The sequence below is a fragment of the Schistocerca piceifrons genome, chromosome 1, assembly GCF_021461385.2.
Source record: "Schistocerca piceifrons isolate TAMUIC-IGC-003096 chromosome 1, iqSchPice1.1, whole genome shotgun sequence".
Lineage (NCBI taxonomy): Eukaryota > Metazoa > Arthropoda > Insecta > Orthoptera > Acrididae > Schistocerca > Schistocerca piceifrons.
The window spans coordinates 396,318,730-396,436,585 of record NC_060138.1 but is presented as its reverse complement, the minus strand read 5'-3'; the positions used below and the strand labels follow the sequence as shown (position 1 = coordinate 396,436,585).

The window sequence follows — 117,856 nt, the reverse complement described above, 5'->3', positions numbered from 1 at the left end:
GTCTGTCCTCCAATTTGTGTGGTGTGAGCTGGCCTCGAAGCGCCTAGTAAAGGCGCTTCGATGTGCGTGCCTTGTCGGTGGCCACTGCTAGGATGTAACTTTGATTGAGGTGATAGTCCTTGACTGTCGTCATCCGGAATGGAATATGTGTCAAGCATACTGGTGCACGCGCCGATTGTAGGCGATAACGGTCGAAAAGCACCGCTGTTGTCCCACCTGGGTCAATCTCACGCAAAGTGGCGATACGGTGAATCAGGATTGCCGCACATTTGTGGGGAAAGTCAATGAGTCCAAGGCGACTATCGACTTTTGGCAGTGTACAAGTCTGTGCATCAACTTTGAATAGTGCACGCCGCCACAATAGGCAATATACTGTTTGTGAGATGGCTCTGCTGGTTTGTTTCGGTAGCGTAAGGAGTTGTGCTACATACCATGCCCGTGATAGGATGTAAGTATTAATCAGTTGGATTCGTTGATGGAGGTCGAGTCGTTGATCAGTGTGACTCACGCAAAGTCCTCTGATGCGCGTGAGAATCCGCCTGCACGTGAGTGTTAACATGCGCTGTGGACAGGCAGTCACCTCAAGACCCAAGATACGTTGTTCCCCTACAATCCGGTAGCATGGGCGTTCGATGGTCAATGATCGTGGTCCTAGTGGGATTAGCACCATTTTGTTGGATTTTAACATGGCACCGGATGCTCGTTCATAAACGTGGAGGACTCGGCGAACCGAATCGATGTCCCTGGCGTTTGCTACAAACACACCTACACCATCCGCCTACGCCACACTGCGGAAGGTGACGCCTGGGAAAGGAACACCATCGACCATCCGTCCGATGTCACGCAGCATGGGGTACAGCGCCAAAGCGATAAAATACACTGACAAGGGACACCCTTGTCGAACTGATCGTCTGATGGGAATTGGTCGTGATCTGCAACCGTTCACAATGATTGTGGAATTTGCTCCATCCAAGAAGTGCCGGATGACTCTTATGAAGTGCTCCCCGAAACCCATCCGCTACATAACGGCCAGCAGGTAGGATGGGAGACCCTATCGGAGGCACAGGCGAAATCTAGGGATCAATTGCAGCCGGGGTTCGAGCGTCGGCGGTGGGTGAGTAAGACAGCATCACGGTATATAGAAGCAGCGGTGAAGGTGGTTCGATTCGAAACGCCACATGATTGAGTGGGACAAAGTACCTTATTCATTCCCTGTTTAAGACGTGAAGCCACACTTCGTGCCACCAACTTATAATCAGTGTTAAGAACGGTGATGGGACGTACGTCTTTAGCCCATCAGTGACCTGTGACCTTTGGATTAAAGCCAATACGTACAGCTAGAAAATCGGCGGGTAGCTCGCAACCAGCAAAAATCTCCTCGCACATTTTGCAGAAGCGGTCTCCTAACAGGCCGGAAAACCTAGCACTTCGATTAGTGCTGGAATGGCACAATCGAAGGGCGGTATCCTTGCGGAGTACCGCCAGAGATGAAAAACCGCAGTGTCAGGACCTAAATGCTTGCAGCGTGTGCGTTCCACATGAGGGAGTGACATACGGTGGTGCGGGCTGATATGGCAACAGGCGACCGTCGAAAACATCGCAAAAGCAAGTGCCGGAAGGAACGACAATATACGAGAGCACTCGTCAACAGCCCAGTACTACCCTCCATGTCGAGGAGTAAACTGCGACTCCTATTTGAACGCCGCTAGCTGCCAGGGCAGTGGAGAAGCCGTGAGGCCGCCCCACAGCAGCGTCAGGCCGGTGCGAACTATACTGGCGCGAGCTACACCTAGCCGAGTGCTTACGTCGTCCACCACCTACTGCATATGTGTGTGTGCGTGTGTACACACGTATTCTGCGTGCGTGCGGCGGCGACGACGACGACGTTCGCGAGGAGCTAAGGTTATAACTCCAAACAATTTAATTAAAATTATCTGTGACCAGACCATAAGAGACGCTAACGAGGCATCCGAAGGCACTGTCCTGTGCCCCCATAAATTACCAGCCTAGCGTAATGCGGCTGCAAGTGCGGTCCGGCTAACCGCAAAAAAAAAAAAAAAAAAAAAAATTCCTTAAGATAATCTTAAATTAATTAAAAGAAATCGTGGTGTGTAAGCAACTAACTACTGGGCACATCAACAACTACGACAAGTTTTGCTACCAGCGGAATATCTGATCACTGCAGAATGTTAACCCATTTCAGGCTGTGTTTTAATTAATTTTAGGTGGGCCCATCCCGGCGGTACTGCAATGCCGGGCCAACCCGCTACAGAGGTGGAGCAAGCCCCTAGCACTCCGTCAGAAGCCAAAAGTGAGTTTAATATTCTGGTCGTGTGATGCAGGACGTATCAGATATTAAGCTGATAAGAACAGATACTACACTTCTTTCCCTCCTACCTCCCCTATAGCCCTACCTTTTCCTCTCCAAAAATGCCGCCATCCTCTAGTGTCGACGCAGCACGTAAAGCAGGGTGTTGTTAGTAGCAAGACTTATTGCCATAAACCGAAAATAAAAGCGGAGGCATACTCTGCTATGCCTCAGGGGGCGACGACACACTACTCAGAAACACACCTCCCTCTGCAGGTGTGAGGCAAGTGATGATTTTAAAAACTAAATAGAAAGAAATAAATAAAGACAGAAATGAAGGCAAAATAAAAAAAAAACAGCGACGCAGCACACTCAAACGAACTGGCGAGATAATCCCATCGCCCATAGAATTAACAAAGTAATAATCCTCTAAGATAGATTATGCGTTTTCCAATTTTCCAATAATTTTTCATACAAGGTTCACACAATTCGCATGTTACCAATTTCCATATTATCAGTATCACAGAACAGTCTACTCTAGTGATGCCCAGAAGGCCAATATCAAATCTGGGGTATGGGTAAGTCAAGGGTAGTTTGAAAGTCCGAGTGACAAAGATCGAGGGGTACACTCAGGCAATTCTTATACGAGGTGCCTTAGTTAGCCCGGAACACCTTTTGATAACCATGAACCATTGCAACTTTAATAAATCTTGCAAAAGTAATGGTATATTTCCGGTCAGATTCCGCCAGGCGATGCTGGCTCCAAAGGTAGTCCATGAAAGAGACAGCATCTGCGAGGCAAAGGTCATAGATCGTGAAAATGGTTTGGCCCAAGAGACACACCATTGCGTTACGTCGTGTTCGGGGGTTGGTCTGAATACCAGGGTTAAGGAACCAGTCGACTGACACATAGTCCAGTGTAGTCCCACCGATCAGCGTTAATAGCACACGTGCAAGGTCCCACACTTCTGTGACGTGAGGGCATAGGAGACGATGCTCTCTGGTGTCTACGTCACCACATCGGCCGCAAGCAGCCGAGGGCCATAGGAGGATGGCCGCCGGGCGATGATTAGTGGGTATTAAATTGTTTACAACGCGATACCATAGCGCTGAAACTTCTGTGGGAAGGGCTAGGTGGTTGATATTAGCCCAAGCGTGGTGCCAGATGACCGACGGTCGTCTGTCCTCCAATTTGTGTGGTGTGAGCTGGCCTCGAAGCGCCTAGTAAAGGCGCTTCGATGTGCGTGCCTTGTCGGTGGCCACTGCTAGGATGTAACTTTGATTGAGGTGATAGTCCTTGACTGTCGTCATCCGGAATGGAATATGTGTCAAGCATACTGGTGCACGCGCCGATTGTAGGCGATAACGGTCGAAAAGCACCGCTGTTGTCCCACCTGGGTCAATCTCACGCAAAGTGGCGATACGGTGAATCAGGATTGCCGCACATTTGTGGGGAAAGTCAATGAGTCCAAGGCGACTATCGACTTTTGGCAGTGTACAAGTCTGTGCATCAACTTTGAATAGTGCACGCCGCCACAATAGGCAATATACTGTTTGTGAGATGGCTCTGCTGGTTTGTTTCGGTAGTATAAGGAGTTGTGCTACATACCATGCCCGTGATAGGATGTAAGTATTAATCAGTTGGATTCGTTGATGGAGGTCGAGTCGTTGATCAGTGTGACTCACGCAAAGTCCTCTGATGCGCGTGAGAATCCGCCTGCACGTGAGTGTTAACATGCGCTGTGGACAGGCAGTCACCTCAAGACCCAAGATACGTTGTTCCCCTACAATCCGGTAGCATGGGCGTTCGATGGTCAATGATCGTGGTCCTAGTGGGATTAGCACCATTTTGTTGGATTTTAACATGGCACCGGATGCTCGTTCATAAACGTGGAGGACTCGGCGAACCGAATCGATGTCCCTGGCGTTTGCTACAAACACACCTACACCATCCGCCTACGCCACACTGCGGAAGGTGACGCCTGGGAAAGGAACACCATCGACCATCCGTCCGATGTCACGCAGCATGGGGTACAGCGCCAAAGCGATAAAATACACTGACAAGGGACACCCTTGTCGAACTGATCGTCTGATGGGAATTGGTCGTGATCTGCAACCGTTCACAATGATTGTGGAATTTGCTCCATCCAAGAAGTGCCGGATGACTCTTATGAAGTGCTCCCCGAAACCCATCCGCTACATAACGGCCAGCAGGTAGGATGGGAGACCCTATCGGAGGCACCGGCGAAATCTAGGGATCAATTGCAGCCGGGGTTCGAGCGTCGGCGGTGGGTGAGTAAGACAGCATCACGGTATATAGAAGCAGCGGTGAAGGTGGTTCGATTCGAAACGCCACATGATTGAGTGGGACAAAGTACCTTATTCATTCCCTGTTTAAGACGTGAAGCCACACTTCGTGCCACCAACTTATAATCAGTGTTAAGAACGGTGATGGGACGTACGTCTTTAGCCCATCAGTGACCTGTGACCTTTGGATTAAAGCCAATACGTACAGCTAGAAAATCGGCGGGTAGCTCGCAACCAGCAAAAATCTCCTCGCACATTTTGCAGAAGCGGTCTCCTAACAGGCCGGAAAACCTAGCACTTCGATTAGTGCTGGAATGGCACAATCGAAGGGCGGTATCCTTGCGGAGTACCGCCAGAGATGAAAAACCGCAGTGTCAGGGCCTAAATGCTTGCAGCGTGTGCGTTCCACATGAGGGAGTGACATACGGTGGTGCGGGCTGATATGGCAACAGGCGACCGTCGAAAACATCGCAAAAGCAAGTGCCGGAAGGAACGACAATATACGAGAGCACTCGTCAACAGCCCAGTACTACCCTCCATGTCGAGGAGTAAACTGCGACTCCTATTTGAACGCCGCTAGCTGCCAGGGCAGTGGAGAAGCCGTGAGGCCGCCCCACAGCAGCGTCAGGCCGGTGCGAACTATACTGGCGCGAGCTACACCTAGCCGAGTGCTTACGTCGTCCACCACCTACTGCATATGTGTGTGTGCGTGTGTACACACGTATTCTGCGTGCGTGCGGCGGCGACGACGACGACGTTCGCGAGGAGCTAAGGTTATAACTCCAAACAATTTAATTAAAATTATCTGTGACCAGACCATAAGAGACGCTAACGAGGCATCCGAAGGCACTGTCCTGTGCCCCCATAAATTACCAGCCTAGCGTAATGCGGCTGCAAGTGCGGTCCGGCTAACCGCAAAAAAAAAAAAAAAAAAAAAAAATTCCTTAAGATAATCTTAAATTAATTAAAAGAAATCGTGGTGTGTAAGCAACTAACTACTGGGCACATCAACAACTACGACAAGTTTTGCTACCAGCGGAATATCTGATCACTGCAGAATGTTAACCCATTTCAGGCTGTGTTTTAATTAATTTTAGGTGGGCCCATCCCGGCGGTACTGCAATGCCGGGCCAACCCGCTACAGAGGTGGAGCAAGCCCCTAGCACTCCGTCAGAAGCCAAAAGTGAGTTTAATATTCTGGTCGTGTGATGCAGGACGTATCAGATATTAAGCTGATAAGAACAGATACTACACTTCTTTCCCTCCTACCTCCCCTATAGCCCTACCTTTTCCTCTCCAAAAATGCCGCCATCCTCTAGTGTCGACGCAGCACGTAAAGCAGGGTGTTGTTAGTAGCAAGACTTATTGCCATAAACCGAAAATAAAAGCGGAGGCATACTCTGCTATGCCTCAGGGGGCGACGACACACTACTCAGAAACACACCTCCCTCTGCAGGTGTGAGGCAAGTGATGATTTTAAAAACTAAATAGAAAGAAATAAATAAAGACAGAAATGAAGGCAAAATAAAAAAAAAACAGCGACGCAGCACACTCAAACGAACTGGCGAGATAATCCCATCGCCCATAGAATTAACAAAGTAATAATCCTCTAAGATAGATTATGCGTTTTCCAATTTTCCAATAATTTTTCATACAAGGTTCACACAATTCGCATGTTACCAATTTCCATATTATCAGTATCACAGAACAGTCTACTCTAGTGATGCCCAGAAGGCCAATATCAAATCTGGGGTATGGGTAAGTCAAGGGTAGTTTGAAAGTCCGAGTGACAAAGATCGAGGGGTACACTCAGGCAATTCTTATACGAGGTGCCTTAGTTAGCCCGGAACACCTTTTGATAACCATGAACCATTGCAACTTTAATAAATCTTGCAAAAGTAATGGTATATTTCCGGTCAGATTCCGCCAGGCGATGCTGGCTCCAAAGGTAGTCCATGAAAGAGACAGCATCTGCGAGGCAAAGGTCATAGATCGTGAAAATGGTTTGGCCCAAGAGACACACCATTGCGTTACGTCGTGTTCGGGGGTTGGTCTGAATACCAGGGTTAAGGAACCAGTCGACTGACACATAGTCCAGTGTAGTCCCACCGATCAGCGTTAATAGCACACGTGCAAGGTCCCACACTTCTGTGACGTGAGGGCATAGGAGACGATGCTCTCTGGTGTCTACGTCACCACATCGGCCGCAAGCAGCCGAGGGCCATAGGAGGATGGCCGCCGGGCGATGATTAGTGGGTATTAAATTGTTTACAACGCGATACCATAGCGCTGAAACTTCTGTGGGAAGGGCTAGGTGGTTGATATTAGCCCAAGCGTGGTGCCAGATGACCGACGGTCGTCTGTCCTCCAATTTGTGTGGTGTGAGCTGGCCTCGAAGCGCCTAGTAAAGGCGCTTCGATGTGCGTGCCTTGTCGGTGGCCACTGCTAGGATGTAACTTTGATTGAGGTGATAGTCCTTGACTGTCGTCATCCGGAATGGAATATGTGTCAAGCATACTGGTGCACGCGCCGATTGTAGGCGATAACGGTCGAAAAGCACCGCTGTTGTCCCACCTGGGTCAATCTCACGCAAAGTGGCGATACGGTGAATCAGGATTGCCGCACATTTGTGGGGAAAGTCAATGAGTCCAAGGCGACTATCGACTTTTGGCAGTGTACAAGTCTGTGCATCAACTTTGAATAGTGCACGCCGCCACAATAGGCAATATACTGTTTGTGAGATGGCTCTGCTGGTTTGTTTCGGTAGTATAAGGAGTTGTGCTACATACCATGCCCGTGATAGGATGTAAGTATTAATCAGTTGGATTCGTTGATGGAGGTCGAGTCGTTGATCAGTGTGACTCACGCAAAGTCCTCTGATGCGCGTGAGAATCCGCCTGCACGTGAGTGTTAACATGCGCTGTGGACAGGCAGTCACCTCAAGACCCAAGATACGTTGTTCCCCTACAATCCGGTAGCATGGGCGTTCGATGGTCAATGATCGTGGTCCTAGTGGGATTAGCACCATTTTGTTGGATTTTAACATGGCACCGGATGCTCGTTCATAAACGTGGAGGACTCGGCGAACCGAATCGATGTCCCTGGCGTTTGCTACAAACACACCTACACCATCCGCCTACGCCACACTGCGGAAGGTGACGCCTGGGAAAGGAACACCATCGACCATCCGTCCGATGTCACGCAGCATGGGGTACAGCGCCAAAGCGATAAAATACACTGACAAGGGACACCCTTGTCGAACTGATCGTCTGATGGGAATTGGTCGTGATCTGCAACCGTTCACAATGATTGTGGAATTTGCTCCATCCAAGAAGTGCCGGATGACTCTTATGAAGTGCTCCCCGAAACCCATCCGCTACATAACGGCCAGCAGGTAGGATGGGAGACCCTATCGGAGGCACCGGCGAAATCTAGGGATCAATTGCAGCCGGGGTTCGAGCGTCGGCGGTGGGTGAGTAAGACAGCATCACGGTATATAGAAGCAGCGGTGAAGGTGGTTCGATTCGAAACGCCACATGATTGAGTGGGACAAAGTACCTTATTCATTCCCTGTTTAAGACGTGAAGCCACACTTCGTGCCACCAACTTATAATCAGTGTTAAGAACGGTGATGGGACGTACGTCTTTAGCCCATCAGTGACCTGTGACCTTTGGATTAAAGCCAATACGTACAGCTAGAAAATCGGCGGGTAGCTCGCAACCAGCAAAAATCTCCTCGCACATTTTGCAGAAGCGGTCTCCTAACAGGCCGGAAAACCTAGCACTTCGATTAGTGCTGGAATGGCACAATCGAAGGGCGGTATCCTTGCGGAGTACCGCCAGAGATGAAAAACCGCAGTGTCAGGGCCTAAATGCTTGCAGCGTGTGCGTTCCACATGAGGGAGTGACATACGGTGGTGCGGGCTGATATGGCAACAGGCGACCGTCGAAAACATCGCAAAAGCAAGTGCCGGAAGGAACGACAATATACGAGAGCACTCGTCAACAGCCCAGTACTACCCTCCATGTCGAGGAGTAAACTGCGACTCCTATTTGAACGCCGCTAGCTGCCAGGGCAGTGGAGAAGCCGTGAGGCCGCCCCACAGCAGCGTCAGGCCGGTGCGAACTATACTGGCGCGAGCTACACCTAGCCGAGTGCTTACGTCGTCCACCACCTACTGCATATGTGTGTGTGCGTGTGTACACACGTATTCTGCGTGCGTGCGGCGGCGACGACGACGACGTTCGCGAGGAGCTAAGGTTATAACTCCAAACAATTTAATTAAAATTATCTGTGACCAGACCATAAGAGACGCTAACGAGGCATCCGAAGGCACTGTCCTGTGCCCCCATAAATTACCAGCCTAGCGTAATGCGGCTGCAAGTGCGGTCCGGCTAACCGCAAAAAAAAAAAAAAAAAAAAAAAATTCCTTAAGATAATCTTAAATTAATTAAAAGAAATCGTGGTGTGTAAGCAACTAACTACTGGGCACATCAACAACTACGACAAGTTTTGCTACCAGCGGAATATCTGATCACTGCAGAATGTTAACCCATTTCAGGCTGTGTTTTAATTAATTTTAGGTGGGCCCATCCCGGCGGTACTGCAATGCCGGGCCAACCCGCTACAGAGGTGGAGCAAGCCCCTAGCACTCCGTCAGAAGCCAAAAATGAGTTTAATATTCTGGTCGTGTGATGCAGGACGTATCAGATATTAAGCTGATAAGAACAGATACTACACTTCTTTCCCTCCTACCTCCCCTATAGCCCTACCTTTTCCTCTCCAAAAATGCCGCCATCCTCTAGTGTCGACGCAGCACGTAAAGCAGGGTGTTGTTAGTAGCAAGACTTATTGCCATAAACCGAAAATAAAAGCGGAGGCATACTCTGCTATGCCTCAGGGGGCGACGACACACTACTCAGAAACACACCTCCCTCTGCAGGTGTGAGGCAAGTGATGATTTTAAAAACTAAATAGAAAGAAATAAATAAAGACAGAAATGAAGGCAAAATAAAAAAAAAACAGCGACGCAGCACACTCAAACGAACTGGCGAGATAATCCCATCGCCCATAGAATTAACAAAGTAATAATCCTCTAAGATAGATTATGCGTTTTCCAATTTTCCAATAATTTTTCATACAAGGTTCACACAATTCGCATGTTACCAATTTCCATATTATCAGTATCACAGAACAGTCTACTCTAGTGATGCCCAGAAGGCCAATATCAAATCTGGGGTATGGGTAAGTCAAGGGTAGTTTGAAAGTCCGAGTGACAAAGATCCAGGGGTACACTCAGGCAATTCTTATACGAGGTGCCTTAGTTAGCCCGGAACACCTTTTGATAACCATGAACCATTGCAACTTTAATAAATCTTGCAAAAGTAATGGTATATTTCCGGTCAGATTCCGCCAGGCGATGCTGGCTCCAAAGGTAGTCCATGAAAGAGACAGCATCTGCGAGGCAAAGGTCATAGATCGTGAAAATGGTTTGGCCCAAGAGACACACCATTGCGTTACGTCGTGTTCGGGGGTTGGTCTGAATACCAGGGTTAAGGAACCAGTCGACTGACACATAGTCCAGTGTAGTCCCACCGATCAGCGTTAATAGCACACGTGCAAGGTCCCACACTTCTGTGACGTGAGGGCATAGGAGACGATGCTCTCTGGTGTCTACGTCACCACATCGGCCGCAAGCAGCCGAGGGCCATAGGAGGATGGCCGCCGGGCGATGATTAGTGGGTATTAAATTGTTTACAACGCGATATCATAGCGCTGAAACTTCTGTGGGAAGGGCTAGGTGGTTGATATTAGCCCAAGCGTGGTGCCAGATGACCGACGGTCGTCTGTCCTCCAATTTGTGTGGTGTGAGCTGGCCTCGAAGCGCCTAGTAAAGGCGCTTCGATGTGCGTGCCTTGTCGGTGGCCACTGCTAGGATGTAACTTTGATTGAGGTGATAGTCCTTGACTGTCGTCATCCGGAATGGAATATGTGTCAAGCATACTGGTGCACGCGCCGATTGTAGGCGATAACGGTCGAAAAGCACCGCTGTTGTCCCACCTGGGTCAATCTCACGCAAAGTGGCGATACGGTGAATCAGGATTGCCGCACATTTGTGGGGAAAGTCAATGAGTCCAAGGCGACTATCGACTTTTGGCAGTGTACAAGTCTGTGCATCAACTTTGAATAGTGCACGCCGCCACAATAGGCAATATACTGTTTGTGAGATGGCTCTGCTGGTTTGTTTCGGTAGCGTAAGGAGTTGTGCTACATACCATGCCCGTGATAGGATGTAAGTATTAATCAGTTGGATTCGTTGATGGAGGTCGAGTCGTTGATCAGTGTGACTCACGCAAAGTCCTCTGATGCGCGTGAGAATCCGCCTGCACGTGAGTGTTAACATGCGCTGTGGACAGGCAGTCACCTCAAGACCCAAGATACGTTGTTCCCCTACAATCCGGTAGCATGGGCGTTCGATGGTCAATGATCGTGGTCCTAGTGGGATTAGCACCATTTTGTTGGATTTTAACATGGCACCGGATGCTCGTTCATAAACGTGGAGGACTCGGCGAACCGAATCGATGTCCCTGGCGTTTGCTACAAACACACCTACACCATCCGCCTACGCCACACTGCGGAAGGTGACGCCTGGGAAAGGAACACCATCGACCATCCGTCCGATGTCACGCAGCATGGGGTACAGCGCCAAAGCGATAAAATACACTGACAAGGGACACCCTTGTCGAACTGATCGTCTGATGGGAATTGGTCGTGATCTGCAACCGTTCACAATGATTGTGGAATTTGCTCCATCCAAGAAGTGCCGGATGACTCTTATGAAGTGCTCCCCGAAACCCATCCGCTACATAACGGCCAGCAGGTAGGATGGGAGACCCTATCGGAGGCACCGGCGAAATCTAGGGATCAATTGCAGCCGGGGTTCGAGCGTCGGCGGTGGGTGAGTAAGACAGCATCACGGTATATAGAAGCAGCGGTGAAGGTGGTTCGATTCGAAACGCCACATGATTGAGTGGGACAAAGTACCTTATTCATTCCCTGTTTAAGACGTGAAGCCACACTTCGTGCCACCAACTTATAATCAGTGTTAAGAACGGTGATGGGACGTACGTCTTTAGCCCATCAGTGACCTGTGACCTTTGGATTAAAGCCAATACGTACAGCTAGAAAATCGGCGGGTAGCTCGCAACCAGCAAAAATCTCCTCGCACATTTTGCAGAAGCGGTCTCCTAACAGGCCGGAAAACCTAGCACTTCGATTAGTGCTGGAATGGCACAATCGAAGGGCGGTATCCTTGCGGAGTACCGCCAGAGATGAAAAACCGCAGTGTCAGGGCCTAAATGCTTGCAGCGTGTGCGTTCCACATGAGGGAGTGACATACGGTGGTGCGGGCTGATATGGCAACAGGCGACCGTCGAAAACATCGCAAAAGCAAGTGCCGGAAGGAACGACAATATACGAGAGCACTCGTCAACAGCCCAGTACTACCCTCCATGTCGAGGAGTAAACTGCGACTCCTATTTGAACGCCGCTAGCTGCCAGGGCAGTGGAGAAGCCGTGAGGCCGCCCCACAGCAGCGTCAGGCCGGTGCGAACTATACTGGCGCGAGCTACACCTAGCCGAGTGCTTACGTCGTCCACCACCTACTGCATATGTGTGTGTGCGTGTGTACACACGTATTCTGCGTGCGTGCGGCGGCGACGACGACGACGTTCGCGGAAGCTAAGGTTATAACTCCAAACAATTTAATTAAAATTATCTGTGACCAGACCATAAGAGACGCTAACGAGGCATCCGAAGGCACTGTCCTGTGCCCCCATAAATTACCAGCCTAGCGTAATGCGGCTGCAAGTGCGGTCCGGCTAACCGCAAAAAAAAAAAAAAAAAAAAAAAAATTCCTTAAGATAATCTTAAATTAATTAAAAGAAATCGTGGTGTGTAAGCAACTAACTACTGGGCACATCAACAACTACGACAAGTTTTGCTACCAGCGGAATATCTGATCACTGCAGAATGTTAACCCATTTCAGGCTGTGTTTTAATTAATTTTAGGTGGGCCGATCCCGGCGGTACTGCAATGCCGGGCCAACCCGCTACAGAGGTGGAGCAAGCCCCTAGCACTCCGTCAGAAGCCAAAAATGAGTTTAATATTCTGGTCGTGTGATGCAGGACGTATCAGATATTAAGCTGATAAGAACAGATACTACACTTCTTTCCCTCCTACCTCCCCTATAGCCCTACCTTTTCCTCTCCAAAAATGCCGCCATCCTCTAGTGTCGACGCAGCACGTAAAGCAGGGTGTTGTTAGTAGCAAGACTTATTGCCATAAACCGAAAATAAAAGCGGAGGCATACTCTGCTATGCCTCAGGGGGCGACGACACACTACTCAGAAACACACCTCCCTCTGCAGGTGTGAGGCAAGTGATGATTTTAAAAACTAAATAGAAAGAAATAAATAAAGACAGAAATGAAGGCAAAATAAAAAAAAAACAGCGACGCAGCACACTCAAACGAACTGGCGAGATAATCCCATCGCCCATAGAATTAACAAAGTAATAATCCTCTAAGATAGATTATGCGTTTTCCAATTTTCCAATAATTTTTCATACAAGGTTCACACAATTCGCATGTTACCAATTTCCATATTATCAGTATCACAGAACAGTCTACTCTAGTGATGCCCAGAAGGCCAATATCAAATCTGGGGTATGGGTAAGTCAAGGGTAGTTTGAAAGTCCGAGTGACAAAGATCCAGGGGTACACTCAGGCAATTCTTATACGAGGTGCCTTAGTTAGCCCGGAACACCTTTTGATAACCATGAACCATTGCAACTTTAATAAATCTTGCAAAAGTAATGGTATATTTCCGGTCAGATTCCGCCAGGCGATGCTGGCTCCAAAGGTAGTCCATGAAAGAGACAGCATCTGCGAGGCAAAGGTCATAGATCGTGAAAATGGTTTGGCCCAAGAGACACACCATTGCGTTACGTCGTGTTCGGGGGTTGGTCTGAATACCAGGGTTAAGGAACCAGTCGACTGACACATAGTCCAGTGTAGTCCCACCGATCAGCGTTAATAGCACACGTGCAAGGTCCCACACTTCTGTGACGTGAGGGCATAGGAGACGATGCTCTCTGGTGTCTACGTCACCACATCGGCCGCAAGCAGCCGAGGGCCATAGGAGGATGGCCGCCGGGCGATGATTAGTGGGTATTAAATTGTTTACAACGCGATATCATAGCGCTGAAACTTCTGTGGGAAGGGCTAGGTGGTTGATATTAGCCCAAGCGTGGTGCCAGATGACCGACGGTCGTCTGTCCTCCAATTTGTGTGGTGTGAGCTGGCCTCGAAGCGCCTAGTAAAGGCGCTTCGATGTGCGTGCCTTGTCGGTGGCCACTGCTAGGATGTAACTTTGATTGAGGTGATAGTCCTTGACTGTCGTCATCCGGAATGGAATATGTGTCAAGCATACTGGTGCACGCGCCGATTGTAGGCGATAACGGTCGAAAAGCACCGCTGTTGTCCCACCTGGGTCAATCTCACGCAAAGTGGCGATACGGTGAATCAGGATTGCCGCACATTTGTGGGGAAAGTCAATGAGTCCAAGGCGACTATCGACTTTTGGCAGTGTACAAGTCTGTGCATCAACTTTGAATAGTGCACGCCGCCACAATAGGCAATATACTGTTTGTGAGATGGCTCTGCTGGTTTGTTTCGGTAGCGTAAGGAGTTGTGCTACATACCATGCCCGTGATAGGATGTAAGTATTAATCAGTTGGATTCGTTGATGGAGGTCGAGTCGTTGATCAGTGTGACTCACGCAAAGTCCTCTGATGCGCGTGAGAATCCGCCTGCACGTGAGTGTTAACATGCGCTGTGGACAGGCAGTCACCTCAAGACCCAAGATACGTTGTTCCCCTACAATCCGGTAGCATGGGCGTTCGATGGTCAATGATCGTGGTCCTAGTGGGATTAGCACCATTTTGTTGGATTTTAACATGGCACCGGATGCTCGTTCATAAACGTGGAGGACTCGGCGAACCGAATCGATGTCCCTGGCGTTTGCTACAAACACACCTACACCATCCGCCTACGCCACACTGCGGAAGGTGACGCCTGGGAAAGGAACACCATCGACCATCCGTCCGATGTCACGCAGCATGGGGTACAGCGCCAAAGCGATAAAATACACTGACAAGGGACACCCTTGTCGAACTGATCGTCTGATGGGAATTGGTCGTGATCTGCAACCGTTCACAATGATTGTGGAATTTGCTCCATCCAAGAAGTGCCGGATGACTCTTATGAAGTGCTCCCCGAAACCCATCCGCTACATAACGGCCAGCAGGTAGGATGGGAGACCCTATCGGAGGCACCGGCGAAATCTAGGGATCAATTGCAGCCGGGGTTCGAGCGTCGGCGGTGGGTGAGTAAGACAGCATCACGGTATATAGAAGCAGCGGTGAAGGTGGTTCGATTCGAAACGCCACATGATTGAGTGGGACAAAGTACCTTATTCATTCCCTGTTTAAGACGTGAAGCCACACTTCGTGCCACCAACTTATAATCAGTGTTAAGAACGGTGATGGGACGTACGTCTTTAGCCCATCAGTGACCTGTGACCTTTGGATTAAAGTCAATACGTACAGCTAGAAAATCGGCGGGTAGCTCGCAACCAGCAAAAATCTCCTCGCACATTTTGCAGAAGCGGTCTCCTAACAGGCCGGAAAACCTAGCACTTCGATTAGTGCTGGAATGGCACAATCGAAGGGCGGTATCCTTGCGGAGTACCGCCAGAGATGAAAAACCGCAGTGTCAGGGCCTAAATGCTTGCAGCGTGTGCGTTCCACATGAGGGAGTGACATACGGTGGTGCGGGCTGATATGGCAACAGGCGACCGTCGAAAACATCGCAAAAGCAAGTGCCGGAAGGAACGACAATATACGAGAGCACTCGTCAACAGCCCAGTACTACCCTCCATGTCGAGGAGTAAACTGCGACTCCTATTTGAACGCCGCTAGCTGCCAGGGCAGTGGAGAAGCCGTGAGGCCGCCCCACAGCAGCGTCAGGCCGGTGCGAACTATACTGGCGCGAGCTACACCTAGCCGAGTGCTTACGTCGTCCACCACCTACTGCATATGTGTGTGTGCGTGTGTACACACGTATTCTGCGTGCGTGCGGCGGCGACGACGACGACGTTCGCGAGGAGCTAAGGTTATAACTCCAAACAATTTAATTAAAATTATCTGTGACCAGACCATAAGAGACGCTAACGAGGCATCCGAAGGCACTGTCCTGTGCCCCCATAAATTACCAGCCTAGCGTAATGCGGCTGCAAGTGCGGTCCGGCTAACCGCAAAAAAAAAAAAAAAAAAAAAAATTCCTTAAGATAATCTTAAATTAATTAAAAGAAATCGTGGTGTGTAAGCAACTAACTACTGGGCACATCAACAACTACGACAAGTTTTGCTACCAGCGGAATATCTGATCACTGCAGAATGTTAACCCATTTCAGGCTGTGTTTTAATTAATTTTAGGTGGGCCGATCCCGGCGGTACTGCAATGCCGGGCCAACCCGCTACAGAGGTGGAGCAAGCCCCTAGCACTCCGTCAGAAGCCAAAAATGAGTTTAATATTCTGGTCGTGTGATGCAGGACGTATCAGATATTAAGCTGATAAGAACAGATACTACACTTCTTTCCCTCCTACCTCCCCTATAGCCCTACCTTTTCCTCTCCAAAAATGCCGCCATCCTCTAGTGTCGACGCAGCACGTAAAGCAGGGTGTTGTTAGTAGCAAGACTTATTGCCATAAACCGAAAATAAAAGCGGAGGCATACTCTGCTATGCCTCAGGGGGCGACGACACACTACTCAGAAACACACCTCCCTCTGCAGGTGTGAGGCAAGTGATGATTTTAAAAACTAAATAGAAAGAAATAAATAAAGACAGAAATGAAGGCAAAATAAAAAAAAAAACAGCGACGCAGCACACTCAAACGAACTGGCGAGATAATCCCATCGCCCATAGAATTAACAAAGTAATAATCCTCTAAGATAGATTATGCGTTTTCCAATTTTCCAATAATTTTTCATACAAGGTTCACACAATTCGCATGTTACCAATTTCCATATTATCAGTATCACAGAACAGTCTACTCTAGTGATGCCCAGAAGGCCAATATCAAATCTGGGGTATGGGTAAGTCAAGGGTAGTTTGAAAGTCCGAGTGACAAAGATCCAGGGGTACACTCAGGCAATTCTTATACGAGGTGCCTTAGTTAGCCCGGAACACCTTTTGATAACCATGAACCATTGCAACTTTAATAAATCTTGCAAAAGTAATGGTATATTTCCGGTCAGATTCCGCCAGGCGATGCTGGCTCCAAAGGTAGTCCATGAAAGAGACAGCATCTGCGAGGCAAAGGTCATAGATCGTGAAAATGGTTTGGCCCAAGAGACACACCATTGCGTTACGTCGTGTTCGGGGGTTGGTCTGAATACCAGGGTTAAGGAACCAGTCGACTGACACATAGTCCAGTGTAGTCCCACCGATCAGCGTTAATAGCACACGTGCAAGGTCCCACACTTCTGTGACGTGAGGGCATAGGAGACGATGCTCTCTGGTGTCTACGTCACCACATCGGCCGCAAGCAGCCGAGGGCCATAGGAGGATGGCCGCCGGGCGATGATTAGTGGGTATTAAATTGTTTACAACGCGATATCATAGCGCTGAAACTTCTGTGGGAAGGGCTAGGTGGTTGATATTAGCCCAAGCGTGGTGCCAGATGACCGACGGTCGTCTGTCCTCCAATTTGTGTGGTGTGAGCTGGCCTCGAAGCGCCTAGTAAAGGCGCTTCGATGTGCGTGCCTTGTCGGTGGCCACTGCTAGGATGTAACTTTGATTGAGGTGATAGTCCTTGACTGTCGTCATCCGGAATGGAATATGTGTCAAGCATACTGGTGCACGCGCCGATTGTAGGCGATAACGGTCGAAAAGCACCGCTGTTGTCCCACCTGGGTCAATCTCACGCAAAGTGGCGATACGGTGAATCAGGATTGCCGCACATTTGTGGGGAAAGTCAATGAGTCCAAGGCGACTATCGACTTTTGGCAGTGTACAAGTCTGTGCATCAACTTTGAATAGTGCACGCCGCCACAATAGGCAATATACTGTTTGTGAGATGGCTCTGCTGGTTTGTTTCGGTAGCGTAAGGAGTTGTGCTACATACCATGCCCGTGATAGGATGTAAGTATTAATCAGTTGGATTCGTTGATGGAGGTCGAGTCGTTGATCAGTGTGACTCACGCAAAGTCCTCTGATGCGCGTGAGAATCCGCCTGCACGTGAGTGTTAACATGCGCTGTGGACAGGCAGTCACCTCAAGACCCAAGATACGTTGTTCCCCTACAATCCGGTAGCATGGGCGTTCGATGGTCAATGATCGTGGTCCTAGTGGGATTAGCACCATTTTGTTGGATTTTAACATGGCACCGGATGCTCGTTCATAAACGTGGAGGACTCGGCGAACCGAATCGATGTCCCTGGCGTTTGCTACAAACACACCTACACCATCCGCCTACGCCACACTGCGGAAGGTGACGCCTGGGAAAGGAACACCATCGACCATCCGTCCGATGTCACGCAGCATGGGGTACAGCGCCAAAGCGATAAAATACACTGACAAGGGACACCCTTGTCGAACTGATCGTCTGATGGGAATTGGTCGTGATCTGCAACCGTTCACAATGATTGTGGAATTTGCTCCATCCAAGAAGTGCCGGATGACTCTTATGAAGTGCTCCCCGAAACCCATCCGCTACATAACGGCCAGCAGGTAGGATGGGAGACCCTATCGGAGGCACCGGCGAAATCTAGGGATCAATTGCAGCCGGGGTTCGAGCGTCGGCGGTGGGTGAGTAAGACAGCATCACGGTATATAGAAGCAGCGGTGAAGGTGGTTCGATTCGAAACGCCACATGATTGAGTGGGACAAAGTACCTTATTCATTCCCTGTTTAAGACGTGAAGCCACACTTCGTGCCACCAACTTATAATCAGTGTTAAGAACGGTGATGGGACGTACGTCTTTAGCCCATCAGTGACCTGTGACCTTTGGATTAAAGCCAATACGTACAGCTAGAAAATCGGCGGGTAGCTCGCAACCAGCAAAAATCTCCTCGCACATTTTGCAGAAGCGGTCTCCTAACAGGCCGGAAAACCTAGCACTTCGATTAGTGCTGGAATGGCACAATCGAAGGGCGGTATCCTTGCGGAGTACCGCCAGAGATGAAAAACCGCAGTGTCAGGGCCTAAATGCTTGCAGCGTGTGCGTTCCACATGAGGGAGTGACATACGGTGGTGCGGGCTGATATGGCAACAGGCGACCGTCGAAAACATCGCAAAAGCAAGTGCCGGAAGGAACGACAATATACGAGAGCACTCGTCAACAGCCCAGTACTACCCTCCATGTCGAGGAGTAAACTGCGACTCCTATTTGAACGCCGCTAGCTGCCAGGGCAGTGGAGAAGCCGTGAGGCCGCCCCACAGCAGCGTCAGGCCGGTGCGAACTATACTGGCGCGAGCTACACCTAGCCGAGTGCTTACGTCGTCCACCACCTACTGCATATGTGTGTGTGCGTGTGTACACACGTATTCTGCGTGCGTGCGGCGGCGACGACGACGACGTTCGCGAGGAGCTAAGGTTATAACTCCAAACAATTTAATTAAAATTATCTGTGACCAGACCATAAGAGACGCTAACGAGGCATCCGAAGGCACTGTCCTGTGCCCCCATAAATTACCAGCCTAGCGTAATGCGGCTGCAAGTGCGGTCCGGCTAACCGCAAAAAAAAAAAAAAAAAAAAAAAAATTCCTTAAGATAATCTTAAATTAATTAAAAGAAATCGTGGTGTGTAAGCAACTAACTACTGGGCACATCAACAACTACGACAAGTTTTGCTACCAGCGGAATATCTGATCACTGCAGAATGTTAACCCATTTCAGGCTGTGTTTTAATTAATTTTAGGTGGGCCGATCCCGGCGGTACTGCAATGCCGGGCCAACCCGCTACAGAGGTGGAGCAAGCCCCTAGCACTCCGTCAGAAGCCAAAAATGAGTTTAATATTCTGGTCGTGTGATGCAGGACGTATCAGATATTAAGCTGATAAGAACAGATACTACACTTCTTTCCCTCCTACCTCCCCTATAGCCCTACCTTTTCCTCTCCAAAAATGCCGCCATCCTCTAGTGTCGACGCAGCACGTAAAGCAGGGTGTTGTTAGTAGCAAGACTTATTGCCATAAACCGAAAATAAAAGCGGAGGCATACTCTGCTATGCCTCAGGGGGCGACGACACACTACTCAGAAACACACCTCCCTCTGCAGGTGTGAGGCAAGTGATGATTTTAAAAACTAAATAGAAAGAAATAAATAAAGACAGAAATGAAGGCAAAATAAAAAAAAAACAGCGACGCAGCACACTCAAACGAACTGGCGAGATAATCCCATCGCCCATAGAATTAACAAAGTAATAATCCTCTAAGATAGATTATGCGTTTTCCAATTTTCCAATAATTTTTCATACAAGGTTCACACAATTCGCATGTTACCAATTTCCATATTATCAGTATCACAGAACAGTCTACTCTAGTGATGCCCAGAAGGCCAATATCAAATCTGGGGTATGGGTAAGTCAAGGGTAGTTTGAAAGTCCGAGTGACAAAGATCCAGGGGTACACTCAGGCAATTCTTATACGAGGTGCCTTAGTTAGCCCGGAACACCTTTTGATAACCATGAACCATTGCAACTTTAATAAATCTTGCAAAAGTAATGGTATATTTCCGGTCAGATTCCGCCAGGCGATGCTGGCTCCAAAGGTAGTCCATGAAAGAGACAGCATCTGCGAGGCAAAGGTCATAGATCGTGAAAATGGTTTGGCCCAAGAGACACACCATTGCGTTACGTCGTGTTCGGGGGTTGGTCTGAATACCAGGGTTAAGGAACCAGTCGACTGACACATAGTCCAGTGTAGTCCCACCGATCAGCGTTAATAGCACACGTGCAAGGTCCCACACTTCTGTGACGTGAGGGCATAGGAGACGATGCTCTCTGGTGTCTACGTCACCACATCGGCCGCAAGCAGCCGAGGGCCATAGGAGGATGGCCGCCGGGCGATGATTAGTGGGTATTAAATTGTTTACAACGCGATATCATAGCGCTGAAACTTCTGTGGGAAGGGCTAGGTGGTTGATATTAGCCCAAGCGTGGTGCCAGATGACCGACGGTCGTCTGTCCTCCAATTTGTGTGGTGTGAGCTGGCCTCGAAGCGCCTAGTAAAGGCGCTTCGATGTGCGTGCCTTGTCGGTGGCCACTGCTAGGATGTAACTTTGATTGAGGTGATAGTCCTTGACTGTCGTCATCCGGAATGGAATATGTGTCAAGCATACTGGTGCACGCGCCGATTGTAGGCGATAACGGTCGAAAAGCACCGCTGTTGTCCCACCTGGGTCAATCTCACGCAAAGTGGCGATACGGTGAATCAGGATTGCCGCACATTTGTGGGGAAAGTCAATGAGTCCAAGGCGACTATCGACTTTTGGCAGTGTACAAGTCTGTGCATCAACTTTGAATAGTGCACGCCGCCACAATAGGCAATATACTGTTTGTGAGATGGCTCTGCTGGTTTGTTTCGGTAGCGTAAGGAGTTGTGCTACATACCATGCCCGTGATAGGATGTAAGTATTAATCAGTTGGATTCGTTGATGGAGGTCGAGTCGTTGATCAGTGTGACTCACGCAAAGTCCTCTGATGCGCGTGAGAATCCGCCTGCACGTGAGTGTTAACATGCGCTGTGGACAGGCAGTCACCTCAAGACCCAAGATACGTTGTTCCCCTACAATCCGGTAGCATGGGCGTTCGATGGTCAATGATCGTGGTCCTAGTGGGATTAGCACCATTTTGTTGGATTTTAACATGGCACCGGATGCTCGTTCATAAACGTGGAGGACTCGGCGAACCGAATCGATGTCCCTGGCGTTTGCTACAAACACACCTACACCATCCGCCTACGCCACACTGCGGAAGGTGACGCCTGGGAAAGGAACACCATCGACCATCCGTCCGATGTCACGCAGCATGGGGTACAGCGCCAAAGCGATAAAATACACTGACAAGGGACACCCTTGTCGAACTGATCGTCTGATGGGAATTGGTCGTGATCTGCAACCGTTCACAATGATTGTGGAATTTGCTCCATCCAAGAAGTGCCGGATGACTCTTATGAAGTGCTCCCCGAAACCCATCCGCTACATAACGGCCAGCAGGTAGGATGGGAGACCCTATCGGAGGCACCGGCGAAATCTAGGGATCAATTGCAGCCGGGGTTCGAGCGTCGGCGGTGGGTGAGTAAGACAGCATCACGGTATATAGAAGCAGCGGTGAAGGTGGTTCGATTCGAAACGCCACATGATTGAGTGGGACAAAGTACCTTATTCATTCCCTGTTTAAGACGTGAAGCCACACTTCGTGCCACCAACTTATAATCAGTGTTAAGAACGGTGATGGGACGTACGTCTTTAGCCCATCAGTGACCTGTGACCTTTGGATTAAAGCCAATACGTACAGCTAGAAAATCGGCGGGTAGCTCGCAACCAGCAAAAATCTCCTCGCACATTTTGCAGAAGCGGTCTCCTAACAGGCCGGAAAACCTAGCACTTCGATTAGTGCTGGAATGGCACAATCGAAGGGCGGTATCCTTGCGGAGTACCGCCAGAGATGAAAAACCGCAGTGTCAGGGCCTAAATGCTTGCAGCGTGTGCGTTCCACATGAGGGAGTGACATACGGTGGTGCGGGCTGATATGGCAACAGGCGACCGTCGAAAACATCGCAAAAGCAAGTGCCGGAAGGAACGACAATATACGAGAGCACTCGTCAACAGCCCAGTACTACCCTCCATGTCGAGGAGTAAACTGCGACTCCTATTTGAACGCCGCTAGCTGCCAGGGCAGTGGAGAAGCCGTGAGGCCGCCCCACAGCAGCGTCAGGCCGGTGCGAACTATACTGGCGCGAGCTACACCTAGCCGAGTGCTTACGTCGTCCACCACCTACTGCATATGTGTGTGTGCGTGTGTACACACGTATTCTGCGTGCGTGCGGCGGCGACGACGACGACGTTCGCGAGGAGCTAAGGTTATAACTCCAAACAATTTAATTAAAATTATCTGTGACCAGACCATAAGAGACGCTAACGAGGCATCCGAAGGCACTGTCCTGTGCCCCCATAAATTACCAGCCTAGCGTAATGCGGCTGCAAGTGCGGTCCGGCTAACCGCAAAAAAAAAAAAAAAAAAAAAAAAAATTCCTTAAGATAATCTTAAATTAATTAAAAGAAATCGTGGTGTGTAAGCAACTAACTACTGGGCACATCAACAACTACGACAAGTTTTGCTACCAGCGGAATATCTGATCACTGCAGAATGTTAACCCATTTCAGGCTGTGTTTTAATTAATTTTAGGTGGGCCGATCCCGGCGGTACTGCAATGCCGGGCCAACCCGCTACAGAGGTGGAGCAAGCCCCTAGCACTCCGTCAGAAGCCAAAAATGAGTTTAATATTCTGGTCGTGTGATGCAGGACGTATCAGATATTAAGCTGATAAGAACAGATACTACACTTCTTTCCCTCCTACCTCCCCTATAGCCCTACCTTTTCCTCTCCAAAAATGCCGCCATCCTCTAGTGTCGACGCAGCACGTAAAGCAGGGTGTTGTTAGTAGCAAGACTTATTGCCATAAACCGAAAATAAAAGCGGAGGCATACTCTGCTATGCCTCAGGGGGCGACGACACACTACTCAGAAACACACCTCCCTCTGCAGGTGTGAGGCAAGTGATGATTTTAAAAACTAAATAGAAAGAAATAAATAAAGACAGAAATGAAGGCAAAATAAAAAAAAAAACAGCGACGCAGCACACTCAAACGAACTGGCGAGATAATCCCATCGCCCATAGAATTAACAAAGTAATAATCCTCTAAGATAGATTATGCGTTTTCCAATTTTCCAATAATTTTTCATACAAGGTTCACACAATTCGCATGTTACCAATTTCCATATTATCAGTATCACAGAACAGTCTACTCTAGTGATGCCCAGAAGGCCAATATCAAATCTGGGGTATGGGTAAGTCAAGGGTAGTTTGAAAGTCCGAGTGACAAAGATCCAGGGGTACACTCAGGCAATTCTTATACGAGGTGCCTTAGTTAGCCCGGAACACCTTTTGATAACCATGAACCATTGCAACTTTAATAAATCTTGCAAAAGTAATGGTATATTTCCGGTCAGATTCCGCCAGGCGATGCTGGCTCCAAAGGTAGTCCATGAAAGAGACAGCATCTGCGAGGCAAAGGTCATAGATCGTGAAAATGGTTTGGCCCAAGAGACACACCATTGCGTTACGTCGTGTTCGGGGGTTGGTCTGAATACCAGGGTTAAGGAACCAGTCGACTGACACATAGTCCAGTGTAGTCCCACCGATCAGCGTTAATAGCACACGTGCAAGGTCCCACACTTCTGTGACGTGAGGGCATAGGAGACGATGCTCTCTGGTGTCTACGTCACCACATCGGCCGCAAGCAGCCGAGGGCCATAGGAGGATGGCCGCCGGGCGATGATTAGTGGGTATTAAATTGTTTACAACGCGATATCATAGCGCTGAAACTTCTGTGGGAAGGGCTAGGTGGTTGATATTAGCCCAAGCGTGGTGCCAGATGACCGACGGTCGTCTGTCCTCCAATTTGTGTGGTGTGAGCTGGCCTCGAAGCGCCTAGTAAAGGCGCTTCGATGTGCGTGCCTTGTCGGTGGCCACTGCTAGGATGTAACTTTGATTGAGGTGATAGTCCTTGACTGTCGTCATCCGGAATGGAATATGTGTCAAGCATACTGGTGCACGCGCCGATTGTAGGCGATAACGGTCGAAAAGCACCGCTGTTGTCCCACCTGGGTCAATCTCACGCAAAGTGGCGATACGGTGAATCAGGATTGCCGCACATTTGTGGGGAAAGTCAATGAGTCCAAGGCGACTATCGACTTTTGGCAGTGTACAAGTCTGTGCATCAACTTTGAATAGTGCACGCCGCCACAATAGGCAATATACTGTTTGTGAGATGGCTCTGCTGGTTTGTTTCGGTAGCGTAAGGAGTTGTGCTACATACCATGCCCGTGATAGGATGTAAGTATTAATCAGTTGGATTCGTTGATGGAGGTCGAGTCGTTGATCAGTGTGACTCACGCAAAGTCCTCTGATGCGCGTGAGAATCCGCCTGCACGTGAGTGTTAACATGCGCTGTGGACAGGCAGTCACCTCAAGACCCAAGATACGTTGTTCCCCTACAATCCGGTAGCATGGGCGTTCGATGGTCTATGATCGTGGTCCTAGTGGGATTAGCACCATTTTGTTGGATTTTAACATGGCACCGGATGCTCGTTCATAAACGTGGAGGACTCGGCGAACCGAATCGATGTCCCTGGCGTTTGCTACAAACACACCTACACCATCCGCCTACGCCACACTGCGGAAGGTGACGCCTGGGAAAGGAACACCATCGACCATCCGTCCGATGTCACGCAGCATGGGGTACAGCGCCAAAGCGATAAAATACACTGACAAGGGACACCCTTGTCGAACTGATCGTCTGATGGGAATTGGTCGTGATCTGCAACCGTTCACAATGATTGTGGAATTTGCTCCATCCAAGAAGTGCCGGATGACTCTTATGAAGTGCTCCCCGAAACCCATCCGCTACATAACGGCCAGCAGGTAGGATGGGAGACCCTATCGGAGGCACCGGCGAAATCTAGGGATCAATTGCAGCCGGGGTTCGAGCGTCGGCGGTGGGTGAGTAAGACAGCATCACGGTATATAGAAGCAGCGGTGAAGGTGGTTCGATTCGAAACGCCACATGATTGAGTGGGACAAAGTACCTTATTCATTCCCTGTTTAAGACGTGAAGCCACACTTCGTGCCACCAACTTATAATCAGTGTTAAGAACGGTGATGGGACGTACGTCTTTAGCCCATCAGTGACCTGTGACCTTTGGATTAAAGCCAATACGTACAGCTAGAAAATCGGCGGGTAGCTCGCAACCAGCAAAAATCTCCTCGCACATTTTGCAGAAGCGGTCTCCTAACAGGCCGGAAAACCTAGCACTTCGATTAGTGCTGGAATGGCACAATCGAAGGGCGGTATCCTTGCGGAGTACCGCCAGAGATGAAAAACCGCAGTGTCAGGGCCTAAATGCTTGCAGCGTGTGCGTTCCACATGAGGGAGTGACATACGGTGGTGCGGGCTGATATGGCAACAGGCGACCGTCGAAAACATCGCAAAAGCAAGTGCCGGAAGGAACGACAATATACGAGAGCACTCGTCAACAGCCCAGTACTACCCTCCATGTCGAGGAGTAAACTGCGACTCCTATTTGAACGCCGCTAGCTGCCAGGGCAGTGGAGAAGCCGTGAGGCCGCCCCACAGCAGCGTCAGGCCGGTGCGAACTATACTGGCGCGAGCTACACCTAGCCGAGTGCTTACGTCGTCCACCACCTACTGCATATGTGTGTGTGCGTGTGTACACACGTATTCTGCGTGCGTGCGGCGGCGACGACGACGACGACGTTCGCGAGGAGCTAAGGTTATAACTCCAAACAATTTAATTAAAATTATCTGTGACCAGACCATAAGAGACGCTAACGAGGCATCCGAAGGCACTGTCCTGTGCCCCCATAAATTACCAGCCTAGCGTAATGCGGCTGCAAGTGCGGTCCGGCTAACCGCAAAAAAAAAAAAAAAAAAAAAAAATTCCTTAAGATAATCTTAAATTAATTAAAAGAAATCGTGGTGTGTAAGCAACTAACTACTGGGCACATCAACAACTACGACAAGTTTTGATACCAGCGGAATATCTGATCACTGCAGAATGTTAACCCATTTCAGGCTGTGTTTTAATTAATTTTAGGTGGGCCCATCCCGGCGGTACTGCAATGCCGGGCCAACCCGCTACAGAGGTGGAGCAAGCCCCTAGCACTCCGTCAGAAGCCAAAAATGAGTTTAATATTCTGGTCGTGTGATGCAGGACGTATCAGATATTAAGCTGATAAGAACAGATACTACACTTCTTTCCCTCCTACCTCCCCTATAGCCCTACCTTTTCCTCTCCAAAAATGCCGCCATCCTCTAGTGTCGACGCAGCACGTAAAGCAGGGTGTTGTTAGTAGCAAGACTTATTGCCATAAACCGAAAATAAAAGCGGAGGCATACTCTGCTATGCCTCAGGGGGCGACGACACACTACTCAGAAACACACCTCCCTCTGCAGGTGTGAGGCAAGTGATGATTTTAAAAACTAAATAGAAAGAAATAAATAAAGACAGAAATGAAGGCAAAATAAAAAAAAAAACAGCGACGCAGCACACTCAAACGAACTGGCGAGATAATCCCATCGCCCATAGAATTAACAAAGTAATAATCCTCTAAGATAGATTATGCGTTTTCCAATTTTCCAATAATTTTTCATACAAGGTTCACACAATTCGCATGTTACCAATTTCCATATTATCAGTATCACAGAACAGTCTACTCTAGTGATGCCCAGAAGGCCAATATCAAATCTGGGGTATGGGTAAGTCAAGGGTAGTTTGAAAGTCCGAGTGACAAAGATCCAGGGGTACACTCAGGCAATTCTTATACGAGGTGCCTTAGTTAGCCCGGAACACCTTTTGATAACCATGAACCATTGCAACTTTAATAAATCTTGCAAAAGTAATGGTATATTTCCGGTCAGATTCCGCCAGGCGATGCTGGCTCCAAAGGTAGTCCATGAAAGAGACAGCATCTGCGAGGCAAAGGTCATAGATCGTGAAAATGGTTTGGCCCAAGAGACACACCATTGCGTTACGTCGTGTTCGGGGGTTGGTCTGAATACCAGGGTTAAGGAACCAGTCGACTGACACATAGTCCAGTGTAGTCCCACCGATCAGCGTTAATAGCACACGTGCAAGGTCCCACACTTCTGTGACGTGAGGGCATAGGAGACGATGCTCTCTGGTGTCTACGTCACCACATCGGCCGCAAGCAGCCGAGGGCCATAGGAGGATGGCCGCCAGGCGATTATTAGTCGGTATTAAATTGTTTACAACGCGATACCATAGCGCTGAAACTTCTGTGGGAAGGGCTAGGTGGTTGATATTAGCCCAAGCGTGGTGCCAGATGACCGACGGTCGTCTGTCCTCCAATTTGTGTGGTGTGAGCTGGCCTCGAAGCGCCTAGTAAAGGCGCTTCGATGTGCGTGCCTTGTCGGTGGCCACTGCTAGGATGTAACTTTGATTGAGGTGATAGTCCTTGACTGTCGTCATCCGGAATGGAATATGTGTCAAGCATACTGGTGCACGCGCCGATTGTAGGCGATAACGGTCGAAAAGCACCGCTGTTGTCCCACCTGGGTCAATCTCACGCAAAGTGGCGATACGGTGAATCAGGATTGCCGCACATTTGTGGGGAAAGTCAATGAGTCCAAGGCGACTATCGACTTTTGGCAGTGTACAAGTCTGTGCATCAACTTTGAATAGTGCACGCCGCCACAATAGGCAATATACTGTTTGTGAGATGGCTCTGCTGGTTTGTTTCGGTAGCGTAAGGAGTTGTGCTACATACCATGCCCGTGATAGGATGTAAGTATTAATCAGTTGGATTCGTTGATGGAGGTCGAGTCGTTGATCAGTGTGACTCACGCAAAGTCCTCTGATGCGCGTGAGAATCCGCCTGCACGTGAGTGTTAACATGCGCTGTGGACAGGCAGTCACCTCAAGACCCAAGATACGTTGTTCCCCTACAATCCGGTAGCATGGGCGTTCGATGGTCAATGATCGTGGTCCTAGTGGGATTAGCACCATTTTGTTGGATTTTAACATGGCACCGGATGCTCGTTCATAAACGTGGAGGACTCGGCGAACCGAATCGATGTCCCTGGCGTTTGCTACAAACACACCTACACCATCCGCCTACGCCACACTGCGGAAGGTGACGCCTGGGAAAGGAACACCATCGACCATCCGTCCGATGTCACGCAGCATGGGGTACAGCGCCAAAGCGATAAAATACACTGACAAGGGACACCCTTGTCGAACTGATCGTCTGATGGGAATTGGTCGTGATCTGCAACCGTTCACAATGATTGTGGAATTTGCTCCATCCAAGAAGTGCCGGATGACTCTTATGAAGTGCTCCCCGAAACCCATCCGCTACATAACGGCCAGCAGGTAGGATGGGAGACCCTATCGGAGGCACCGGCGAAATCTAGGGATCAATTGCAGCCGGGGTTCGAGCGTCGGCGGTGGGTGAGTAAGACAGCATCACGGTATATAGAAGCAGCGGTGAAGGTGGTTCGATTCGAAACGCCACATGATTGAGTGGGACAAAGTACCTTATTCATTCCCTGTTTAAGACGTGAAGCCACACTTCGTGCCACCAACTTATAATCAGTGTTAAGAACGGTGATGGGACGTACGTCTTTAGCCCATCAGTGACCTGTGACCTTTGGATTAAAGCCAATACGTACAGCTAGAAAATCGGCGGGTAGCTCGCAACCAGCAAAAATCTCCTCGCACATTTTGCAGAAGCGGTCTCCTAACAGGCCGGAAAACCTAGCACTTCGATTAGTGCTGGAATGGCACAATCGAAGGGCGGTATCCTTGCGGAGTACCGCCAGAGATGAAAAACCGCAGTGTCAGGGCCTAAATGCTTGCAGCGTGTGCGTTCCACATGAGGGAGTGACATACGGTGGTGCGGGCTGATATGGCAACAGGCGACCGTCGAAAACATCGCAAAAGCAAGTGCCGGAAGGAACGACAATATACGAGAGCACTCGTCAACAGCCCAGTACTACCCTCCATGTCGAGGAGTAAACTGCGACTCCTATTTGAACGCCGCTAGCTGCCAGGGCAGTGGAGAAGCCGTGAGGCCGCCCCACAGCAGCGTCAGGCCGGTGCGAACTATACTGGCGCGAGCTACACCTAGCCGAGTGCTTACGTCGTCCACCACCTACTGCATATGTGTGTGTGCGTGTGTACACACGTATTCTGCGTGCGTGCGGCGGCGACGACGACGACGTTCGCGAGGAGCTAAGGTTATAACTCCAAACAATTTAATTAAAATTATCTGTGACCAGACCATAAGAGACGCTAACGAGGCATCCGAAGGCACTGTCCTGTGCCCCCATAAATTACCAGCCTAGCGTAATGCGGCTGCAAGTGCGGTCCGGCTAACCGCAAAAAAAAAAAAAAAAAAAATTACTTAAGATAATCTTAAATTAATTAAAAGAAATCGTGGTGTGTAAGCTACTAACTACTGGGCACATCAACAACTACGACAAGTTTTGCTACCAGCGGAATATCTGATCACTGCAGAATGTTAACCCATTTCAGGCTGTGTTTTAATTAATTTTAGGTGGGCCGATCCCGGCGGTACTGCAATGCCGGGCCAACCCGCTACAGAGGTGGAGCAAGCCCCTAGCACTCCGTCAGAAGCCAAAAATGAGTTTAATATTCTGGTCGTGTGATGCAGGACGTATCAGATATTAAGCTGATAAGAACAGATACTACACTTCTTTCCCTCCTACCTCCCCTATAGCCCTACCTTTTCCTCTCCAAAAATGCCGCCATCCTCTAGTGTCGACGCAGCACGTAAAGCAGGGTGTTGTTAGTAGCAAGACTTATTGCCATAAACCGAAAATAAAAGCGGAGGCATACTCTGCTATGCCTCAGGGGGCGACGACACACTACTCAGAAACACACCTCCCTCTGCAGGTGTGAGGCAAGTGATGATTTTAAAAACTAAATAGAAAGAAATAAATAAAGACAGAAATGAAGGCAAAATAAAAAAAAAACAGCGACGCAGCACACTCAAACGAACTGGCGAGATAATCCCATCGCCCATAGAATTAACAAAGTAATAATCCTCTAAGATAGATTATGCGGTTTCCAATTTTCCAATAATTTTTCATACAAGGTTCACACAATTCGCATGTTACCAATTTCCATATTATCAGTATCACAGAACAGTCTACTCTAGTGATGCCCAGAAGGCCAATATCAAATCTGGGGTATGGGTAAGTCAAGGGTAGTTTGAAAGTCCGAGTGACAAAGATCCAGGGGTACACTCAGGCAATTCTTATACGAGGTGCCTTAGTTAGCCCGGAACACCTTTTGATAACCATGAACCATTGCAACTTTAATAAATCTTGCAAAAGTAATGGTATATTTCCGGTCAGATTCCGCCAGGCGATGCTGGCTCCAAAGGTAGTCCATGAAAGAGACAGCATCTGCGAGGCAAAGGTCATAGATCGTGAAAATGGTTTGGCCCAAGAGACACACCATTGCGTTACGTCGTGTTCGGGGGTTGGTCTGAATACCAGGGTTAAGGAACCAGTCGACTGACACATAGTCCAGTGTAGTCCCACCGATCAGCGTTAATAGCACACGTGCAAGGTCCCACACTTCTGTGACGTGAGGGCATAGGAGACGATGCTCTCTGGTGTCTACGTCACCACATCGGCCGCAAGCAGCCGAGGGCCATAGGAGGATGGCCGCCGGGCGATGATTAGTGGGTATTAAATTGTTTACAACGCGATACCATAGCGCTGAAACTTCTGTGGGAAGGGCTAGGTGGTTGATATTAGCCCAAGCGTGGTGCCAGATGACCGACGGTCGTCTGTCCACCAATTTGTGTGGTGTGAGCTGGCCTCGAAGCGCCTAGTAAAGGCGCTTCGATGTGCGTGCCTTGTCGGTGGCCACTGCTAGGATGTAACTTTGATTGAGGTGATAGTCCTTGACTGTCGTCATCCGGAATGGAATATGTGTCAAGCATACTGGTGCACGCGCCGATTGTAGGCGATAACGGTCGAAAAGCACCGCTGTTGTCCCACCTGGGTCAATCTCACGCAAAGTGGCGATACGGTGAATCAGGATTGCCGCACATTTGTGGGGAAAGTCAATGAGTCCAAGGCGACTATCGACTTTTGGCAGTGTACAAGTCTGTGCATCAACTTTGAATAGTGCACGCCGCCACAATAGGCAATATACTGTTTGTGAGATGGCTCTGCTGGTTTGTTTCAGTAGCGTAAGGAGTTTTGCTACATACCATGCCCGTGATAGGATGTAAGTATTAATCAGTTGGATTCGTTGATGGAGGTCGAGTCGTTGATCAGTGTGACTCACGCAAAGTCCTCTGATGCGCGTGAGAATCCGCCTGCACGTGAGTGTTAACATGCGCTGTGGACAGGCAGTCACCTCAAGACCCAAGATACGTTGTTCCCCTACAATCCGGTAGCATGGGCGTTCGATGGTCAATGATCGTGGTCCTAGTGGGATTAGCACCATTTTGTTGGATTTTAACATGGCACCGGATGCTCGTTCATAAACGTGGAGGACTCGGCGAACCGAATCGATGTCCCTGGCGTTTGCTACAAACACACCTACACCATCCGCCTACGCCACACTGCGGAAGGTGACGCCTGGGAAAGGAACACCATCGACCATCCGTCCGATGTCACGCAGCATGGGGTACAGCGCCAAAGCGATAAAATACACTGACAAGGGACACCCTTGTCGAACTGATCGTCTGATGGGAATTGGTCGTGATCTGCAACCGTTCACAATGATTGTGGAATTTGCTCCATCCAAGAAGTGCCGGATGACTCTTATGAAGTGCTCCCCGAAACCCATCCGCTACATAACGGCCAGCAGGTAGGATGGGAGACCCTATCGGAGGCACCGGCGAAATCTAGGGATCAATTGCAGCCGGGGTTCGAGCGTCGGCGGTGGGTGAGTAAGACAGCATCACGGTATATAGAAGCAGCGGTGAAGGTGGTTCGATTCGAAACGCCACATGATTGAGTGGGACAAAGTACCTTATTCATTCCCTGTTTAAGACGTGAAGCCACACTTCGTGCCACCAACTTATAATCAGTGTTAAGAACGGTGATGGGACGTACGTCTTTAGCCCATCAGTGACCTGTGACCTTTGGATTAAAGCCAATACGTACAGCTAGAAAATCGGCGGGTAGCTCGCAACCAGCAAAAATCTCCTCGCACATTTTGCAGAAGCGGTCTCCTAACAGGCCGGAAAACCTAGCACTTCGATTAGTGCTGGAATGGCACAATCGAAGGGCGGTATCCTTGCGGAGTACCGCCAGAGATGAAAAACCGCAGTGCCAGGGCCTAAATGCTTGCAGCGTGTGCGTTCCACATGAGGGAGTGACATACGGTGGTGCGGGCTGATATGGCAACAGGCGACCGTCGAAAACATCGCAAAAGCAAGTGCCGGAAGGAACGACAATATACGAGAGCACTCGTCAACAGCCCAGTACTACCCTCCATGTCGAGGAGTAAACAGCGACTCCTATTTGAACGCCGCTAGCTGCCAGGGCAGTGGAGAAGCCGTGAGGCCGCCCCACAGCAGCGTCAGGCCGGTGCGAGCTATACTGGCGCGAGCTACACCTAGCCGAGTGCTTACGTCGTCCACCACCTGCTGCATATGTGTGTGTGCGTGTGTACACACGTATTCTGCGTGCGTGCGGCGGCGACGACGACGACGACGTTCGCGAGGAGCTAAGGTTATAACTCCAAACAATTTAATTAAAATTATCTGTGACCAGACCATAAGAGACGCTAACGAGGCATCCGAAGGCACTGTCCTGTGCCCCCATAAATTACCAGCCTAGCGTAATGCGGCTGCAAGTGCGGTCCGGCTAACCGCAAAAAAAAAAAAAAAAAAAAAAAAATTACTTAAGATAATCTTAAATTAATTAAAAGAAATCGTGGTGTGTAAGCAACTAACTACTGGGCACATCAACAACTACGACAAGTTTTGCTACCAGCGGAATATCTGATCACTGCAGAATGTTAACCCATTTCAGGCTGTGTTTTAATTAATTTTAGGTGGGCCGATCCCGGCGGTACTGCAATGCCGGGCCAACCCGCTACAGAGGTGGAGCAAGCCCCTAGCACTCCGTCAGAAGCCAAAAATGAGTTTAATATTCTGGTCGTGTGATGCAGGACGTATCAGATATTAAGCTGATAAGAACAGATACTACACTTCTTTCCCTCCTACCTCCCCTATAGCCCTACCTTTTCCTCTCCAAAAATGCCGCCATCCTCTAGTGTCGACGCAGCACGTAAAGCAGGGTGTTGTTAGTAGCAAGACTTATTGCCATAAACCGAAAATAAAAGCGGAGGCATACTCTGCTATGCCTCAGGGGGCGACGACACACTACTCAGAAACACACCTCCCTCTGCAGGTGTGAGGCAAGTGATGATTTTAAAAACTAAATAGAAAGAAATAAATAAAGACAGAAATGAAGGCAAAATAAAAAAAAAACAGCGACGCAGCACACTCAAACGAACTGGCGAGATAATCCCATCGCCCATAGAATTAACAAAGTAATAATCCTCTAAGATAGATTATGCGTTTTCCAATTTTCCAATAATTTTTCATACAAGGTTCACACAATTCGCATGTTACCAATTTCCATATTATCAGTATCACAGAACAGTCTACTCTAGTGATGCCCAGAAGGCCAATATCAAATCTGGGGTATGGGTAAGTCAAGGGTAGTTTGAAAGTCCGAGTGACAAAGATCCAGGGGTACACTCAGGCAATTCTTATACGAGGTGCCTTAGTTAGCCCGGAACACCTTTTGATAACCATGAACCATTGCAACTTTAATAAATCTTGCAAAAGTAATGGTATATTTCCGGTCAGATTCCGCCAGGCGATGCTGGCTCCAAAGGTAGTCCATGAAAGACACAGCATCTGCGAGGCAAAGGTCATAGATCGTGAAAATGGTTTGGCCCAAGAGACACACCATTGCGTTACGTCGTGTTCGGGGGTTGGTCTGAATACCAGGGTTAAGGAACCAGTCGACTGACACATAGTCCAGTGTAGTCCCACCGATCAGCGTTAATAGCACACGTGCAAGGTCCCACACTTCTGTGACGTGAGGGCATAGGAGACGATGCTCTCTGTTGTCTACGTCACCACATCGGCCGCAAGCAGCCGAGGGCCATAGGAGGATGGCCGCCAGGCGATGATTAGTGGGTATTAAATTGTTTACAACGCGATACCATAGCGCTGAAACTTCTGTGGGAAGGGCTAGGTGGTTGATATTAGCCCAAGCGTGGTGCCAGATGACCGACGGTCGTCTGTCCTCCAATTTGTGTGGTGTGAGCTGGCCTCGAAGCGCCTAGTAAAGGCGCTTCGATGTGCGTGCCTTGTCGGTGGCCACTGCTAGGATGTAACTTTGATTGAGGTGATAGTCCTTGACTGTCGTCATCCGGAATGGAATATGTGTCAAGCATACTGGTGCACGCGCCGATTGTAGGCGATAACGGTCGAAAAGCACCGCTGTTGTCCCACCTGGGTCAATCTCACGCAAAGTGGCGATACGGTGAATCAGGATTGCCGCACATTTGTGGGGAAAGTCAATGAGTCCAAGGCGACTATCGACTTTTGGCAGTTGTCAAGTCTGTGCATCAACTTTGAATAGTGCACGCCGCCACAATAGGCAATATACTGTTTGTGAGATGGCTCTGCTGGTTTGTTTCGGTAGCGTAAGGAGTTGTGCTACATACCATGCCCGTGATAGGATGTAAGTATTAATCAGTTGGATTCGTTGATGGAGGTCGAGTCGTTGATCAGTGTGACTCACGCAAAGTCCTCTGATGCGCGTGAGAATCCGCCTGCACGTGAGTGTTAACATGCGCTGTGGACAGGCAGTCACCTCAAGACCCAAGATACGTTGTTCCCCTACAATCCGGTAGCATGGGCGTTCGATGGTCTATGATCGTGGTCCTAGTGGGATTAGCACCATTTTGTTGGATTTTAACATGGCACCGGATGCTCGTTCATAAACGTGGAGGACTCGGCGAACCGAATCGATGTCCCTGGCGTTTGCTACAAACACACCTACACCATCCGCCTACGCCACACTGCGGAAGGTGACGCCTGGGAAAGGAACACCATCGACCATCCGTCCGATGTCACGCAGCATGGGGTACAGCGCCAAAGCGATAAAATACACTGACAAGGGACACCCTTGTCGAACTGATCGTCTGATGGGAATTGGTCGTGATCTGCAACCGTTCACAATGATTGTGGAATTTGCTCCATCCAAGAAGTGCCGGATGACTCTTATGAAGTGCTCCCCGAAACCCATCCGCTACATAACGGCCAGCAGGTAGGATGGGAGACCCTATCGGAGGCACCGGCGAAATCTAGGGATCAATTGCAGCCGGGGTTCGAGCGTCGGCGGTGGGTGAGTAAGACAGCATCACGGTATATAGAAGCAGCGGTGAAGGTGGTTCGATTCGAAACGCCACATGATTGAGTGGGACAAAGTACCTTATTCATTCCCTGTTTAAGACGTGAAGCCACACTTCGTGCCACCAACTTATAATCAGTGTTAAGAACGGTGACGGGACGTACGTCTTTAGCCCATCAGTGACCTGTGACCTTTGGATTAAAGCCAATACGTACAGCTAGAAAATCGGCGGGTAGCTCGCAACCAGCAAAAATCTCCTTGCACATTTTGCAGAAGCGGTCTCCTAACAGGCCGGAAAACCTAGCACTTCGATTAGTGCTGGAATGGCACAATCGAAGGGCGGTATCCTTGCGGAGTACCGCCAGAGATGAAAAACCGCAGTGTCAGGGCCTAAATGCTTGCAGCGTGTGCGTTCCACATGAGGGAGTGACATACGGTGGTGCGGGCTGATATGGCAACAGGCGACCGTCGAAAACATCGCAAAAGCAAGTGCCGGAAGGAACGACAATATACGAGAGCACTCGTCAACAGCCCAGTACTACCCTCCATGTCGAGGAGTAAACTGCGACTCCTATTTGAACGCCGCTAGCTGCCAGGGCAGTGGAGAAGCCGTGAGGCCGCCCCACAGCAGCGTCAGGCCGGTGCGAGCTATACTGGCGCGAGCTACACCTAGCCGAGTGCTTACGTCGTCCACCACCTACTGCATATGTGTGTGTGCGTGTGTACACACGTATTCTGCGTGCGTGCGGCGGCGACGACGACGACGTTCGCGAGGAGCTAAGGTTATAACTCCAAACAATTTAATTAAAATTATCTGTGACCAGACCATAAGAGACGCTAACGAGGCATCCGAAGGCACTGTCCTGTGCCCCCATAAATTACCAGCCTAGCGTAATGCGGCTGCAAGTGCGGTCCGGCTAACCGCAAAAAAAAAAAAAAAAAAAATTACTTAAGATAATCTTAAATTAATTAAAAGAAATCGTGGTGCGTAAGCAACTAACTACTGGGCACATCAACAACTACGACAAGTTTTGCTACCAGCGGAATATCTGATCACTGCAGAATGTTAACCCATTTCAGGCTGTGTTTTAATTAATTTTAGGTGGGCCGATCCCGGCGGTACTGCAATGCCGGGCCAACCCGCTACAGAGGTGGAGCAAGCCCCTAGCACTCCGTCAGAAGCCAAAAATGAGTTTAATATTCTGGTCGTGTGATGCAGGACGTATCAGATATTAAGCTGATAAGAACAGATACTACACTTCTTTCCCTCCTACCTCCCCTATAGCCCTACCTTTTCCTCTCCAAAAATGCCGCCATCCTCTAGTGTCGACGCAGCACGTAAAGCAGGGTGTTGTTAGTAGCAAGACTTATTGCCATAAACCGAAAATAAAAGCGGAGGCATACTCTGCTATGCCTCAGGGGGCGACGACACACTACTCAGAAACACACCTCCCTCTGCAGGTGTGAGGCAAGTGATGATTTTAAAAACTAAATAGAAAGAAATAAATAAAGACAGAAATGAAGGCAAAATAAAAAAAAAAACAGCGACGCAGCACACTCAAACGAACTGGCGAGATAATCCCATCGCCCATAGAATTAACAAAGTAATAATCCTCTAAGATAGATTATGCGTTTTCCAATTTTCCAATAATTTTTCATACAAGGTTCACACAATTCGCATGTTACCAATTTCCATATTATCAGTATCACAGAACAGTCTACTCTAGTGATGCCCAGAAGGCCAATATCAAATCTGGGGTATGGGTAAGTCAAGGGTAGTTTGAAAGTCCGAGTGACAAAGATCCAGGGGTACACTCAGGCAATTCTTATACGAGGTGCCTTAGTTAGCCCGGAACACCTTTTGATAACCATGAACCATTGCAACTTTAATAAATCTTGCAAAAGTAATGGTATATTTCCGGTCAGATTCCGCCAGGCGATGCTGGCTCCAAAGGTAGTCCATGAAAGAGACAGCATCTGCGAGGCAAAGGTCATAGATCGTGAAAATGGTTTGGCCCAAGAGACACACCATTGCGTTACGTCGTGTTCGGGGGTTGGTCTGAATACCAGGGTTAAGGAACCAGTCGACTGACACATAGTCCAGTGTAGTCCCACCGATCAGCGTTAATAGCACACGTGCAAGGTCCCACACTTCTGTGACGTGAGGGCATAGGAGACGATGCTCTCTGGTGTCTACGTCACCACATCGGCCGCAAGCAGCCGAGGGCCATAGGAGGATGGCCGCCAGGCGATTATTAGTCGGTATTAAATTGTTTACAACGCGATACCATAGCGCTGAAACTTCTGTGGGAAGGGCTAGGTGGTTGATATTAGCCCAAGCGTGGTGCCAGATGACCGACGGTCGTCTGTCCTCCAATTTGTGTGGTGTGAGCTGGCCTCGAAGCGCCTAGTAAAGGCGCTTCGATGTGCGTGCCTTGTCGGTGGCCACTGCTAGGATGTAACTTTGATTGAGGTGATAGTCCTTGACTGTCGTCATCCGGAATGGAATATGTGTCAAGCATACTGGTGCACGCGCCGATTGTAGGCGATAACGGTCGAAAAGCACCGCTGTTGTCCCACCTGGGTCAATCTCACGCAAAGTGGCGATACGGTGAATCAGGATTGCCGCACATTTGTGGGGAAAGTCAATGAGTCCAAGGCGACTATCGACTTTTGGCAGTGTACAAGTCTGTGCATCAACTTTGAATAGTGCACGCCGCCACAATAGGCAATATACTGTTTGTGAGATGGCTCTGCTGGTTTGTTTCGGTAGCGTAAGGAGTTGTGCTACATACCATGCCCGTGATAGGATGTAAGTATTAATCAGTTGGATTCGTTGATGGAGGTCGAGTCGTTGATCAGTGTGACTCACGCAAAGTCCTGTGATGCGCGTGAGAATCCGCCTGCACGTGAGTGTTAACATGCGCTGTGGACAGGCAGTCACCTCAAGACCCAAGATACGTTGTTCCCCTACAATCCGGTAGCATGGGCGTTCGATGGTCAATGATCGTGGTCCTAGTGGGATTAGCACCATTTTGTTGGATTTTAACATGGCACCGGATGCTCGTTCATAAACGTGGAGGACTCGGCGAACCGAATCGATGTCCCTGGCGTTTGCTACAAACACACCTACACCATCCGCCTACGCCACACTGCGGAAGGTGACGCCTGGGAAAGGAACACCATCGACCATCCGTCCGATGTCACGCAGCATGGGGTACAGCGCCAAAGCGATAAAATACACTGACAAGGGACACCCTTGTCGAACTGATCGTCTGATGGGAATTGGTCGTGATCTGCAACCGTTCACAATGATTGTGGAATTTGCTCCATCCAAGAAGTGCCGGATGACTCTTATGAAGTGCTCCCCGAAACCCATCCGCTACATAACGGCCAGCAGGTAGGATGGGAGACCCTATCGGAGGCACAGGCGAAATCTAGGGATCAATTGCAGCCGGGGTTCGAGCGTCGGCGGTGGGTGAGTAAGACAGCATCACGGTATATAGAAGCAGCGGTGAAGGTGGTTCGATTCGAAACGCCACATGATTGAGTGGGACAAAGTACCTTATTCATTCCCTGTTTAAGACGTGAAGCCACACTTCGTGCCACCAACTTATAATCAGTGTTAAGAACGGTGATGGGACGTACGTCTTTAGCCCATCAGTGACCTGTGACCTTTGGATTAAAGCCAATACGTACAGCTAGAAAATCGGCGGGTAGCTCGCAACCAGCAAAAATCTCCTCGCACATTTTGCAGAAGCGGTCTCCTAACAGGCCGGAAAACCTAGCACTTCGATTAGTGCTGGAATGGCACAATCGAAGGGCGGTATCCTTGCGGAGTACCGCCAGAGATGAAAAACCGCAGTGTCAGGGCCTAAATGCTTGCAGCGTGTGCGTTCCACATGAGGGAGTGACATACGGTGGTGCGGGCTGATATGGTAACAGGCGACCGTCGAAAACATCGCAAAAGCAAGTGCCGGAAGGAACGACAATATACGAGAGCACTCGTCAACAGCCCAGTACTACCCTCCATGTCGAGGAGTAAACTGCGACTCCTATTTGAACGCCGCTAGCTGCCAGGGCAGTGGAGAAGCCGTGAGGCCGCCCCACAGCAGCGTCAGGCCGGTGCGAGCTATACTGGCGCGAGCTACACCTAGCCGAGTGCTTACGTCGTCCACCACCTACTGCATATGTGTGTGTGCGTGTGTACACACGTATTCTGCGTGCGTGCGGCGGCGACGACGACGACGACGTTCGCGAGGAGCTAAGGTTATAACTCCAAACAATTTAATTAAAATTATCTGTGACCAGACCATAAGAGACGCTAACGAGGCATCCGAAGGCACTGTCCTGTGCCCCCATAAATTACCAGTCTAGCGTAATGCGGCTGCAAGTGCGGTCCGGCTAACCGCAAAAAAAAAAAAAAAAAAAAAAAAAATTACTTAAGATAATCTTAAATTAATTAAAAGAAATCGTGGTGTGTAAGCAACTAACTACTGGGCACATCAACAACTACGACAAGTTTTGCTACCAGCGGAATATCTGATCACTGCAGAATGTTAACCCATTTCAGGCTGTGTTTTAATTAATTTTAGGTGGGCCGATCCCGGCGGTACTGCAATGCCGGGCCAACCCGCTACAGAGGTGGAGCAAGCCCCTAGCACTCCGTCAGAAGCCAAAAATGAGTTTAATATTCTGGTCGTGTGATGCAGGACGTATCAGATATTAAGCTGATAAGAACAGATACTACACTTTTTTTCCCTCCTACCTCCCCTATAGCCCTACCTTTTCCTCTCCAAAAATGCCGCCATCCTCTAGTGTCGACGCAGCACGTAAAGCAGGGTGTTGTTAGTAGCAAGACTTATTGCCATAAACCGAAAATAAAAGCGGAGGCATACTCTGCTATGCCTCAGGGGGCGACGACACACTACTCAGAAACACACCTCCCTCTGCAGGTGTGAGGCAAGTGATGATTTTAAAAACTAAATAGAAAGAAATAAATAAAGACAGAAATGAAGGCAAAATAAAAAAAAAACAACGACGCAGCACACTCAAACGAACTGGCGAGATAATCCCATCGCCCATAGAATTAACAAAGTAATAATCCTCTAAGATAGATTTTGCGTTTTCCAATTTTCCAATAATTTTTCATACAAGGTTCACACAATTCGCATGTTACCAATTTCCATATTATCAGTATCACAGAACAGTCTACTCTAGTGATGCCCAGAAGGCCAATATCAAATCTGGGGTATGGGTAAGTCAAGGGTAGTTTGAAAGTCCGAGTGACAAAGATCCAGGGGTACACTCAGGCAATTCTTATACGAGGTGCCTTAGTTAGCCCGGAACACCTTTTGATAACCATGAACCATTGCAACTTTAATAAATCTTGCAAAAGTAATGGTATATTTCCGGTCAGATTCCGCCAGGCGATGCTGGCTCCAAAGGTAGTCCATGAAAGAGACAGCATCTGCGAGGCAAAGGTCATAGATCGTGAAAATGGTTTGGCCCAAGAGACACACCATTGCGTTACGTCGTGTTCGGGGGTTGGTCTGAATACCAGGGTTAAGGAACCAGTCGACTGACACATAGTCCAGTGTAGTCCCACCGATCAGCGTTAATAGCACACGTGCAAGGTCCCACACTTCTGTGACGTGAGGGCATAGGAGACGATGCTCTCTGTTGTCTACGTCACCACATCGGCCGCAAGCAGCCGAGGGCCATAGGAGGATGGCCGCCAGGCGATGATTAGTGGGTATTAAATTGTTTACAACGCGATACCATAGCGCTGAAACTTCTGTGGGAAGGGCTAGGTGGTTGATATTAGCCCAAGCGTGGTGCCAGATGACCGACGGTCGTCTGTCCTCCAATTTGTGTGGTGTGAGCTGGCCTCGAAGCGCCTAGTAAAGGCGCTTCGATGTGCGTGCCTTGTCGGTGGCCACTGCTAGGATGTAACTTTGATTGAGGTGATAGTCCTTGACTGTCGTCATCCGGAATGGAATATGTGTCAAGCATACTGGTGCACGCGCCGATTGTAGGCGATAACGGTCGAAAAGCACCGCTGTTGTCCCACCTGGGTCAATCTCACGCAAAGTGGCGATACGGTGAATCAGGATTGCCGCACATTTGTGGGGAAAGTCAATGAGTCCAAGGCGACTATCGACTTTTGGCAGTGTACAAGTCTGTGCATCAACTTTGAATAGTGCACGCCGCCACAATAGGCAATATACTGTTTGTGAGATGGCTCTGCTGGTTTGTTTCGGTAGCGTAAGGAGTTGTGCTACATACCATGCCCGTGATAGGATGTAAGTATTAATCAGTTGGATTCGTTGATGGAGGTCGAGTCGTTGATCAGTGTGACTCACGCAAAGTCCTCTGATGCGCGTGAGAATCCGCCTGCACGTGAGTGTTAACATGCGCTGTGGACAGGCAGTCACCTCAAGACCCAAGATACGTTGTTCCCCTACAATCCGGTAGCATGGGCGTTCGATGGTCAATGATCGTGGTCCTAGTGGGATTAGCACCATTTTGTTGGATTTTAACATGGCACCGGATGCTCGTTCATAAACGTGGAGGACTCGGCGAACCGAATCGATGTCCCTGGCGTTTGCTACAAACACACCTACACCATCCGCCTACGCCACACTGCGGAAGGTGACGCCTGGGAAAGGAACACCATCGACCATCCGTCCGATGTCACGCAGCATGGGGTACAGCGCCAAAGCGATAAAATACACTGACAAGGGACACCCTTGTCGAACTGATCGTCTGATGGAAATTGGTCGTGATCTGCAACCGTTCACAATGATTGTGGAATTTGCTCCATCCAAGAAGTGCCGGATGACTCTTATGAAGTGCTCCCCGAAACCCATCCGCTACATAACGGCCAGCAGGTAGGATGGGAGACCCTATCGGAGGCACCGGCGAAATCTAGGGATCAATTGCAGCCGGGGTTCGAGCGTCGGCGGTGGGTGAGTAAGACAGCATCACGGTATATAGAAGCAGCGGTGAAGGTGGTTCGATTCGAAACGCCACATGATTGAGTGGGACAAAGTACCTTATTCATTCCCTGTTTAAGACGTGAAGCCACACTTCGTGCCACCAACTTATAATCAGTGTTAAGAACGGTGATGGGACGTACGTCTTTAGCCCATCAGTGACCTGTGACCTTTGGATTAAAGGCAATACGTACAGCTAGAAAATCGGCGGGTAGCTCGCAACCAGCAAAAATCTCCTCGCACATTTTGCAGAAGCGGTCTCCTAACAGGCCGGAAAACCTAGCACTTCGATTAGTGCTGGAATGGCACAATCGAAGGGCGGTATCCTTGCGGAGTACCGCCAGAGATGAAAAACCGCAGTGTCAGGGCCTAAATGCTTGCAGCGTGTGCGTTCCACATGAGGGAGTGACATACGGTGGTGCGGGCTGATATGGCAACAGGCGACCGTCGAAAACATCGCAAAAGCAAGTGCCGGAAGGAACGACAATATACGAGAGCACTCGTCAACAGCCCAGTACTACCCTCCATGTCGAGGAGTAAACTGCGACTCCTATTTGAACGCCGCTAGCTGCCAGGGCAGTGGAGAAGCCGTGAGGCCGCCCCACAGCAGCGTCAGGCCGGTGCGAGCTATACTGGCGCGAGCTACACCTAGCCGAGTGCTTACGTCGTCCACCACCTACTGCATATGTGTGTGTGCGTGTGTACACACGTATTCTGCGTGCGTGCGGCGGCGACGACGACGACGACGTTCGCGAGGAGCTAAGGTTATAACTCCAAACAATTTAATTAAAATTATCTGTGACCAGACCATAAGAGACGCTAACGAGGCATCCGAAGGCACTGTCCTGTGCCCCCATAAATTACCAGCCTAGCGTAATGCGGCTGCAAGTGCGGTCCGGCTAACCGCAAAAAAAAAAAAAAAAAAAAAATTACTTAAGATAATCTTAAATTAATTAAAAGAAATCGTGGTGCGTAAGCAACTAACTACTGGGCACATCAACAACTACGACAAGTTTTGCTACCAGCGGAATATCTGATCACTGCAGAATGTTAACCCATTTCAGGCTGTGTTTTAATTAATTTTAGGTGGGCCGATCCCGGCGGTACTGCAATGCCGGGCCAACCCGCTACAGAGGTGGAGCAAGCCCCTAGCACTCCGTCAGAAGCCAAAAATGAGTTTAATATTCTGGTCGTGTGATGCAGGACGTATCAGATATTAAGCTGATAAGAACAGATACTACACTTCTTTCCCTCCTACCTCCCCTATAGCCCTACCTTTTCCTCTCCAAAAATGCCGCCATCCTCTAGTGTCGACGCAGCACGTAAAGCAGGGTGTTGTTAGTAGCAAGACTTATTGCCATAAACCGAAAATAAAAGCGGAGGCATACTCTGCTATGCCTCAGGGGGCGACGACACACTACTCAGAAACACACCTCCCTCTGCAGGTGTGAGGCAAGTGATGATTTTAAAAACTAAATAGAAAGAAATAAATAAAGACAGAAATGAAGGCAAAATAAAAAAAAAACAACGACGCAGCACACTCAAACGAACTGGCGAGATAATCCCATCGCCCATAGAATTAACAAAGTAATAATCCTCTAAGATAGATTTTGCGTTTTCCAATTTTCCAATAATTTTTCATACAAGGTTCACACAATTCGCATGTTACCAATTTCCATATTATCAGTATCACAGAACAGTCTACTCTAGTGATGCCCAGAAGGCCAATATCAAATCTGGGGTATGGGTAAGTCAAGGGTAGTTTGAAAGTCCGAGTGACAAAGATCCAGGGGTACACTCAGGCAATTCTTATACGAGGTGCCTTAGTTAGCCCGGAACACCTTTTGATAACCATCAACCATTGCAACTTTAAGAAATCTTGCAAAAGTAATGGTATATTTCCGGTCAGATTCCGCCAGGCGATGCTGGCTCCAAAGGTAGTCCATGAAAGAGACAGCATCTGCGAGGCAAAGGTCATAGATCGTGAAAATGGTTTGGCCCAAGAGACACACCATTGCGTTACGTCGTGTTCGGGGGTTGGTCTGAATACCAGGGTTAAGGAACCAGTCGACTGACACATAGTCCAGTGTAGTCCCACCGATCAGCGTTAATAGCACACGTGCAAGGTCCCACACTTCTGTGACGTGAGGGCATAGGAGACGATGCTCTCTGTTGTCTACGTCACCACATCGGCCGCAAGCAGCCGAGGGCCATAGGAGGATGGCCGCCAGGCGATGATTAGTGGGTATTAAATTGTTTACAACGCGATACCATAGCGCTGAAACTTCTGTGGGAAGGGCTAGGTGGTTGATATTAGCCCAAGCGTGGTGCCAGATGACCGACGGTCGTCTGTCCTCCAATTTGTGTGGTGTGAGCTGGCCTCGAAGCGCCTAGTAAAGGCGCTTCGATGTGCGTGCCTTGTCGGTGGCCACTGCTAGGATGTAACTTTGATTGAGGTGATAGTCCTTGACTGTCGTCATCCGGAATGGAATATGTGTCAAGCATACTGGTGCACGCGCCGATTGTAGGCGATAACGGTCGAAAAGCACCGCTGTTGTCCCACCTGGGTCAATCTCACGCAAAGTGGCGATACGGTGAATCAGGATTGCCGCACATTTGTGGGGAAAGTCAATGAGTCCAAGGCGACTATCGACTTTTGGCAGTGTACAAGTCTGTGCATCAACTTTGAATAGTGCACGCCGCCACAATAGGCAATATACTGTTTGTGAGATGGCTCTGCTGGTTTGTTTCGGTAGCATAAGGAGTTGTGCTACATACCATGCCCGTGATAGGATGTAAGTATTAATCAGTTGGATTCGTTGATGGAGGTCGAGTCGTTGATCAGTGTGACTCACGCAAAGTCCTCTGATGCGCGTGAGAATCCGCCTGCACGTGAGTGTTAACATGCGCTGTGGACAGGCAGTCACCTCAAGACCCAAGATACGTTGTTCCCCTACAATCCGGTAGCATGGGCGTTCGATGGTCAATGATCGTGGTCCTAGTGGGATTAGCACCATTTTGTTGGATTTTAACATGGCACCGGATGCTCGTTCATAAACGTGGAGGACTCGGCGAACCGAATCGATGTCCCTGGCGTTTGCTACAAACACACCTACACCATCCGCCTACGCCACACTGCGGAAGGTGACGCCTGGGAAAGGAACACCATCGACCATCCGTCCGATGTCACGCAGCATGGGGTACAGCGCCAAAGCGATAAAATACACTGACAAGGGACACCCTTGTCGAACTGATCGTCTGATGGAAATTGGTCGTGATCTGCAACCGTTCACAATGATTGTGGAATTTGCTCCATCCAAGAAGTGCCGGATGACTCTTATGAAGTGCTCCCCGAAACCCATCCGCTACATAACGGCCAGCAGGTAGGATGGGAGACCCTATCGGAGGCACCGGCGAAATCTAGGGATCAATTGCAGCCGGGGTTCGAGCGTCGGCGGTGGGTGAGTAAGACAGCATCACGGTATATAGAAGCAGCGGTGAAGGTGGTTCGATTCGAAACGCCACATGATTGAGTGGGACAAAGTACCTTATTCATTCCCTGTTTAAGACGTGAAGCCACACTTCGTGCCACCAACTTATAATCAGTGTTAAGAACGGTGATGGGACGTACGTCTTTAGCCCATCAGTGACCTGTGACCTTTGGATTAAAGCCAATACGTACAGCTAGAAAATCGGCGGGTAGCTCGCAACCAGCAAAAATCTCCTCGCACATTTTGCAGAAGCGGTCTCCTAACAGGCCGGAAAACCTAGCACTTCGATTAGTGCTGGAATGGCACAATCGAAGGGCGGTATCCTTGCGGAGTACCGCCAGAGATGAAAAACCGCAGTGTCAGGGCCTAAATGCTTGCAGCGTGTGCGTTCCACATGAGGGAGTGACATACGGTGGTGCGGGCTGATATGGTAACAGGCGACCGTCGAAAACATCGCAAAAGCAAGTGCCGGAAGGAACGACAATATACGAGAGCACTCGTCAACAGCCCAGTACTACCCTCCATGTCGAGGAGTAAACTGCGACTCCTATTTGAACGCCGCTAGCTGCCAGGGCAGTGGAGAAGCCGTGAGGCCGCCCCACAGCAGCGTCAGGCCGGTGCGAGCTATACTGGCGCGAGCTACACCTAGCCGAGTGCTTACGTCGTCCACCACCTACTGCATATGTGTGTGTGCGTGTGTACACACGTATTCTGCGTGCGTGCGGCGGCGACGACGACGACGACGTTCGCGAGGAGCTAAGGTTATAACTCCAAACAATTTAATTAAAATTATCTGTGACCAGACCATAAGAGACGCTAACGAGGCATCCGAAGGCACTGTCCTGTGCCCCCATAAATTACCAGCCTAGCGTAATGCGGCTGCAAGTGCGGTCCGGCTAACCGCAAAAAAAAAAAAAAAAAAAAAAAAATTACTTAAGATAATCTTAAATTAATTAAAAGAAATCGTGGTGTGTAAGCAACTAACTACTGGGCACATCAACAACTACGACAAGTTTTGCTACCAGCGGAATATCTGATCACTGCAGAATGTTAACCCATTTCAGGCTGTGTTTTAATTAATTTTAGGTGGGCCGATCCCGGCGGTACTGCAATGCCGGGCCAACCCGCTACAGAGGTGGAGCAAGCCCCTAGCACTCCGTCAGAAGCCAAAAATGAGTTTAATATTCTGGTCGTGTGATGCAGGACGTATCAGATATTAAGCTGATAAGAACAGATACTACACTTTTTTTCCCTCCTACCTCCCCTATAGCCCTACCTTTTCCTCTCCAAAAATGCCGCCATCCTCTAGTGTCGACGCAGCACGTAAAGCAGGGTGTTGTTAGTAGCAAGACTTATTGCCATAAACCGAAAATAAAAGCGGAGGCATACTCTGCTATGCCTCAGGGGGCGACGACACACTACTCAGAAACACACCTCCCTCTGCAGGTGTGAGGCAAGTGATGATTTTAAAAACTAAATAGAAAGAAATAAATAAAGACAGAAATGAAGGCAAAATAAAAAAAAAACAACGACGCAGCACACTCAAACGAACTGGCGAGATAATCCCATCGCCCATAGAATTAACAAAGTAATAATCCTCTAAGATAGATTTTGCGTTTTCCAATTTTCCAATAATTTTTCATACAAGGTTCACACAATTCGCATGTTACCAATTTCCATATTATCAGTATCACAGAACAGTCTACTCTAGTGATGCCCAGAAGGCCAATATCAAATCTGGGGTATGGGTAAGTCAAGGGTAGTTTGAAAGTCCGAGTGACAAAGATCCAGGGGTACACTCAGGCAATTCTTATACGAGGTGCCTTAGTTAGCCCGGAACACCTTTTGATAACCATGAACCATTGCAACTTTAATAAATCTTGCAAAAGTAATGGTATATTTCCGGTCAGATTCCGCCAGGCGATGCTGGCTCCAAAGGTAGTCCATGAAAGAGACAGCATCTGCGAGGCAAAGGTCATAGATCGTGAAAATGGTTTGGACCAAGAGACACACCATTGCGTTACGTCGTGTTCGGGGGTTGGTCTGAATACCAGGGTTAAGGAACCAGTCGACTGACACATAGTCCAGTGTAGTCCCACCGATCAGCGTTAATAGCACACGTGCAAGGTCCCACACTTCTGTGACGTGAGGGCATAGGAGACGATGCTCTCTAGTGTCTACGTCACCACATCGGCCGCAAGCAGCCGAGGGCCATAGGAGGATGGCCGCCAGGCGATGATTAGTGGGTATTAAATTGTTTACAACGCGATACCATAGCGCTGAAACTTCTGTGGGAAGGGCTAGGTGGTTGATATTAGCCCAAGCGTGGTGCCAGATGACCGACGGTCGTCTGTCCTCCAATTTGTGTGGTGTGAGCTGGCCTCGAAGCGCCTAGTAAAGGCGCTTCGATGTGCGTGCCTTGTCGGTGGCCACTGCTAGGATGTAACTTTGATTGAGGTGATAGTCCTTGACTGTCGTCATCCGGAATGGAATATGTGTCAAGCATACTGGTGCACGCGCCGATTGTAGGCGATAACGGTCGAAAAGCACCGCTGTTGTCCCACCTGGGTCAATCTCACGCAAAGTGGCGATACGGTGAATCAGGATTGCCGCACATTTGTGGGGAAAGTCAATGAGTCCAAGGCGACTATCGACTTTTGGCAGTGTACAAGTCTGTGCATCAACTTTGAATAGTGCACGCCGCCACAATAGGCAATATACTGTTTGTGAGATGGCTCTGCTGGTTTGTTTCGGTAGCATAAGGAGTTGTGCTACATACCATGCCCGTGATAGGATGTAAGTATTAATCAGTTGGATTCGTTGATGGAGGTCGAGTCGTTGATCAGTGTGACTCACGCAAAGTCCTCTGATGCGCGTGAGAATCCGCCTGCACGTGAGTGTTAACATGCGCTGTGGACAGGCAGTCACCTCAAGACCCAAGATACGTTGTTCCCCTACAATCCGGTAGCATGGGCGTTCGATGGTCAATGATCGTGGTCCTAGTGGGATTAGCACCATTTTGTTGGATTTTAACATGGCACCGGATGCTCGTTCATAAACGTGGAGGACTCGGCGAACCGAATCGATGTCCCTGGCGTTTGCTACAAACACACCTACACCATCCGCCTACGCCACACTGCGGAAGGTGACGCCTGGGAAAGGAACACCATCGACCATCCGTCCGATGTCACGCAGCATGGGGTACAGCGCCAAAGCGATAAAATACACTGACAAGGGACACCCTTGTCGAACTGATCGTCTGATGGAAATTGGTCGTGATCTGCAACCGTTCACAATGATTGTGGAATTTGCTCCATCCAAGAAGTGCCGGATGACTCTTATGAAGTGCTCCCCGAAACCCATCCGCTACATAACGGCCAGCAGGTAGGATGGGAGACCCTATCGGAGGCACCGGCGAAATCTAGGGATCAATTGCAGCCGGGGTTCGAGCGTCGGCGGTGGGTGAGTAAGACAGCATCACGGTATATAGAAGCAGCGGTGAAGGTGGTTCGATTCGAAACGCCACATGATTGAGTGGGACAAAGTACCTTATTCATTCCCTGTTTAAGACGTGAAGCCACACTTCGTGCCACCAACTTATAATCAGTGTTAAGAACGGTGATGGGACGTACGTCTTTAGCCCATCAGTGACCTGTGACCTTTGGATTAAAGCCAATATGTACAGCTAGAAAATCGGCGGGTAGCTCGCAACCAGCAAAAATCTCCTCGCACATTTTGCAGAAGCGGTCTCCTAACAGGCCGGAAAACCTAGCACTTCGATTAGTGCTGGAATGGCACAATCGAAGGGCGGTATCCTTGCGGAGTACCGCCAGAGATGAAAAACCGCAGTGTCAGGGCCTAAATGCTTGCAGCGTGTGCGTTCCACATGAGGGAGTGACATACGGTGGTGCGGGCTGATATGGTAACAGGCGACCGTCGAAAACATCGCAAAAGCAAGTGCCGGAAGGAACGACAATATACGAGAGCACTCGTCAACAGCCCAGTACTACCCTCCATGTCGAGGAGTAAACTGCGACTCCTATTTGAACGCCGCTAGCTGCCAGGGCAGTGGAGAAGCCGTGAGGCCGCCCCACAGCAGCGTCAGGCCGGTGCGAGCTATACTGGCGCGAGCTACACCTAGCCGAGTGCTTACGTCGTCCACCACCTACTGCATATGTGTGTGTGCGTGTGTACACACGTATTCTGCGTGCGTGCGGCGGCGACGACGACGACGACGTTCGCGAGGAGCTAAGGTTATAACTCCAAACAATTTAATTAAAATTATCTGTGACCAGACCATAAGAGACGCTAACGAGGCATCCGAAGGCACTGTCCTGTGCCCCCATAAATTACCAGCCTAGCGTAATGCGGCTGCAAGTGCGGTCCGGCTAACCGCAAAAAAAAAAAAAAAAAAAAAAAAAATTACTTAAGATAATCTTAAATTAATTAAAAGAAATCGTGGTGTGTAAGCAACTAACTACTGGGCACATCAACAACTACGACAAGTTTTGCTACCAGCGGAATATCTGATCACTGCAGAATGTTAACCCATTTCAGGCTGTGTTTTAATTAATTTTAGGTGGGCCGATCCCGGCGGTACTGCAATGCCGGGCCAACCCGCTACAGAGGTGGAGCAAGCCCCTAGCACTCCGTCAGAAGCCAAAAATGAGTTTAATATTCTGGTCGTGTGATGCAGGACGTATCAGATTTTAAGCTGATAAGAACAGATACTACACTTTTTTTCCCTCCTACCTCCCCTATAGCCCTACCTTTTCCTCTCCAAAAATGCCGCCATCCTCTAGTGTCGACGCAGCACGTAAAGCAGGGTGTTGTTAGTAGCAAGACTTATTGCCATAAACCGAAAATAAAAGCGGAGGCATACTCTGCTATGCCTCAGGGGGCGACGACACACTACTCAGAAACACACCTCCCTCTGCAGGTGTGAGGCAAGTGATGATTTTAAAAACTAAATAGAAAGAAATAAATAAAGACAGAAATGAAGGCAAAATAAAAAAAAAACAACGACGCAGCACACTCAAACGAACTGGCGAGATAATCCCATCGCCCATAGAATTAACAAAGTAATAATCCTCTAAGATAGATTTTGCGTTTTCCAATTTTCCAATAATTTTTCATACAAGGTTCACACAATTCGCATGTTACCAATTTCCATATTATCAGTATCACAGAACAGTCTACTCTAGTGATGCCCAGAAGGCCAATATCAAATCTGGGGTATGGGTAAGTCAAGGGTAGTTTGAAAGTCCGAGTGACAAAGATCCAGGGGTACACTCAGGCAATTCTTATACGAGGTGCCTTAGTTAGCCCGGAACACCTTTTGATAACCATGAACCATTGCAACTTTAATAAATCTTGCAAAAGTAATGGTATATTTCCGGTCAGATTCCGCCAGGCGATGCTGGCTCCAAAGGTAGTCCATGAAAGAGACAGCATCTGCGAGGCAAAGGTCATAGATCGTGAAAATGGTTTGGACCAAGAGACACACCATTGCGTTACGTCGTGTTCGGGGGTTGGTCTGAATACCAGGGTTAAGGAACCAGTCGACTGACACATAGTCCAGTGTAGTCCCACCGATCAGCGTTAATAGCACACGTGCAAGGTCCCACACTTCTGTGACGTGAGGGCATAGGAGACGATGCTCTCTAGTGTCTACGTCACCACATCGGCCGCAAGCAGCCGAGGGCCATAGGAGGATGGCCGCCAGGCGATGATTAGTGGGTATTAAATTGTTTACAACGCGATACCATAGCGCTGAAACTTCTGTGGGAAGGGCTAGGTGGTTGATATTAGCCCAAGCGTGGTGCCAGATGACCGACGGTCGTCTGTCCTCCAATTTGTGTGGTGTGAGCTGGCCTCGAAGCGCCTAGTAAAGGCGCTTCGATGTGCGTGCCTTGTCGGTGGCCACTGCTAGGATGTAACTTTGATTGAGGTGATAGTCCTTGACTGTCGTCATCCGGAATGGAATATGTGTCAAGCATACTGGTGCACGCGCCGATTGTAGGCGATAACGGTCGAAAAGCACCGCTGTTGTCCCACCTGGGTCAATCTCACGCAAAGTGGCGATACGGTGAATCAGGATTGCCGCACATTTGTGGGGAAAGTCAATGAGTCCAAGGCGACTATCGACTTTTGGCAGTGTACAAGTCTGTGCATCAACTTTGAATAGTGCACGCCGCCACAATAGGCAATATACTGTTTGTGAGATGGCTCTGCTGGTTTGTTTCGGTAGCATAAGGAGTTGTGCTACATACCATGCCCGTGATAGGATGTAAGTATTAATCAGTTGGATTCGTTGATGGAGGTCGAGTCGTTGATCAGTGTGACTCACGCAAAGTCCTCTGATGCGCGTGAGAATCCGCCTGCACGTGAGTGTTAACATGCGCTGTGGACAGGCAGTCACCTCAAGACCCAAGATACGTTGTTCCCCTACAATCCGGTAGCATGGGCGTTCGATGGTCAATGATCGTGGTCCTAGTGGGATTAGCACCATTTTGTTGGATTTTAACATGGCACCGGATGCTCGTTCATAAACGTGGAGGACTCGGCGAACCGAATCGATGTCCCTGGCGTTTGCTACAAACACACCTACACCATCCGCCTACGCCACACTGCGGAAGGTGACGCCTGGGAAAGGAACACCATCGACCATCCGTCCGATGTCACGCAGCATGGGGTACAGCGCCAAAGCGATAAAATACACTGACAAGGGACACCCTTGTCGAACTGATCGTCTGATGGAAATTGGTCGTGATCTGCAACCGTTCACAATGATTGTGGAATTTGCTCCATCCAAGAAGTGCCGGATGACTCTTATGAAGTGCTCCCCGAAACCCATCCGCTACATAACGGCCAGCAGGTAGGATGGGAGACCCTATCGGAGGCACCGGCGAAATCTAGGGATCAATTGCAGCCGGGGTTCGAGCGTCGGCGGTGGGTGAGTAAGACAGCATCACGGTATATAGAAGCAGCGGTGAAGGTGGTTCGATTCGAAACGCCACATGATTGAGTGGGACAAAGTACCTTATTCATTCCCTGTTTAAGACGTGAAGCCACACTTCGTGCCACCAACTTATAATCAGTGTTAAGAACGGTGATGGGACGTACGTCTTTAGCCCATCAGTGACCTGTGACCTTTGGATTAAAGCCAATATGTACAGCTAGAAAATCGGCGGGTAGCTCGCAACCAGCAAAAATCTCCTCGCACATTTTGCAGAAGCGGTCTCCTAACAGGCCGGAAAACCTAGCACTTCGATTAGTGCTGGAATGGCACAATCGAAGGGCGGTATCCTTGCGGAGTACCGCCAGAGATGAAAAACCGCAGTGTCAGGGCCTAAATGCTTGCAGCGTGTGCGTTCCACATGAGGGAGTGACATACGGTGGTGCGGGCTGATATGGTAACAGGCGACCGTCGAAAACATCGCAAAAGCAAGTGCCGGAAGGAACGACAATATACGAGAGCACTCGTCAACAGCCCAGTACTACCCTCCATGTCGAGGAGTAAACTGCGACTCCTATTTGAACGCCGCTAGCTGCCAGGGCAGTGGAGAAGCCGTGAGGCCGCCCCACAGCAGCGTCAGGCCGGTGCGAGCTATACTGGCGCGAGCTACACCTAGCCGAGTGCTTACGTCGTCCACCACCTACTGCATATGTGTGTGTGCGTGTGTACACACGTATTCTGCGTGCGTGCGGCGGCGACGACGACGACGACGTTCGCGAGGAGCTAAGGTTATAACTCCAAACAATTTAATTAAAATTATCTGTGACCAGACCATAAGAGACGCTAACGAGGCATCCGAAGGCACTGTCCTGTGCCCCCATAAATTACCAGCCTAGCGTAATGCGGCTGCAAGTGCGGTCCGGCTAACCGCAAAAAAAAAAAAAAAAATTACTTAAGATAATCTTAAATTAATTAAAAGAAATCGTGGTGTGTAAGCAACTAACTACTGGGCACATCAACAACTACGACAAGTTTTGCTACCAGCGGAATATCTGATCACTGCAGAATGTTAACCCATTTCAGGCTGTGTTTTAATTAATTTTAGGTGGGCCGATCCCGGCGGTACTGCAATGCCGGGCCAACCCGCTACAGAGGTGGAGCAAGCCCCTAGCACTCCGTCAGAAGCCAAAAATGAGTTTAATATTCTGGTCGTGTGATGCAGGACGTATCAGATATTAAGCTGATAAGAACAGATACTACACTTTTTTTCCCTCCTACCTCCCCTATAGCCCTACCTTTTCCTCTCCAAAAATGCCGCCATCCTCTAGTGTCGACGCAGCACGTAAAGCAGGGTGTTGTTAGTAGCAAGACTTATTGCCATAAACCGAAAATAAAAGCGGAGGCATACTCTGCTATGCCTCAGGGGGCGACGACACACTACTCAGAAACACACCTCCCTCTGCAGGTGTGAGGCAAGTGATGATTTTAAAAACTAAATAGAAAGAAATAAATAAAGACAGAAATGAAGGCAAAATAAAAAAAAAACAACGACGCAGCACACTCAAACGAACTGGCGAGATAATCCCATCGCCCATAGAATTAACAAAGTAATAATCCTCTAAGATAGATTATGCGTTTTCCAATTTTCCAATAATTTTTCATACAAGGTTCACACAATTCGCATGTTACCAATTTCCATATTATCAGTATCACAGAACAGTCTACTCTAGTGATGCCCAGAAGGCCAATATCAAATCTGGGGTATGGGTAAGTCAAGGGTAGTTTGAAAGTCCGAGTGACAAAGATCCAGGGGTACACTCAGGCAATTCTTATACGAGGTGCCTTAGTTAGCCCGGAACACCTTTTGATAACCATGAACCATTGCAACTTTAAGAAATCTTGCAAAAGTAATGGTATATTTCCGGTCAGATTCCGCCAGGCGATGCTGGCTCCAAAGGTAGTCCATGAAAGAGACAGCATCTGCGAGGCAAAGGTCATAGATCGTGAAAATGCTTTGGCCCAAGAGACACACCATTGCGTTACGTCGTGTTCGGGGGTTGGTCTGAATACCAGGGTTAAGGAACCAGTCGACTGACACATAGTCCAGTGTAGTCCCACCGATCAGCGTTAATAGCACACGTGCAAGGTCCCACACTTCTGTGACGGGAGGGCATAGGAGACGATGCTCTCTGGTGTCTACGTCACCACATCGGCCGCAAGCAGCCGAGGGCCATAGGAGGATGGCCGCCAGGCGATGATTAGTGGGTATTAAATTGTTTACAACGCGATACCATAGCGCTGAAACTTCTGTGGGAAGGGCTAGGTGGTTGATATTAGCCCAAGCGTGGTGCCAGATGACCGACGGTCGTCTGTCCTCCAATTTGTGTGGTGTGAGCTGGCCTCGAAGCGCCTAGTAAAGGCGCTTCGATGTGCGTGCCTTGTCGGTGGCCACTGCTAGGATGTAACTTTGATTGAGGTGATAGTCCTTGACTGTCGTCATCCGGAATGGAATATGTGTCAAGCATACTGGTGCACGCGCCGATTGTAGGCGATAACGGTCGAAAAGCACCGCTGTTGTCCCACCTGGGTCAATCTCACGCAAAGTGGCGATACGGTGAATCAGGATTGCCGCACATTTGTGGGGAAAGTCAATGAGTCCAAGGCGACTATCGACTTTTGGCAGTGTACAAGTCTGTGCATCAACTTTGAATAGTGCACGCCGCCACAATAGGCAATATACTGTTTGTGAGATGGCTCTGCTGGTTTGTTTCGGTAGCGTAAGGAGTTGTGCTACATACCATGCCCGTGATAGGATGTAAGTATTAATCAGTTGGATTCGTTGATGGAGGTCGAGTCGTTGATCAGTGTGACTCACGCAAAGTCCTCTGATGCGCGTGAGAATCCGCCTGCACGTGAGTGTTAACATGCGCTGTGGACAGGCAGTCACCTCAAGACCCAAGATACGTTGTTCCCCTACAATCCGGTAGCATGGGCGTTCGATGGTCAATGATCGTGGTCCTAGTGGGATTAGCACCATTTTGTTGGATTTTAACATGGCACCGGATGCTCGTTCATAAACGTGGAGGACTCGGCGAACCGAATCGATGTCCCTGGCGTTTGCTACAAACACACCTACACCATCCGCCTACGCCACACTGCGGAAGGTGACGCCTGGGAAAGGAACACCATCGACCATCCGTCCGATGTCACGCAGCATGGGGTACAGCGCCAAAGCGATAAAATACACTGACAAGGGACACCCTTGTCGAACTGATCGTCTGATGGAAATTGGTCGTGATCTGCAACCGTTCACAATGATTGTGGAATTTGCTCCATCCAAGAAGTGCCGGATGACTCTTATGAAGTGCTCCCCGAAACCCATCCGCTACATAACGGCCAGCAGGTAGGATGGGAGACCCTATCGGAGGCACCGGCGAAATCTAGGGATCAATTGCAGCCGGGGTTCGAGCGTCGGCGGTGGGTGAGTAAGACAGCATCACGGTATATAGAAGCAGCGGTGAAGGTGGTTCGATTCGAAACGCCACATGATTGAGTGGGACAAAGTACCTTATTCATTCCCTGTTTAAGACGTGAAGCCACACTTCGTGCCACCAACTTATAATCAGTGTTAAGAACGGTGATGGGACGTACGTCTTTAGCCCATCAGTGACCTGTGACCTTTGGATTAAAGCCAATACGTACAGCTAGAAAATCGGCGGGTAGCTCGCAACCAGCAAAAATCTCCTCGCACATTTTGCAGAAGCGGTCTCCTAACAGGCCGGAAAACCTAGCACTTCGATTAGTGCTGGAATGGCACAATCGAAGGGCGGTATCCTTGCGGAGTACCGCCAGAGATGAAAAACCGCAGTGTCAGGGCCTAAATGCTTGCAGCGTGTGCGTTCCACATGAGGGAGTGACATACGGTGGTGCGGGCTGATATGGTAACAGGCGACCGTCGAAAACATCGCAAAAGCAAGTGCCGGAAGGAACGACAATATACGAGAGCACTCGTCAACAGCCCAGTACTACCCTCCATGTCGAGGAGTAAACTGCGACTCCTATTTGAACGCCGCTAGCTGCCAGGGCAGTGGAGAAGCCGTGAGGCCGCCCCACAGCAGCGTCAGGCCGGTGCGAGCTATACTGGCGCGAGCTACACCTAGCCGAGTGCTTACGTCGTCCACCACCTACTGCATATGTGTGTGTGCGTGTGTACACACGTATTCTGCGTGCGTGCGGCGGCGACGACGACGACGACGTTCGCGAGGAGCTAAGGTTATAACTCCAAACAATTTAATTAAAATTATCTGTGACCAGACCATAAGAGACGCTAACGAGGCATCCGAAGGCACTGTCCTGTGCCCCCATAAATTACCAGCCTAGCGTAATGCGGCTGCAAGTGCGGTCCGGCTAACCGCAAAAAAAAAAAAAAAAAAAAAAAATTACTTAAGATAATCTTAAATTAATTAAAAGAAATCGTGGTGTGTAAGCAACTAACTACTGGGCACATCAACAACTACGACAAGTTTTGCTACCAGCGGAATATCTGATCACTGCAGAATGTTAACCCATTTCAGGCTGTGTTTTAATTAATTTTAGGTGGGCCGATCCCGGCGGTACTGCAATGCCGGGCCAACCCGCTACAGAGGTGGAGCAAGCCCCTAGCACTCCGTCAGAAGCCAAAAATGAGTTTAATATTCTGGTCGTGTGATGCAGGACGTATCAGATATTAAGCTGATAAGAACAGATACTACACTTTTTTTCCCTCCTACCTCCCCTATAGCCCTACCTTTTCCTCTCCAAAAATGCCGCCATCCTCTAGTGTCGACGCAGCACGTAAAGCAGGGTGTTGTTAGTAGCAAGACTTATTGCCATAAACCGAAAATAAAAGCGGAGGCATACTCTGCTATGCCTCAGGGGGCGACGACACACTACTCAGAAACACACCTCCCTCTGCAGGTGTGAGGCAAGTGATGATTTTAAAAACTAAATAGAAAGAAATAAATAAAGACAGAAATGAAGGCAAAATAAAAAAAAAACAACGACGCAGCACACTCAAACGAACTGGCGAGATAATCCCATCGCCCATAGAATTAACAAAGTAATAATCCTCTAAGATAGATTTTGCGTTTTCCAATTTTCCAATAATTTTTCATACAAGGTTCACACAATTCGCATGTTACCAATTTCCATATTATCAGTATCACAGAACAGTCTACTCTAGTGATGCCCAGAAGGCCAATATCAAATCTGGGGTATGGGTAAGTCAAGGGTAGTTTGAAAGTCCGAGTGACAAAGATCCAGGGGTACACTCAGGCAATTCTTATACGAGGTGCCTTAGTTAGCCCGGAACACCTTTTGATAACCATCAACCATTGCAACTTTAAGAAATCTTGCAAAAGTAATGGTATATTTCCGGTCAGATTCCGCCAGGCGATGCTGGCTCCAAAGGTAGTCCATGAAAGAGACAGCATCTGCGAGGCAAAGGTCATAGATCGTGAAAATGGTTTGGCCCAAGAGACACACCACTGCGTTACGTCGTGTTCGGGGGTTGGTCTGAATACCAGGGTTAAGGAACCAGTCGACTGACACATAGTCCAGTGTAGTCCCACCGATCAGCGTTAATAGCACACGTGCAAGGTCCCACACTTCTGTGACGTGAGGGCATAGGAGACGATGCTCTCTGTTGTCTACGTCACCACATCGGCCGCAAGCAGCCGAGGGCCATAGGAGGATGGCCGCCAGGCGATGATTAGTGGGTATTAAATTGTTTACAACGCGATACCATAGCGCTGAAACTTCTGTGGGAAGGGCTAGGTGGTTGATATTAGCCCAAGCGTGGTGCCAGATGACCGACGGTCGTCTGTCCTCCAATTTGTGTGGTGTGAGCTGGCCTCGAAGCGCCTAGTAAAGGCGCTTCGATGTGCGTGCCTTGTCGGTGGCCACTGCTAGGATGTAACTTTGATTGAGGTGATAGTCCTTGACTGTCGTCATCCGGAATGGAATATGTGTCAAGCATACTGGTGCACGCGCCGATTGTAGGCGATAACGGTCGAAAAGCACCGCTGTTGTCCCACCTGGGTCAATCTCACGCAAAGTGGCGATACGGTGAATCAGGATTGCCGCACATTTGTGGGGAAAGTCAATGAGTCCAAGGCGACTATCGACTTTTGGCAGTGTACAAGTCTGTGCATCAACTTTGAATAGTGCACGCCGCCACAATAGGCAATATACTGTTTGTGAGATGGCTCTGCTGGTTTGTTTCGGTAGCGTAAGGAGTTGTGCTACATACCATGCCCGTGATAGAATGTAAGTATTAATCAGTTGGATTCGTTGATGGAGGTCGAGTCGTTGATCAGTGTGACTCACGCAAAGTCCTCTGATGCGCGTGAGAATCCGCCTGCACGTGAGTGTTAACATGCGCTGTGGACAGGCAGTCACCTCAAGACCCAAGATACGTTGTTCCCCTACAATCCGGTAGCATGGGCGTTCGATGGTCAATGATCGTGGTCCTAGTGGGATTAGCACCATTTTGTTGGATTTTAACATGGCACCGGATGCTCGTTCATAAACGTGGAGGACTCGGCGAACCGAATCGATGTCCCTGGCGTTTGCTACAAACACACCTACACCATCCGCCTACGCCACACTGCGGAAGGTGACGCCTGGGAAAGGAACACCATCGACCATCCGTCCGATGTCACGCAGCATGGGGTACAGCGCCAAAGCGATAAAATACACTGACAAGGGACACCCTTGTCGAACTGATCGTCTGATGGGAATTGGTCGTGATCTGCAACCGTTCACAATGATTGTGGAATTTGCTCCATCCAAGAAGTGCCGGATGACTCTTATGAAGTGCTCCCCGAAACCCATCCGCTACATAACGGCCAGCAGGTAGGATGGGAGACCCTATCGGAGGCACCGGCGAAATCTAGGGATCAATTGCAGCCGGGGTTCGAGCGTCGGCGGTGGGTGAGTAAGACAGCATCACGGTATATAGAAGCAGCGGTGAAGGTGGTTCGATTCGAAACGCCACATGATTGAGTGGGACAAAGTACCTTATTCATTCCCTGTTTAAGACGTGAAGCCACACTTCGTGCCACCAACTTATAATCAGTGTTAAGAACGGTGATGGGACGTACGTCTTTAGCCCATCAGTGACCTGTGACCTTTGGATTAAAGCCAATACGTACAGCTAGAAAATCGGCGGGTAGCTCGCAACCAGCAAAAATCTCCTCGCACATTTTGCAGAAGCGGTCTCCTAACAGGCCGGAAAACCTAGCACTTCGATTAGTGCTGGAATGGCACAATCGAAGGGCGGTATCCTTGCGGAGTACCGCCAGAGATGAAAAACCGCAGTGTCAGGGCCTAAATGCTTGCAGCGTGTGCGTTCCACATGAGGGAGTGACATACGGTGGTGCGGGCTGATATGGCAACAGGCGACCGTCGAAAACATCGCAAAAGCAAGTGCCGGAAGGAACGACAATATACGAGAGCACTCGTCAACAGCCCAGTACTACCCTCCATGTCGAGGAGTAAACTGCGACTCCTATTTGAACGCCGCTAGCTGCCAGGGCAGTGGAGAAGCCGTGAGGCCGCCCCACAGCAGCGTCAGGCCGGTGCGAGCTATACTGGCGCGAGCTACACCTAGCCGAGTGCTTACGTCGTCCACCACCTACTGCATATGTGTGTGTGCGTGTGTACACACGTATTCTGCGTGCGTGCGGCGGCGACGACGACGACGTTCGCGAGGAGCTAAGGTTATAACTCCAAACAATTTAATTAAAATTATCTGTGACCAGACCATAAGAGACGCTAACGAGGCATCCGAAGGCACTGTCCTGTGCCCCCATAAATTACCAGCCTAGCGTAATGCGGCTGCAAGTGCGGTCCGGCTAACCGCAAAAAAAAAAAAAAAATTACTTAAGATAATCTTAAATTAATTAAAAGAAATCGTGGTGTGTAAGCAACTAACTACTGGGCACATCAACAACTACGACAAGTTTTGCTACCAGCGGAATATCTGATCACTGCAGAATGTTAACCCATTTCAGGCTGTGTTTTAATTAATTTTAGGTGGGCCGATCCCGGCGGTACTGCAATGCCGGGCCAACCCGCTACAGAGGTGGAGCAAGCCCCTAGCACTCCGTCAGAAGCCAAAAATGAGTTTAATATTCTGGTCGTGTGATGCAGGACGTATCAGATATTAAGCTGATAAGAACAGATACTACACTTTTTTTCCCTCCTACCTCCCCTATAGCCCTACCTTTTCCTCTCCAAAAATGCCGCCATCCTCTAGTGTCGACGCAGCACGTAAAGCAGGGTGTTGTTAGTAGCAAGACTTATTGCCATAAACCGAAAATAAAAGCGGAGGCATACTCTGCTATGCCTCAGGGGGCGACGACACACTACTCAGAAACACACCTCCCTCTGCAGGTGTGAGGCAAGTGATGATTTTAAAAACTAAATAGAAAGAAATAAATAAAGACAGAAATGAAGGCAAAATAAAAAAAAAACAGCGACACAGCACACTCAAACGAACTGGCGAGATAATCCCATCGCCCATAGAATTAACAAAGTAATAATCCTCTAAGATAGATTACGCGTTTTCCAATTTTCCAATAATTTTTCATACAAGGTTCACACAATTCGCATGTTACCAATTTCCATATTATCAGTATCACAGAACAGTCTACTCTAGTGATGCCCAGAAGGCCAATATCAAATCTGGGGTATGGGTAAGTCAAGGGTAGTTTGAAAGTCCGAGTGACAAAGATCCAGGGGTACACTCAGGCAATTCTTATACGAGGTGCCTTAGTTAGCCCGGAACACCTTTTGATAACCATGAACCATTGCAACTTTAAGAAATCTTGCAAAAGTAATGGTATATTTCCGGTCAGATTCCGCCAGGCGATGCTGGCTCCAAAGGTAGTCCATGAAAGAGACAGCATCTGCGAGGCAAAGGTCATAGATCGTGAAAATGGTTTGGCCCAAGAGACACACCATTGCGTTACGTCGTGTTCGGGCGTTGGTCTGAATACCAGGGTTAAGGAACCAGTCGACTGACACATAGTCCAGTGTAGTCCCACCGATCAGCGTTAATAGCACACGTGCAAGGTCCCACACTTCTGTGACGTGAGGGCATAGGAGACGATGCTCTCTGGTGTCTACGTCACCACATCGGCCGCAAGCAGCCGAGGGCCATAGGAGGATGGCCGCCAGGCGATGATTAGTGGGTATTAAATTGTTTACAACGCGATACCATAGCGCTGAAACTTCTGTGGGAAGGGCTAGGTGGTTGATATTAGCCCAAGCGTGGTGCCAGATGACCGACGGTCGTCTGTCCTCCAATTTGTGTGGTGTGAGCTGGCCTCGAAGCGCCTAGTAAAGGCGCTTCGATGTGCGTGCCTTGTCGGTGGCCACTGCTAGGATGTAACTTTGATTGAGGTGATAGTCCTTGACTGTCGTCATCCGGAATGGAATATGTGTCAAGCATACTGGTGCACGCGCCGATTGTAGGCGATAACGGTCGAAAAGCACCGCTGTTGTCCCACCTGGGTCAATCTCACGCAAAGTGGCGATACGGTGAATCAGGATTGCCGCACATTTGTGGGGAAAGTCAATGAGTCCAAGGCGACTATCGACTTTTGGCAGTGTACAAGTCTGTGCATCAACTTTGAATAGTGCACGCCGCCACAATAGGCAATATACTGTTTGTGAGATGGCTCTGCTGGTTTGTTTCGGTAGCATAAGGAGTTGTGCTACATACCATGCCCGTGATAGGATGTAAGTATTAATCAGTTGGATTCGTTGATGGAGGTCGAGTCGTTGATCAGTGTGACTCACGCAAAGTCCTCTGATGCGCGTGAGAATCCGCCTGCACGTGAGTGTTAACATGCGCTGTGGACAGGCAGTCACCTCAAGACCCAAGATACGTTGTTCCCCTACAATCCGGTAGCATGGGCGTTCGATGGTCAATGATCGTGGTCCTAGTGGGATTAGCACCATTTTGTTGGATTTTAACATGGCACCGGATGCTCGTTCATAAACGTGGAGGACTCGGCGAACCGAATCGATGTCCCTGGCGTTTGCTACAAACACACCTACACCATCCGCCTACGCCACACTGCGGAAGGTGACGCCTGGGAAAGGAACACCATCGACCATCCGTCCGATGTCACGCAGCATGGGGTACAGCGCCAAAGCGATAAAATACACTGACAAGGGACACCCTTGTCGAACTGATCGTCTGATGGGAATTGGTCGTGATCTGCAACCGTTCACAATGATTGTGGAATTTGCTCCATCCAAGAAGTGCCGGATGACTCTTATGAAGTGCTCCCCGAAACCCATCCGCTACATAACGGCCAGCAGGTAGGATGGGAGACCCTATCGGAGGCACCGGCGAAATCTAGGGATCAATTGCAGCCGGGGTTCGAGCGTCGGCGGTGGGTGAGTAAGACAGCATCACGGTATATAGAAGCAGCGGTGAAGGTGGTTCGATTCGAAACGCCACATGATTGAGTGGGACAAAGTACCTTATTCATTCCCTGTTTAAGACGTGAAGCCACACTTCGTGCCACCAACTTATAATCAGTGTTAAGAACGGTGATGGGACGTACGTCTTTAGCCCATCAGTGACCTGTGACCTTTGGATTAAAGCCAATACGTACAGCTAGGAAATCGGCGGGTAGCTCGCAACCAGCAAAAATCTCCTCGCACATTTTGCAGAAGCGGTCTCCTAACAGGCCGGAAAACCTAGCACTTCGATTAGTGCTGGAATGGCACAATCGAAGGGCGGTATCCTTGCGGAGTACCGCCAGAGATGAAAAACCGCAGTGTCAGGGCCTAAATGCTTGCAGCGTGTGCGTTCCACATGAGGGAGTGACATACGGTGGTGCGGGCTGATATGGTAACAGGCGACCGTCGAAAACATCGCAAAAGCAAGTGCCGGAAGGAACGACAATATACGAGAGCACTCGTCAACAGCCCAGTACTACCCTCCATGTCGAGGAGTAAACTGCGACTCCTATTTGAACGCCGCTAGCTGCCAGGGCAGTGGAGAAGCCGTGAGGCCGCCCCACAGCAGCGTCAGGCCGGTGCGAGCTATACTGGCGCGAGCTACACCTAGCCGAGTGCTTACGTCGTCCACCACCTACTGCATATGTGTGTGTGCGTGTGTACACACGTATTCTGCGTGCGTGCGGCGGCGACGACGACGACGACGACGTTCGCGAGGAGCTAAGGTTATAACTCCAAACAATTTAATTAAAATTATCTGTGACCAGACCATAAGAGACGCTAACGAGGCATCCGAAGGCACTGTCCTGTGCCCCCATAAATTACCAGCCTAGCGTAATGCGGCTGCAAGTGCGGTCCGGATAACCGCAAAAAAAAAAAAAAAAAAAAAAAAATTACTTAAGATAATCTTAAATTAATTAAAAGAAATCGTGGTGTGTAAGCAACTAACTACTGGGCACATCAACAACTACGACAAGTTTTGCTACCAGCGGAATATCTGATCACTGCAGAATGTTAACCCATTTCAGGCTGTGTTTTAATTAGTTTTAGGTGGGCCGATCCCGGCGGTACTGCAATGCCGGGCCAACCCGCTACAGAGGTGGAGCAAGCCCCTAGCACTCCGTCAGAAGCCAAAAATGAGTTTAATATTCTGGTCGTGTGATGCAGGACGTATCAGATATTAAGCTGATAAGAACAGATACTACACTTTTTTTCCCTCCTACCTCCCCTATAGCCCTACCTTTTCCTCTCCAAAAATGCCGCCATCCTCTAGTGTCGACGCAGCACGTAAAGCAGGGTGTTGTTAGTAGCAAGACTTATTGCCATAAACCGAAAATAAAAGCGGAGGCATACTCTGCTATGCCTCAGGGGGCGACGACACACTACTCAGAAACACACCTCCCTCTGCAGGTGTGAGGCAAGTGATGATTTTAAAAACTAAATAGAAAGAAATAAATAAAGACAGAAATGAAGGCAAAATAAAAAAAAAACAACGACGCAGCACACTCAAACGAACTGGCGAGATAATCCCATCGCCCATAGAATTAACAAAGTAATAATCCTCTAAGATAGATTTTGCGTTTTCCAATTTTCCAATAATTTTTCATACAAGGTTCACACAATTCGCATGTTACCAATTTCCATATTATCAGTATCACAGAACAGTCTACTCTAGTGATGCCCAGAAGGCCAATATCAAATCTGGGGTATGGGTAAGTCAAGGGTAGTTTGAAAGTCCGAGTGACAAAGATCCAGGGGTACACTCAGGCAATTCTTATACGAGGTGCCTTAGTTAGCCCGGAACACCTTTTGATAACCATGAACCATTGCAACTTTAAGAAATCTTGCAAAAGTAATGGTATATTTCCGGTCAGATTCCGCCAGGCGATGCTGGCTCCAAAGGTAGTCCATGAAAGAGACAGCATCTGCGAGGCAAAGGTCATAGATCGTGAAAATGGTTTGGCCCAAGAGACACACCATTGCGTTACGTCGTGTTCGGGGGTTGGTCTGAATACCAGGGTTAAGGAACCAGTCGACTGACACATAGTCCAGTGTAGTCCCACCGATCAGCGTTAATAGCACACGTGCAAGGTCACACACTTCTGTGACGTGAGGGCATAGGAGACGATGCTCTCTGTTGTCTACGTCACCACATCGGCCGCAAGCAGCCGAGGGCCATAGGAGGATGGCCGCCAGGCGATGATTAGTGGGTATTAAATTGTTTACAACGCGATACCATAGCGCTGAAACTTCTGTGGGAAGGGCTAGGTGGTTGATATTAGCCCAAGCGTGGTGCCAGATGACCGACGGTCGTCTGTCCTCCAATTTGTGTGGTGTGAGCTGGCCTCGAAGCGCCTAGTAAAGGCGCTTCGATGTGCGTGCCTTGTCGGTGGCCACTGCTAGGATGTAACTTTGATTGAGGTGATAGTCCTTGACTGTCGTCATCCGGAATGGAATATGTGTCAAGCATACTGGTGCACGCGCCGATTGTAGGCGATAACGGTCGAAAAGCACCGCTGTTGTCCCACCTGGGTCAATCTCACGCAAAGTGGCGATACGGTGAATCAGGATTGCCGCACATTTGTGGGGAAAGTCAATGAGTCCAAGGCGACTATCGACTTTTGGCAGTGTACAAGTCTGTGCATCAACTTTGAATAGTGCACGCCGCCACAATAGGCAATATACTGTTTGTGAGATGGCTCTGCTGGTTTGTTTCGGTAGCGTAAGGAGTTGTGCTACATACCATGCCCGTGATAGAATGTAAGTATTAATCAGTTGGATTCGTTGATGGAGGTCGAGTCGTTGATCAGTGTGACTCACGCAAAGTCCTCTGATGTGCGTGAGAATCCGCCTGCACGTGAGTGTTAACATGCGCTGTGGACAGGCAGTCACCTCAAGACCCAAGATACGTTGTTCCCCTACAATCCGGTAGCATGGGCGTTCGATGGTCAATGATCGTGGTCCTAGTGGGATTAGCACCATTTTGTTGGATTTTAACATGGCACCGGATGCTCGTTCATAAACGTGGAGGACTCGGCGAACCGAATCGATGTCCCTGGCGTTTGCTACAAACACACCTACACCATCCGCCTACGCCACACTGCGGAAGGTGACGCCTGGGAAAGGAACACCATCGACCATCCGTCCGATGTCACGCAGCATGGGGTACAGCGCCAAAGCGATAAAATACACTGACAAGGGACACCCTTGTCGAACTGATCGTCTGATGGGAATTGGTCGTGATCTGCAACCGTTCACAATGATTGTGGAATTTGCTCCATCCAAGAAGTGCCGGATGACTCTTATGAAGTGCTCCCCGAAACCCATCCGCTACATAACGGCCAGCAGGTAGGATGGGAGACCCTATCGGAGGCACCGGCGAAATCTAGGGATCAATTGCAGCCGGGGTTCGAGCGTCGGCGGTGGGTGAGTAAGACAGCATCACGGTATATAGAAGCAGCGGTGAAGGTGGTTCGATTCGAAACGCCACATGATTGAGTGGGACAAAGTACCTTATTCATTCCCTGTTTAAGACGTGAAGCCACACTTCGTGCCACCAACTTATAATCAGTGTTAAGAACGGTGATGGGACGTACGTCTTTAGCCCATCAGTGACCTGTGACCTTTGGATTAAAGCCAATACGTACAGCTAGAAAATCGGCGGGTAGCTCGCAACCAGCAAAAATCTCCTCGCACATTTTGCAGAAGCGGTCTCCTAACAGGCCGGAAAACCTAGCACTTCGATTAGTGCTGGAATGGCACAATCGAAGGGCGGTATCCTTGCGGAGTACCGCCAGAGATGAAAAACCGCAGTGTCAGGGCCTAAATGCTTGCAGCGTGTGCGTTCCACATGAGGGAGTGACATACGGTGGTGCGGGCTGATATGGTAACAGGCGACCGTCGAAAACATCGCAAAAGCAAGTGCCGGAAGGAACGACAATATACGAGAGCACTCGTCAACAGCCCAGTACTACCCTCCATGTCGAGGAGTAAACTGCGACTCCTATTTGAACGCCGCTAGCTGCCAGGGCAGTGGAGAAGCCGTGAGGCCGCCCCACAGCAGCGTCAGGCCGGTGCGAGCTATACTGGCGCGAGCTACACCTAGCCGAGTGCTTACGTCGTCCACCACCTACTGCACATGTGTGTGTGCGTGTGTACACACGTATTCTGCGTGCGTGCGGCGGCGACGACGACGACGACGACGTTCGCGAGGAGCTAAGGTTATAACTCCAAACAATTTAATTAAAATTATCTGTGACCAGACCATAAGAGACGCTAACGAGGCATCCGAAGGCACTGTCCTGTGCCCCCATAAATTACCAGCCTAGCGTAATGCGGCTGCAAGTGCGGTCCGGCTAACCGCAAAAAAAAAAAAAAAAAAAAAAAAATTACTTAAGATAATCTTAAATTAATTAAAAGAAATCGTGGTGTGTAAGCAACTAACTACTGGGCACATCAACAACTACGACAAGTTTTGCTACCAGCGGAATATCTGATCACTGCAGAATGTTAACCCATTTCAGGCTGTGTTTTAATTAATTTTAGGTGGGCCGATCCCGGCGGTACTGCAATGCCGGGCCAACCCGCTACAGAGGTGGAGCAAGCCCCTAGCACTCCGTCAGAAGCCAAAAATGAGTTTAATATTCTGCTGGTCGTGTGATGCAGGACGTATCAGATATTAAGCTGATAAGAACAGATACTACACTTTTTTTCCCTCCTACCTCCCCTATAGCCCTACCTTTTCCTCTCCAAAAATGCCGCCATCCTCTAGTGTCGACGCAGCACGTAAAGCAGGGTGTTGTTAGTAGCAAGACTTATTGCCATAAACCGAAAATAAAAGCGGAGGCATACTCTGCTATGCCTCAGGGGGCGACGACACACTACTCAGAAACACACCTCCCTCTGCAGGTGTGAGGCAAGTGATGATTTTAAAAACTAAATAGAAAGAAATAAATAAAGACAGAAATGAAGGCAAAATAAAAAAAAAACAGCGACGCAGCACACTCAAACGAACTGGCGAGATAATCCCATCGCCCATAGAATTAACAAAGTAATAATCCTCTAAGATAGATTATGCGTTTTCCAATTTTCCAATAATTTTTCATACAAGGTTCACACAATTCGCATGTTACCAATTTCCATATTATCAGTATCACAGAACAGTCTACTCTAGTGATGCCCAGAAGGCCAATATCAAATCTGGGGTATGGGTAAGCCAAGGGTAGTTTGAAAGTCCGAGTGACAAAGATCCAGGGGTACACTCAGGCAATTCTTATACGAGGTGCCTTAGTTAGCCCGGAACACCTTTTGATAACCATCAACCATTGCAACTTTAAGAAATCTTGCAAAAGTAATGGTATATTTCCAGGCAGATTCCGCCAGGCGATGCTGGCTCCAAAGGTAGTCCATGAAAGAGACAGCTTCTGCGAGGCAAAGGTCATAGATCGTGAAAATAGTTTGGCCCAAGAGACACACCATTGCGTTACGTCGTGTTCGGGGGTTGGTCTGAATATCAGGGGTAAGGAACCAGTCGACTGACACATAGTCCAGTGTAGTCCCACCGATCAGCGTTAATAGCACACGTGCAAGGTCCCACACTTCTGTGACGTGAGGGCATAGGAGACGATGCTCTCTGGTGTCTACGTCACCACATCGGCCGCAAGCAGCCGAGGGCCATAGGAGGATGGCCGCCAGGCGATGATTAGTGGGTATTAAATTGTTTACAACGCGATACCATAGCGCTGAAACTTCTGTGGGAAGGGCTAGGTGGTTGATATTAGCCCAAGCGTGGTGCCAGATGACCGACGGTCGTCTGTCCTCCAATTTGTGTGGTGTGAGCTGGCCTCGAAGCGCCTAGTAAAGGCGCTTCGATGTGCGTGCCTTGTCGGTGGCCACTGCTAGGATGTAACTTTGATTGAGGTGATAGTCCTTGACTGTCGTCATCCGGAATGGAATATGTGTCAAGCATACTGGTGCACGCGCCGATTGTAGGCGATAACGGTCGAAAAGCACCGCTGTTGTCCCACCTGGGTCAATCTCACGCAAAGTGGCGATACGGTGAATCAGGATTGCCGCACATTTGTGGGGAAAGTCAATGAGTCCAAGGCGACTATCGACTTTTGGCAGTGTACAAGTCTGTGCATCAACTTTGAATAGTGCACGCCGCCACAATAGGCAATATACTGTTTGTGAGATGGCTCTGCTGGTTTGTTTCGGTAGCGTAAGGAGTTGTGCTACATACCATGCCCGTGATAGGATGTAAGTATTAATCAGTTGGATTCGTTGATGGAGGTCGAGTCGTTGATCAGTGTGACTCACGCAAAGTCCTCTGATGCGCGTGAGAATCCGCCTGCACGTGAGTGTTAACATGCGCTGTGGACAGGCAGTCACCTCAAGACCCAAGATACGTTGTTCCCCTACAATCCGGTAGCATGGGCGTTCGATGGTCAATGATCGTGGTCCTAGTGGGATTAGCACCATTTTGTTGGATTTTAACATGGCACCGGATGCTCGTTCATAAACGTGGAGGACTCGGCGAACCGAATCAATGTCCCTGGCGTTTGCTACAAACACACCTACACCATCCGCCTACGCCACACTGCGGAAGGTGACGCCTGGGAAAGGAACACCATCGACCATCCGTCCGATGTCACGCAGCATGGGGTACAGCGCCAAAGCGATAAAATACACTGACAAGGGACACCCTTGTCGAACTGATCGTCTGATGGGAATTGGTCGTGATCTGCAACCGTTCACAATGATTGTGGAATTTGCTCCATCCAAGAAGTGCCGGATGACTCTTATGAAGTGCTCCCCGAAACCCATCCGCTACATAACGGCCAGCAGGTAGGATGGGAGACCCTATCGGAGGCACCGGCGAAATCTAGGGATCAATTGCAGCCGGGGTTCGAGCGTCGGCGGTGGGTGAGTAAGACAGCATCACGGTATATAGAAGCAGCGGTGAAGGTGGTTCGATTCGAAACGCCACATGATTGAGTGGGACAAAGTACCTTATTCATTCCCTGTTTAAGACGTGAAGCCACACTTCGTGCCACCAACTTATAATCAGTGTTAAGAACGGTGATGGGACGTACGTCTTTAGCCCATCAGTGACCTGTGACCTTTGGATTAAAGCCAATACGTACAGCTAGAAAATCGGCGGGTAGCTCGCAACCAGCAAAAATCTCCTCGCACATTTTGCAGAAGCGGTCTCCTAACAGGCCGGAAAACCTAGCACTTCGATTAGTGCTGGAATGGCACAATCGAAGGGCGGTATCCTTGCGGAGTACCGCCAGAGATGAAAAACCGCAGTGTCAGGGCCTAAATGCTTGCAGCGTGGGCGTTCCACATGAGGGAGTGACATACGGTGGTGCGGGCTGATATGGCAACAGGCGACCGTCGAAAACATCGCAAAAGCAAGTGCCGGAAGGAACGACAATATACGAGAGCACTCGTCAACAGCCCAGTACTACCCTCCATGTCGAGGAGTAAACTGCGACTCCTATTTGAACGCCGCTAGCTGCCAGGGCAGTGGAGAAGCCGTGAGGCCGCCCCACAGCAGCGTCAGGCCGGTGCGAGCTATACTGGCGCGAGCTACACCTAGCCGAGTGCTTACGTCGTCCACCACCTACTGCATATGTGTGTGTGCGTGTGTACACACGTATTCTGCGTGCGTGCGGCGGCGACGACGACGACGTTCGCGAGGAGCTAAGGTTATAACTCCAAACAATTTAATTAAAATTATCTGTGACCAGACCATAAGAGACGCTAACGAGGCATCCGAAGGCACTGTCCTGTGCCCCCATAAATTACCAGCCTAGCGTAATGCGGCTGCAAGTGCGGTCCGGCTAACCGCAAAAAAAAAAAAAAATTACTTAAGATAATCTTAAATTAATTAAAAGAAATCGTGGTGTGTAAGCAACTAACTACTGGGCACATCAACAACTACGACAAGTTTTGCTACCAGCGGAATATCTGATCACTGCAGAATGTTAACCCATTTCAGGCTGTGTTTTAATTAATTTTAGGTGGGCCGATCCCGGCGGTACTGCAATGCCGGGCCAACCCGCTACAGAGGTGGAGCAAGCCCCTAGCACTCCGTCAGAAGCCAAAAATGAGTTTAATATTCTGGTCGTGTGATGCAGGACGTATCAGATATTAAGCTGATAAGAACAGATACTACACTTTTTTTCCCTCCTACCTCCCCTATAGCCCTACCTTTTCCTCTCCAAAAATGCCGCCATCCTCTAGTGTCGACGCAGCACGTAAAGCAGGGTGTTGTTAGTAGCAAGACTTATTGCCATAAACCGAAAATAAAAGCGGAGGCATACTCTGCTATGCCTCAGGGGGCGACGACACACTACTCAGAAACACACCTCCCTCTGCAGGTGTGAGGCAAGTGATGATTTTAAAAACTAAATAGAAAGAAATAAATAAAGACAGAAATGAAGGCAAAATAAAAAAAAAACAGCGACGCAGCACACTCAAACGAACTGGCGAGATAATCCCATCGCCCATAGAATTAACAAAGTAATAATCCTCTAAGATAGATTATGCGTTTTCCAATTTTCCAATAATTTTTCATACAAGGTTCACACAATTCGCATGTTACCAATTTCCATATTATCAGTATCACAGAACAGTCTACTCTAGTGATGCCCAGAAGGCCAATATCAAATCTGGGGTATGGGTAAGTCAAGGGTAGTTTGAAAGTCCGAGTGACAAAGATCCAGGGGTACACTCAGGCAATTCTTATACGAGGTGCCTTAGTTAGCCCGGAACACCTTTTGATAACCATGAACCATTGCAACTTTAAGAAATCTTGCAAAAGTAATGGTATATTTCCGGTCAGATTCCGCCAGGCGATGCTGGCTCCAAAGGTAGTCCATGAAAGAGACAGCATCTGCGAGGCAAAGGTCATAGATCGTGAAAATGGTTTGGCCCAAGAGACACACCATTGCGTTACGTCGTGTTCGGGGGTTGGTCTGAATACCAGGGTTAAGGAACCAGTCGACTGACACATAGTCCAGTGTAGTCCCACCGATCAGCGTTAATAGCACACGTGCAAGGTCCCACACTTCTGTGACGTGAGGGCATAGGAGACGATGCTCTCTGGTGTCTACGTCACCACATCGGCCGCAAGCAGCCGAGGGCCATAGGAGGATGGCCGCCAGGCGATGATTAGTGGGTATTAAATTGTTTACAACGCGATACCATAGCGCTGAAACTTCTGTGGGAAGGGCTAGGTGGTTGATATTAGCCCAAGCGTGGTGCCAGATGACCGACGGTCGTCTGTCCTCCAATTTGTGTGGTGTGAGCTGGCCTCGAAGCGCCTAGTAAAGGCGCTTCGATGTGCGTGCCTTGTCGGTGGCCACTGCTAGGATGTAACTTTGATTGAGGTGATAGTCCTTGACTGTCGTCATCCGGAATGGAATATGTGTCAAGCATACTGGTGCACGCGCCGATTGTAGGCGATAACGGTCGAAAAGCACCGCTGTTGTCCCACCTGGGTCAATCTCACGCAAAGTGGCGATACGGTGAATCAGGATTGCCGCACATTTGTGGGGAAAGTCAATGAGTCCAAGGCGACTATCGACTTTTGGCAGTGTACAAGTCTGTGCATCAACTTTGAATAGTGCACGCCGCCACAATAGGCAATATACTGTTTGTGAGATGGCTCTGCTGGTTTGTTTCGGTAGCGTAAGGAGTTGTGCTACATACCATGCCCGTGATAGGATGTAAGTATTAATCAGTTGGATTCGTTGATGGAGGTCGAGTCGTTGATCAGTGTGACTCACGCAAAGTCCTCTGATGCGCGTGAGAATCCGCCTGCACGTGAGTGTTAACATGCGCTGTGGACAGGCAGTCACCTCAAGACCCAAGATACGTTGTTCCCCTACAATCCGGTAGCATGGGCGTTCGATGGTCAATGATCGTGGTCCTAGTGGGATTAGCACCATTTTGTTGGATTTTAACATGGCACCGGATGCTCGTTCATAAACGTGGAGGACTCGGCGAACCGAATCGATGTCCCTGGCGTTTGCTACAAACACACCTACACCATCCGCCTACGCCACACTGCGGAAGGTGACGCCTGGGAAAGGAACACCATCGACCATCCGTCCGATGTCACGCAGCATGGGGTACAGCGCCAAAGCGATAAAATACACTGACAAGGGACACCCTTGTCGAACTGATCGTCTGATGGGAATTGGTCGTGATCTGCAACCGTTCACAATGATTGTGGAATTTGCTCCATCCAAGAAGTGCCGGATGACTCTTATGAAGTGCTCCCCGAAACCCATCCGCTACATAACGGCCAGCAGGTAGGATGGGAGACCCTATCGGAGGCACCGGCGAAATCTAGGGATCAATTGCAGCCGGGGTTCGAGCGTCGGCGGTGGGTGAGTAAGACAGCATCACGGTATATAGAAGCAGCGGTGAAGGTGGTTCGATTCGAAACGCCACATGATTGAGTGGGACAAAGTACCTTATTCATTCCCTGTTTAAGACGTGAAGCCACACTTCGTGCCACCAACTTATAATCAGTGTTAAGAACGGTGATGGGACGTACGTCTTTAGCCCATCAGTGACCTGTGACCTTTGGATTAAAGCCAATACGTACAGCTAGAAAATCGGCGGGTAGCTCGCAACCAGCAAAAATCTCCTCGCACATTTTGCAGAAGCGGTCTCCTAACAGGCCGGAAAACCTAGCACTTCGATTAGTGCTGGAATGGCACAATCGAAGGGCGGTATCCTTGCGGAGTACCGCCAGAGATGAAAAACCGCAGTGTCAGGGCCTAAATGCTTGCAGCGTGGGCGTTCCACATGAGGGAGTGACATACGGTGGTGCGGGCTGATATGGCAACAGGCGACCGTCGAAAACATCGCAAAAGCAAGTGCCGGAAGGAACGACAATATACGAGAGCACTCGTCAACAGCCCAGTACTACCCTCCATGTCGAGGAGTAAACTGCGACTCCTATTTGAACGCCGCTAGCTGCCAGGGCAGTGGAGAAGCCGTGAGGCCGCCCCACAGCAGCGTCAGGCCGGTGCGAGCTATACTGGCGCGAGCTACACCTAGCCGAGTGCTTACGTCGTCCACCACCTACTGCATATGTGTGTGTGCGTGTGTACACACGTATTCTGCGTGCGTGCGGCGGCGACGACGACGACGTTCGCGAGGAGCTAAGGTTATAACTCCAAACAATTTAATTAAAATTATCTGTGACCAGACCATAAGAGACGCTAACGAGGCATCCGAAGGCACTGTCCTGTGCCCCCATAAATTACCAGCCTAGCGTAATGCGGCTGCAAGTGCGGTCCGGCTAACCGCAAAAAAAAAAAAAAAATTACTTAAGATAATCTTAAATTAATTAAAAGAAATCGTGGTGTGTAAGCAACTAACTACTGGGCACATCAACAACTACGACAAGTTTTGCTACCAGCGGAATATCTGATCACTGCAGAATGTTAACCCATTTCAGGCTGTGTTTTAATTAATTTTAGGTGGGCCGATCCCGGCGGTACTGCAATGCCGGGCCAACCCGCTACAGAGGTGGAGCAAGCCCCTAGCACTCCGTCAGAAGCCAAAAATGAGTTTAATATTCTGGTCGTGTGATGCAGGACGTATCAGATATTAAGCTGATAAGAACAGATACTACACTTTTTTTCCCTCCTACCTCCCCTATAGCCCTACCTTTTCCTCTCCAAAAATGCCGCCATCCTCTAGTGTCGACGCAGCACGTAAAGCAGGGTGTTGTTAGTAGCAAGACTTATTGCCATAAACCGAAAATAAAAGCGGAGGCATACTCTGCTATGCCTCAGGGGGCGACGACACACTACTCAGAAACACACCTCCCTCTGCAGGTGTGAGGCAAGTGATGATTTTAAAAACTAAATAGAAAGAAATAAATAAAGACAGAAATGAAGGCAAAATAAAAAAAAAACAGCGACGCAGCACACTCAAACGAACTGGCGAGATAATCCCATCGCCCATAGAATTAACAAAGTAATAATCCTCTAAGATAGATTATGCGTTTTCCAATTTTCCAATAATTTTTCATACAAGGTTCACACAATTCGCATGTTACCAATTTCCATATTATCAGTATCACAGAACAGTCTACTCTAGTGATGCCCAGAAGGCCAATATCAAATCTGGGGTATGGGTAAGTCAAGGGTAGTTTGAAAGTCCGAGTGACAAAGATCCAGGGGTACACTCAGGCAATTCTTATACGAGGTGCCTTAGTTAGCCCGGAACACCTTTTGATAACCATGAACCATTGCAACTTTAAGAAATCTTGCAAAAGTAATGGTATATTTCCGGTCAGATTCCGCCAGGCGATGCTGGCTCCAAAGGTAGTCCATGAAAGAGACAGCATCTGCGAGGCAAAGGTCATAGATCGTGAAAATGGTTTGGCCCAAGAGACACACCATTGCGTTACGTCGTGTTCGGGGGTTGGTCTGAATACCAGGGTTAAGGAACCAGTCGACTGACACATAGTCCAGTGTAGTCCCACCGATCAGCGTTAATAGCACACGTGCAAGGTCCCACACTTCTGTGACGTGAGGGCATAGGAGACGATGCTCTCTGGTGTCTACGTCACCACATCGGCCGCAAGCAGCCGAGGGCCATAGGAGGATGGCCGCCAGGCGATGATTAGTGGGTATTAAATTGTTTACAACGCGATACCATAGCGCTGAAACTTCTGTGGGAAGGGCTAGGTGGTTGATATTAGCCCAAGCGTGGTGCCAGATGACCGACGGTCGTCTGTCCTCCAATTTGTGTGGTGTGAGCTGGCCTCGAAGCGCCTAGTAAAGGCGCTTCGATGTGCGTGCCTTGTCGGTGGCCACTGCTAGGATGTAACTTTGATTGAGGTGATAGTCCTTGACTGTCGTCATCCGGAATGGAATATGTGTCAAGCATACTGGTGCACGCGCCGATTGTAGGCGATAACGGTCGAAAAGCACCGCTGTTGTCCCACCTGGGTCAATCTCACGCAAAGTGGCGATACGGTGAATCAGGATTGCCGCACATTTGTGGGGAAAGTCAATGAGTCCAAGGCGACTATCGACTTTTGGCAGTGTACAAGTCTGTGCATCAACTTTGAATAGTGCACGAAGCCACAATAGGCAATATACTGTTTGTGAGATGGCTCTGCTGGTTTGTTTCGGTAGCGTAAGGAGTTGTGCTACATACCATGCCCGTGATAGGATGTAAGTATTAATCAGTTGGATTCGTTGATGGAGGTCGAGTCGTTGATCAGTGTGACTCACGCAAAGTCCTCTGATGCGCGTGAGAATCCGCCTGCACGTGAGTGTTAACATGCGCTGTGGACAGGCAGTCACCTCAAGACCCAAGATACGTTGTTCCCCTACAATCCGGTAGCATGGGCGTTCGATGGTCAATGATCGTGGTCCTAGTGGGATTAGCACCATTTTGTTGGATTTTAACATGGCACCGGATGCTCGTTCATAAACGTGGAGGACTCGGCGAACCGAATCGATGTCCCTGGCGTTTGCTACAAACACACCTACACCATCCGCCTACGCCACACTGCGGAAGGTGACGCCTGGGAAAGGAACACCATCGACCATCCGTCCGATGTCACGCAGCATGGGGTACAGCGCCAAAGCGATAAAATACACTGACAAGGGACACCCTTGTCGAACTGATCGTCTGATGGGAATTGGTCGTGATCTGCAACCGTTCACAATGATTGTGGAATTTGCTCCATCCAAGAAGTGCCGGATGACTCTTATGAAGTGCTCCCCGAAACCCATCCGCTACATAACGGCCAGCAGGTAGGATGGGAGACCCTATCGGAGGCACCGGCGAAATCTAGGGATCAATTGCAGCCGGGGTTCGAGCGTCGGCGGTGGGTGAGTAAGACAGCATCACGGTATATAGAAGCAGCGGTGAAGGTGGTTCGATTCGAAACGCCACATGATTGAGTGGGACAAAGTACCTTATTCATTCCCTGTTTAAGACGTGAAGCCACACTTCGTGCCACCAACTTATAATCAGTGTTAAGAACGGTGATGGGACGTACGTCTTTAGCCCATCAGTGACCTGTGACCTTTGGATTAAAGCCAATACGTACAGCTAGAAAATCGGCGGGTAGCTCGCAACCAGCAAAAATCTCCTCGCACATTTTGCAGAAGCGGTCTCCTAACAGGCCGGAAAACCTAGCACTTCGATTAGTGCTGGAATGGCACAATCGAAGGGCGGTATCCTTGCGGAGTACCGCCAGAGATGAAAAACCGCAGTGTCAGGGCCTAAATGCTTGCAGCGTGTGCGTTCCACATGAGGGAGTGACATACGGTGGTGCGGGCTGATATGGCAACAGGCGACCGTCGAAAACATCGCAAAAGCAAGTGCCGGAAGGAACGACAATATACGAGAGCACTCGTCAACAGCCCAGTACTACCCTCCATGTCGAGGAGTAAACTGCGACTCCTATTTGAACGCCGCTAGCTGCCAGGGCAGTGGAGAAGCCGTGAGGCCGCCCCACAGCAGCGTCAGGCCGGTGCGAGCTATACTGGCGCGAGCTACACCTAGCCGAGTGCTTACGTCGTCCACCACCTACTGCATATGTGTGTGTGCGTGTGTACACACGTATTCTGCGTGCGTGCGGCGGCGACGACGACGACGTTCGCGAGGAGCTAAGGTTATAACTCCAAACAATTTAATTAAAATTATCTGTGACCAGACCATAAGAGACGCTAACGAGGCATCCGAAGGCACTGTCCTGTGCCCCCATAAATTACCAGCCTAGCGTAATGCGGCTGCAAGTGCGGTCCGGCTAACCGCAAAAAAAAAAAAAAAATTACTTAAGATAATCTTAAATTAATTAAAAGAAATCGTGGTGTGTAAGCAACTAACTACTGGGCACATCAACAACTACGACAAGTTTTGCTACCAGCGGAATATCTGATCACTGCAGAATGTTAACCCATTTCAGGCTGTGTTTTAATTAATTTTAGGTGGGCCGATCCCGGCGGTACTGCAATGCCGGGCCAACCCGCTACAGAGGTGGAGCAAGCCCCTAGCACTCCGTCAGAAGCCAAAAATGAGTTTAATATTCTGGTCGTGTGATGCAGGACGTATCAGATATTAAGCTGATAAGAACAGATACTACACTTTTTTTCCCTCCTACCTCCCCTATAGCCCTACCTTTTCCTCTCCAAAAATGCCGCCATCCTCTAGTGTCGACGCAGCACGTAAAGCAGGGTGTTGTTAGTAGCAAGACTTATTGCCATAAACCGAAAATAAAAGCGGAGGCATACTCTGCTATGCCTCAGGGGGCGACGACACACTACTCAGAAACACACCTCCCTCTGCAGGTGTGAGGCAAGTGATGATTTTAAAAACTAAATAGAAAGAAATAAATAAAGACAGAAATGAAGGCAAAATAAAAAAAAAACAGCGACGCAGCACACTCAAACGAACTGGCGAGATAATTCCATCGCCCATAGAATTAACAAAGTAATAATCCTCTAAGATAGATTATGCGTTTTCCAATTTTCCAATAATTTTTCATACAAGGTTCACACAATTCGCATGTTACCAATTTCCATATTATCAGTATCACAGAACAGTCTACTCTAGTGATGCCCAGAAGGCCAATATCAAATCTGGGGTATGGGTAAGTCAAGGGTAGTTTGAAAGTCCGAGTGACAAAGATCCAGGGGTACACTCAGGCAATTCTTATACGAGGTGCCTTAGTTAGCCCGGAACACCTTTTGATAACCATGAACCATTGCAACTTTAATAAATCTTGCAAAAGTAATGGTATATTTCCGGTCAGATTCCGCCAGGCGATGCTGGCTCCAAAGGTAGTCCATGAAAGAGACAGCATCTGCGAGGCAAAGGTCATAGATCGTGAAAATGGTTTGGCCCAAGAGACACACCATTGCGTTACGTCGTGTTCGGGGGTTGGTCTGAATACCAGGGTTAAGGAACCAGTCGACTGACACATAGTCCAGTGTAGTCCCACCGATCAGCGTTAATAGCACACGTGCAAGGTCCCACACTTCTGTGACGTGAGGGCATAGGAGACGATGCTCTCTGGTGTCTACGTCACCACATCGGCCGCAAGCAGCCGAGGGCCATAGGAGGATGGCCGCCAGGCGATGATTAGTGGGTATTAAATTGTTTACAACGCGATACCATAGCGCTGAAACTTCTGTGGGAAGGGCTAGGTGGTTGATATTAGCCCAAGCGTGGTGCCAGATGACCGACGGTCGTCTGTCCTCCAATTTGTGTGGTGTGAGCTGGCCTCGAAGCGCCTAGTAAAGGCGCTTCGATGTGCGTGCCTTGTCGGTGGCCACTGCTAGGATGTAACTTTGATTGAGGTGATAGTCCTTGACTGTCGTCATCCGGAATGGAATATGTGTCAAGCATACTGGTGCACGCGCCGATTGTAGGCGATAACGGTCGAAAAGCACCGCTGTTGTCCCACCTGGGTCAATCTCACGCAAAGTGGCGATACGGTGAATCAGGATTGCCGCACATTTGTGGGGAAAGTCAATGAGTCCAAGGCGACTATCGACTTTTGGCAGTGTACAAGTCTGTGCATCAACTTTGAATAGTGCACGCCGCCACAATAGGCAATATACTGTTTGTGAGATGGCTCTGCTGGTTTGTTTCGGTAGCGTAAGGAGTTGTGCTACATACCATGCCCGTGATAGGATGTAAGTATTAATCAGTTGGATTCGTTGATGGAGGTCGAGTCGTTGATCAGTGTGACTCACGCAAAGTCCTCTGATGCGCGTGAGAATCCGCCTGCACGTGAGTGTTAACATGCGCTGTGGACAGGCAGTCACCTCAAGACCCAAGATACGTTGTTCCCCTACAATCCGGTAGCATGGGCGTTCGATGGTCAATGATCGTGGTCCTAGTGGGATTAGCACCATTTTGTTGGATTTTAACATGGCACCGGATGCTCGTTCATAAACGTGGAGGACTCGGCGAACCGAATCGATGTCCCTGGCGTTTGCTACAAACACACCTACACCATCCGCCTACGCCACACTGCGGAAGGTGACGCCTGGGAAAGGAACACCATCGACCATCCGTCCGATGTCACGCAGCATGGGGTACAGCGCCAAAGCGATAAAATACACTGACAAGGGACACCCTTGTCGAACTGATCGTCTGATGGGAATTGGTCGTGATCTGCAACCGTTCACAATGATTGTGGAATTTGCTCCATCCAAGAAGTGCCGGATGACTCTTATGAAGTGCTCCCCGAAACCCATCCGCTACATAACGGCCAGCAGGTAGGATGGGAGACCCTATCGGAGGCACCGGCGAAATCTAGGGATCAATTGCAGCCGGGGTTCGAGCGTCAGCGGTGAGTGAGTAAGACAGCATCACGGTATATAGAAGCAGCGGTGAAGGTGGTTCGATTCGAAACGCCACATGATTGAGTGGGACAAAGTACCTTATTCATTCCCTGTTTAAGACGTGAAGCCACACTTCGTGCCACCAACTTATAATCAGTGATAAGAACGGTGATGGGACGTACGTCTTTAGCCCATCAGTGACCTGTGACCTTTGGATTAAAGCCAATACGTACAGCTAGAAAATCGGCGGGTAGCTCGCAACCAGCAAAAATCTCCTCGCACATTTTGCAGAAGCGGTCTCCTAACAGGCCGGAAAACCTAGCACTTCGATTAGTGCTGGAATGGCACAATCGAAGGGCGGTATCCTTGCGGAGTACCGCCAGAGATGAAAAACCGCAGTGTCAGGGCCTAAATGCTTGCAGCGTGTGCGTTCCACATGAGGGAGTGACATACGGTGGTGCGGGCTGATATGGCAACAGGCGACCGTCGAAAACATCGCAAAAGCAAGTGCCGGAAGGAACGACAATATACGAGAGCACTCGTCAACAGCCCAGTACTACCCTCCATGTCGAGGAGTAAACTGTGACTCCTATTTGAACGCCGCTAGCTGCCAGGGCAGTGGAGAAGCCGTGAGGCCGCCCCACAGCAGCGTCAGGCCGTTGCGAGCTATACTGGCGCGAGCTACACCTAGCCGAGTGCTTACGTCGTCCACCACCTACTGCATATGTGTGTGTGCGTGTGTACACACGTATTCTGCGTGCGTGCGGCGGCGACGACGACGACGTTCGCGAGGAGCTAAGGTTATAACTCCAAACAATTTAATTAAAATTATCTGTGACCAGACCATAAGAGACGCTAACGAGGCATCCGAAGGCACTGTCCTGTGCCCCCATAAATTACCAGCCTAGCGTAATGCGGCTGCAAGTGCGGTCCGGCTAACCGCAAAAAAAAAAAAAAAAAAAAAATTACTTAAGATAATCTTAAATTAATTAAAAGAAATCGTGGTGTGTAAGCAACTAACTACTGGGCACATCAACAACTACGACAAGTTTTGCTACCAGCGGAATATCTGATCACTGCAGAATGTTAACCCATTTCAGGCTGTGTTTTAATTAATTTTAGGTGGGCCGATCCCGGCGGTACTGCAATGCCGGGCCAACCCGCTACAGAGGTGGAGCAAGCCCCTAGCACTCCGTCAGAAGCCAAAAATGAGTTTAATATTCTGGTCGTGTGATGCAGGACGTATCAGATATTAAGCTGATAAGAACAGATACTACACTTTTTTTCCCTCCTACCTCCCCTATAGCCCTACCTTTTCCTCTCCAAAAATGCCGCCATCCTCTAGTGTCGACGCAGCACGTAAAGCAGGGTGTTGTTAGTAGCAAGACTTATTGCCATAAACCGAAAATAAAAGCGGAGGCATACTCTGCTATGCCTCAGGGGTCGACGACACACTACTCAGAAACACACCTCCCTCTGCAGGTGTGAGGCAAGTGATGATTTTAAAAACTAAATAGAAAGAAATAAATAAAGACAGAAATGAAGGCAAAATAAAAAAAAAAAACAGCGACGCAGCACACTCAAACGAACTGGCGAGATAATCCCATCGCCCATAGAATTAACAAAGTAATAATCCTCTAAGATAGATTATGCGTTTTCCAATTTTCCAATAATTTTTCATACAAGGTTCACACAATTCGCATGTTACCAATTTCCATATTATCAGTATCACAGAACAGTCTACTCTAGTGATGCCCAGAAGGCCAATATCAAATCTGGGGTATGGGTAAGTCAAGGGTAGTTTGAAAGTCCGAGTGACAAAGATCCAGGGGTACACTCAGGCAATTCTTATACGAGGTGCCTTAGTTAGCCCGGAACACCTTTTGATAACCATGAACCATTGCAACTTTAAGAAATCTTGCAAAAGTAATGGTATATTTCCGGTCAGATTCCGCCAGGCGATGCTGGCTCCAAAGGTAGTCCATGAAAGAGACAGCATCTGCGAGGCAAAGGTCATAGATCGTGAAAATGGTTTGGCCCAAGAGACACACCATTGCGTTACGTCGTGTTCGGGGGTTGGTCTGAATACCAGGGTTAAGGAACCAGTCGACTGACACATAGTCCAGTGTAGTCCCACCGATCAGCGTTAATAGCACACGTGCAAGGTCCCACACTTCTGTGACGGGAGGGCATAGGAGACGATGCTCTCTGGTGTCTACGTCACCACATCGGCCGCAAGCAGCCGAGGGCCATAGGAGGATGGCCGCCAGGCGATGATTAGTGGGTATTAAATTGTTTACAACGCGATACCATAGCGCTGAAACTTCTGTGGGAAGGGCTAGGTGGTTGATATTAGCCCAAGCGTGGTGCCAGATGACCGACGGTCGTCTGTCCTCCAATTTGTGTGGTGTGAGCTGGCCTCGAAGCGCCTAGTAAAGGCGCTTCGATGTGCGTGCCTTGTCGGTGGCCACTGCTAGGATGTAACTTTGATTGAGGTGATAGTCCTTGACTGTCGTCATCCGGAATGGAATATGTGTCAAGCATACTGGTGCACGCGCCGATTGTAGGCGATAACGGTCGAAAAGCACCGCTGTTGTCCCACCTGGGTCAATCTCACGCAAAGTGGCGATACGGTGAATCAGGATTGCCGCACATTTGTGGGGAAAGTCAATGAGTCCAAGGCGACTATCGACTTTTGGCAGTGTACAAGTCTGTGCATCAACTTTGAATAGTGCACGCCGCCACAATAGGCAATATACTGTTTGTGAGATGGCTCTGCTGGTTTGTTTCGGTAGCGTAAGGAGTTGTGCTACATACCATACCCGTGATAGGATGTAAGTATTAATCAGTTGGATTCGTTGATGGAGGTCGAGTCGTTGATCAGTGTGACTCACGCAAAGTCCTCTGATGCGCGTGAGAATCCGCCTGCACGTGAGTGTTAACATGCGCTGTGGACAGGCAGTCACCTCAAGACCCAAGATACGTTGTTCCCCTACAATCCGGTAGCATGGGCGTTCGATGGTCAATGATCGTGGTCCTAGTGGGATTAGCACCATTTTGTTGGATTTTAACATGGCACCGGATGCTCGTTCATAAACGTGGAGGACTCGGCGAACCGAATCGATGTCCCTGGCGTTTGCTACAAACACACCTACACCATCCGCCTACGCCACACTGCGGAAGGTGACGCCTGGGAAAGGAACACCATCGACCATCCGTCCGATGTCACGCAGCATGGGGTACAGCGCCAAAGCGATAAAATACACTGACAAGGGACACCCTTGTCGAACTGATCGTCTGATGGGAATTGGTCGTGATCTGCAACCGTTCACAATGATTGTGGAATTTGCTCCATCCAAGAAGTGCCGGATGACTCTTATGAAGTGCTCCCCGAAACCCATCCGCTACATAACGGCCAGCAGGTAGGATGGGAGACCCTATCGGAGGCACCGGCGAAATCTAGGGATCAATTGCAGCCGGGGTTCGAGCGTCGGCGGTGGGTGAGTAAGACAGCATCACGGTATATAGAAGCAGCGGTGAAGGTGGTTCGATTCGAAACGCCACATGATTGAGTGGGACAAAGTACCTTATTCATTCCCTGTTTAAGACGTGAAGCCACACTTCGTGCCACCAACTTATAATCAGTGTTAAGAACGGTGATGGGACGTACGTCTTTAGCCCATCAGTGACCTGTGACCTTTGGATTAAAGCCAATATGTACAGCTAGAAAATCGGCGGGTAGCTCGCAACCAGCAAAAATCTCCTCGCACATTTTGCAGAAGCGGTCTCCTAACAGGCCGGAAAACCTAGCACTTCGATTAGTGCTGGAATGGCACAATCGAAGGGCGGTATCCTTGCGGAGTACCGCCAGAGATGAAAAACCGCAGTGTCAGGGCCTAAATGCTTGCAGCGTGTGCGTTCCACATGAGGGAGTGACATACGGTGGTGCGGGCTGATATGGCAACAGGCGACCGTCGAAAACATCGCAAAAGCAAGTGCCGGAAGGAACGACAATATACGAGAGCACTCGTCAACAGCCCAGTACTACCCTCCATGTCGAGGAGTAAACTGCGACTCCTATTTGAACGCCGCTAGCTGCCAGGGCAGTGGAGAAGCCGTGAGGCCGCCCCACAGCAGCGTCAGGCCGGTGCGAGCTATACTGGCGCGAGCTACACCTAGCCGAGTGCTTACGTCGTCCACCACCTACTGCATATGTGTGTGTGCGTGTGTACACACGTATTCTGCGTGCGTGCGGCGGCGACGACGACGACGTTCGCGAGGAGCTAAGGTTATAACTCCAAACAATTTAATTAAAATTATCTGTGACCAGACCATAAGAGACGCTAACGAGGCATCCGAAGGCACTGTCCTGTGCCCCCATAAATTACCAGCCTAGCGTAATGCGGCTGCAAGTGCGGTCCGGCTAACCGCAAAAAAAAAAAAAAAAAAAAAAAAAAATTACTTAAGATAATCTTAAATTAATTAAAAGAAATCGTGGTGTGTAAGCAACTAACTACTGGGCACATCAACAACTACGACAAGTTTTGCTACCAGCGGAATATCTGATCACTGCAGAATGTTAACCCATTTCAGGCTGTGTTTTAATTAATTTTAGGTGGGCCGATCCCGGCGGTACTGCAATGCCGGGCCAACCCGCTACAGAGGTGGAGCAAGCCCCTAGCACTCCGTCAGAAGCCAAAAATGAGTTTAATATTCTGGTCGTGTGATGCAGGACGTATCAGATATTAAGCTGATAAGAACAGATACTACACTTTTTTTCCCTCCTACCTCCCCTATAGCCCTACCTTTTCCTCTCCAAAAATGCCGCCATCCTCTAGTGTCGACGCAGCACGTAAAGCAGGGTGTTGTTAGTAGCAAGACTTATTGCCATAAACCGAAAATAAAAGCGGAGGCATACTCTGCTATGCCTCAGGGGGCGACGACACACTACTCAGAAACACACCTCCCTCTGCAGGTGTGAGGCAAGTGATGATTTTAAAAACTAAATAGAAAGAAATAAATAAAGACAGAAATGAAGGCAAAATAAAAAAAAAAACAGCGACGCAGCACACTCAAACGAACTGGCGAGATAATCCCATCGCCCATAGAATTAACAAAGTAATAATCCTCTAAGATAGATTATGCGTTTTCCAATTTTCCAATAATTTTTCATACAAGGTTCACACAATTCGCATGTTACCAATTTCCATATTATCAGTATCACAGAACAGTCTACTCTAGTGATGCCCAGAAGGCCAGTATCAAATCTGGGGTATGGGTAAGTCAAGGGTAGTTTGAAAGTCCGAGTGACAAAGATCCAGGGGTACACTCAGGCAATTCTTATACGAGGTGCCTTAGTTAGCCCGGAACACCTTTTGATAACCATGAACCATTGCAACTTTAAGAAATCTTGCAAAAGTAATGGTATATTTCCGGTCCGATTCCGCCAGGCGATGCTGGCTCCAAAGGTAGTCCATGAAAGAGACAGCATCTGCGAGGCAAAGGTCATAGATCGTGCAAATGGTTTGGCCCAAGAGACACACCATTGCGTTACGTCGTGTTCGGGGGTTGGTCTGAATACTAGGGTTAAGGAACCAGTCGACTGACACATAGTCCAGTGTAGTCCCACCGATCAGCGTTAATAGCACACGTGCAAGGTCCCACACTTCTGTGACGTGAGGGCATAGGAGACGATGCTCTCTGGTGTCTACGTCACCACATCGGCCGCAAGCAGCCGAGGGCCATAGGAGGATGGCCGCCAGGCGATGATTAGTGGGTATTAAATTGTTTACAACGCGATACCATAGCGCTGAAACTTCTGTGGGAAGGGCTAGGTGGTTGATATTAGCCCAAGCGTGGTGCCAGATGACCGACGGTCGTCTGTCCTCCAATTTGTGTGGTGTGAGCTGGCCTCGAAGCGCCTAGTAAAGGCGCTTCGATGTGCGTGCCTTGTCGGTGGCCACTGCTAGGATGTAACTTTGATTGAGGTGATAGTCCTTGACTGTCGTCATCTGGAATGGAATATGTGTCAAGCATACTGGTGCACGCGCCGATTGTAGGCGATAACGGTCGAAAAGCACCGCTGTTGTCCCACCTGGGTCAATCTCACGCAAAGTGGCGATACGGTGAATCAGGATTGCCGCACATTTGCGGGGAAAGTCAATGAGTCCAAGGCGACTATCGACTTTTGGCAGTGTACAAGTCTGTGCATCAACTTTGAATAGTGCACGCCGCCACAATAGGCAATATACTGTTTGTGAGATGGCTCTGCTGGTTTGTTTCGGTAGCGTAAGGAGTTGTGCTACATACCATGCCCGTGATAGGATGTAAGTATTAATCAGTTGGATTCGTTGATGGAGGTCGAGTCGTTGATCAGTGTGACTCACGCAAAGTCCTCTGATGCGCGTGAGAATCCGCCTGCACGTGAGTGTTAACATGCGCTGTGGACAGGCAGTCACCTCAAGACCCAAGATACGTTGTTCCCCTACAATCCGGTAGCATGGGCGTTCGATGGTCAATGATCGTGGTCCTAGTGGGATTAGCACCATTTTGTTGGATTTTAACATGGCACTGGATGCTCGTTCATAAACGTGGAGGACTCGGCGAACCGAATCGATGTCCCTGGCGTTTGCTACAAACACACCTACACCATCCGCCTACGCCACACTGCGGAAGGTGACGCCTGGGAAAGGAACACCATCGACCATCCGTCCGATGTCACGCAGCATGGGGTACAGCGCCAAAGCGATAAAATACACTGACAAGGGACACCCTTGTCGAACTGATCGTCTGATGGAAATTGGTCGTGATCTGCAACCGTTCACAATGATTGTGGAATTTGCTCCATCCAAGAAGTGCCGGATGACTCTTATGAAGTGCTCCCCGAAACCCATCCGCTACATAACGGCCAGCAGGTAGGATGGGAGACCCTATCGGAGGCACCGGCGAAATCTAGGGATCAATTGCAGCCGGGGTTCGAGCGTCGGCGGTGGGTGAGTAAGACAGCATCACGGTATATAGAAGCAGCGGTGAAGGTGGTTCGATTCGAAACGCCACATGATTGAGTGGGACAAAGTACCTTATTCATTCCCTGTTTAAGACGTGAAGCCACACTTCGTGCCACCAACTTATAATCAGTGTTAAGAACGGTGATGGGACGTACGTCTTTAGCCCATCAGTGACCTGTGACCTTTGGATTAAAGCCAATATGTACAGCTAGAAAATCGGCGGGTAGCTCGCAACCAGCAAAAATCTCCTCGCACATTTTGCAGAAGCGGTCTCCTAACAGGCCGGAAAACCTAGCACTTCGATTAGTGCTGGAATGGCACAATCGAAGGGCGGTATCCTTGCGGAGTACCGCCAGAGATGAAAAACCGCAGTGTCAGGGCCTAAATGCTTGCAGCGTGTGCGTTCCACATGAGGGAGTGACATACGGTGGTGCGGGCTGATATGGCAACAGGCGACCGTCGAAAACATCGCAAAAGCAAGTGCCGGAAGGAACGACAATATACGAGAGCACTCGTCAACAGCCCAGTACTACCCTCCATGTCGAGGAGTAAACTGCGACTCCTATTTGAACGCCGCTAGCTGCCAGGGCAGTGGAGAAGCCGTGAGGCCGCCCCACAGCAGCGTCAGGCCGGTGCGAGCTATACTGGCGCGAGCTACACCTAGCCGAGTGCTTACGTCGTCCACCACCTACTGCATATGTGTGTGTGCGTGTGTACACACGTATTCTGCGTGCGTGCGGCGGCGACGACGACGACGTTCGCGAGGAGCTAAGGTTATAACTCCAAACAATTTAATTAAAATTATCTGTGACCAGACCATAAGAGACGCTAACGAGGCATCCGAAGGCACTGTCCTGTGCCCCCATAAATTACCAGCCTAGCGTAATGCGGCTGCAAGTGCGGTCCGGCTAACCGCAAAAAAAAAAAAAAAAAAAAAAATTACTTAAGATAATCTTAAATTAATTAAAAGAAATCGTGGTGTGTAAGCAACTAACTACTGGGCACATCAACAACTACGACAAGTTTTGCTACCAGCGGAATATCTGATCACTGCAGAATGTTAACCCATTTCAGGCTGTGTTTTAATTAATTTTAGGTGGGCCGATCCCGGCGGTACTGCAATGCCGGGCCAACCCGCTACAGAGGTGGAGCAAGCCCCTAGCACTCCGTCAGAAGCCAAAAATGAGTTTAATATTCTGGTCGTGTGATGCAGGACGTATCAGATATTAAGCTGATAAGAACAGATACTACACTTTTTTTCCCTCCTACCTCCCCTATAGCCCTACCTTTTCCTCTCCAAAAATGCCGCCATCCTCTAGTGTCGACGCAGCACGTAAAGCAGGGTGTTGTTAGTAGCAAGACTTATTGCCATAAACCGAAAATAAAAGCGGAGGCATACTCTGCTATGCCTCAGGGGGCGACGACACACTACTCAGAAACACACCTCCCTCTGCAGGTGTGAGGCAAGTGATGATTTTAAAAACTAAATAGAAAGAAATAAATAAAGACAGAAATGAAGGCAAAATAAAAAAAAAACAGCGACGCAGCACACTCAAACGAACTGGCGAGATAATCCCATCGCCCATAGAATTAACAAAGTAATAATCCTCTAAGATAGATTATGCGTTTTCCAATTTTCCAATAATTTTTCATACAAGGTTCACACAATTCGCATGTTACCAATTTCCATATTATCAGTATCACAGAACAGTCTACTCTAGTGATGCCCAGAAGGCCAATATCAAATCTGGGGTATGGGTAAGTCAAGGGTAGTCTGAAAGTCCGAGTGACAAAGATCCAGGGGTACACTCAGGCAATTCTTATACGAGGTGCCTTAGTTAGCCCGGAACACCTTTTGATAACCATGAACCATTGCAACTTTAAGAAATCTTGCAAAAGTAATGGTATATTTCCGGTCAGATTCCGCCAGGCGATGCTGGCTCCAAAGGTAGTCCATGAAAGAGACAGCATCTGCGAGGCAAAGGTCATAGATCGTGAAAATGGTTTGGCCCAAGAGACACACCATTGCGTTACGTCGTGTTCGGGGGTTGGTCTGAATACCAGGGTTAAGGAACCAGTCGACTGACACATAGTCCAGTGTAGTCCCACCGATCAGCGTTAATAGCACACGTGCAAGGTCCCACACTTCTGTGACGTGAGGGCATAGGAGACGATGCTCTCTGGTGTCTACGTCACCACATCGGCCGCAAGCAGCCGAGGGCCATAGGAGGATGGCCGCCAGGCGATGATTAGTGGGTATTAAATTGTTTACAACGCGATACCATAGCGCTGAAACTTCTGTGGGAAGGGCTAGGTGGTTGATATTAGCCCAAGCGTGGTGCCAGATGACCGACGGTCGTCTGTCCTCCAATTTGTGTGGTGTGAGCTGGCCTCGAAGCGCCTAGTAAAGGCGCTTCGATGTGCGTGCCTTGTCGGTGGCCACTGCTAGGATGTAACTTTGATTGAGGTGATAGTCCTTGACTGTCGTCATCCGGAATGGAATATGTGTCAAGCATACTGGTGCACGCGCCGATTGTAGGCGATAACGGTCGAAAAGCACCGCTGTTGTCCCACCTGGGTCAATCTCACGCAAAGTGGCGATACGGTGAATCAGGATTGCCGCACATTTGCGGGGAAAGTCAATGAGTCCAAGGCGACTATCGACTTTTGGCAGTGTACAAGTCTGTGCATCAACTTTGAATAGTGCACGCCGCCACAATAGGCAATATACTGTTTGTGAGATGGCTCTGCTGGTTTGTTTCGGTAGCGTAAGGAGTTGTGCTACATACCATGCCCGTGATAGGATGTAAGTATTAATCAGTTGGATTCGTTGATGGAGGTCGAGTCGTTGATCAGTGTGACTCACGCAAAGTCCTCTGATGCGCGTGAGAATCCGCCTGCACGTGAGTGTTAACATGCGCTGTGGACAGGCAGTCACCTCAAGACCCAAGATACGTTGTTCCCCTACAATCCGGTAGCATGGGCGTTCGATGGTCAATGATCGTGGTCCTAGTGGGATTAGCACCATTTTGTTGGATTTTAACATGGCACCGGATGCTCGTTCATAAACGTGGAGGACTCGGCGAACCGAATCGATGTCCCTGGCGTTTGCTACAAACACACCTACACCATCCGCCTACGCCACACTGCGGAAGGTGACGCCTGGGAAAGGAACACCATCGACCATCCGTCCGATGTCACGCAGCATGGGGTACAGCGCCAAAGCGATAAAATACACTGACAAGGGACACCCTTGTCGAACTGATCGTCTGATGGAAATTGGTCGTGATCTGCAACCGTTCACAATGATTGTGGAATTTGCTCCATCCAAGAAGTGCCGGATAACTCTTATGAAGTGCTCCCCGAAACCCATCCGCTACATAACGGCCAGCAGGTAGGATGGGAGACCCTATCGGAGGCACCGGCGAAATCTAGGGATCAATTGCAGCCGGGGTTCGAGCGTCGGCGGTGGGTGAGTAAGACAGCATCACGGTATATAGAAGCAGCGGTGAAGGTGGTTCGATTCGAAACGCCACATGATTGAGTGGGACAAAGTACCTTATTCATTCCCTGTTTAAGACGTGAAGCCACACTTCGTGCCACCAACTTATAATCAGTGTTAAGAACGGTGATGGGACGTACGTCTTTAGCCCATCAGTGACCTGTGACCTTTGGATTAAAGCCAATATGTACAGCTAGAAAATCGGCGGGTAGCTCGCAACCAGCAAAAATCTCCTCGCACATTTTGCAGAAGCGGTCTCCTAACAGGCCGGAAAACCTAGCACTTCGATTAGTGCTGGAATGGCACAATCGAAGGGCGGTATCCTTGCGGAGTACCGCCAGAGATGAAAAACCGCAGTGTCAGGGCCTAAATGCTTGCAGCGTGTGCGTTCCACATGAGGGAGTGACATACGGTGGTGCGGGCTGATATGGCAACAGGCGACCGTCGAAAACATCGCAAAAGCAAGTGCCGGAAGGAACGACAATATACGAGAGCACTCGTCAACAGCCCAGTACTACCCTCCATGTCGAGGAGTAAACTGCGACTCCTATTTGAACGCCGCTAGCTGCCAGGGCAGTGGAGAAGCCGTGAGGCCGCCCCACAGCAGCGTCAGGCCGGTGCGAGCTATACTGGCGCGAGCTACACCTAGCCGAGTGCTTACGTCGTCCACCACCTACTGCATATGTGTGTGTGCGTGTGTACACACGTATTCTGCGTGCGTGCGGCGGCGACGACGACGACGTTCGCGAGGAGCTAAGGTTATAACTCCAAACAATTTAATTAAAATTATCTGTGACCAGACCATAAGAGACGCTAACGAGGCATCCGAAGGCACTGTCCTGTGCCCCCATAAATTACCAGCCTAGCGTAATGCGGCTGCAAGTGCGGTCCGGCTAACCGCAAAAAAAAAAAAAAAAAAAAAAAAAAATTACTTAAGATAATCTTAAATTAATTAAAAGAAATCGTGGTGTGTAAGCAACTAACTACTGGGCACATCAACAACTACGACAAGTTTTGCTACCAGCGGAATATCTGATCACTGCAGAATGTTAACCCATTTCAGGCTGTGTTTTAATTAATTTTAGGTGGGCCGATCCCGGCAGTACTGCAATGCCGGGCCAACCCGCTACAGAGGTGGAGCAAGCCCCTAGCACTCCGTCAGAAGCCAAAAATGAGTTTAATATTCTGGTCGTGTGATGCAGGACGTATCAGATATTAAGCTGATAAGAACAGATACTACACTTTTTTTCCCTCCTACCTCCCCTATAGCCCTACCTTTTCCTCTCCAAAAATGCCGCCATCCTCTAGTGTCGACGCAGCACGTAAAGCAGGGTGTTGTTAGTAGCAAGACTTATTGCCATAAACCGAAAATAAAAGCGGAGGCATACTCTGCTATGCCTCAGGGGGCGACGACACACTACTCAGAAACACACCTCCCTCTGCAGGTGTGAGGCAAGTGATGATTTTAAAAACTAAATAGAAAGAAATAAATAAAGACAGAAATGAAGGCAAAATAAAAAAAAAACAGCGACGCAGCACACTCAAACGAACTGGCGAGATAATCCCATCGCCCATAGAATTAACAAAGTAATAATCCTCTAAGATAGATTATGCGTTTTCCAATTTTCCAATAATTTTTCATACAAGGTTCACACAATTCGCATGTTACCAATTTCCATATTATCAGTATCACAGAACAGTCTACTCTAGTGATGCCCAGAAGGCCAAGATCAAATCTGGGGTATGGGTAAGTCAAGGGTAGTTTGAAAGTCCGAGTGACAAAGATCCAGGGGTACACTCAGGCAATTCTTATACGAGGTGCCTTAGTTAGCCCGGAACACCTTTTGATAACCATGAACCATTGCAACTTTAAGAAATCTTGCAAAAGTAATGGTATATTTCCGGTCAGATTCCGCCAGGCGATGCTGGCTCCAAAGGTAGTCCATGAAAGAGACAGCATCTGCGAGGCAAAGGTCATAGATCGTGAAAATGGTTTGGCCCAAGAGACACACCATTGCGTTACGTCGTGTTCGGGGGTTGGTCTGAATACCTATATCTCTTACGTCGATCTCTTGTAGAATTTTAGAACATGTTTTTTGCTCGCGTATCATGTCATTTCTGGAAACCCAGAATCTACTATGTAGGAATCAACATGGATTCCGGAAACAGCGATCGTGTGAGACCCAACTCGCCTTATTTGTTCATGAGACCCAGAAAATATTAGATACAGGCTCCCAGGTAGATGCTATTTTTCTTGACTTCCGGAAGGCGTTCGATACAGTTCCGCACTGTCGCCTGATAAACAAAGTAAGAGCCTACGGAATATCAGACCAGCTGTGTGGCTGGATTGAAGAGTTTTTAGCAAACAGAACACAGCATGTTGTTATCAATGGAGAGACGTCTACAGACGTTAAAGTAACCTCTGGCGTGCCACAGGGGAGTGTTATGGGACCATTGCTTTTCACAATATATATAAATGACTTAGTAGATAGTGTCGGAAGTTCCATGCGGCTTTTCGCGGATGATGCTGTAGTATACAGAGAAGTTGCTGCATTAGAAAATTGTAGCGAAATACAGGAAGATCTGCAGCGGATAGGCACTTGGTGCAGGGAGTGGCAACTGACCCTTAACATAGACAAAGGTAATGTATTGCGAATACATAGAAAGAAGGATCCTTTATTGTATGATTATGTGATAGCGGAACAAACACTGGTAGCAGTTACTTCTGTAAAATATCTGGGAGTATGCGTACGGAACGATTTGAAGTGGAATGATCATATAAAACTAATTGTTGGTAAGGCGGGTACCAGGTTGAGATTCATTGGGAGAGTGCTTAGAAAATGTAGTCCATCAACAAAGGAGGTGGCTTACAAAACACTCGTTCGACCTATACTTGAGTATTGCTCATCAGTGTGGGATCCGTACCAGGTCGGGTTGACGGAGGAGATAGGGAAGATCCAAAGAAGAGCGGCGCGTTTCGTCACTGGGTTATTTGGTAACCGTGATAGCGTTACGGAGATGTTTAATAAACTCAAGTGGCAGACTCTGCAAGAGAGGCGCTCTGCATCGCGGTGTAGCTTGCTCGCCAGGTTTCGAGAGGGTGCGTTTCTGGATGAGGTATCGAATATATTGCTTCCCCCTACTTATACTTCCCGAGGAGATCACGAATGTAAAATTAGAGAGATTAGAGCGCGCACGGAGGCTTTCAGACAGTCGTTCTTCCCGCGAACCATACGCGACTGGAACAAGAAAGGGAGGTAATGACAGTGGCACGTAAAGTGCCCTCCGCCACACACCGTTGGGTGGCTTGCGGAGTATCAATGTAGATGTAGATGTAGATGTAGATGTTAAGGAACCAGTCGACTGACACATAGTCCAGTGTAGTCCCACCGATCAGCGTTAATAGCACACGTGCAAGGTCCCACACTTCTGTGACGTGAGGGCATAGGAGACGATGCTCTCTGGTGTCTATGTCACCACATCGGCCGCAAGCAGCCGAGGGCCATAGGAGGATGGCCGCCAGGCGATGATTAGTGGGTATTAAATTGTTTACAACGCGATACCATAGCGCTGAAACTTCTGTGGGAAGGGCTAGGTGGTTGATATTAGCCCAAGCGTGGTGCCAGATGACCGACGGTCGTCTGTCCTCCAATTTGTGTGGTGTGAGCTGGCCTCGAAGCGCCTAGTAAAGGCGCTTCGATGTGCGTGCCTTGTCGGTGGCCACTGCTAGGATGTAACTTTGATTGAGGTGATAGTCCTTGACTGTCGTCATCCGGAATGGAATATGTGTGAAGCATACTGGTGCACGCGCCGATTGTAGGCGATAACGGTCGAAAAGCACCGCTGTTGTCCCACCTGGGTCAATCTCACGCAAAGTGGCGATACGGTGAATCAGGATTGCCGCACATTTGTGGGGAAAGTCAATGAGTCCAAGGCGACTATCGACTTTTGGCAGTGTACAAGTCTGTGCATCAACTTTGAATAGTGCACGCCGCCACAATAGGCAATATACTGTTTGTGAGATGGCTCTGCTGGTTTGTTTCGGTAGCGTAAGGAGTTGTGCTACATACCATGCCCGTGATAGGATGTAAGTATTAATCAGTTGGATTTGTTGATGGAGGTCGAGTCGTTGATCAGTGTGACTCACGCAAAGTCCTCTGATGCGCGTGAGAATCCGCCTGCACGTGAGTGTTAACATGCGCTGTGGACAGGCAGTCACCTCAAGACCCAAGATACGTTGTTCCCCTACAATCCGGTAGCATGGGCGTTCGATGGTCAATGATCGTGGTCCTAGTGGGATTAGCACCATTTTGTTGGATTTTAACATGGCACCGGATGCTCGTTCATAAACGTGGAGGACTCGGCGAACCGAATCGATGTCCCTGGCGTTTGCTACAAACACACCTACACCATCCGCCTACGCCACACTGCGGAAGGTGACGCCTGGGAAAGGAACACCATCGACCATCCGTCCGATGTCACGCAGCATGGGGTACAGCGCCAAAGCGATAAAATACACTGACAAGGGACACCCTTGTCGAACTGATCGTCTGATGGAAATTGGTCGTGATCTGCAACCGTTCACAATGATTGTGGAATTTGCTCCATCCAAGAAGTGCCGGATGACTCTTATGAAGTGCTCCCCGAAACCCATCCGCTACATAACGGCCAGCAGGTAGGATGGGAGACCCTATCGGAGGCACCGGCGAAATCTAGGGATCAATTGCAGCCGGGGTTCGAGCGTCGGCGGTGGGTGAGTAAGACAGCATCACGGTATATAGAAGCAGCGGTGAAGGTGGTTCGATTCGAAACGCCACATGATTGAGTGGGACAAAGTACCTTATTCATTCCCTGTTTAAGACGTGAAGCCACACTTCGTGCCACCAACTTATAATCAGTGTTAAGAACGGTGATGGGACGTACGTCTTTAGCCCATCAGTGACCTGTGACCTTTGGATTAAAGCCAATACGTACAGCTAGAAAATCGGCGGGTAGCTCGCAACCAGCAAAAATCTCCTCGCACATTTTGCAGAAGCGGTCTCCTAACAGGCCGGAAAACCTAGCACTTCGATTAGTGCTGGAATGGCACAATCGAAGGGCGGTATCCTTGCGGAGTACCGCCAGAGATGAAAAACCGCAGTGTCAGGGCCTAAATGCTTGCAGCGTGTGCGTTCCACATGAGGGAGTGACATACGGTGGTGCGGGCTGATATGGCAACAGGCGACCGTCGAAAACATCGCAAAAGCAAGTGCCGGAAGGAACGACAATATACGAGAGCACTCGTCAACAGCCCAGTACTACCCTCCATGTCGAGGAGTAAACTGCGACTCCTATTTGAACGCCGCTAGCTGCCAGGGCAGTGGAGAAGCCGTGAGGCCGCCCCACAGCAGCGTCAGGCCGGTGCGAGCTATACTGGCGCGAGCTACACCTAGCCGAGTGCTTACGTCGTCCACCACCTACTGCATATGTGTGTGTGCGTGTGTACACACGTATTCTGCGTGCGTGCGGCGGCGACGACGACGACGTTCGCGAGGAGCTAAGGTTATAACTCCAAACAATTTAATTAAAATTATCTGTGACCAGACCATAAGAGACGCTAACGAGGCATCCGAAGGCACTGTCCTGTGCCCCCATAAATTACCAGCCTAGCGTAATGCGGCTGCAAGTGCGGTCCGGCTAACCGCAAAAAAAAAAAAAAAAAAAAAAATTACTTAAGATAATCTTAAATTAATTAAAAGAAATCGTGGTGTGTAAGCAACTAACTACTGGGCACATCAACAACTACGACAAGTTTTGCTACCAGCGGAATATCTGATCACTGCAGAATGTTAACCCATTTCAGGCTGTGTTTTAATTAATTTTAGGTGGGCCGATCCCGGCGGTACTGCAATGCCGGGCCAACCCGCTACAGAGGTGGAGCAAGCCCCTAGCACTCCGTCAGAAGCCAAAAATGAGTTTAATATTCTGGTCGTGTGATGCAGGACGTATCAGATATTAAGCTGATAAGAACAGATACTACACTTTTTTTCCCTCCTACCTCCCCTATAGCCCTACCTTTTCCTCTCCAAAAATGCCGCCATCCTCTAGTGTCGACGCAGCACGTAAAGCAGGGTGTTGTTAGTAGCAAGACTTATTGCCATAAACCGAAAATAAAAGCGGAGGCATACTCTGCTATGCCTCAGGGGGCGACGACACACTACTCAGAAACACACCTCCCTCTGCAGGTGTGAGGCAAGTGATGATTTTAAAAACTAAATAGAAAGAAATAAATAAAGACAGAAATGAAGGCAAAATAAAAAAAAAACAGCGACGCAGCACACTCAAACGAACTGGCGAGATAATCCCATCGCCCATAGAATTAACAAAGTAATAATCCTCTAAGATAGATTATGCGTTTTCCAATTTTCCAATAATTTTTCATACAAGGTTCACACAATTCGCATGTTACCAATTTCCATATTATCAGTATCACAGAACAGTCTACTCTAGTGATGCCCAGAAGGCCAATATCAAATCTGGGGTATGGGTAAGTCAAGGGTAGTCTGAAAGTCCGAGTGACAAAGATCCAGGGGTACACTCAGGCAATTCTTATACGAGGTGCCTTAGTTAGCCCGGAACACCTTTTGATAACCATGAACCATTGCAACTTTAAGAAATCTTGCAAAAGTAATGGTATATTTCCGGTCAGATTCCGCCAGGCGATGCTGGCTCCAAAGGTAGTCCATGAAAGAGACAGCATCTGCGAGGCAAAGGTCATAGATCGTGAAAATGGTTTGGCCCAAGAGACACACCATTGCGTTACGTCGTGTTCGGGGGTTGGTCTGAATACCAGGGTTAAGGAACCAGTCGACTGACACATAGTCCAGTGTAGTCCCACCGATCAGCGTTAATAGCACACGTGCAAGGTCCCACACTTCTGTGACGTGAGGGCATAGGAGACGATGCTCTCTGGTGTCTACGTCACCACATCGGCCGCAAGCAGCCGAGGGCCATAGGAGGATGGCCGCCAGGCGATGATTAGTGGGTATTAAATTGTTTACAACGCGATACCATAGCGCTGAAACTTCTGTGGGAAGGGCTAGGTGGTTGATATTAGCCCAAGCGTGGTGCCAGATGACCGACGGTCGTCTGTCCTCCAATTTGTGTGGTGTGAGCTGGCCTCGAAGCGCCTAGTAAAGGCGCTTCGATGTGCGTGCCTTGTCGGTGGCCACTGCTAGGATGTAACTTTGATTGAGGTGATAGTCCTTGACTGTCGTCATCCGGAATGGAATATGTGTCAAGCATACTGGTGCACGCGCCGATTGTAGGCGATAACGGTCGAAAAGCACCGCTGTTGTCCCACCTGGGTCAATCTCACGCAAAGTGGCGATACGGTGAATCAGGATTGCCGCACATTTGCGGGGAAAGTCAATGAGTCCAAGGCGACTATCGACTTTTGGCAGTGTACAAGTCTGTGCATCAACTTTGAATAGTGCACGCCGCCACAATAGGCAATATACTGTTTGTGAGATGGCTCTGCTGGTTTGTTTCGGTAGCGTAAGGAGTTGTGCTACATACCATGCCCGTGATAGGATGTAAGTATTAATCAGTTGGATTCGTTGATGGAGGTCGAGTCGTTGATCAGTGTGACTCACGCAAAGTCCTCTGATGCGCGTGAGAATCCGCCTGCACGTGAGTGTTAACATGCGCTGTGGACAGGCAGTCACCTCAAGACCCAAGATACGTTGTTCCCCTACAATCCGGTAGCATGGGCGTTCGATGGTCAATGATCGTGGTCCTAGTGGGATTAGCACCATTTTGTTGGATTTTAACATGGCACCGGATGCTCGTTCATAAACGTGGAGGACTCGGCGAACCGAATCGATGTCCCTGGCGTTTGCTACAAACACACCTACACCATCCGCCTACGCCACACTGCGGAAGGTGACGCCTGGGAAAGGAACACCATCGACCATCCGTCCGATGTCACGCAGCATGGGGTACAGCGCCAAAGCGATAAAATACACTGACAAGGGACACCCTTGTCGAACTGATCGTCTGATGGAAATTGGTCGTGATCTGCAACCGTTCACAATGATTGTGGAATTTGCTCCATCCAAGAAGTGCCGGATAACTCTTATGAAGTGCTCCCCGAAACCCATCCGCTACATAACGGCCAGCAGGTAGGATGGGAGACCCTATCGGAGGCACCGGCGAAATCTAGGGATCAATTGCAGCCGGGGTTCGAGCGTCGGCGGTGGGTGAGTAAGACAGCATCACGGTATATAGAAGCAGCGGTGAAGGTGGTTCGATTCGAAACGCCACATGATTGAGTGGGACAAAGTACCTTATTCATTCCCTGTTTAAGACGTGAAGCCACACTTCGTGCCACCAACTTATAATCAGTGTTAAGAACGGTGATGGGACGTACGTCTTTAGCCCATCAGTGACCTGTGACCTTTGGATTAAAGCCAATATGTACAGCTAGAAAATCGGCGGGTAGCTCGCAACCAGCAAAAATCTCCTCGCACATTTTGCAGAAGCGGTCTCCTAACAGGCCGGAAAACCTAGCACTTCGATTAGTGCTGGAATGGCACAATCGAAGGGCGGTATCCTTGCGGAGTACCGCCAGAGATGAAAAACCGCAGTGTCAGGGCCTAAATGCTTGCAGCGTGTGCGTTCCACATGAGGGAGTGACATACGGTGGTGCGGGCTGATATGGCAACAGGCGACCGTCGAAAACATCGCAAAAGCAAGTGCCGGAAGGAACGACAATATACGAGAGCACTCGTCAACAGCCCAGTACTACCCTCCATGTCGAGGAGTAAACTGCGACTCCTATTTGAACGCCGCTAGCTGCCAGGGCAGTGGAGAAGCCGTGAGGCCGCCCCACAGCAGCGTCAGGCCGGTGCGAGCTATACTGGCGCGAGCTACACCTAGCCGAGTGCTTACGTCGTCCACCACCTACTGCATATGTGTGTGTGCGTGTGTACACACGTATTCTGCGTGCGTGCGGCGGCGACGACGACGACGTTCGCGAGGAGCTAAGGTTATAACTCCAAACAATTTAATTAAAATTATCTGTGACCAGACCATAAGAGACGCTAACGAGGCATCCGAAGGCACTGTCCTGTGCCCCCATAAATTACCAGCCTAGCGTAATGCGGCTGCAAGTGCGGTCCGGCTAACCGCAAAAAAAAAAAAAAAAAAAAAAAAAAATTACTTAAGATAATCTTAAATTAATTAAAAGAAATCGTGGTGTGTAAGCAACTAACTACTGGGCACATCAACAACTACGACAAGTTTTGCTACCAGCGGAATATCTGATCACTGCAGAATGTTAACCCATTTCAGGCTGTGTTTTAATTAATTTTAGGTGGGCCGATCCCGGCAGTACTGCAATGCCGGGCCAACCCGCTACAGAGGTGGAGCAAGCCCCTAGCACTCCGTCAGAAGCCAAAAATGAGTTTAATATTCTGGTCGTGTGATGCAGGACGTATCAGATATTAAGCTGATAAGAACAGATACTACACTTTTTTTCCCTCCTACCTCCCCTATAGCCCTACCTTTTCCTCTCCAAAAATGCCGCCATCCTCTAGTGTCGACGCAGCACGTAAAGCAGGGTGTTGTTAGTAGCAAGACTTATTGCCATAAACCGAAAATAAAAGCGGAGGCATACTCTGCTATGCCTCAGGGGGCGACGACACACTACTCAGAAACACACCTCCCTCTGCAGGTGTGAGGCAAGTGATGATTTTAAAAACTAAATAGAAAGAAATAAATAAAGACAGAAATGAAGGCAAAATAAAAAAAAAACAGCGACGCAGCACACTCAAACGAACTGGCGAGATAATCCCATCGCCCATAGAATTAACAAAGTAATAATCCTCTAAGATAGATTATGCGTTTTCCAATTTTCCAATAATTTTTCATACAAGGTTCACACAATTCGCATGTTACCAATTTCCATATTATCAGTATCACAGAACAGTCTACTCTAGTGATGCCCAGAAGGCCAAGATCAAATCTGGGGTATGGGTAAGTCAAGGGTAGTTTGAAAGTCCGAGTGACAAAGATCCAGGGGTACACTCAGGCAATTCTTATACGAGGTGCCTTAGTTAGCCCGGAACACCTTTTGATAACCATGAACCATTGCAACTTTAAGAAATCTTGCAAAAGTAATGGTATATTTCCGGTCAGATTCCGCCAGGCGATGCTGGCTCCAAAGGTAGTCCATGAAAGAGACAGCATCTGCGAGGCAAAGGTCATAGATCGTGAAAATGGTTTGGCCCAAGAGACACACCATTGCGTTACGTCGTGTTCGGGGGTTGGTCTGAATACCTATATCTCTTACGTCGATCTCTTGTAGAATTTTAGAACATGTTTTTTGCTCGCGTATCATGTCATTTCTGGAAACCCAGAATCTACTATGTAGGAATCAACATGGATTCCGGAAACAGCGATCGTGTGAGACCCAACTCGCCTTATTTGTTCATGAGACCCAGAAAATATTAGATACAGGCTCCCAGGTAGATGCTATTTTTCTTGACTTCCGGAAGGCGTTCGATACAGTTCCGCACTGTCGCCTGATAAACAAAGTAAGAGCCTACGGAATATCAGACCAGCTGTGTGGCTGGATTGAAGAGTTTTTAGCAAACAGAACACAGCATGTTGTTATCAATGGAGAGACGTCTACAGACGTTAAAGTAACCTCTGGCGTGCCACAGGGGAGTGTTATGGGACCATTGCTTTTCACAATATATATAAATGACTTAGTAGATAGTGTCGGAAGTTCCATGCGGCTTTTCGCGGATGATGCTGTAGTATACAGAGAAGTTGCTGCATTAGAAAATTGTAGCGAAATACAGGAAGATCTGCAGCGGATAGGCACTTGGTGCAGGGAGTGGCAACTGACCCTTAACATAGACAAAGGTAATGTATTGCGAATACATAGAAAGAAGGATCCTTTATTGTATGATTATGTGATAGCGGAACAAACACTGGTAGCAGTTACTTCTGTAAAATATCTGGGAGTATGCGTACGGAACGATTTGAAGTGGAATGATCATATAAAACTAATTGTTGGTAAGGCGGGTACCAGGTTGAGATTCATTGGGAGAGTGCTTAGAAAATGTAGTCCATCAACAAAGGAGGTGGCTTACAAAACACTCGTTCGACCTATACTTGAGTATTGCTCATCAGTGTGGGATCCGTACCAGGTCGGGTTGACGGAGGAGATAGGGAAGATCCAAAGAAGAGCGGCGCGTTTCGTCACTGGGTTATTTGGTAACCGTGATAGCGTTACGGAGATGTTTAATAAACTCAAGTGGCAGACTCTGCAAGAGAGGCGCTCTGCATCGCGGTGTAGCTTGCTCGCCAGGTTTCGAGAGGGTGCGTTTCTGGATGAGGTATCGAATATATTGCTTCCCCCTACTTATACTTCCCGAGGAGATCACGAATGTAAAATTAGAGAGATTAGAGCGCGCACGGAGGCTTTCAGACAGTCGTTCTTCCCGCGAACCATACGCGACTGGAACAAGAAAGGGAGGTAATGACAGTGGCACGTAAAGTGCCCTCCGCCACACACCGTTGGGTGGCTTGCGGAGTATCAATGTAGATGTAGATGTAGATGTAGATGTTAAGGAACCAGTCGACTGACACATAGTCCAGTGTAGTCCCACCGATCAGCGTTAATAGCACACGTGCAAGGTCCCACACTTCTGTGACGTGAGGGCATAGGAGACGATGCTCTCTGGTGTCTATGTCACCACATCGGCCGCAAGCAGCCGAGGGCCATAGGAGGATGGCCGCCAGGCGATGATTAGTGGGTATTAAATTGTTTACAACGCGATACCATAGCGCTGAAACTTCTGTGGGAAGGGCTAGGTGGTTGATATTAGCCCAAGCGTGGTGCCAGATGACCGACGGTCGTCTGTCCTCCAATTTGTGTGGTGTGAGCTGGCCTCGAAGCGCCTAGTAAAGGCGCTTCGATGTGCGTGCCTTGTCGGTGGCCACTGCTAGGATGTAACTTTGATTGAGGTGATAGTCCTTGACTGTCGTCATCCGGAATGGAATATGTGTGAAGCATACTGGTGCACGCGCCGATTGTAGGCGATAACGGTCGAAAAGCACCGCTGTTGTCCCACCTGGGTCAATCTCACGCAAAGTGGCGATACGGTGAATCAGGATTGCCGCACATTTGTGGGGAAAGTCAATGAGTCCAAGGCGACTATCGACTTTTGGCAGTGTACAAGTCTGTGCATCAACTTTGAATAGTGCACGCCGCCACAATAGGCAATATACTGTTTGTGAGATGGCTCTGCTGGTTTGTTTCGGTAGCGTAAGGAGTTGTGCTACATACCATGCCCGTGATAGGATGTAAGTATTAATCAGTTGGATTTGTTGATGGAGGTCGAGTCGTTGATCAGTGTGACTCACGCAAAGTCCTCTGATGCGCGTGAGAATCCGCCTGCACGTGAGTGTTAACATGCGCTGTGGACAGGCAGTCACCTCAAGACCCAAGATACGTTGTTCCCCTACAATCCGGTAGCATGGGCGTTCGATGGTCAATGATCGTGGTCCTAGTGGGATTAGCACCATTTTGTTGGATTTTAACATGGCACCGGATGCTCGTTCATAAACGTGGAGGACTCGGCGAACCGAATCGATGTCCCTGGCGTTTGCTACAAACACACCTACACCATCCGCCTACGCCACACTGCGGAAGGTGACGCCTGGGAAAGGAACACCATCGACCATCCGTCCGATGTCACGCAGCATGGGGTACAGCGCCAAAGCGATAAAATACACTGACAAGGGACACCCTTGTCGAACTGATCGTCTGATGGAAATTGGTCGTGATCTGCAACCGTTCACAATGATTGTGGAATTTGCTCCATCCAAGAAGTGCCGGATGACTCTTATGAAGTGCTCCCCGAAACCCATCCGCTACATAACGGCCAGCAGGTAGGATGGGAGACCCTATCGGAGGCACCGGCGAAATCTAGGGATCAATTGCAGCCGGGGTTCGAGCGTCGGCGGTGGGTGAGTAAGACAGCATCACGGTATATAGAAGCAGCGGTGAAGGTGGTTCGATTCGAAACGCCACATGATTGAGTGGGACAAAGTACCTTATTCATTCCCTGTTTAAGACGTGAAGCCACACTTCGTGCCACCAACTTATAATCAGTGTTAAGAACGGTGATGGGACGTACGTCTTTAGCCCATCAGTGACCTGTGACCTTTGGATTAAAGCCAATACGTACAGCTAGAAAATCGGCGGGTAGCTCGCAACCAGCAAAAATCTCCTCGCACATTTTGCAGAAGCGGTCTCCTAACAGGCCGGAAAACCTAGCACTTCGATTAGTGCTGGAATGGCACAATCGAAGGGCGGTATCCTTGCGGAGTACCGCCAGAGATGAAAAACCGCAGTGTCAGGGCCTAAATGCTTGCAGCGTGTGCGTTCCACATGAGGGAGTGACATACGGTGGTGCGGGCTGATATGGCAACAGGCGACCGTCGAAAACATCGCAAAAGCAAGTGCCGGAAGGAACGACAATATACGAGAGCACTCGTCAACAGCCCAGTACTACCCTCCATGTCGAGGAGTAAACTGCGACTCCTATTTGAACGCCGCTAGCTGCCAGGGCAGTGGAGAAGCCGTGAGGCCGCCCCACAGCAGCGTCAGGCCGGTGCGAGCTATACTGGCGCGAGCTACACCTAGCCGAGTGCTTACGTCGTCCACCACCTACTGCATATGTGTGTGTGCGTGTGTACACACGTATTCTGCGTGCGTGCGGCGGCGACGACGACGACGTTCGCGAGGAGCTAAGGTTATAACTCCAAACAATTTAATTAAAATTATCTGTGACCAGACCATAAGAGACGCTAACGAGGCATCCGAAGGCACTGTCCTGTGCCCCCATAAATTACCAGCCTAGCGTAATGCGGCTGCAAGTGCGGTCCGGCTAACCGCAAAAAAAAAAAAAAAAAAAAAAAAAAATTACTTAAGATAATCTTAAATTAATTAAAAGAAATCGTGGTGTGTAAGCAACTAACTACTGGGCACATCAACAACTACGACAAGTTTTGCTACCAGCGGAATATCTGATCACTGCAGAATGTTAACCCATTTCAGGCTGTGTTTTAATTAATTTTAGGTGGGCCGATCCCGGCGGTACTGCAATGCCGGGCCAACCCGCTACAGAGGTGGAGCAAGCCCCTAGCACTCCGTCAGAAGCCAAAAATGAGTTTAATATTCTGGTCGTGTGATGCAGGACGTATCAGATATTAAGCTGATAAGAACAGATACTACACTTTTTTTCCCTCCTACCTCCCCTATAGCCCTACCTTTTCCTCTCCAAAAATGCCGCCATCCTCTAGTGTCGACGCAGCACGTAAAGCAGGGTGTTGTTAGTAGCAAGACTTATTGCCATAAACCGAAAATAAAAGCGGAGGCATACTCTGCTATGCCTCAGGGGGCGACGACACACTACTCAGAAACACACCTCCCTCTGCAGGTGTGAGGCAAGTGATGATTTTAAAAACTAAATAGAAAGAAATAAATAAAGACAGAAATGAAGGCAAAATAAAAAAAAAAACAGCGACGCAGCACACTCAAACGAACTGGCGAGATAATCCCATCGCCCATAGAATTAACAAAGTAATAATCCTCTAAGATAGATTATGCGTTTTCCAATTTTCCAATAATTTTTCATACAAGGTTCACACAATTCGCATGTTACCAATTTCCATATTATCAGTATCACAGAACAGTCTACTCTAGTGATGCCCAGAAGGCCAATATCAAATCTGGGGTATGGGTAAGTCAAGGGTAGTTTGAAAGTCCGAGTGACAAAGATCCAGGGGTACACTCAGGCAATTCTTATACGAGGTGCCTTAGTTAGCCCGGAACACCTTTTGATAACCATGAACCATTGCAACTTTAAGAAATCTTGCAAAAGTAATGGTATATTTCCGGTCAGATTCCGCCAGGCGATGCTGGCTCCAAAGGTAGTCCATGAAAGAGACAGCATCTGCGAGGCAAAGGTCATAGATCGTGAAAATGGTTTGGCCCAAGAGACACACCATTGCGTTACGTCGTGTTCGGGGGTTGGTCTGAATACCAGGGTTAAGGAACCAGTCGACTGACACATAGTCCAGTGTAGTCCCACCGATCAGCGTTAATAGCACACGTGCAAGGTCCCACACTTCTGTGACGTGAGGGCATAGGAGACGATGCTCTCTGGTGTCTACGTCACCACATCGGCCGCAAGCAGCCGAGGGCCATAGGAGGATGGCCGCCAGGCGATGATTAGTGGGTATTAAATTGTTTACAACGCGATACCATAGCGCTGAAACTTCTGTGGGAAGGGCTAGGTGGTTGATATTAGCCCAAGCGTGGTGCCAGATGACCGACGGTCGTCTGTCCTCCAATTTGTGTGGTGTGAGCTGGCCTCGAAGCGCCTAGTAAAGGCGCTTCGATGTGCGTGCCTTGTCGGTGGCCACTGCTAGGATGTAACTTTGATTGAGGTGATAGTCCTTGACTGTCGTCATCCGGAATGGAATATGTGTCAAGCATACTGGTGCACGCGCCGATTGTAGGCGATAACGGTCGAAAAGCACCGCTGTTGTCCCACCTGGGTCAATCTCACGCAAAGTGGCGATACGGTGAATCAGGATTGCCGCACATTTGTGGGGAAAGTCAATGAGTCCAAGGCGACTATCGACTTTTGGCAGTGTACAAGTCTGTGCATCAACTTTGAATAGTGCACGAAGCCACAATAGGCAATATACTGTTTGTGAGATGGCTCTGCTGGTTTGTTTCGGTAGCGTAAGGAGTTGTGCTACATACCATGCCCGTGATAGGATGTAAGTATTAATCAGTTGGATTCGTTGATGGAGGTCGAGTCGTTGATCAGTGTGACTCACGCAAAGTCCTCTGATGCGCGTGAGAATCCGCCTGCACGTGAGTGTTAACATGCGCTGTGGACAGGCAGTCACCTCAAGACCCAAGATACGTTGTTCCCCTACAATCCGGTAGCATGGGCGTTCGATGGTCAATGATCGTGGTCCTAGTGGGATTAGCACCATTTTGTTGGATTTTAACATGGCACCGGATGCTCGTTCATAAACGTGGAGGACTCGGCGAACCGAATCGATGTCCCTGGCGTTTGCTACAAACACACCTACACCATCCGCCTACGCCACACTGCGGAAGGTGACGCCTGGGAAAGGAACACCATCGACCATCCGTCCGATGTCACGCAGCATGGGGTACAGCGCCAAAGCGATAAAATACACTGACAAGGGACACCCTTGTCGAACTGATCGTCTGATGGAAATTGGTCGTGATCTGCAACCGTTCACAATGATTGTGGAATTTGCTCCATCCAAGAAGTGCCGGATGACTCTTATGAAGTGCTCCCCGAAACCCATCCGCTACATAACGGCCAGCAGGTAGGATGGGAGACCCTATCGGAGGCACCGGCGAAATCTAGGGATCAATTGCAGCCGGGGTTCGAGCGTCGGCGGTGGGTGAGTAAGACAGCATCACGGTATATAGAAGCAGCGGTGAAGGTGGTTCGATTCGAAACGCCACATGATTGAGTGGGACAAAGTACCTTATTCATTCCCTGTTTAAGACGTGAAGCCACACTTCGTGCCACCAACTTATAATCAGTGTTAAGAACGGTGATGGGACGTACGTCTTTAGCCCATCAGTGACCTGTGACCTTTGGATTAAAGCCAATATGTACAGCTAGAAAATCGGCGGGTAGCTCGCAACCAGCAAAAATCTCCTCGCACATTTTGCAGAAGCGGTCTCCTAACAGGCCGGAAAACCTAGCACTTCGATTAGTGCTGGAATGGCACAATCGAAGGGCGGTATCCTTGCGGAGTACCACCAGAGATGAAAAACCGCAGTGTCAGGGCCTAAATGCTTGCAGCGTGTGCGTTCCACATGAGGGAGTGACATACGGTGGTGCGGGCTGATATGGCAACAGGCGACCGTCGAAAACATCGCAAAAGCAAGTGCCGGAAGGAACGACAATATACGAGAGCACTCGTCAAAAGCCCAGTACTACCCTCCATGTCGAGGAGTAAACTGCGACTCCTATTTGAACGCCGCTAGCTGCCAGGGCAGTGGAGAAGCCGTGAGGCCGCCCCACAGCAGCGTCAGGCCGGTGCGAGCTATACTGGCGCGAGCTACACCTAGCCGAGTGCTTACGTCGTCCACCACCTACTGCATATGTGTGTGTGCGTGTGTACACACGTATTCTGCGTGCGTGCGGCGGCGACGACGACGACGTTCGCGAGGAGCTAAGGTTATAACTCCAAACAATTTAATTAAAATTATCTGTGAACAGACCATAAGAGACGCTAACGAGGCATCCGAAGGCACTGTCCTGTGCCCCCATAAATTACCAGCCTAGCGTAATGCGGCTGCAAGTGCGGTCCGGCTAACCGCAAAAAAAAAAAAAAAAATTACTTAAGATAATCTTAAATTAATTAAAAGAAATCGTGGTGTGTAAGCAACTAACTACTGGGCACATCAACAACTACGACAAGTTTTGCTACCAGCGGAATATCTGATCACTGCAGAATGTTAACCCATTTCAGGCTGTGTTTTAATTAATTTTAGGTGGGCCGATCCCGGCGGTACTGCAATGCCGGGCCAACCCGCTACAGAGGTGGAGCAAGCCCCTAGCACTCCGTCAGAAGCCAAAAATGAGTTTAATATTCTGGTCGTGTGATGCAGGACGTATCAGATATTAAGCTGATAAGAACAGATACTACACTTTTTTTCCCTCCTACCTCCCCTATAGCCCTACCTTTTCCTCTCCAAAAATGCCGCCATCCTCTAGTGTCGACGCAGCACGTAAAGCAGGGTGTTGTTAGTAGCAAGACTTATTGCCATAAACCGAAAATAAAAGCGGAGGCATACTCTGCTATGCCTCAGGGGGCGACGACACACTACTCAGAAACACACCTCCCTCTGCAGGTGTGAGGCAAGTGATGATTTTAAAAACTAAATAGAAAGAAATAAATAAAGACAGAAATGAAGGCAAAATAAAAAAAAAACAGCGACGCAGCACACTCAAACGAACTGGCGAGATAATCCCATCGCCCATAGAATTAACAAAGTAATAATCCTCTAAGATAGATTATGCGTTTTCCAATTTTCCAATAATTTTTCATACAAGGTTCACACAATTCGCATGTTACCAATTTCCATATTATCAGTATCACAGAACAGTCTACTCTAGTGATGCCCAGAAGGCCAATATCAAATCTGGGGTATGGGTAAGTCAAGGGTAGTTTGAAAGTCCGAGTGACAAAGATCCAGGGGTACACTCAGGCAATTCTTATACGAGGTGCCTTAGTTAGCCCGGAACACCTTTTGATAACCATGAACCATTGCAACTTTAAGAAATCTTGCAAAAGTAATGGTATATTTCCGGTCAGATTCCGCCAGGCGATGCTGGCTCCAAAGGTAGTCCATGAAAGAGACAGCATCTGCGAGGCAAAGGTCATAGATCGTGAAAATGGTTTGGCCCAAGAGACACACCATTGCGTTACGTCGTGTTCGGGGGTTGGTCTGAATACCAGGGTTAAGGAACCAGTCGACTGACACATAGTCCAGTGTAGTCCCACCGATCAGCGTTAATAGCACACGTGCAAGGTCCCACACTTCTGTGACGTGAGGGCATAGGAGACGATGCTCTCTGGTGTCTACGTCACCACATCGGCCGCAAGCAGCCGAGGGCCATAGGAGGATGGCCGCCAGGCGATGATTAGTGGGTATTAAATTGTTTACAACGCGATACCATAGCGCTGAAACTTCTGTGGGAAGGGCTAGGTGGTTGATATTAGCCCAAGCGTGGTGCCAGATGACCGACGGTCGTCTGTCCTCCAATTTGTGTGGTGTGAGCTGGCCTCGAAGCGCCTAGTAAAGGCGCTTCGATGTGCGTGCCTTGTCGGTGGCCACTGCTAGGATGTAACTTTGATTGAGGTGATAGTCCTTGACTGTCGTCATCCGGAATGGAATATGTGTCAAGCATACTGGTGCACGCGCCGATTGTAGGCGATAACGGTCGAAAAGCACCGCTGTTGTCCCACCTGGGTCAATCTCACGCAAAGTGGCGATACGGTGAATCAGGATTGCCGCACATTTGTGGGGAAAGTCAATGAGTCCAAGGCGACTATCGACTTTTGGCAGTGTACAAGTCTGTGCATCAACTTTGAATAGTGCACGCCGCCACAATAGGCAATATACTGTTTGTGAGATGGCTCTGCTGGTTTGTTTCGGTAGCGTAAGGAGTTGTGCTACATACCATGCCCGTGATAGGATGTAAGTATTAATCAGTTGGATTCGTTGATGGAGGTCGAGTCGTTGATCAGTGTGACTCACGCAAAGTCCTCTGATGCGCGTGAGAATCCGCCTGCACGTGAGTGTTAACATGCGCTGTGGACAGGCAGTCACCTCAAGACCCAAGATACGTTGTTCCCCTACAATCCGGTAGCATGGGCGTTCGATGGTCAATGATCGTGGTCCTAGTGGGATTAGCACCATTTTGTTGGATTTTAACATGGCACCGGATGCTCGTTCATAAACGTGGAGGACTCGGCGAACCGAATCGATGTCCCTGGCGTTTGCTACAAACACACCTACACCATCCGCCTACGCCACACTGCGGAAGGTGACGCCTGGGAAAGGAACACCATCGACCATCCGTCCGATGTCACGCAGCATGGGGTACAGCGCCAAAGCGATAAAATACACTGACAAGGGACACCCTTGTCGAACTGATCGTCTGATGGAAATTGGTCGTGATCTGCAACCGTTCACAATGATTGTGGAATTTGCTCCATCCAAGAAGTGCCGGATGACTCTTATGAAGTGCTCCCCGAAACCCATCCGCTACATAACGGCCAGCAGGTAGGATGGGAGACCCTATCGGAGGCACCGGCGAAATCTAGGGATCAATTGCAGCCGGGGTTCGAGCGTCGGCGGTGGGTGAGTAAGACAGCATCACGGTATATAGAAGCAGCGGTGAAGGTGGTTCGATTCGAAACGCTACATGATTGAGTGGGACAAAGTACCTTATTCATTCCCTGTTTAAGACGTGAAGCCACACTTCGTGCCACCAACTTATAATCAGTGTTAAGAACGGTGATGGGACGTACGTCTTTAGCCCATCAGTGACCTGTGACCTTTGGATTAAAGCCAATACGTACAGCTAGAAAATCGGCGGGTAGCTCGCAACCAGCAAAAATCTCCTCGCACATTTTGCAGAAGCGGTCTCCTAACAGGCCGGAAAACCTAGCACTTCGATTAGCGCTGGAATGGCACAATCGAAGGGCGGTATCCTTGCGGAGTACCGCCAGAGATGAAAAACCGCAGTGTCAGGGCCTAAATGCTTGCAGCGTGTGCGTTCCACATGAGGGAGTGACATACGGTGGTGCGGGCTGATATGGCAACAGGCGACCGTCGAAAACATCGCAAAAGCAAGTGCCGGAAGGAACGACAATATACGAGAGCACTCGTCAACAGCCCAGTACTACCCTCCATGTCGAGGAGTAAACTGCGACTCCTATTTGAACGCCGCTAGCTGCCAGGGCAGTGGAGAAGCCGTGAGGCCGCCCCACAGCAGCGTCAGGCCGGTGCGAGCTATACTGGCGCGAGCTACACCTAGCCGAGTGCTTACGTCGTCCACCACCTACTGCATATGTGTGTGTGCGTGTGTACACACGTATTCTGCGTGCGTGCGGCGGCGACGACGACGACGTTCGCGAGGAGCTAAGGTTATAACTCCAAACAATTTAATTAAAATTATCTGTGACCAGACCATAAGAGACGCTAACGAGGCATCCGAAGGCACTGTCCTGTGCCCCCATAAATTACCAGCCTAGCGTAATGCGGCTGCAAGTGCGGTCCGGCTAACCGCAAAAAAAAAAAAAAAATTACTTAAGATAATCTTAAATTAATTAAAAGAAATCGTGGTGTGTAAGCAACTAACTACTGGGCACATCAACAACTACGACAAGTTTTGCTACCAGCGGAATATCTGATCACTGCAGAATGTTAACCCATTTCAGGCTGTGTTTTAATTAATTTTAGGTGGGCCCATCCCGGCGGTACTGCAATGCCGGGCCAACCCGCTACAGAGGTGGAGCAAGCCCCTAGCACTCCGTCAGAAGCCAAAAATGAGTTTAATATTCTGGTCGTGTGATGCAGGACGTATCAGATATTAAGCTGATAAGAACAGATACTACACTTTTTTTCCCTCCTACCTCCCCTATAGCCCTACCTTTTCCTCTCCAAAAATGCCGCCATCCTCTAGTGTCGACGCAGCACGTAAAGCAGGGTGTTGTTAGTAGCAAGACTTATTGCCATAAACCGAAAATAAAAGCGGAGGCATACTCTGCTATGCCTCAGGGGGCGACGACACACTACTCAGAAACACACCTCCCTCTGCAGGTGTGAGGCAAGTGATGATTTTAAAAACTAAATAGAAAGAAATAAATAAAGACAGAAATGAAGGCAAAATAAAAAAAAAACAGCGACGCAGCACACTCAAACGAACTGGCGAGATAATCCCATCGCCCATAGAATTAACAAAGTAATAATCCTCTAAGATAGATTATGCGTTTTCCAATTTTCCAATAATTTTTCATACAAGGTTCACACAATTCGCATGTTACCAATTTCCATATTATCAGTATCACAGAACAGTCTACTCTAGTGATGCCCAGAAGGCCAATATCAAATCTGGGGTATGGGTAAGTCAAGGGTAGTTTGAAAGTCCGAGTGACAAAGATCCAGGGGTACACTCAGGCAATTCTTATACGAGGTGCCTTAGTTAGCCCGGAACACCTTTTGATAACCATCAACCATTGCAACTTTAAGAAATCTTGCAAAAGTAATGGTATATTTCCGGTCAGATTCCGCCAGGCGATGCTGGCTCCAAAGGTAGTCCATGAAAGAGACAGCATCTGCGAGGCAAAGGTCATAGATCGTGAAAATGGTTTGGCCCAAGAGACACACCATTGCGTTACGTCGTGTTCGGGGGTTGGTCTGAATACCAGGGTTAAGGAACCAGTCGACTGACACATAGTCCAGTGTAGTCCCACCGATCAGCGTTAATAGCACACGTGCAAGGTCCCACACTTCTCTGACGTGAGGGCATAGGAGACGATGCTCTCTGGTGTCTACGTCACCACATCGGCCGCAAGCAGCCGAGGGCCATAGGAGGATGGCCGCCAGGCGATGATTAGTGGGTATTAAATTGTTTACAACGCGATACCATAGCGCTGAAACTTCTGTGGGAAGGGCTAGGTGGTTGATATTAGCCCAAGCGTGGTGCCAGATGACCGACGGTCGTCTGTCCTCCAATTTGTGTGGTGTGAGCTGGCCTCGAAGCGCCTAGTAAAGGCGCTTCGATGTGCGTGCCTTGTCGGTGGCCACTGCTAGGATGTAACTTTGATTGAGGTGATAGTCCTTGACTGTCGTCATCCGGAATGGAATATGTGTCAAGCATACTGGTGCACGCGCCGATTGTAGGCGATAACGGTCGAAAAGCACCGCTGTTGTCCCACCTGGGTCAATCTCACGCAAAGTGGCGATACGGTGAATCAGGATTGCCGCACATTTGTGGGGAAAGTCAATGAGTCCAAGGCGACTATCGACTTTTGGCAGTGTACAAGTCTGTGCATCAACTTTGAATAGTGCACGCCGCCACAATAGGCAATATACTGTTTGTGAGATGGCTCTGCTGGTTTGTTTCGGTAGCGTAAGGAGTTGTGCTACATACCATGCCCGTGATAGGATGTAAGTATTAATCAGTTGGATTCGTTGATGGAGGTCGAGTCGTTGATCAGTGTGACTCACGCAAAGTCCTCTGATGCGCGTGAGAATCCGCCTGCACGTGAGTGTTAACATGCGCTGTGGACAGGCAGTCACCTCAAGACCCAAGATACGTTGTTCCCCTACAATCCGGTAGCATGGGCGTTCGATGGTCAATGATCGTGGTCCTAGTGGGATTAGCACCATTTTGTTGGATTTTAACATGGCACCGGATGCTCGTTCATAAACGTGGAGGACTCGGCGAACCGAATCGATGTCCCTGGCGTTTGCTACAAACACACCTACACCATCCGCCTACGCCACACTGCGGAAGGTGACGCCTGGGAAAGGAACACCATCGACCATCCGTCCGATGTCACGCAGCATGGGGTACAGCGCCAAAGCGATAAAATACACTGACAAGGGACACCCTTGTCGAACTGATCGTCTGATGGAAATTGGTCGTGATCTGCAACCGTTCACAATGATTGTGGAATCTGCTCCATCCAAGAAGTGCCGGATGACTCTTATGAAGTGCTCCCCGAAACCCATCCGCTACATAACGGCCAGCAGGTAGGATGGGAGACCCTATCGGAGGCACCGGCGAAATCTAGGGATCAATTGCAGCCGGGGTTCGAGCGTCGGCGGTGGGTGAGTAAGACAGCATCACGGTATATACACTCCTGGAAATGGAAAAAAGAACACATTGACACCGGTGTGTCAGACCCACCATACTTGCTCCGGACACTGCGAGGGGGCTGTACAAGCAATGATCACACGCACGGCACAGCGGACACACCAGGAACCACGGTGTTGGCCGTCGAATGGCGCTAGCTGCGCAGCATTTGTGCACCGCCGCCGTCAGTGTCAGCCAGTTTGCCGTGGCATACGGAGCTCCATCGCAGTCTTTAACACTGGTAGCATGCCGCGACAGCGTGGACGTGAACCGTATGTGCAGTTGACGGACTTTGAGCGAGGGCGTATAGTGGGCATGCGGGAGGCCGGGTGGACGTACCGCCGAATTGCTCAACACGTGGGGCGTGAGGTCTCCACAGTACATCGATGTTGTCGCCAGTGGTCGGCGGAAGGTGCACGTGCCCGTCGACCTGCGACCAGACCGCAGCGACGCACGGATGCACGCCAAGACCGTAGGATCCTACGCAGTGCCGTAGGGGACCGCACCGCCACTTCCCAGCAAATTAGGGACACTGTTGCTCCTGGGGTATCGGCGAGGACCATTCGCAACCGTCTCCATGAAGCTGGGCTACAGTCCCACACACCGTTAGGCCGTCTTCCGCTCACGCCCCAACATCGTGCAGCCCGCCTCCAGTGGTGTCGCCACAGGCGTGAATGGAGGGACGAATGGAGACGTGTCGTCTTCAGCGATGAGAGTCGCTTCTGCTTTGTTGCCAATGATGGTCGTATGCGTGTTTGGCGCCGTGCAGGTGAGCGCCACAATCAGGACTGCATACGACCGAGGCACACAGGGCCAACACCCGGCATCATGGTGTGGGGAGCGATCTCCTACACTGGCCGTACACCACTGGTGATCGTCGAGGGGACACTGAATAGTGCACGGTACATCCAAACCGTCATCGAACCCATCGTTCTAGCATTCCTAGACCGGCAAGGGAACTTGCTGTTCCAACAGGACAATGCACGCCCGCATGTATCCCGTGCCACCCAACGTGATCTAGAAGGTGTAAGTCAACTACCCTGGCCAGCAAGATCTCCGGATCTGTCCCCCATTGAGCATGTTTGGGACTGGATGAAGCGTCGTCTCATGCGGTCTGCACGTCCAGCACGAACGCTGGTCCAACTGAGGCGCCAGGTGGAAATGGCATGGCAAGCCGTTCCACAGGACTACATCCAGCATCTCTACGATCGTCTCCATGGGAGAATAGCAGCCTGCATTGCTGCGAAAGTTGGATATACACTGTACTAGTGCCGACATTGTGCATGCTCTGTTGCCTGTGTCTATGTGCCTGTGGTTCTGTCAGTGTGATCATGTGATGTATCTGACCCCAGGAATGTGTCAATAAAGTTTCCCCTTCCTGGGACAATGCATTCACGGTGTTCTTATTTCAATTTCCAGGAGTGTAGAAGCAGCAGTGAAGGTGGTTCGATTCGAAACGCCACATGATTGAGTGGGACAAAGTACCTTATTCATTCCCTGTTTAAGACGTGAAGCCACACTTCGTGCCACCAACTTATAATCAGTGTTAAGAACGGTGATGGGACGTACGTCTTTAGCCCATCAGTGACCTGTGACCTTTGGATTAAAGCCAATATGTACAGCTAGAAAATCGGCGGGTAGCTCGCAACCAGCAAAAATCTCCTCGCACATTTTGCAGAAGCGGTCTCCTAACAGGCCGGAAAACCTAGCACTTCGATTAGTGCTGGAATGGCACAATCGAAGGGCGGTATCCTTGCGGAGTACCGCCAGAGATGAAAAACCGCAGTGTCAGGGCCTAAATGCTTGCAGCGTGTGCGTTCCACATGAGGGAGTGACATACGGTGGTGCGGGCTGATATGGCAACAGGCGACCGTCGAAAACATCGCAAAAGCAAGTGCCGGAAGGAACGACAATATACGAGAGCACTCGTCAACAGCCCAGTACTACCCTCCATGTCGAGGAGTAAACTGCGACTCCTATTTGAACGCCGCTAGCTGCCAGGGCAGTGGAGAAGCCGTGAGGCCGCCCCACAGCAGCGTCAGGCCGGTGCGAGCTATACTGGCGCGAGCTACACCTAGCCGAGTGCTTACGTCGTCAACCACCTACTGCATATGTGTGTGTGCGTGTGTACACACGTATTCTGCGTGCGTGCGGCGGCGACGACGACGACGTTCGCGAGGAGCTAAGGTTATAACTCCAAACAATTTAATTAAAATTATCTGTGACCAGACCATAAGAGACGCTAACGAGGCATCCGAAGGCACTGTCCTGTGCCCCCATAAATTACCAGCCTAGCGTAATGCGGCTGCAAGTGCGGTCCGGCTAACCGCAAAAAAAAAAAAAAAAAAAAAAAAAATTACTTAAGATAATCTTAAATTAATTAAAAGAAATCGTGGTGTGTAAGCAACTAACTACTGGGCACATCAACAACTACGACAAGTTTTGCTACCAGCGGAATATCTGATCACTGCAGAATGTTAACCCATTTCAGGCTGTGTTTTAATTAATTTTAGGTGGGCCGATCCCGGCG

The 117,856-nt window shown here is 49.2% G+C and overlaps 33 pseudogenes; all 33 read right to left on the bottom strand.

Annotated features, from left to right (window-relative positions):
- Positions 1 to 2,220: 2,220 nt before the first annotated feature.
- LOC124721449 lies at positions 2,221 to 2,432 on the bottom strand (annotated as a pseudogene).
- A 3,275-nt stretch (positions 2,433 to 5,707) lies between these two features.
- Positions 5,708 to 5,919, bottom strand: LOC124721442 (annotated as a pseudogene).
- Positions 5,920 to 9,194: 3,275 nt separating this feature from the next.
- Positions 9,195 to 9,406, bottom strand: LOC124721399 (annotated as a pseudogene).
- Positions 9,407 to 12,681: 3,275 nt separating this feature from the next.
- Positions 12,682 to 12,893, bottom strand: LOC124721088 (annotated as a pseudogene).
- Positions 12,894 to 16,167: 3,274 nt separating this feature from the next.
- LOC124721081 lies at positions 16,168 to 16,379 on the bottom strand (annotated as a pseudogene).
- Positions 16,380 to 19,656: 3,277 nt separating this feature from the next.
- Positions 19,657 to 19,868, bottom strand: LOC124721070 (annotated as a pseudogene).
- Positions 19,869 to 23,145: 3,277 nt separating this feature from the next.
- On the bottom strand, positions 23,146 to 23,357 carry LOC124721059 (annotated as a pseudogene).
- A 3,279-nt stretch (positions 23,358 to 26,636) lies between these two features.
- Positions 26,637 to 26,848, bottom strand: LOC124721392 (annotated as a pseudogene).
- Positions 26,849 to 30,120: 3,272 nt separating this feature from the next.
- Positions 30,121 to 30,332, bottom strand: LOC124721037 (annotated as a pseudogene).
- A 3,279-nt stretch (positions 30,333 to 33,611) lies between these two features.
- LOC124721026 lies at positions 33,612 to 33,823 on the bottom strand (annotated as a pseudogene).
- Positions 33,824 to 37,094: 3,271 nt separating this feature from the next.
- On the bottom strand, positions 37,095 to 37,306 carry LOC124721015 (annotated as a pseudogene).
- Positions 37,307 to 40,587: 3,281 nt separating this feature from the next.
- LOC124719868 lies at positions 40,588 to 40,800 on the bottom strand (annotated as a pseudogene).
- A 3,276-nt stretch (positions 40,801 to 44,076) lies between these two features.
- Positions 44,077 to 44,288, bottom strand: LOC124721004 (annotated as a pseudogene).
- A 3,279-nt stretch (positions 44,289 to 47,567) lies between these two features.
- On the bottom strand, positions 47,568 to 47,780 carry LOC124719860 (annotated as a pseudogene).
- A 3,280-nt stretch (positions 47,781 to 51,060) lies between these two features.
- LOC124720772 lies at positions 51,061 to 51,273 on the bottom strand (annotated as a pseudogene).
- Positions 51,274 to 54,544: 3,271 nt separating this feature from the next.
- Positions 54,545 to 54,757, bottom strand: LOC124719853 (annotated as a pseudogene).
- Positions 54,758 to 58,035: 3,278 nt separating this feature from the next.
- On the bottom strand, positions 58,036 to 58,248 carry LOC124719846 (annotated as a pseudogene).
- Positions 58,249 to 61,515: 3,267 nt separating this feature from the next.
- Positions 61,516 to 61,728, bottom strand: LOC124719840 (annotated as a pseudogene).
- Positions 61,729 to 65,010: 3,282 nt separating this feature from the next.
- Positions 65,011 to 65,223, bottom strand: LOC124719833 (annotated as a pseudogene).
- Positions 65,224 to 68,505: 3,282 nt separating this feature from the next.
- LOC124721209 lies at positions 68,506 to 68,721 on the bottom strand (annotated as a pseudogene).
- A 3,266-nt stretch (positions 68,722 to 71,987) lies between these two features.
- LOC124719825 lies at positions 71,988 to 72,200 on the bottom strand (annotated as a pseudogene).
- Positions 72,201 to 75,467: 3,267 nt separating this feature from the next.
- LOC124719818 lies at positions 75,468 to 75,680 on the bottom strand (annotated as a pseudogene).
- A 3,267-nt stretch (positions 75,681 to 78,947) lies between these two features.
- Positions 78,948 to 79,160, bottom strand: LOC124719811 (annotated as a pseudogene).
- Positions 79,161 to 82,433: 3,273 nt separating this feature from the next.
- On the bottom strand, positions 82,434 to 82,646 carry LOC124719795 (annotated as a pseudogene).
- A 3,280-nt stretch (positions 82,647 to 85,926) lies between these two features.
- Positions 85,927 to 86,139, bottom strand: LOC124719788 (annotated as a pseudogene).
- Positions 86,140 to 89,414: 3,275 nt separating this feature from the next.
- On the bottom strand, positions 89,415 to 89,627 carry LOC124719780 (annotated as a pseudogene).
- A 3,278-nt stretch (positions 89,628 to 92,905) lies between these two features.
- Positions 92,906 to 93,118, bottom strand: LOC124720672 (annotated as a pseudogene).
- Positions 93,119 to 97,684: 4,566 nt separating this feature from the next.
- On the bottom strand, positions 97,685 to 97,897 carry LOC124719772 (annotated as a pseudogene).
- A 3,278-nt stretch (positions 97,898 to 101,175) lies between these two features.
- On the bottom strand, positions 101,176 to 101,388 carry LOC124720661 (annotated as a pseudogene).
- A 4,570-nt stretch (positions 101,389 to 105,958) lies between these two features.
- On the bottom strand, positions 105,959 to 106,171 carry LOC124719765 (annotated as a pseudogene).
- A 3,269-nt stretch (positions 106,172 to 109,440) lies between these two features.
- On the bottom strand, positions 109,441 to 109,653 carry LOC124719757 (annotated as a pseudogene).
- Positions 109,654 to 112,920: 3,267 nt separating this feature from the next.
- LOC124721269 lies at positions 112,921 to 113,133 on the bottom strand (annotated as a pseudogene).
- A 4,701-nt stretch (positions 113,134 to 117,834) lies between these two features.
- Positions 117,835 to 117,856, bottom strand: part of LOC124719749 — a 213-nt pseudogene continuing 191 nt past the window's right edge.